This window comes from Lygodium microphyllum, chromosome 26 (assembly GCF_053477565.2).
Source record: "Lygodium microphyllum isolate KBCC chromosome 26, Lygodium_microphyllum_v1.1.10, whole genome shotgun sequence".
NCBI classification, from domain to species: domain Eukaryota; kingdom Viridiplantae; phylum Streptophyta; class Polypodiopsida; order Schizaeales; family Lygodiaceae; genus Lygodium; species Lygodium microphyllum.
Window position 1 is genome coordinate 44,800,162 of NC_141160.1, and position 144,179 is coordinate 44,944,340.

Here is a 144,179-nt window from a genome sequence, read left to right on the forward strand (position 1 = left end):
GTGGTGGTGCTTCTTCCTTCTCCTTCTTCCTCTCCTTGGTGAGTTACTCTCCCTTGATGCTTGCTTGCTGCTTGTTGTCTTCTCCCTTTGCTTCTTCTTCCTCTTGTTCTCCTCTCTCTTGTTCTCTCTTTCTTCCTCTCCTTGGCTTTCCTTTTTCCCCTCTTGTGTGTTTGAAATGAAAGAAGAGCTGAGTCATGAGGAGGTGAAGCATGAAGAGACTGCATGTCGGCTAAACTCGAGCTTCAGAACCGCAAAAAACGCAGGAAAGAAAAGGTGCAATTTGAAAAGAAATGATTTAAGTATCTTTTGAATTTTGACGTGTGCGTCTATTTTGGGGTGTATATGTGCGTCTAAGTTTATGTAAATGCGCGTATAGACGCGAACTTAGACGCGCAAATAGACGCAAATTTAGACTCGTACATAAACGCAGATATAGACGCGCATTTAGGTTTTATAATAATTTTTTGTTTTTAAGATAAGTTTTGATAGTGAATTCTTATCATAAGTTTTAATGTATGTATGATGAGTTTTGTGTATTTAAAATTGAGATCTTAGAATAATTAATACGCCAACTTAAAGTTTTTATGTAAACATATGAATGACAAATATTTTGATGTTGTCATGAATTAGGTTTAATCATGTCGTCGTCGTCACCTAGTGCGGTGCATGCTGATGAGTCAACGAGCACATCCTCAAGTGAGGATGAAACATTAGGTCTTCATAATCGAGATACATGGCTACAACGAAAAATTAAATGCATGTGTGATCATTGTCGAGGGTGTATTTTTTGAGCACGTCGAGTTGCAATGTCACACCTCAGCATGTATGGAGAATGGGACCGAGAAAAATCACCGGTATTCATTGTTTTTTTTTAACACTAAGATTGCGAGTCTATGTTACTCAATATATATCAACGTACATGAAAATCCCTTTTGTGGTTGAGCAGGATGCGGTGCCACATCCTCAGATGCTCCCTCCCGGGCATCGAGAGGCTGCAAAACGTCGACGCGAGGAGGCAGAGTCTTCAAGAAGAGTGGAGACTGACAACCATGATAGTAGCCATCATGAAATGCCCCATCAAGTCATAGAGGATGAGATTTTGGACAACATAGTACACCATCTATTTTTGCAACCGGTTCAAGGAGAAGGTCACTCTACGAAGTCAAATGATCCACTGTACGTAGCATCATCTACTCCGTTGTATGAAGGTTGTACGTACTCCGTTCTTCGTGCGTCCCTCGAGATACTTAACTTGCAAACAATTTATGGATGGAGTAATGTCAGTTTGAATGCGTTATTGAAGTAGGTATCAATTCAGTTTGGCTTATGAATCATAATATTAATTGTTCTATTTTGAAATCAGACAGAAATATACGTTGGTGGTTTTTTAACTCACTTTTAAAAATATATGTAGGTTATTATCACAAATGCTTCCAAAATGAAACAAATTGCCAACTAAGAGAGAGCAAGCAAGACATTACTTGACATCTCTAGGAGGCCTCGATTATGTCAAGATCCATGCATGTGTCAATGATTGTGTCTTATTTCGTGGGATTCATGAGTTCGCACGAGAGTGTCCTGTTTGTGGCAAATCAAGATACGAAGTGGAGATGAAGTCAATGGATGTGCCTCGTAAGGTTTTGCGACATTTTCCGATTGTTCCATATATAAAACTTATATTCAAGTGTAAGTCTATTGGAAAGCTCATGTCATGGCATGCTAGTCTTCGTTCAAGTGATGGAAAATGGAGGATCCCTGCAGACACATCGGCATGGCAACATATAGATAATTTGTAGCCCGTTTTCAAAGAAGAGCCAAGAAATTTGAGATTTGGTTTAGATATGGATGGAATCAATCCATTTGGCATCAAAAGCACATCATACAGTGTATGGCCACTGGTATTGGTGAACTATAATATTCCTCCATCCATGGCAATTAAAAAGGGACATGTAATGTTGCCCCTTCTGATTCCTGGAAAGCACAATGTAAAAAACATGGACATTTACTTAGAGCCTTTGATTGAAGAGTTAGAAATGTTATGGAAATGTATTGAGGTGCAAGATACAAGCGCATCTGCATCCTCTAGAGATTTCACGTTGAAGGCCATGTTGTTGTGGACTATGCATGACTTTCCAGGATACTAAGAGTGTTCAGGTACATGTATATAACTCTATATTTGAAATTCAAAACTTGAATCAATTGCATTTTATTAATTCACTTGTTTGTTCAGGTTTAACCACATCAGGATATCATACATGTCCTATTTGCGGTCCCTCTCTAGTTTCCTCTAGGCCAGCACGTTTAAAGAAGGTTATCTACGACAATAATCATCGATTTCTTCCTACTGACCATCCCAAATATGTTCTCCCTACTATGGAATGACTCCACAATCTCTAACCATTCGAGATTGGAAGGAGAGATGGATTAATGCCGACAGCCACCCTCCACTTGGCATGAGTCGATAAGAAGTGCATTTCTCTCAATTGACTTTAAAGTATTTAGCATGATGAATTATTTACATAATATATTGTTTGTTTGTTAGGTTCTCTATATTTTTTCGTCTTTCGTACTAGACTGAACTCAAGATCAATCACCTGTTGGACCCCATGCACATATTCAAAAATGTTGTATCTACACTATGGGATCACTTGATAGGGGCTCGTGATTCAATCAATGTAAGGGAGGATTTACGTAACATTGGTTGCATGAGACGAGCCTGGCCACGCATTGGACCCAGAGGAAAGATTGAGCTACCCCATGCACCTTGGATGTTGTCAAAGAACGAGGAAAAAATAGTGAAGGAACCAATATGTAGCTTTCGAACACCCACAGGATGTATGAGATGTCTCAAGGGAGCCTTCATAAAGAAAAAGAAAAGAGGTGTGGAGCAATTATCTAGTTTGAAGTCCCACGATTGGCACAAAATGATTCAAGTAAGGGTATCTCTAACCATGAATATAGTAATTAGTGGAGTAACTATGTGTAAACTTTGGGGTATGATGACTTTTTCCTCAACTAATCATTTGATCTATGAATATTGTTTACATTCAGTTCATACTTCCTACTAGCATATCCCATTGTGTATCCAAAGATGTACATGATATCATTTACAAGATGGGAGAGCTTGTGAGGTGTGTATACATTGTATTTTTTCATTATATATCTTTGAATTTCTACACAAAAATAAACAATTCTCAAATACATCCTGACAGATACGTGAGCTCGAAGGAAATTGATCCAAACACATTGAAAGATGCTCGAGTATTATCTCTTGAGGTGGTTTGTTTGGTGGAGGAAATTTCTCCTCGATCCATTTTGACTACTCAATTACATTTACTCATACATTTGATTTATGAGATCGCACTTTGTGGGACAGTTCATGCAAGGTGGATGTTTTTTCTTGAGCGCTTCATGAAAACCTTGAAAGATTTTGTGAGGCAAAAAGCACGGCCTGAGGGAAGCATGGCTGAGGGTTGGTTAGTGCAATCATCCCTTGTTTATATCTCTAAATATCTTGCTGAAGTGGACCCCTCTCAACCACGACTATGGAAAGATGATGAAGACTTGAGGATGACCTCTATAATACCTCAAGGAAAAGGAATGAGTAAAGTGCTAACAAAAGAAGAACTTCATAAGTTAAATAGTTTTTGTGTGCTCAATAGTGATGTAATGAGCAAATGGGTGACACTATACAATGAAGCAAGGGCAAGAAGAAAAAGCGAAAGACAAGCATTTCGCACCAGATATGGACGTAATGTCTCATTTCCAGATCATCTAAATGCGCTCCCATGTCATATTGATATAGATTGGTTACATGAGGAAATGGAGAGAATGGAAAAAGAGGAGGAAATTAATATATCTCAAGAAGAGTGGGAATACGCACGAGGTTGCTTATCAAAGGTGAGACATACTATCAATTAATTTGTTTCTATAAGTTATATTTTATATAAATAATTGACATGTTTGATCTTAATCTTTTACTACTAGTGCACATTATTCAATGCTATTTGGTGTTAAACATCTTCGAACTCAACATATAGATGAAAAGAGAAATACCCAAGATTGTGGTATCCTTGCTCACTTCGAGGATGCCAATGGTACCATGGAAGGTTATTGTGGCTTAATCCAAGATATTCTGAAGCTTGACTTCAGACGATTCTTTATATATGTACTAGATGTGAAGTGGTTTAAAGAAGTGGTAACAAATGGTGAGCATTGCACAATCAGACATCATCCAAGTGGTTTTGTAATCATTGACTCTACAAAATTTCACCAAAACAAGAATGACACATTAGTACTACCTCAACAATACGAGCAGGTATATATACAAAAGTTAATTTTTTTATATGTATACATGTGATACATATACACAGTATAATAAGTATTTAAGTTTCTTGCTTTTGTTTTTCAAATACAGGTTGTGTATCATCCAATGGTAAACAATAACTGATGGTGGTATGTCATCCCTATATCTAATCGTTCAAAACCAATATATGGTAATATTACCGACATAGGGATAGCAAATGACAATCCAACAATTAATGATGATGTACATGATGATACCATAATGGATGATATGCGTGATATAGTACAAGATGAACCTCGCGAGGATGTTCAAGGAAACGCAGAAGAAGACAATAATATGATTGTCGATGATATTGATGAAGTTATTGAGCAATATAGCAACACATCTCATAGTGGGATAGACTTATTTGTTTCGTTACCTCTTGGTAACATAGACCTAGAAGTAGATAGTTTAGCAAGGGTTGATCTCATTGAAGATGAGATGGATCATTCACTGTAACATACTTAATTTGCTTAATGATTCAATGTGTATTCTTAATTCTATGGTTTTTATCATGCGCACACGTGCATACTCAAGAATCAATAGTCAAGTTTAAAGCTAAATTGAATTTTCCATAATAAAAAGGAAGTATTTTTTATCATCTTCAAGTAGAGAAATTACGAGATACATATTGCAATGCTTGCTACTAATTGTATAATAAGGTTTCTGTCGCTGCCGCTAATTACTTATATCAGGCTTGTCAGCTGGAGGAACTGCCATTCATTAGAGAGCAATGCAAAAATAATTATTAACTCTGGTTTTTTATTCAATGATTCAATGATTATTCTTAATTCTATGGTTTTTATCATGCGCACACGTGCATACTCAAGAATCAATAGTCAAGTTTAAAGCTAAATTGAATTTTCCATAATAAAAAGGAAGTATTTTTTTATCATCTTCAAGTAGAGAAATTACGAGATACATATTGCAATGCTTGCTACTAATTGTATAATAAGGTTTTTGTCGCTTGCCGCTAATTACTTATATCAGGCTTGTCAACTGGAGGAACTACCATTCATTAGAGAGCAATGCAAAAATAATTATTAACTCTAGTTTTTTTATTATATTAAGTCCAATTTCAAGTGGTTAAATAATTACGCATCTAAAGGCATGTCTATATTAGCGTCTATTTACGCGGATATATAGATGCAAAATTCGTGTCTATTTACACGCTCTTTTACATGCACATATAGACGCAATGATAGATGCGCCCAACTTTGTGCGTCTAACATGCGCGTCTATGCCTCATTTCTGTTGTAGTGTACGTCTATCCCCGTGCCATCCATCCGTGTGTATGTGCGCTCTCTCTCTCACTAATAAAGAGACCAAAAAAAGTAAAAAACATTATTGAATTTCTCCTAAATTAAGAAATTCATTAACTAATTAATCAATAATTATTCATTAGTTAGTTACTTAAGTGAGTAATTAATTAAGTAACTAATTAACTAAATAATTAATTAGTAACTAGTTACTTATTTAATTACTAAGTAATAGTAATTATTGTATAAGGAAGGTGGTGTCGGCACCCCCTTCCTAGTGTTTACCTACATCGTTTCCGTTCACCCACCTGTCGCACTGCTCCGTCCCACACTGTCCATTCATACGCATACCCTCTCTCTCACTCATGTAAAGACAAAAAAAAAAGTAAAAATGTTATTTAATTTCTCCTAAATTGAGAAATTAATTAAAAAATTAATCAATATTTATTACTTAATAAGTAACTAGTTAACTAGTTAATTACTAATAAATAGTAATTATTGTATAATTAATAGTTAATAAGGAAAGGGGACACCGACACCCCCTTCCTCGCGCTTACCTGCGGTTGCGTCCATCCACCCACCCGCCGTACCGCATCCGCCATCCCTGTGCCATCTATCCGTGCGCATGCGTGCTCTCTCTCTCTCTCTCTCTCTCTCTCATTTAAAGATTAAAAACAAAAACAAAAAAGTTATTGAATTTGTACTAAATTGAGAAATTAATTAACTAATTAATCATAGTTATTAATTAGTTAATTAATTAATAAAGTGACTAATTAACTAAATAATTAATTAGAAACTAGTTCGTTAGTTAATTACTTAATAGTGATTATTGTATAACTAATAGTTAATTAAGGAAGGGGGAGCCGACACCCCCCTTTCTGGCGCTTACTTGCATCGCTTCCGTCTGCCCGGCCGCCGCACCATGTACATCCCCGCACCGTATATCCGTGCACAAGCTCTCTCTCTCTCTCTCTCTCTCTCTCTCTCTCTCTCTCTCTCTCTCTCTCTCTCTCTCTCTCTCTCATTAAAAGATTTTAAAAAGTAAAAAACCTTATTCAATTTCTCCTAAATTGAGAAATTAATCAACTAATTTATTAATAGTTATTAATTAATTAATTAATCAATTAAGTAACTAATTAACTAAATAATTAATTAGTAACTAGTTAATTACTAATTAATAGTAATTATTGTATAATTAATAGCTAATCAAGGAAGGGGGCATCGACGCCCCCTTCCTAGCACTTACCTGTGTCATGTCCGTCCGCCCGTCCACTGCACCGCATTCGTCTCCACACCGTTCGTCCACACACACACTCTCTCACACACACACACTCTCTCTCTCTCTCTCTCTCTCTCTCTCTCTCTCATATAAACACAAAAAAAGGAAAAAACGTTATTGAATTTCTCTTAAATTGACTAATTAATCAATAGTTATTAATTAGTTGATTAATTAATTAAGTAACTAATTACCTAAATAATTGATTAGTAACTACTTAATTAGTCAATTACTAATTAATAGTACGTATTATATAAATAATAGTTAATCAAGAAAGGGGGTGCAAGCATCCCCTTCCTCGAGCTTACCTACATCACATCCGTTCGCCCCCATCGCATTACGTCCCTTCGCCCGTCACATCCATTTGCCTGATAGCCCACAGCCCGCCGCACTGCGTCCATCCGTGCACATCTCTCTCTCTCTCTCTCTCTCTCTCTCTCTCTCTCTCTCTCTCTCTCTCTCTCTCTCTCTCTCTCTCTCTCTCTCATATAAAGACAAAAAAAGTAAAAAACGTTATTGAATTTCTCCTAAATTGAGAAATTAATTAATTAACTAATCAATAGTTATTAATTAGTTAATTAATTAATTAATTAACAAATTAACTAAATAATTAATAAGTAATGAGTTAATTAGTTAATTACTAATTAATAGTAATTATTGTATAATTAAAAGTTAATTAAGGAAGGGGGTGTCGGCGCTCCCTTCGTGGCGCTTACCCACGTCATGTCCGTTCGCTCACCCGTCGCACGGCGTCCCTACCTGCACACGCTCTCTCTCTCATATAGAGACAAAAAAAAAGCCAAAAAGTTATTGAATTCCTCCTAAATTGAGATGTTAATTAACTATTTAATCAATAGTTATTAATTAGTTAATTAATTAATTAATTAACAACTAAATAATTAATTAGTAACTAGTTAATTAGTTAATTACTAATTAATTGTAACTATTGTATAACTAATAGCTACTCAAGGAAGGGGGCGCCCGTGCCCCCTTCTTGGAGCTTACCTGGTTGTGTCTATCCGACCGCCCGCTACGCCGCATCGTCCCCACGCTGTCCATCCGCGCGCGCACACACACACACACACACACTCTCTCTCTCTCTCTCTCTCTCTCTCTCTCTCTCTCTCTCTCTCATAAATTAACTAATTAATCAATAGTTATTGATTAGTTAATTAATTAATTAATTAACTAATTAACTAAATAATTAATTAGTAACTAGTTAATTAGTAATTAATCGTAATTATTATATATTTAATACCTAATCAAGGAAGGGGACATCAACGCCCCCTTCCTAGCGCTTACTTGCATTGCATCTGTCCCCCCACCCACTGCACCACATGCGCACACGCTCTCTCTCTCTCTCTCTCATATCAAGACAAAAAAAAACAAAAAACATAATTGAATTTCACCTAAGTTGAAAAATTATTTTAACTTATTAATCAATAGTTATTAATTAGTTAATTAATTAACTAATTAACTATATATTTGATTAGTAATTATTGTCTAATTAATAGTTAATCAAGGAAGGGGTGTCGGCGCCCCCTTCGTAATGCTTACCTATATCACGTCCATCCGCCCGCCCACCGCAATGCGTTCGTTCGCACGCCATCCGTCCACACACGCGTGCGCTCTCTCTCACTCTCTCATATAAAGACAAAAAAAAGAGACAAAAAAGTTATTAAATTTCTCCAAAATAAAGAAATTAATTAACTAATTAATCTTTAGTTACTAATTAGTTGAATGATTAATTAAGTGACTAATTAACTAAATAATTAATTAGTAACTAGTTATTTAGTTAATTACTCATTAATAGCAATTATTATATAATTAATAGCTAATCAAGGAAGGGGGTGTGAGTGTCCCCTTCCTTGCCCTTACCTGCATCGCATCCGTTCGCCTGCCCGCCGCACTGTGTCCGTCCTCGCACCATCCATCCGCTCACTCTCTCTCTCTCTTTCGCTCCCTTCCTCTCTCTCCCTTTCGCTCCCTCCGTCCCCCCCACTCTCTCTCTCTCTCTCTCTCTCTCTCTCTCTCTCTCTCTCATATAAAGACAAAAAAAGAAAACAAAAAAGTTATTGAATTTCTCCTAAATTGAGAAATTAATTCACTAATTAATCAATAGTTATTAATTAGCTAATTAATTAACTAAATAATTAATTAATTAACTAATTAACTGAGTAATTAATTAGTGAATAGTTAATTAGTTAATTACTAATTAATAGTAATTATTATATAATTAATAGTTAATTAAGGAAGGGGGCACCGATGCCTCCTTCTTGGCGCTTACCAGCATTGCATCCGTCCCCCCACCCGCCGCACCACGTGCGCACACGCTCTCTCTCTCTCTCTCTCTCTCTCTCTCTCTCTCTCTCTCTCTCTCTCTCTCTCCGTGTGGCACCCACATCCACTCACACGCACACTCTCTCTCTCTATCTCCCTCTTTTGCTCCCTCCCTCCCACACAAATCTTTATATCCCCTCTCTCTCCCCCTCTCACTCACTCACACACACACACATACACACACACACACACACTCTCTCTCTCTCTCTCTCTCTCTCTCTCTCTCTCTCTCTCTCTCTCTCATCTTTACATCCACTCACTCACACACACTCACTCTGTCCCCCTCTTTTGCTTTCTCCCTCCCACACAAATCTTTATATCCTCTCTCTCTCTCTCTCTCTCATGCACACACTTTATATATCCTCCTCTCTCTCTCTCCCTCTCTTGTATATGACATACACCCCCACACTAAGTATTTCAATGACACCCATATCTGACATGAGTATTCATACATGTGTAGATAGCTTTGGAAATGGATCCAACATCCAGTGCTACACCAAATACCAAGGTCCACGTATATGTGTCGTTTCTCTCTGCCAAACCTATTATGCACTACACAAGTATTCAGTTCCTAATGTTGAAGAAGGAAGACATTTGCAATGGCAATGGTGGCTACCGTGTTCTTGTTGTCACCCATGCAAATGGCCAAATACAAAGCACGCCAGTCCATTGTAATAATGACCATGAGGCTATCCAGGTATATGTTCCGGATACCTTGGTCTTGCAAGACTATCTTGTCAAACAAGGAAATGGCCTACATTGCAGCCTTCCCCCACCATAGACCTCACCCAAAGCCCTTGTAGCATTGAGAAAACAACAATCACTGTGGAAGACTCACCACCCCCTTGGACATTGAGAAAAACAAAACCATCCCTATCACGCTTGACGTGGAAGAGGAGGGGATGCGACAATCCTCTTATGTTGTAAGTGTGGTTGAGTATACAATGTCTCCGGGGGACCGACACCAAGTCTTACGTCATTTGCTTCAAAATACGAGCGCTATAGAGAGAGTGGAGGAGATCTCAATTTTCTATGATGGCCATGTGGTGCACGAGCTTCCACCAATAGTAGACAATATGCATCCAATGGAGGAGGGTATGGAGAAAAAGTACAATGGCCATTGCTAGACAAAGCCCACGTCAATATCAGTGGCATTCCTCGGTACTATTCTCCAAAGTAAATGTATTGGAGAGCTAGAGTGTCCCAATAGAGATTGTACTTGCAGGTCGATTTTTAGCTCCCCAAACAAGGTGGCATGGACAGGTGCATGATTCTTCATTTGCTCCACTATCATTAAAGTGATTGTAGAGTCGCATGACATGGTTCTAGTACCCTATCACAAGTAAACCACACTAATCAAGTCCAAATACATGCCATGTAGGTAAACTCAGTACCACCATACCGATTGTTGGAATGTCAGCTATTGGTCTCGGAAGCCTCGGATGATTCTATTGTAAGAACCCCCCCATCCTGCTCTCAAAGTGCAAGTGTGTAGTGTATTATATGATGTTAGCAAGGCCAATGTCAAGACTATTTATTCATCAAGGCACACATAACCATGAGGTGCAAAGAGGCATATGTAGAGCTAATGTCAAAGAGGTGCAAAAGATCGTAGAGGTGAATGTTAAGGAGGGCTCGTGTAGATATCGAAGAGGTGTTTCATAGGCTACAGGGAAAAGGATAGACTCGGTGTTGACTCTAGATGCAACTGTGAAGGGCCACACAGTGGTGAAGGCCTTGAAGCATGAGGTTTTCAAACTATAGACAACTAACTCAAGTGTCATGTATGAGTGTTATGATATGTGCACATTGCAAAGAATCCAACGTGTAATTTCTGAGATTTCATGGACCCTGCCGTAGAAGGAAAAGCGTACTTGGCATGCAATCACCTATACTATGTGTACTTCCAAGTGTTTGGAATGGATGCAAACGCCAACATGTTTATACACCAACCCACACTCACTGAAGAAACTTGCACATTGTATTTGGAAGCAGAAGAACTTTTCCAACACCACCTATATAGTGACCAGCAATGCAATGCCAACACTACCTCTCAGCACAACTGCATTTTATTTTGTTGAGAAGTCACCATTATACAATCCATTTGGATGGCAAGCCTTTGGTGAACTTGTCTCTCTTAATTTGACAAGCAAAAGCATGTTTCCCAGAGTTAACACAATATAAATGTACATTTGGATTTCTTGTACGAATTGTCTTGTATCATATTTGTTGGTGAGAGAGAGGGGGAGAGAAGGGAGCTATCAATGCATTGAAATTAAAGTTCTAAAAACAACAAGTGGCTACCCAAGCATTCACATTATGTGTGTGTGTGAGAGAGAGAGACAGAGATAGAGACAAAGAGACAAATATGTATTTAGGATTTAAGAGAAGTGTTTGTTACAACACATACCATAATCTAATATGAGGCATTATGATACAATATGGACTGATCACATGCATGAAGAGAGAGAAAGTGTGAGAGAGAAGGAGACAAATACGGAGAGAGAGTGAGTGACTAAGATTTGTATACGTATATATATGTATGTATGTATGTATGTATATATATAATTTCTACTTAGCCCCCGTGCAATCCAATGTTAGAGATAACTTGTTCTACCTTCTTGCATGTAGCATCAACTTCTGATATAGGCTACATCTTGTATGCAAAGCATATATATTCATATACTAGCTTCTCAATTATTCTAACCAAACAATGCAATGTGCAAAAGTAAACCCTTGTTAGTGGTATCTCCAAAATAGGGCGCCAGCTTGGATCCACTGGAACTAGCATTTCATTTCTCATTACTTTTTTATCACGTGTTGGAACACCTTGTTGTCCTGCCTTGGCAAGCCATTCTTTCTTTCCATCTTTCCCTTTGTTCCTAGTTTGCATGTAGTATATGCATGAAAATTTTGCATTTGCTACATTTAATAAACCAAACATACACTTGAATGTTGTTAAATCACCTACAAGATACCATTCAACTTGATAGTCCCCAAACCCCTCAATGTGTAAAATTGCTCCATTATTTTGCTGTTGAATAACACTAGGTATATTAGTGAGGTTTAAAAAAACTTTTAAGTACTTCATGGTCCTCCTTTGGTACTTCAAACGTTGCAAGCCACCATATTTCATTCTCTGATTATACACTGGAGTATAAAGGATGGTTTTCATCGATGTTGGGATCCAATGCTCGATTCATAAGTGCTATACTCACACGTTCAAGTTTTTGCCCCTTAATAATCTCACTCTCGTCAAGTTTGAGGACAAACTTAAGCTTGCTTCTACATTCTTCCATAGACATATTGTAGAACTTGACCATAGCGATCTAAACCTTACATATATCCAATACAAAGTTGTTGGATGCATTCAATACAAATGTAACTTCTTTGGAACCATACTTCAATATGTGTGTATTTTCCAGATGTGTTGTTTCACCAATTAGTTCTAAAAATTTCTCATTTAGTTGTTTTTGAGCCTTCTTCACGTGAAATGGTTTTGGCAGAGGCATTACTCGCTAAGTTTTGAAGACTTGCTTAAAACCTATCTCCCATTGTTGATAGAGCATACTATATGACTCAAAACTCATTCCCACCTTGTCACATAATCCTTGAGCATCTGTAGCGGTAAACAAGTTGCTTATATCCTAGAGATGTTCACTTATGACACCATCTACAATGTCCTTGAATTTACAATTTTTCAATGCATTTTTTACCATATCCTTGCTTAGGAATTTGGCAAAAGTATTATTCTTTGCATGAGGGAACATATTTCTCATTGTAGCAGATTGAGCATATATCCATCTATGATATTGTCCACTTTCTTTGGTTAATTGGTGAATTGGTTTAACTAATCGGATGCACCGATGTGCTTCTTTGGTTTTTAAAGTGGGCCCAATCTCCAAAGTTTTTGTGAGCTTCCTCTTTATGTTTCGATTCTCCTTCTCCAAGTTCGTAACTTTAGACTGTAACTCCATATTCTGCACGTGTGTAGCATGCATAACATCTTCGATGACAAACACTGCTTGTTGTAGGCTTTGGTTTTCCTGATCCTTCTCAACCAATAATCTATCCTTTTCCTCAAAGACTACATATTCCCTTGTAATCTTGTCTGCATATTTGTCAAGGCTTGATGAACCCCTGCTAATCCTTATGTGACAAGTCTGCATGTGTATCCATACAATCCTTCATTGCCTTCACAAACAAACTTTACAAATGATGTAAGCCCTTCAAATTGTGGTGGCCTTTGAGTGACTGGATTAGGTGGATAAATGCACGCATCAACCCAAAGGTCCACATTTTTTTTTCCCTGCATTTCTTTCTTGTTGCATCCTATATCTTATTGCATCATCCCTTTCCACATTTCTTTTGAACATTGGTGTATATTCATCCTCCAATTGAAAGTGAATATCTCTTTTTCTCTTGGTACATCCTACACCTATGTCCTATAAAGAAAAATATATACCAATTTTAACTTGGATTAACATTCAAATCACACAATTATGCCCCTTTGATTCACTATATCTGTGTTCATTTTTACCCAATTGGATCTTGTCTCGTTCTCTTGGTTTCAGTCATGATAGACCCTAATCAATCCCTAATATCTACTTGTAATCTTAGCTTTTAATCTACCTCTAATTAGCATTCAATCTTATCTTCTGTTCTATCCAAAATATTCTCTCTCTCTCTCTCTCTCTCTCTCTCTCTCTCTCTCTCTCTCTCTCTCTCTCTCTCTCTCTCTCTCTCTCTCTCTCTCTCTCTCTCTCTCTCTCTCTCTCTCTCAAAATTGATCAAATATATTTATACATAAACTTGGCTAGTGGAGAACAATAACATAATCTTATCTTCTACCCTAATTTACTCTCTGTCACTCTATCACTTATTTTCTTAGTTTATCTCACACAGTCCTCTCTCTTTCCCCCCTTCTCCCTCTCTCCCTCTCTCTCTCTCCTCTCTCTTTCTCCCTCTATGAATTGATACTTAAGGATTAAACAACAACTATGAAGAATAATAACATCACAGATATTTTAAAAATAAATGTACCTCTATTATCACTTGATTTCTTGTAGTATAGAGTGTTGAAAAGGAAGATATCTTATAGCATAGTACTGAAGAGGGAGATTACTCGTAGCAGGGTAGAGAGTGTTGTAGATAGTACTAAGTGTTGCTTCAAACGAATTTGTGTGCAAGAAACCATATTCTAGAGGGAAGGAGAAGAGTACACAAAATTTCGGACAAAACTAGAGCTTTGAGAGGGATTGAGAAAATACCCAGAAATAGGCATATACTTGTCCAAAAAAGATAAAAATTTAGAAGGAACTCTTGAGTAAAAAAGATGTCTCTAGGTAAAAAATAATCTTAAAATATGATGTGTGCGTCATTTTATATCATTTTTTAACTTTCACCCTTATAAGAAGTGAGAATGAGAATGATTCTAATATATTTTCATATTGAAAAGTCATGAGGGCATTAAAGAGTCGTATATTAATGATTGGCTACGTTTTTAGAGAAATTATAATTCTATTTTTTTAGTTATGAGGATTTTGAGAAAAAGTGAACTTATCCTACAATTTGGAAATAAAATAATAGGTGAAATCTATTGAAAATACAAATACGAGATTTTCTTGATTGTAGAATATCTCTTATTATAATATTATTTTGGAAACTCTTTTTAGAGAGAGAGAGGTGAGAGAAACCCCTTAAGGGGCAAAAAAGAGAGTCCATATTTCTCATAATGCCTTTTCTACTATCTTAGGAGCAGATGTTTTTGCTTCTACGTCCGTGACTTGCTTCCCCTTGGGTAATGTGATGGTATTGTCTTTCTTAAGTGTAACCTTCACCTCAACCCTCTTTTTCCTTCTCCTATGGCTCTTCTTACTTATTGAAGCTGCATCAAGGTTGCAAGGTCCAAGTAATGAAATATTGGCATGCTTAGTTTGTCCTTGGGTCATGATATTCAACGGAATTGGCATGGCTTCACCATCAAGTGTCTCAACTCTGAATAGCCCCAATGGTATGGATGGCATGATTACTGAACTAGTGGAGGTTTTTCACCTAGGGCACTTGGCATACAAGTGTGTGATCTTAGGTCGGTCTTGTCTCGATTGGCTCGCTCCCTTTCAGGGCAGTAAGATGAGATATGCCCTGGGTGACCACAAGTCCAACATGTGATGAGTTCTTTGTTCTGTCCTCCTAGACCTCTACCTCTTCCCCTGCCCATCTTGTCTTGATTGGCTCGCTCCCTTTCAGGGCAGTGAGATGAGATATGCCCTAGGTGACCACAAGTCCAACATGCGATAGGTTCTTTGTTCTGTCCTCCTAGACCTCTACCTCTTCCCCTGCTCAATGCCATCATCAGCATTGGTCTAAAAGCCATCAAGATGGGGTTACCCTCTTCATCGTATGAGACGTAAGGGTTTACATATGCTTCATCCTCATTCGGTTCCTCTACATAATCTATCAGAGTGTTGCTCAATGGATGGGTCACAATAGTTCTAGGTGGTGTGGGTATCCCTGTAGGGTTGATGTCCATTCTAGGGATAGCTGGCTTTGAGTCATTGGGTACTAGGAGAGGTAATGGAGATCCCCTTTTGAAGTTCGGTGGCCTATTCCCTAGGTAATATGATTGATTGTATGGTTGCAAGTATGGGAGTCATCTTGGCAATGTGCAATGCATCGCATTCGTGGCCAGACCTACTACAATCAACAAATTGTATTGATCTAGGATCCATGCACTCGACTAGAATGTGATTTCCTCTACAATTCATGCATTACATGTGAGATCGTGTGGGCCTTCTCATCATCTCTTGAAGCTTAGCCAAGTCCAGCTTCATTTCTGCCAACTCCTGGCTCTAGTTGATACTCTTTCCCTTGTCTTGTGTACTCTAGTTGGACCTTTCGCTAATGGTCATAGTTCTCTCTGAGGATCTAGAGATAGTGTTATCTTGAGTTGTGGCTCTTGAGTGCCTCTCCTTGAGCAAATTGTCCACAGGTATGGCTTGTCTTCCATAGGACGTGGATGGTGTTCCTTAAAACGTGTTTTTTCATGATTACCAAACACTAGTCCCTTAGGTTTTTAGGCAAGTAGGTCTTCATAGCTTTGGAGGCTATTTTTCTTGAGATAAATAGCTTAAAAATAGTAACAAACTATTATAAAAATATTGTATGCATTTAAGAGTGCTCAAGATGTCTTGGTATTGCCTTTTCCATTGGTTGGCCATTGTAGTGTGATCACTTAATTTTATAGTATGTTGTTCTTGTTGGTTGTGTAGTTGGTAAACACAAAGCAAACACCTATGTTACTCCAAACAACTCACCTAAATCTTAAAAACCAAAAAACTTACTTGTAAAGGGGATCGAATGCCCTCTGACTCCCTTGCTTTCTACCTATCTGAAGCACCAACCAGCTTGGGCCAGCTCAGGGCAACCCTACTACAATGCTCGATATTCGGAGTGCGCAATCACTCAAAGCTTGAATCCATTGGTCCCAAACAAATGGAACTAAAATGTGAGAGCTCACGCTCAACCACCAAGACCCATGGACCACTTATTCCTGAGAGATTTGGTCAATGTGGTAGACTTGGCATTATCCATTGTGATGGAGTGGTCAAAGATACATCTATAAAACCAATTGAACATTTCTACAATGTAGTTTTTCTTAACTCGACAATCTCCATGGCAAGTGTTCTTAAAATATGCATCACGAGCTTGATAATGAAACTTCTCTATACCTTGGGTTCTCCACATTTTCAAAGACCCATACTTCTCCAAAAAATTATGATCCATGAGCATATAATATGTGCTACAAATATATGAAACATTAACATTAGATTTGGAATGTCAAATTATGCAAATTTAAAAAACTATGTAAGTAGTAAAGTTGAAGAGATACCATGTGGTGGGTGACGTTGGTTTCTTCCCATGCATTGATAACTAGCTTTATAAAATCGTTGACTACTTTATGAAATTCAACTTGACTGGAATGATTGTTTTAGAATTAAACACAGTAACTTATCAAAATAATGCTAGACTTTGGACATTGCTTATCAAATATGTGCATAAGGAAATGCAAAGTGTAAAAATGGGTGTTCCAACTCTTAATTGGAAATACAGCTTTCAAATTCTCATCAAGCTGTGACATACTCCATGGCACCTTTCTAATGCAAGCCAATGCTCCTCTGTTCCATGCAAAATTATCCACAACCTCAGAAGAATTGTTTGTTTTCATACAAAATGGACAAGGCAACAATGTTGATGCAAAATTTTATTTTCTCACTACAATATTGAATTCTCAATGTTATATTAGGACAAGTCATTACCTTTCAAGCTTCTACACTTTGATTTCTTAATCATACAAGGATTTTTACAATACATAGATTGATAGGTGTTATATAACATTGATTGATAATATTGATGCATATGAATAGTTTCGTCTAAGCCTTGGCAATAACCTAGTAGACCATCCCTGACAAAAGTGAGCAATGAAAAAGTCAAATTGAAAGGTGGATCTAGCATAGTGCTAGGGTATACAAAGAACCTACTCAAAGATCAATATTTTTCTTTTCCTCTAAAACAATATCATTGTTGCATCTAGACCACACTTGCTATAAAGGGACTTTGTAATAGTATACTTTTCATCTATATGAAAATGCCAATTCACCTTCCTCTTATGATTGCTTATGTCTCGAAGTGGTTCCATTAGGAAATGCAAGGTAGGAGAGGAAATGGAGTAGATTAAGTTTTTAGTATAATATCAATTTAGAAGGGTTAGAGAGCAAAAGAGAGCATGAAAAAATACTTAGATGCATATATATATATAATATGGTTAGGCACCACTAGATATAGAAAAGGCAATGTTTTGAGAGAGGGAAAAAATTTACTTTTGGGGGGGTCATAATTAGTTCACCCTATTGATGTGGTACTTAGGAGGAGTAATGAAGCATAAAGTGTTGGGGATAAAGGTGCCTCCACCTAGCCTCCCGTGTATAACTACACTGATAGTACCCACGCCTGCACACTACAGGCACCCATCACTGTCACTTTATTCTTTATTCTTTTAGTGACAGATGAATAAAGGTAAGGCTAGTCACACATTGTGACTGTTGGAGTTCCCACATTGTGAGTCTCTCTCTCTCTCTTGCTCTTGCTCTCCCACCATAGCTCTCCTGTGTAAGCTTCGATCCTTCTCACCTTTCAACTGGTATCAGAGCATGGTTGCTTGAGCACTCAAGCATGGTTCTTGACTTCATGAGCATCCCATTGAACCCCTACACCATTGGTGCATTCTCTCGGCAGCCATATCCGACTCCTTTGAGCTCCGATCACTCCCCGGCTTTCCAAGCACCTACCTAGCCCATTTGGGCACCCTCAGGGCATTTCTTCAAAGGTATTCAAGCATTCTTTTGAGTGTTTATTTCAGTTTGTAGGGTATAGCAGGAAGGGGCAGCCATAGCTCCAACCATTGGAGCTCCCTCATTTCATATCTTGGCTCTGCATGATTAGGCTTAACAAGGCTTTGTGTAAGCCTTCTTTAGGCCCTACTTGAGCCCCCTTCCACCCCATTAATGTCACATGGACTAATAGCATATCCAACAACATCAACCCTATTTGTGCCAGCTTGAAGACCTGCAAAATTTTATTTTTTTTACTTCATCCCTCCTTGGGCACTCATTGGCAGCTTGAAAACACTTCATTTGGCACTTGGAAGAACACCCCCTTGATGCTCAACATTGGTGGTTTATCATTGGCATTGATTTGTGGACAGATTCTAGGACAGTTTTCCATAGTCCATAGGCAGCCACAAATAGTTTTACATCAGCACTTTATGTTTATGCTTGGATAGCATTGGCTATTTGATGCCCGAATGCCTATGGTTGATGCCAGATGTTTAAGGAATGTATGCCTACTGATTTGCCATCATTTTGGGCTGATCTTGAACTGAAAAATACTCATTTTTATGCAATGAATATATGCTAGAAATTTCAAGGTTGAAGTGATTTTGTCAGAGGTTTCTTATACCTATTGCAATCGGGTTATGTGTTGAAAGCTTTACATGATGTATTGATGCTTTGGGTCAACATAGAGCTTGACATTGCTCCCAGATGTATTGTTGAGCTTGAGCTTCGTCTTGGTTAGCATTTTGGATCTCCGTTTGGATGTACTTTGGCATGTACAGCTTAATGCTTATGTCACCTACACATGCTAGTTACATTGTTTGGACTTGAATGCTACCAGAGTTTCGTTTGGGCTTGACTTTGGATACTCTTGAGCTTATTTTTTGGTCTTGCTTTAGCCCGTCAAAGATTGATTGGGATTGTCTTCATGACATTTGATGTTACCATTGGATCCTTGACCGCTCATATGCTTTGGATGTCTTCTTGATGTATGACCTTGGATACTCCATCAATGGTGCTCTTACATGCCTTATTTGAGCTTGGATGCTTGACTGTTATGGCTTTTGTGCAAGTGGGAGAGTTTATGTACAATGTCATTTGTTGATAGACATTGAGCACACGGGTTATGTACTTGAGCTTTTGGATACTTGAGACTGGGATCTCCTTGTGGATGATGTATGGTTGATATGCTTTGGTCTCTGTAGATGTACTTGGGCTGATTCGGCTTTGTATACAGCGACTTATGTCAGGTCTTGGTAGTGGTATTTACATTTTGTCATGTTGATTGGGGGGTATACTGACTTTACTGATGGACTTTTTTCGACATGCTTGGGTGTTGACTCATGTCAGTTTGACTGTTACATGCTTGTTGATGCCTGCTTGATGCTGGTTTTGCATTGACAGTCAGTGGTTGACTTAGAATATTGTTTTTTTGCCTACTATTAGCTCTCATTGTACATTGCTGCAAACTATTATAGCAAGCATATATCTCCAGAGTGTGATGTATTTTTCATGCTGAATCATCTTGATTTGGTGTACTTTTGATGGTATTTGGTGGAAAGCATAATTAAATACTCGTTTCTTGTCATTTTGCCTTGGTTTTCGTGGTTTTTTTGTCATTTTCTGCAGTTTACAGCAAGCAGTTTTGAACTGTCTGCACTGTTTCAACTTACAGTATGGCATCTTCTTCCACTGACAGTGCTATCTTCAACATCACTAAGCTTGATGGTATGAATTATGCCTATTGAAAGAGCCAAGTTTAGCCGGTATTGGTGCATAAATCACAGATAAAGCCATTAAGATTGAGTGAAGAGCAGCTTGAAACTATGACTAATGACGAATGGATGGAGATTGATGAGTTATGCAAGTCCACCCTCATCTTGTCTCTCACTGAATAGGTGCATTACAATGTGGTTGAGGAAGCATAGGGTGCTTGCTAGCTTTGGGATAAGATCAAGAACCTCTATGACAAGCAAAGTCCTGCAAGTCAAATGTATTGGATGAAACAGCTTATGGATCTCCGGATGAAAGAGAATGTGACCATGTCAGCTCATCTGAGCCAATTTCATGCTATTCTTAAGAACTTGGTTTCACAAGGCATTGATTTTAAAGAGGATGTCACTCCATTCTTCTTGCTTGGGACTCTCAATGAGTCTTGGGATGTATTCCACACTGCCTTATGTGCTTTTGCCGCTACTGGGAAGCTATCTGATGTTGAGAGCTCTCTTCTATAGGAAGAGATAAATGCCTCTCGTGTGTCTCATGCTTTGATAGTTAGAGGCCGACATAATGGAAATGCAAAGAATGACCGTGGTAATGGTCGTGGACAAGATTCACAGAAATCTCGGTCCAAGTCACGTGGAAAGTCGCATAGTAAGTCTCGTGGGAGAAATGCAAATTTGACTTGTCATCATTGTGGGAAGAAAGGCCACAGTGTCATGAATTGCACAATGAAAGGCGCAAAGACAAGCGGAAAGAGAAAGTGAAAGAAAAGTCTTCTGATCGCACCATAGTACCTGCTAAGTCAAGTATTAAATTTGAAGAGATCAATGTTATGCAGCCTGAGGATAGTGATGGGGATTATATCCTTGCAGCAACTTCATCTAGTGCTTCGCAAATGACAAAGATACACTCTATATATGCATAGTGTTGGCTCTTGGACTCAAGTGCGTCCTTTCATGTGACACCTTACCGAGAGTGGTTCCATTTATACCATTCTGTTTCGGGTTCTGTGCGCTTGGGTGATGACAGGTCTCTTGAGATTGTCGACATTGGTGATGTTAGGCTGTAGTTTCCTTCTGGTAGCAGTTTTGTTATGCACGATGTACATCATGTACCTGCATTGGCACGCAATCTCATATTCGTTGAACATCTTGATGACACAGGATATCATGTATCTTTTGAAGACTCTATATGGAAGAATACTCGTGGCAGGCTTGTGCTTGCAAGAGGTGCCAAGGCTAGCAGCCTCTACCCCTTAGTTATTTTTGGATCTACAATTGATCATGCTTTGTCTGTGGGGTCTTTACCTCATGTATCTCTTTGGCATGCCTGTTTAGGACACATGTCCATTAAGGAAATGAAAATGCTTTTTGGTTTGCAGTACTTACCGCCCCTTGACTATTCTCATTTTGATTCTTGTGATCATTGTCTTTATGGTAGGTAGACTAGGTCTACGCATAAGAAGTCCGGTATGTCACGTATGATGACCCCTTAGCGTTGGTTCATTTTGATGTCTTTGGGCCCATGCCCTGTTAGTCTATGGGTGGTGCGAAGTATTTTGTTACTTTCATAGATGATTTTTCACGTAAAGTATGGGCTTATTCCATAAGCACGAGTTCAATGTATTTGTAGTTTTTCAGAGATTGCTTTGGCAGAAAACCAGTCTGGGCATAGGCTAAAATGCCTAAGGACAAATAATGGGGGTGAGTATGTCTCACGTGATTTTGAGCAGTTATATGATGAGAGGGGTATTAAGCGCTAGTTGACCGCCCCCTAGACCCTCCCTAGAATGGTAGGGCTAAGCGAATGAATAGGACCCCATCTAGGAGAGGGTTCGCAGTATGCTTAGCCATGCAAGCCTACCCCAGTACTTTTGAGCTGAGGTAGTTACAACTACCTGCATATCATTAATAGATCACCGTGTAGTGCCATTGATTTCCAAGTTGTAGAGGAGGTCTAGACAGGAAAGCCTCCCTCTTATGCATATTTACGTGTCTTTTGATGTGAGGCATTTTTCCATATGCCCAAGGATAAGGGTAACAAGCTGGATCTTAAGAGTGTTAAATGCATATTCCTTGGCTATGGAGATGCAGAAGAGAAGGGTTACTATCTATGGGATCCATAGGCACGAAAAGTCATCCGCAGCCATGATGTAGTCTTCCATTAAGACAAGATGCATATGCAGCCTAAGAAGATAGTGGAGATACGTAGGGTTATATTTCAGGAGGAGCCATGAGCTCCCATACAGTCTACAGTAGTAGAAGGTACTCATGGCTAGGGTGTTGGACAGAATATTGAGTAGCAGTAGAGCCTGCAGTGCAGCGTTCTACTAGAGATAGACGCCTCCTGATAGATTTTAGCCCTCGATGCATTATGTATTGGTTACAGATGCACGAGAGCCTTTCACTTATGATGAGGCTATGTGCAGGGGTGATAATCACTCCTAGGAGAGGGCTATGCAGTCTGAGATAGACTCCTTGCATAAGAATGAGACTTGGGATTTGGTTTCCTTGCCTAATGGCAAGAAGGCTTTGCCATGCAAATGGGTGTACAAGTTAAAGAGTACCCCTGGACGCCCCAAGCCGACTTATAAGGAAAGACTTGTTGCTATGGGTTTTAAACATGAGCATGGAGTTGACTTTGATGAAGTTGACTTTGATGAAATTTTTTCTTCTATGGTTAAGATGACCACCCACCCTCCACTTGATTTTGGCCTTAGTCACGCATCTTGACTTGGACTTGTATTAGATGGATGTCAAGATGTTATTTTTACATGGGGATTTGCATGATGAGATGTACATGGAACAGCGTAAGGGCTTTGCAGAGCCTGGCAGAGCGCACCTAGTGTGTAGGTTGAAGAAAAGTTTTTATGGTTTGAAGCAGGAACCTAGGAAATGGTACCATATTTTCGATGCTTTTATGCAGTCACAAGGCTACAGCCGTAGTGCTATGGATCCGTGCTTGTACATAAAGAAAGCCCATGATAGATCTTTGCTTATTTTGGTACTCTATGTGGATGACATGCTATTAGCAGGGAAAGCTCATGATGAGCTAGATGCTCTTAAGGCTTAGCTCAAGAAGAGCTTTGAGATTAAGGATCAGGGATAGGCCTCTCACATACTTGGTATGCACATTAGATGGGATAGGCATTGGGGACTCCCCTACTTGTCACAGAGGGAGTACATTCATAAAGTCCTTGAGCACTTCCGCATGCATGACGTGAATTCTATTGAATGTCCATTGCCTTCTTATGTGAAGGTATCACAGGCCGATTGTCCACAGATAGATGAGCAGAGAGCCAAGATAGCCAAGATTCCCTATGCATACGTAGTGGGTAGTCATATGTATGCCATGATAGCCACTCATCTAGGCATTGCCTTTGCAGTTGGTGTTGTGGCACCCTATATGGCTACACCTACTAAGAATCATTGGGATACCGTGAAGGGTATCGTGAGGTACCTGAAAGACACTGCACATATATGCATATGCTATGGCAGTCAGGATACATGAGTTGTGGGGTACACTGACTCTGATATATGCAAGACATGCAGATAGTAGGAAGTCCACTTCTGGCTATGTATTCACCTATGCTGGAGGTGCTGTCTCTTGGATGTCCAAGGTGCAGAAGTGTACGGCTCTTTTCACCACTGATGCCGAGTATGTTGCAGCCATTGAGGCTTGCAAGGAGGCCATATGGTTAGGTCATTTGGTTCATGACCTCGGTATTGATGCTATCCCTACACTGCATTTGGATTCTATGAGTGCTCACAACAAGATATAGGCCTTATACCGACGTTTAAAGCGACGAAAATACAAACAACAAAATTTGCTCGCGTCATCACAAAAAACGTTGTTATTAACGACACCATAGAAACGTCGGTATTGGCGTCGCTATTGGCGAATGCGACGCTGATAGCGACGCCAATAGCGACGCTAATAGCGACGTTTAGCGACGGCAATAGGGACGCGAGCAGTAAAATTTGTGACGCTAATAACGACGGTAACAGGGATTAAAAAAAAATTGTGGCAGGGCAGCTAGTTTCTGCACTACTGTGTACAAAGCGCTTGCAAACAAAAAGAATATATACTGAAATCATAAAACTGATACATGAAATAAATACATGATCGCATAAAAAGCGATTGTTACAGTCATGACAGGATATCACTAATACATAGTACATGTCTACATAGATCAGGCAACTCAAAAATAAAGGTGTGTGAGCTCCAGTGATCCAAGGGAGAGCTACGCATCCTCGTCTCCTGAAAGCTCATCCCGCTGCAAAGGAGCATTGAACAGACTCTACAGAAAAAGAAACAACACATCAGTCCACCATACAATAATGCATTCAAATATCTCATGGTAACTACGAACAAGAAAGATGAGTGACTTACAAGGCCGCCGCGTCTATACAATCGGTCGATCAATGCATTGAGACCGTGTCTCTCTGCATATCGAGTCTCAAGGCCGGTCAGATCGCGATTTGTAATGGAGTGCTGCAAAGAAAACAAAATGCTAACTGTTAGAAACATGATTGTCAGTACAAAGAATATTTCCAAAAAACAAACAAGCAAAACAAAAGAAAAACTTACAAAGTCCTCCAAATATGTCCTGTGGCCGCCACTCCCACAGGTGTGACAAATCCTGGAGGTGACGCAGCTCCAACTAAACGACGAGATAGAGACACCACATCCGTGTCTCCACAGCAGCATCCCCTTGATCCCGATGCACTCCCTCCCTCTGGCCCAAGTCGTGAGCATCGAGATCGTCTGCTCGAAGTCGAAGCATCCGATCGTGCTGAAGCAGATCTAGCAGAGCGCCCTAACGAAGAACGAGACAGCTCCCGGTCTATCATCTCTTTGAATCTGGAGAGCTGGTCTGGAGACATGCGTGCGAAGATGTCCTGTAACTCCTCATCGCTCATCCCTCGACTCATCCTGAAAATGTCACCTGCACAGATAAAAATGATGTTAGAATAATCAATTTAAATCATACAAAGCACAGTAATATAAATCATTTTTAAAAAATCTCACTTAAAATGCATATCTTATGTACCTTTATAAGAGATTGGTCAACGAATTGAGTAAGTGGATGCTCCAAGTATGAAGTATCCTATGGTCCCATGTTAATCTCCTGACACAACTCCGCATACACTGGAAGGTCGATAGACATATCACCACAAAAGAATGAGTCCACTTCGTTCTCAAAAAATTCTTGGACTCCTTTATTTTCATCATTGTTAGCCGATGCTAGCTCCAAGCTTTCAACGGCCTCCACCCCTTGCAATATCGACCCCTCTATTTGCATATTACCTTCATCTATGCCCAGAACATCGCTTTGATCATATACTCTCGCACTTCGGGGAGTTGAAGGTATAACATACCACCATCGAGGTTGTCGGGGGTTTGGATAGAAGATTACCTGTTCACAAACACGTACAAGAGAGTTCAAACCATTGTGACATAAACCATGTCGTAATACAATTAGCAAGCAAATGACTCCATGCACCTGTTCACAATGGGCCGGCAACACAAAGGTGTCGCGCAAATCCGTCCATTTTTTTTCGAAATCTATTTCGAGAAATCCAGATGGACCTCGTCGAACTATTGCTCCAGCTCCTCCAAGTACCACTTTGAACCACTGCACATCGAATAGTATCATGGAGAAGCTACGGTAATCCACCGTAATAATACTTTGCAAGTTCCCAAAATACTCCATCTCATCCACAACCGTATTTGGATTCGTTGCTCGTCGATGGCTCTCTTGCTTGAACCTTGCCATGACACCATAGTCCATTGTGGAGCGCATTTTGTCAATACGCTCCACGCGAAAATGCCGTCCGCGCGACCACGCTACACTATATATTTTGTATTGTACATTGAAACACTCAAATTAGATGTCGCATATAAAATTTAGATACGACAGATTCTAAACCTCTCATCACCTTTGGACTACATCCCCTCGAGAATTCCCATTCCTCCATTGAGAACTCTATCCCTTCGCGAGATACTGCAGTCAAGGCTCCATGCAACCATCGCATTGACATAAACCGCAGCATCTCCTCCATACCTTTGGGATATCGAATCGGGCGATGACGTGTACTACGTCGGAATTCAGCTCGCGCTTCCTCTTGATCTTGCCTTGCAATCTGGTACTTGGCGAGCCACGTCTCCATGGAGGCATGGTGCAACATACAAAATCAATTCACCTCCTCTTCCATTGAGGCATCCATTCTTTTTTCTACCCCATTTCCAACCACCACATCTCTAATCAGTCTATCATCGTCCTTCAACGACCATAGCATTTCATTGTCTGGTTCCACCGTTGGTAGCCATTGTGAAATATGCACTAGCGCCTCAGACACCAACCAACCTTCGGCCATGCTACCTTCTGACCGATCTCGTTGTCCTTACAAGTCCTGTCGATACCTGTGAGCACCACACTTTGAACATGTCTCCATAGTCTCGTATTCTCCTCGAAACAATATGCGATCATTGATACATGCATGGATGTTATTGTAGTCCATGCCAAGCTTCTGTAAAACATGTCGTGCATCATCACGAGACTTAAGCATGGTATTTGCAAGTGGTAATATATGATATTTCAATAACCTGAAAAAAATCATAAAATACCTTGAAAAATCACAAATGTTTGTAATAATAGTGTCAAAAAAAAAATCAATGAAGCCTATGTACAAGATACCTGAACAACTCAATCACACTCGTATTGCTCCACCCATATTTTGCTTGCACACTTAAGAGTGCAAGTAGTGTCTTCAACCGAGATACTTGGCACCCATCATATAATGGTATGGATGCTTCCTCTCTAAGCGGATCAGAAGTCTCGACATCCATGGGAATCAATGCATCGATCATTGCCTCCATCTCAGGCTCCAAGATTGTAGGTAGGTCTGAAAGGTTGTCTGTCTCCTCTGGCATTGATGGTATAGATTGGCCTTGCGAGTGGTGGATTGACTCCTGCACTCCATCCATCGCACACCCATGAACTATTCTAATTGGTTGCAAAGGGTGCACTCCCCCTTGGGACGAGACATCACCTCCCTGGATAGAAAATTTGCCAACAAGACCCAATATTATTGTATATGGTATTCAATTAGCTTGCGAGTACAATGCATGATTGATATTAACTTCAAATTACCGTTTGCTAAAAATCCATAATCGCCTGATCAATGATCTCAGATTGAAACTCGCCAAATCGTCGTACGTGTTCTATAGACAATCGGCGTTTTCGTCTAATTGCCAACTTGCATTGAGAGCAAGGACATGGGACACTCTGATTAAGATACGCCTCGCGATCTTGAACAACAAGACCTTCTTCATTTTCCATCTTGTCTACGTTACAACAAACAATTTAATGACTTGTAATACAATTTGGGAAAACGAGGCTCAAATGGATAGCTTTATGGAGATGTATGTCAAGTTGCAAGTTGACCATAAGCTCTTGCTTGAGAGGTTTTAGCCTCTACAAGAGGTTGAGAAGCAAATTTTGAAAAACATTGAGGTTGATATTGATGCATCCATGGTATTGAAATCTAAACTTCAAGATATAAGAAATGCTTTACTGATTGATGTAAAAAATGCATGGGACATAGTAGTTGAGGGATTTATTGATGTTATATCTCGGCCATATACCATGCTCAAGGATTTGTTTGTCCCGGTAGATAATTATTCATTATCATAGGAAAAAAAAGCATCGGTTCATAAGGTTCATGAGTTGAAGACTAAATGTTTGGACTTGACTAAAAGATTGGATAATGCCTTAGATACTAAAAGGAAAAGTGATGAATATGTTACTTCATCATTGCAACAAAAAGATTGGTGACAAGGATGCTATGATTAATGAAGTTCTTCATGAGGTGAATATAGAGTTGAAGGGGATGGAACACGATTCTTCTTTGGGATTTAGTGGTGATCATTCAATTATTGAGGTGTCTTCTTGTATGGCCATTATACCTTATATACCTGGCTACGGTCTCTAGGTTATGTACTTTGAGTATCTTAGAGGGGCTCTACTAGGATTACTTATACAATTGCACTAGAGGGCTTTGAGTATAAGTAATCCTAGTCAACAAAATTTATGAGTATCATTGAGGATCTCTTAGTCTAATAATAAATCAGTCTCAACAAAAAGCATCTTAGTAATGTGGTTTTTTTGTCCTAGGTCCATGTATAAAAATTAATGCCATCTATGAAATTTATCAACTTTTATTGTAATGATTGGAAGACATCAAATGCAACAATGTAATACAAGGTTACCATGTCAAAGACAATATCAAATAGTAAAAATGTTTGTGCCTGTGTGGGGGAGTGTGTGTGTGTGTACCATAGTTATAAAATTTGTTCCAATCAATTATACTCATAGTCATAACATTTGAAGAAAATATCCTATGCTCAATTTAAGGGATTCTTCTTCTATGGCAATACTTTTGGGTTCATTTTGATGAAGTACCATAATGACCATTAGCTAGGGGATCATTTTCTTTTAGTCCTTCCGTTGACTAATTGGCATGATTACTAATTTGTTATGCCTATAAAGTTAATACAAAAACAAGGAATTATGCATATCACAATTAGATCCCCTACTTGGACATTATGAATGATATGACCAATTTTAAGCCATCTTAAAGAGTCACCAATGTACGTGGCCCATGGTAAAGCACATTGCATACCATTATCGATAAGTCTGTTATCGTGCATCTTAAATCTCCTAATTAGACTTTATAAAGTGTATGACCAATTTTTAGCCCTCTTAAGGAGTTGATGTAATAGTACCCATAAAAAAAAGTAAAGTGCATACCATTACCATAATCATGGATATGTTATCATTCCAATATATACACACACAGGTGGACTACATCTTGAGTAGACAAAAGCTATCCATTTGAGTAGACATACATCTCCATAAAGTTATCCATTTGAGTATACATCTCTTTCTCTTTCTCTCCCTCTCTCATTTCCTCCCCCTCTCTCTCCCTCTCCCTCTCACAATATATCCTAACACTCTCCAAAAGCAAAAGGGAGAGGGAGAGAGAGAATGCACTCTCCCTCCCTCTCCCTCTCCCTCTCTTTCTCTTTCTCCCTCTCTCTCTCTCTCATTCCTCTCCCTCCCTCTCCCTCTCCCTCTCTTTCTCTCTCATTTCCTCTCCCTCTCACAATATATCCTAACACTTTCCAAAAGCAAAAGGGAGAGGAAGAGAGAGAATGCACTCCCCCTCCCTCTCCCTCTCTTTCTCTTTCTCTCCCTCTCTCATTTCCTCCCCCTCCCTCTCCCTCTCTTTCTCTTTCTCTTTCTCTTTCTCTTTCTCCCTCTCCCTCTCTTTCTCTCTCATTTTCTCTCCTAAACAAGCAAAAGAGAAAGTGATTTAAAACCTTAAACAAGCAAAAGAAGGAGAGAGAGAGACTCACTGATGAGATATAGCGACTGTGGGGCGGCTCCTCTTCGCGATGAAGGCTCCTCCTCTCCTTCGTGAACAACGGCGGCGGCAGCGGCGGTGGCAAGTCTTCTTCCTCTCCTCCTCTCACGACGGTTGCTCTCTCCCTCGCTCTTGCTCTCAAAACACAAAACACAAAAACGCAAAATAAAGCCATGCTTGGTTTCGGCCTGTTTTTTTTCCCTGTGGAGCGTCACTACGCGCCGTCGCTATAAGCTTGAATCCTTGTAGTGGCTATTCAGTTACACATTGAGGTGAGGTATCACTTCATATGTGGGGTCGTTGAGAATAAGTAGGTTGACCTTGTCAAGATCTCAACTGACCAAAATCTTCCATATCTACTCATCAAAAGCCTCTCTATGGAGCGCTTTGCCTTTCTTAGGAGATTAATGGGTGTGGGATGAGATGATGTCTTTCCTCATCTTGTTGTACATGTGTACATGTTGTATTGTCTTTTCTTTTTCTTTTTCACTCCTCACTGGGGCATATTCGCCTTTAAGTGAGAGATTGTTGGGGGTAAATACGCCTCTACTTAGTCGCTCGTGTATTACTATACTGACAGTACGCGCGCATGCACATTGCAAGCGGCAGGCGCCCATCACTGTCACTTTATCCTTTATTCTTTTAGTGATAGACGAATAAAGGGAAGGCCGATCACACATTGTGACTGTTGGAGTTTCCACATTGTGAGTCTCTCTCTCTCTTACTCTTGCTCTCCTGCCATAGCTCTCTCGTGCAAGCTTTGATCCTTCTCACCTTTCATAAAGTGGGTATATAACTACCTTTACAGGGTCCCAAGTACCACCACATATTTAAGTATTAAAAGTATATAAATTGATTGGAGGGCATTTAATGCAAAAAAACATACAAAAAATGAGTATTTCCACTTGCAACATGATTGGGTACTTTTTTTGAGAAAAAGAAAGCTATTTTTAATGAAATTTTTAAACTTTTCTTTTTTAGGTCAAAAATAAATCTAACTTACTAACATGGCACTTTTGAAAGAGTGGTGGTCCCACCTTGGAGGATAACAAAGGTTAGTTACTAAGACGAAAAGCAAGGGAGACCCCCCTCCTTTCTAGGTAGGGTCCATCACAAAAAGTAGGATGAAGCCTAGGAATCTAAGGGGGCCATGGGACAAAAAGGTATGCAATGATGACCATTGAAGAGGGAATAATCCAAGATTAAGGATTTCTAATCAATTTCTTACGAGACTCTTTTTGAGTCCCTATTCCCCCTAATGAGTCTAAATCTTTTTTACTATATACTAGCATCTCGAATGTGATTCAACTCAATGATTTAGTGGTTAAGTTTATGGTATATGTTTACATATGTGTTCTCAAGGCTTTATAAAAATATCATTTTTATGCAAAAGAATTGGACTAGACAATAGATATAAAAAAACCACAAGACAAGGTAGCTTAACTAGTTGATGATAGTTAAAAAGATACACACATGTAGCTAAATGGAGTGAAGGAAGATCCAAATTTTAACCACTCGAGGATCGAGGGGATTTCATCAAACTAGCTAAGATGGCAATATGTGGTTCCAAACTTTTGCAAGATCAAGAAATATATTAGACTTGATCTAAATGGGCTACTAATCAAAAGAGATTTAAAAAACCAAGAAACATGGGTAGTTACAAATCCACAACCTCCTGTGTCAAAGCGCATTGAATTTATAAAGATTGGCAAAGCAACTATGAGTTTATTACAAGTAGGATGTTCAATGGTTTTTGTGGGATATGGGATAAATCCAAATGTGATAATCATGAGCTCCTACTCTGTGCATAATAGTGATTTCATATTCGGGTCATGCTAGCCTCATGTCATTACTAACGCGGCTTATTACTTTTTGGATATTTAATTTTAAATTTATTTTAACTATCTTATTATTTTATTTTAAAAATTTTAGGTATTTTTAGCTATATTTTTAAATTAAGAAGTTGAAGAATTTTCCAAAAATTAGATGTAGATTACTTTATTATTTCAAAAGAGTTTTTATAAATAAAAGTAAAAAATAATCAATAATAAAATATTATTTATATATATATATATATATATATATATATATATATATATATATATATATATATATATATATATATCGATCATATTTACGATAGTATTTTTGGTATCATGATTAGTCGATTGTCTCGCCACCTCGATATGCTTGCGTGGGGCCATTATGGATTAAAAGAGTAAAAAAGAAAGGATTTGGATAGAGTGTCGACCTTGGAACTGCCGCTAATTCCCTTTTGCAAAATTTTGTCACGTCTCATTTGTTAGCTCCCACACTCTCTCTCCTTCTCTCAAGAGTAGACTCCTCGTTGTTGTGTATTAAAACTAAGAAGGGGAACCCTTCTTTAAATAGTTTTTTGGGGTGGAAAGGGGGTTTCATCTTTTTATGAGGATTTAGTAATGGGAGACTATTTTTGTTTTATTATCTAAGAAGGGGGATTCATTTTGCTTAAGCTTTAATGCTATTTTATTATTATTATTATTATTATTATTATTATTATTATCTTATATATATGTATATAAAATCAATGACTTGTTTGATCATATTAAATATTAAAAATACAAAAAATTAGAATGATATCTTAATTATATTAATGGAAGCTATAGGTAGAAAATTTTGTAAAATTATTAAGAAAATTGAATTATTTTTAATAATCTAAAAATTTATCAAGAAAATTTACCATAATGTAAAAAAGCTGACGTTTTATAAAATAACTTGAAAATTTGATATCAAATCCTCAAAATATCAAAAATAAATCTTTAAAAATATAAAATAGATCATTTTAATTTTAAAAACCACAATTAATTCGTGAAATTTGATTTTGATTTGATACAGCATCAATTAGCTTAGTTTGAGCTATTACAAGAAAATGGATAGACGAATAGGGCAAACTAGGTAGATTTGACTAAAGAAAAGTGGGTGTGTTATATTCTCTTCCCCTTAGAGAAATCAAGATGTCCTCATCTTGAGAGAAATTGGGCATATTGTTTTTGGAGAATGGATTCCTCAATCTAGGTTGTATCTTCTTTCGAGAAGTCCTTCCATTGGATTAGATATTCTTGTAAGGTACAATTTCTCGAAGGGTTTTCCTTAAGTTATAGGATTCTCTCAGGTTGGATTGCCAGCATCCCTTGGGTCGATATTACAATTTGCTCATCATCAAGGATATGCGAGTATATCATCAAAGAATACCAACACAAACTGGAAAAGCCATGACTACAATATTTTGTTCATTAGGCTTTGAAACGTGGCGGGGGCATTAGTGAGCCCAAATGGCATGACAAGGAAATGGTACAAGCCACGGTCAGTCCGGAAGGCTGTTTTAACTTCATCACCCACTCTCATTCTGATTTGGTGGTAGCTGGATCGCAAATCAATCTTGGTGAAGTAGCATGCTCCCTTGAGCTCATCAAGCAAGTCATCGATTCGAGGGATGGGGTATCTATTTTTTATGGTGATCTTATTGAGATCACGGTAGTCAATGCACAACCGGAAGGATCCGTCCTTTTTCTTAACCAATAGAATCAGGGAGGCATAAGGGGAAGAGCTAGGCTCTATGAATCCCATTTCAGTGAGCTCCTTGACTTGCTTAGCTACTTCCTCTCGCTCACATTTAGAGAGCCGATATGGGGGTTTATTGACGGTCTTGGCATGGGGCTCCAAGTCAATCGAGTGATCCACCGATCTCTGAGGTGGGAGAGTGGTGGGGGGCTGAAATAAGTCCTCATATTCAGTCAAAAGTGCTTTTAGTGCTGCATTTTGCTTCCCCAAGGTGTGCTGGTCATCATTATCCTTATGCAAATGCAAGACAAAGATCTGTGAGCGTTTCTTGAATTCATTTTTGAGTTGTCTTGCTATTATAAGCTGAAAATCTGCAATTTCTTTGATGCCCTCCAAATGTACAAGCTGCCCATGCATTACAAACTCCATATACAACTGAGAGAAGTCCATAGAGATTTTTCCCAACTGTTGCAGCCAATCACAACCTAAAACAACATCCACGGGGCCCATATCAAGGGTAATTAAGTCCACCTTTGTTGTATAATTTTTTGCTAGCATAAGAGACACTTGTGTGCATACATGGGAGCTTATTTCCTCACTTCCATTGGCCACTTGAACCCTAAGAGGTTGCTGTAATTCATTAGGAACACATGTCAAATGGCCAAGAGTCGATTTATTCACAAAACTGTGTGTGCTGCCACTATCTATAAGAATGTATACATTCTTGCCATCAATGTTACCATGTACCTGTAGGGTGTTCGGGCTCCTAGAGCCAACGGTCCATGCATCCATGGAGATCGAGCAAACTGATATAGTGGTAAGTGTGGGGTGCAAAGGGTCATTCCCAAGCATGCCATCCATGGGGCAACCACCAGGGTTAAAAGGGAACCCGTCCGGTGAGACATAAAACTGATCGGTGTCAAGATCCTCTTCGTATTTAGCATTTTCAACAAGTGTCATCATGGGAGAGTTGTCATGTGAGTCCTCTTCCAAGTAGATTCACTGCATATTGTGGATAATTCTGCCTAAAATAATATATACCTCCAAAATATAATCATTTCCAAATTATATATGGCACTTTTTGCTTCCCTTCGACTTTCTTGCGAGGCTATTTCAGGTTAACAAGCTGATCAAAGAGTTCTTTTGAGTAAGACAACATTGTGTGTATATGAAGTCAAGGGATATCAGCGGGACATTAACACAATATCAAAGAGAGTTTGTTTTGATATTTTGCTAATGTAGGGAAGAAGGAGATACCGCAACCTCCATCTCACACTCCACCTCTCACTCTCTAAGCTATGGAAGAAGAAGGGGCAGAAGAGGAGAGTGCAAGACAAGAGAGAAAGTTCATGAATCTCCAAGTGTCTCACTACCACACTCTCACTCTATCTCACTCATTAATGGCATGCAAAGAAGTTAGGATGGAAGCGAGAAGAAGGTAGACACTCAAATTTACACACACAAGAATGATTTTCTCTATTCACTCCGTACCTTTGATACATAAGGTTTGAGTTTAGGACTCCCTCCATACATTGGTCACCCCACCTCTGATGCGCTCTTGTTCCAATCCATGCATATGCCCTACATTCATTGATGAATCTTACAAAAGTGAGTGCATGCTTGGTGCCTAGAATCCCACATAGTTGCGAGTCTTTCTACCTAATTCTGAGATGGTGTGCCAATTTGCATACAAGAGTAAGCGTAGCTCCCAGATGAATATTATAGATTCATAACACAACTAGATTCTCAAACTTTTTTCTTCCCTTGGACTTTTTGGCATGGCTATTTGAGGTTAGCAAGCTTATCAAAGAGTACTTTTGAGTAAGAAAGCATTGTGGGTATATGAAGTCAAGGGATATGAGAGGGACATTAACACAATATCTACAAGATTTTGTTTTTATAGTGTGCTAATGTAGGAAAGAAGGAGATACTGCAACCTCTATCTCACACTCCACCTCTCACTCTCTAAGGTATGGAAGAATAAGTTGCAGAAGAGGAGAGTGCAAGACAAAAGAGAAAGCTCATGAATCTCCAAGTGTCTCACTTTGACACTCTCTCACTCATCAATGGCATGCAAAGAAGTTAGGATGGAATCGAGAAGAAGGTAGACACTTAAAGTTACACACACAACAATGACTTTCTCTATTCACTCGTGGATCTTTAAACGAGGAGGCAAGGCTAGCTTGTATGCATGAGTTCCAATGCATTTAATGATTTTGTATGGCCCATAGTATCTGGGACTAACCTTTTTGAACTTCCCAAGAGAGAGAACTTTTCCTAGGTCAAACCCTTAGAAAGATCATATCCCCATCTTTAAAGATTCAATCAATCCTCTTTGGATATGTGTAGGCCTTTTGCCGATCCTTATTGCTTTTATATCTTGATGGATTGCCTTTACGTGCTCTTGCATGTCATCTAATATTCTTTTAAAAGCTCCTATCTTTATGGTAGGATTGGAGACATTTAGGGGGAGACAAACACTCTTGCATGAATAATCCTTACAACAAAGTGATTTCAATGCTTTGTTGGAATGAAGCATTATAGGCGTACTCTATCGAGAGAAGATGTTCAATCCATCTTTTTGGCTCCCAATTGCAATATGCTCTCAAAATATCCTCCATGACTTGATTTACTCTTTTAGTTTGATCATCAGTTTATGTGTGATATGTTGTACTAAAACATAGCTAAGTGTCCTGATGGCTTTGAAGAGACTAGTCCAAAATTTGGAGGTAAAGAGAGTGTCACAATCACAAATGATCCTTTTTGAAAGCCCACAGTCAAAATATCTCCTTGATGAAGATTCTAGCGATATCAAAAGCTTTATGGGTAGATTTTGTTGGAATAGCATGACCTACCTTAGTAAGCATATCCACTATTACTAGGATGGAATCATACCCTCCTTAAACAATGGGTAACCCTATTATAAAATCCATACTAATATATTCCCATTTCATATGAAGAATATCAACTAGGAAGCTTGACCTCTCAACCTTGATCCTTCGACAACTCAAACATTGGGTTACATATATAGCAATATTTGCTTTCATTCTTGGCCAATAATAGCTTTTCTTGGATCACATTGACAGTTTTGACATATCCTATATATCCAACTATAGGGCTATCATGAGATTCTCACAAAATTTTCTTTTTCAACTCCCAGCTTTTGGATACATAAAGGCTTTGTTGATAATACAGTAGTTCATTTTGTAAGATGTAGTTTTTGAACTTAGCCTTCTCTTTTGGGGTCTTCTTTTCTAGACAAATAAACCTTTTTATTTCTAGGTAGTTTGAATCTTTGGGGGCTTCGGTAGTTACCGTATCCAAAATGGGATTACAAGGCATTGAGATGAGGCTTGCAAGACTTCCTTACATTGTCGTATCTTCAAAATTATTAGAGCACTCAGGAAGTCTTTTTGACTGAGAGCATTAGCTACCATATTCTTCTTGCTAGGGTGATGTCAAATCTCAAAGTCAAACTCTTGCAAGACTTTGATCCACCTTTGTCTTATATTGAGATCTCATTGAGTAAAGATCCATTTTAGGCTTCTATGATCAATAATGAGGGTGAATTTATGACCAAATAGATAATAGTGCCAAAGTTTGAGAGCATGGACGGCTACTTAAAGCTCTAAATTATGCATAGAATAATTCTTCTCATAAGGCTTGTGTTTTCGAGAAGAATAGGCTATGGATTGGTCCTCTTGGGAAAGCACAAAACCCACCAAAATAGTGCTAGTATCATTGTGATGACTTTGAATTCTTGAGAGAAGTTAGGGAGCTTTAGTATTGGTGCAATATGAAATGCACCTTTAGTTTGTCAAAGCTCTCCTAATCTCTATAGGAGTCCATATTATCTTGGTCTAATTCTTGAGAAGTTCATTAGGGAGTGGCAATAAGGGCATAATCCTTGATGAAAATACGATACTATTGTGTGAGGTTGATGAATCCTTGGATTTCTCAGATAGTCTAAGGAGGTGGCTACTCTTGGATGTCTCTTACTTTAGCTAGGTCGTTTGATATTCCCTCAATTGAAACAATGATTCTCTTTTTGAAGAAGGCACATTTGCTCCACTTTGTATAAAGCTTATTTGCCCTCAAGGTTTCAAGGACAATTTAGAGGTGGTTTGGATAGTCTTCTTTTTCTTTGTGTAAGAGGTTAAAAATAATATTGTGAAAAATATAAGATGTACTAGCTAGTATATAAGGTGTAAGAGACTTTTATTTTTTACCATTTGGTTAATATAAAGTCTCTTCATCTTACATATTCTTTCTCTCAACTTTCATGGCTTCCCTCACTTTGTTCCACTCTTTCTCTCCCCTCATTTAGAATTTCTCTCTCCTCTACACTATTCCTTCCTCTCTTTTGCAGTGTTCTCTCTCTTAGCTCACTCTTTACACTTTGGAATAGGCTAGGGCATCATTAAAGAATATTAAGACAAATTCGCCAAGGTATGGTCTGAAAATATCTTGAACTAATATGTTGTAAGTAGCTAGTGCATTAGTCAATCCGAAAACATTATAGTGTAAATTCAAAATGATATACCTCATGTTAAAAGTGGTCTTTGCAATATCTTCTTTCTTAAGTTGAATTTGATAGTAGCTTGAACTTAGATCAATTTTTGAAAATAATTTCGCTCTTTGAAGTATATCAAGCAACACATCAATCCATGGAATGGGGTATTTATCTTTTATGGTTACTTGATTTCATTCATGATATTCAATGCAAAGTCTTAAAGTCCCATACTTTTTTTTTTGAAAGAGCATGGGGGTATCCCAAGATGAATTGTTGGGTCAAATAAACCCTTACCTCTAAAAGAAATAGAGTTCAAGGAGGGTCATAGATAAAGATAGCCAACAAAGAAAACCACAGACTTCATTGCATAGAGGTTGCCTCTTTAAATAGGCTCATGTATACATTGGATGCATTTCATTGGGTCAAGTTTGACCTGCCACCTCATATCCTTATCCTTCCAAGTCATCATCCTCATCTCTCCACAATCTAAAGACTAGTTCATACTACATTTGCATACAAAGAAGGCACCACCCTTTTATACACTCAAATAAATGTTTTAAAACCCCTCCTTGGTGCCTTATTCAGTCATGCTCTTTATCTTCAATCTTTTATCTTCAAAAAATGTGTCCTTATGCCTCTTTGTCTTGGTTATTTTCCTCTACCAAATTTGACTCTTTCTTGAACCAGCAAGCTTCTTCATGATGTCCACTCTTTTTAGTGATTTCATTTGGGTAGATGCTTCAATCTACATTAGGTGCTGATGTGTTCTCTTCTTCCATAGTGCTAGCATTCTTAAGGATTCTTCTTTGTAAAGAACATAGTATCCTTGCTTGTTGATACATCACCTTGTCCTTTAAGTTCCTTTTCTTTCAATAAGATTGATGATATGCAACCCTCAAGATTAAGTGTTTCATATATAAGGAGAGAATCTTTTAAGGATGCTTATTCATTAGGTAGACTAACAAGTAGGATTGCTATTGCATCCTTTTTGGGAATTTTGCCTTGGGTGCCTTCAAGTTGATTAATTAAACTTCTCACTTTTTGTACATTCTCAGCAAGTGAGTCCTTGTATTCATAATGCAAACTACAAAACTCGATCTATAGATACATCTCTTGAATTTTTTCTTTAGCAATTTTTTTTAAATTAAGCTCTTTCAATGCTTCTTTTGTTGTTCCTTTAATGCTGATATGGTAGATAAGACCTGGAGTAAGATGCAAATCGATTAAGGCAATCATCTTTTTCTACCCATTCTTCAATCTGTGATGATGCACTATCTCAGACTATTGTCTATAATTTTTTATGCATAAGTAGAAATCGCATTTGAGTTGCCCAAATGTGATATTTTTCCCCACCCTTGATTTTTTCAATGCCAAATAATATACTGGAATTTGAGGCCATGATTTTTATGAAGAGGTCTTACTAAGCTTATGATGATGCTTGGCAATGTTTGACTCCTTTTAAAAAGAGGATATTTTTGGGGATTACAATGAGTTTTTATTAATGACAAAACCTACGTACAACCACCCCTTTATGCTTTTACAATATGCAAGATTATTCTTTAAGAGTATGAACTGGTATTTAAAAAAAGTTTGCACATACAATACGTATCAAGACTTGTTTAGCTTGCAAATATCCAAGTCAATGTGAATGGATTGTACATGAACCAATTAAGGAAGATTCGGTGTGAACAAGGTTCAAAGATAAACCATTTGAGGCAAAAGTGTGAATGTGATCTAAATGGGATTGGTTCACAAAGTTATAATGTGAATGGGACCTTTTTGAGGCTAAGGTTATGAAGCCTTAGCTTAGTTAAAGACCATGGTAGCCAAGGAATTGATCACCAATGAGATTTCTCGAGAGCAAGCTCTCAACCAGCAGCATCACCTTCTATAGCAAGAGCAAAGTCTCTACAACAAACCAGGAGCTAGAAGAGCTATAAAAGCCAGTTGACTCTAACTCTTCCTTCCTGTGAAAATGGTATGCTCTCCGTCTCTACTGGGAACAAGAGGGCTACCAAATTATGACCAACGTCGAGTAGAGACGTGCAATCAAAACCTCTAAGTATGACCCAACCTATGTGGCTCCTACCTCATTTAGGGTCTTGACCATCACTTGCAATCGACCGTTAGAAGATCATGTTATGACCCACCACTATTTGGACCAAATCCTAACCAAGGAAGAACTGTATATCGCTAGTAGCACGATAAACTTTGGTGACTTTCAAACTAATGTCATGACCTACATTACACACGTAGGCATTAGACTATATAACATGGACCATCATGCCCACTTAGAGTGTAACCCACAATTCTATGATTGGCTCGTGAAGAAATAAAGCCCACTCAGTCGATGCTTAGCACCCTTAACCCTTCATCCTCCAATCCTTCATCCTCCAATCCTAGGGAGGATCTTTATCATTCTCAGGGGGGGAGGGGGTAAGTGGACAAGAAAACATGACTTGAATCTCAAATCGGATTTCAAAAGCAAAAAAGGATGGTTAAAGTAAACTTGTATTTCAGGAAAAATTTCATAAAAATCTTATTGGAATGTGTGGATCACTTGAAGCAAAATTTTTCATTCTATACTTGAACATTTCACCCTTCCATAACACACATTTGTAATCCTTTTATCTTTTTGCAAAAAGCCATTTCAAGTGAGCTAATAGTGAGTTGTTGTATCATGACATAAACCAGAGATGGCAAGGCACCATGACAAAGACAGAAAGTTTCCATTCTCGAAAGAGGAGAGCATGCCAAATACGGTCTAACTTTGTTGAAACAAGAGCCTTTAACTAGCTCAAATATAGAAGCATTTAGAACCTAGAAGACATGGTGATAGAGGAGCAGGCTATGAAACAGATCATTGACTAGTGCAACCTCAACAAGTATTTGGAGAAGCTTGGCCAAGCCATCGATTACAGCAAGTGCACGGAGTTCCTACAATCCTTTGATACCAATAGGAATCATGGCAAGTGACGGTGAGATAGGGCGAGAAGACCCGAAGAGTAGAAGTTGAACTGAGTCTTGAACTAGTGGAAAGGGCTCTGGAACTAGTGGAAAGGTAAGAAGTGCTCTATCCCATCAAGCTAGGGTGAAAAGGGAAAGATTATATTGAGAATTCTCGACAAAAAGAAGGGAACTACAACAGAGGGGGACCTTCATGCTCAATCAAGTTGCCTCCTCCCACCAGCTCTCTGGCAGCTCCGTGATCAAAGGTGCAAGCTCGATCCTCAAGCTCCAAGCTCCAAGCTCCATTGCCGCGTGCAAGACAAGAGAAGAGAGGAGAAGATGGAGAGCTTCTCTACCATGGTCCCTCACCCTCACACAGTCACTCCCTCTCTCAAGCACAAGCACAAGCACAAGCAAGAATAAGAAGAAGAAGAAGAGAGCTAGTTTTGGCCACACACAAGAATGAGCTTCTTCATTCACTTTTTGCCTTTTATACATGCCCTATCTCCTTCTTGGGTGCCTATCCATTTTTTACATGACCAACCATTTTAGCCTAGGTCCTCTTTCCCTATTCCCTTCCAATTTACATTGTTCATTCACCCATGCCCGTTTACATTTACAAATTGCATAGGAGGGAGCCTGGTGCTCTTTTACAAAAATTTAGGGCACACTTTTATATTTAAAATGCACATTTTCCTTTTTGTACTCGCCCTAGACTTTTAAAGTTGCTCATGTGCTTTTGGCCTTTTTCCTCCTATTTTTCTGTTGGGCCACCTTTTTCTACTTTGCCCTACGTCTTTTGATTTTCTTTTGCTTTCTTTGTACTGGGGTTAACACTCCCACTCCATCAATATTGCAAGCAAAGTTGTTTCCCAAAAAAACATGTCTCTTTAAACTAGCATCATATGTAGCAAACCACTCCCTATGAGGAGTAGTAAGAAAAAATACATTTGAATCAAGAATCCAATCAAAACATAGACCATCATATGTAGTATCCAAGAATGCATCCCCAAGTGTATAGATGTATAGCATATCACCATCATCACCACTTATGGTGTTAACCTCTTCAATTTTTGCCTCTTATTTCTCCTCTTTGTTGCCATCATCATCACCCTTTTGCTTTCCTTTGTTCTTGCTTTTCCGCTTGAAACAGTGATATGACCCTTTGATTGTAGTAAAAATATTCCACATCTTTCTTGTGCAATACTTACTCCTTGAGTTCCCCCTATCATGGGATTTTCCCCTTGCATTTAATCTCCCTCTAATTGTAAGTGCATTGGAGCTCTTGGAACCTGCGTTATTTTTCCTAGTTACCTCTTCAATAAAGCAAGCTACTTTCCACATTAGTGCTAGTCAATCCATCAACAAGTGTTGACTTCTCATTGTAGTTCTGAAAGTATCCCAACTTTCAAGCAAAGTAATAAGCAAAAACATAGCCTTCATTGAGTCCTCATCGAGTCCTCAAATGCAATCTTCTATGCTGACAACTAACTAGAGGTAGTATTAAAATCATTCAAATGATTAGACATAGCAGTCCCCTCCTTCGTACTAAGGTCAATGAGCTTCTTTAGCAAATAGACCTGTGACATAGTGCTTGGCTTCTCACAGAAGTTACGTAGCTTTTTTCAGAATCCATATGCACCACCCTCAATGTCCTTTACATTGAAAAGTGACTTAGAGAGTCAACATGACAAGAATGGCTTATGAGTAGCTTAAAAGAGGTTACGAATGTGGTGATGAGGACAATTTCAAAGTTTGGGTGAATGATTCAAGGATGGGGTATACAACAAACACACGAGAATGGGAATGAGTAAATAGAAGATCCGAGATCATGCCTTCATCACCACGAGAGATATATAAAGCAAAATTTGCTATCCAAGCACCTTTTTGGGCCATGCATGGTAGTCTTCAAGCCTTTTTAGAAGGCTATGATTTATATATACATATATTATGTGTAAAATATATACTATTAACCTTATTATTCTACTACATATTCTCTTTAATATACCTTCACCTCCTACTAACAATTTAGGGTCTTATGTGGGCTATCCAATTTTTTTCAAGTGACAAGATTTATCTATTGGAAAGTGTAGGCATGGCCCTTTCATGTGCACCTCAAAGTAGCCCATGCCATCATGCTACCCACACTTACCTACTTTTTATTAGTTCTACCTTGGAACATTGCTTCTTTGAATGCACTCACCAAACATATTTGTTTTATGTTGTGGAAAAAGTACTCCTTGCATGCATGTATCTCTTGGATTTCTTGGAACATGTCTGCACCTCGAAAAGCATGGGTGGTGGGGGTGATTGTGGATGTGCAGACCCATACCCTTCATTGGTCACTCTTTAGAGCAATGTGTACCAATCATCATCCTTGGGTCTTTATAGTTCACTTTTTTCTGGAAGATCAAGGTATTGTACATGGTAACATGCCAAGAAGAGGTCCCAAAAGGCCTATCTAGTTGCTGTTAAAGAAGAAGAAGACCATGGAGCAAAAGAAGAAGAAGAAGAAGAAGACCACCAAGAGAAGGACAAACCTCATCAGTCCTTCTATTCTGATAAAAAAATTTATCCTTGTATTGCTTAGCATAATGCTTCTAACATAAGCTTGTAAACTCCTCATGTAACCTTGTACTACAGCCTTTATACACTTTGTGAGGCCCCTATTACAGCCTCTAGATGTCCACCACATCTCTGGTACCCACACTTAGCCTTTTCTGTGACATCCTCTAGTGTTTACCATGTTTGTGGTGTGCCCACACTTTTCAGGTGGTTGCTCACTAAAGCCTCTACACACTTTGTACTTCTCTAGTTGTGATTGAGGAGGGGTGTTCAGATATTGGCAATCACACTCAGCTTAGCCTCTTTGTATGAAACAGTGTGGTTAACATCAAGATAGAGATAATGCACTAAACTAGATCACTAAACAACCAGTATGAATACACTAAATCCAACTAAAAACTATAATGCACTAATTTTGATCACTAAACGGCCAATGTGAACATATTAAAAGTGACCAAAAACTATAATATACTACATATTAAAACTAACTAAAATTTATCATGTACTAAAATGCATACTTCTGAAAGGTTTGAAAATAGTCAAGGCTCCTCTATCTCCACTAGACTTTGGTGGAGCTCATAACTAGAAGATGACAATATAAAATAAGATAGGCTAATATCCCCCCCCCCCCCCCCCAAAGGAAAAAAAAACTTGGGAACTATCTATAGACCCAACAACTTCATATGATGAAGCATGGATATGAAAGGTGGAGTAGAAGGTGGAAGCATGAGTGGAAGCAAGAAGAGGACAAGAGCTATGGAGGTTAAAGCAATAAGAGAGACATTGGTGTGTGGAAACTCTAACAATCATTGTGTGTGACTTACTTTCCCTTACTCTATTTGTCACTAAAAGAATAAATAATAAAGTGATACTGATGGCCGCCCACTACCTACAGTGTACAAGTGTGCCAGTTTGTATACAAGTGAATGTGGGCATCTATGCACAAGCGGCCTTTAATGCCCAATAACCTCCCACTTAAAGGTGAATGTGCCTTAGTGAGGAACAAAAGAAAAAAGTGAAAAGTGAAAAGTGAAACATATAAATGGAGCACAACAAGATGAGAAAAGATGTCATCTCATCCTACGCCCATTAACCTCCTAAGAAAGACATATCATTCCATTGGGAGACTTTTAGTGAGTAGATCTGCAAGATTTGTATCTATAGGTATTTTGACAACCTCAATGTATTTGTCCTCTACCACCTCTTTGATGAAGTTATATGGCGCCTCAATATGCTTTGTCTTCACATGGAAGACTGCCAATCAAATGGCAATCATCGAATCCAAATGTGGTATAGGAGTCATATTAATACCAATATCTATAACCAGACGATGGCCTAACCATAGTGCCTTCTTGCAAGCCTCAACGTTTGCACTGTACTCAATCTTGGTAATAGATAAGGCCATGCATTTCTGCACCCTAGACATCCAAGAGATAGCACCTCTTGCATAGGTAAAGGTATACCTAAGATTGACTTCCTATAGTCTCCATGTCTTGCATAATCTCAATCACACTGTAATCCATGACTCCTATAAGCTAGCTACCATAGCAAATGTGCATATTTGTAGTGTCTTTAAGATATCTCATAATACCCTTCACGGCATCCAAATGTCACATGGTAGATGTAGCCATATAATATGCCACAACTCCCACTATCCTTAGAGTGATTCCTTAAAATGATATGCTACTAGGCTTACCATCCTTCATATAGAATCACTCAAAGTACTTTTTGTATGTATTTCTTCTAAGACAAGTAGAGAAGTCCCTTCAAGCGATTATGTGTGATGCGCATATCAAGTATATTTGAGGACTGTCACATGCCCTTCATCTTGAAGCTCTTCTTGAGTCAAGTCTTTAAAGCATCTAGTTTAGCATGAGCACTCCCATCTATAAGCATATCATCAACATAAAGCACCAAGATGATAAGGCTACCATCATGGGCCTTCTTTGTGTATAAATATGAATCCATATCATTGTGGAAATACCCCACTGAATGCATGAAACCATCAAACTTATGGGACCACTCCCCGTGTGCTTGTTTAAGCCCATAAAAACTCTTCTTCAATTTGCACACTAGATGTTTATTACCTTTTTCTACAAAGCCCTTAGGTTGTTGCATATAAATGTCCTCATGTAGGTCCCCATGTAAGAAAGTTATCTTAACATCCATATGATAGAGATTCCAATCCAACTGAGCAACTAAGGCCAAGGCCAAGTGTAGGGAGGTCATCTTTACCACAAGAGAAAGGATCTCATCAAAATCAACTCCCTTTTCCTACTCAAATCCCTTTGCTACCAATTTGGCCTTATATGGTGGCTTTGGATGACTAGGGGTAGTCTTCAACTTGTACATCCACTTGCATGGCAATGCACACTTTCCATCAGGCAAGGAAACTATATCCCATGTGTGGTTCTTCTATAGTGAATCAAACTCAAATCACATGGCCCGCTCCCAAGAATGAGAATCATCTTTGTGCATAACATCCTCATAGGCAAGTGATAGTAGAACGTGTCACCATGACATAATCCATAGATGGCTCGTAATGGTCAAAGGAGGATGGGAAGTTCTAGCAAAGTGTCTCAAATTTGGCTGTGGGGCCTATATGGCATGCCCTCTCTATCCAACATCATGATCCTATGCAATAGGCAAATCCTGGGCCGCTACATCATCAACAACTGCAGCAAGCTATCTCATTGGGAATAGTTATATTGTGGTAGAAGGCTTCTCTTAAAATATCACCCTGCATACCTCAATCACATGCTTTGGTATCATATGCATTTTTTTCTCATGGAAAATACAATTATGGATATAGATAATCTTCCAAGCCTATGAATCCCAAAGACAATAGGTCATCTTACTTGCATCACCATATCCAAGAAATATGCATTTGACAAACTTTTGATCCAACTTTTTGCCCTTATCTTTGGGAATATGGTAGAAAGCCTCATATCCAAAGACTCGCAACAAGAGAGAGAGATTTTCCAAACCATACCTCCTTTATAACTCTACCACCAAGAGTAGTGCATGGGGATCTATTAATGAGATACATGCCAGTAGTAACTGCCTTGCCCAAAAGTGATACAATAAGCATGCTTGACTAAGCATACTACGAAGTCTTTCTTGAATAGTCTTGTTCATGCACTTTGCAACACCATTCTAGGGTGGGTTGTATGGAGCGGTCAATTGATGCTTAATACCCCTCTCATCACATATTTGCTCAAAAGCCTTAGAGACATATTCACCCCCATTGTTAGACCATAGGCATTTCAACCTATATCTAAAGTAGTTCTTTCATTATCGGTTCAAGATTCTTCATAAAAGTACCATGCACACAAACACCATCCTTAGGGGGATTAGCACTCATAGTAGTACGAAAAGTATCCCATGATTCAGGCTTTAGGAAATGTAACAAGCAAGAACAAAGATTTTATGTTATCTTCAAATTTGATGTCATGTAAAACAAGCTGGCTAAAAATAGAATGAAACACGTTCAAAGGAGTAGGCATAGGCATTCCCTCCTTCGTGCAAAGGTCCACAAGCTTCTTCAATCGATACAACTGAGAGGAAAGACATAAAGCTCAAGGATCCTCATCCATAACTCATATGCACCACCCTCAATAGAGATAACATTAAAATACACTTGCTTAGATAAAGACAAGATGATAGTGGAGTTACGCAACTCATCAAGCTCATCCCAATCTTCTCTATCCCAAATGTGTAGCTTTATGCCCTTTGTCTTCAATGGGCTAACTTGCTTTGTCTACACAAAGCCTTGACATATTTGCATCTTCAAATATTGAAAGTTGTTGCCATGAAGCTTTTTAATGTTGAAAATAGCACAATCAATTGATGCATTAGAAGTACCTACATAATGACTGCAAATGACTACAAATGACAAGAGAATGGGCTATTGTAATTACAACAACACAATCCCAAAATCAATCATAAAGGGTGGGCAAAAGGGCAAGAACAAATCAATGTATATTTGTCACAAATTGCAATAGAAAATGTGTTAAAATAGACTATTTGCTCTCCATAATAATGCTCAAACTAGTAATTATAGCATTGTTGTAATAAATATAGCAGTGTATCTCCATCCAACTATGGGAAAATAAACAAGATAACAAGCTCCCATAGCCAAGAGTATATGGATAGCAACTAGGATATAGAGAATACAACTAGCATTGAATAGGCTTAGACCATCTGTACCAAAGATTATCACAAACTCAAAGTGTCAGTAACCGTACATCCCATAAGCATATACATCATGTATGTAAAAGATCACAAGAGTAACTATAGACATCTACCAAATGTACAACTGACTAAGCAAAGATCAACAATGCTTAGTACATTACTAATATGCATGTATACATCCTTGACAAATTGCTGATAGAGGTAATTGCCAATGTCCAATCATATGAAATCAAATCAGCCCACAAAGTAGAAATAACTACATTGTAGCATACATGAGAGCCTAGATATAAATCAAGAGAGTCCCACTGTCTCAAAGAACTAAGCGTTGCCAAGTAGATACAAGTGTCTCCCATTGGAAGCAAATCCAAAATGCAAAGTGATCAAGCCAAGCTCAACGCATACCATTTAGGTGCCCAAAACATATCAAAGAAACATCCAAGAGTATAAGCATCCAATGAATCTTCAATGTCTATAAGTAAGTAATCACTAATACTCAAAGCAATTGATTAAAGCCCAAAAACATTGTCTTAGACATGTAGTAGCAGATTTTCTATATATTATAGCCAATAATTGAGAGCATAAGCCTCAAAGGAGTGCCTAATCACAAGAGTTGAATGCTAGGGAAGTTGCCATGTGTTTGCGCAATAGCCAAGAGCTCCAAGAGCTATAGGGGATGTGATGAATCAGAACAAAAAGAGGATAGCACAACAAGCACAAATCATGCAACATATTGTTGTCCATTGACTAAGTATGATAAGCTTAGAGTTCACTTGGAGATGCTCAAAGGGTCTTAGAGAAGCTACTTGACAATCTAGGAGCAAGCTAGAACAAGCAAGGAGAAGGGAAGACTTAATGCATACCTTGGGAGGAAGAAACAATGGTTGGCATGAAACCTTGAGCTAAAGTGTTGAATTTGGGCTAAAGTTACTGGTGAAGCTCCTCGAATGCCTTCTCTAGTTCTAATTGAAAGGTGGAAGCATGAGCAGAAGTAAGAAGAGAGGAAGAGCTAGGGAGGTTCAGAAGTCAGAAGAGAGGAAGAGCTAGGGAGGTTCAAGCAAGAAGAGGGAGACTGGTGTGTGGGAACTCCAACAATCACAATGTGTGACCTACCTTCCCTTATTCTATTTTTCACTAAAAGAATAAAGAATAAAGTGACACTGATGCATATCTGCCACCTACAATGAGTGTACAGGTGTGTAGATCTATATACAAGTAAATGTAGGCAGTTGGGCACATGTGGCCTTTAACGCCCAACAAGATGCTTGAGACGAAGGCTTTATGAAGAGATTACTACATTGTCCTCCATGGGATGGTAAATTATCAGTAGCTCCAAATCCACGATCCGCTCCCAAACATAATGGTATTAAACCTCAGTGTGCTTTGTGTAAGCATGAAGCATTGTGTTCTTTGCCAGAGCTAGGACACTTTGGTTATCCACACGTAGCTTTATGGGTCCCATTTGTGGAAATAGAATCTAGTGGAGCCAAACTATCACTCGTGTAATAGAGTAGAGGGCACAATACTCAACCTTGGTAGAAGGTAATGCCACAATCGGTTGCTATTTTCTACTCCACGAGATGGCTCCTTGTGTAAGGGAAAAGGCAAAACCCATAGTGGAGCATTGAGAGTGAATATCTCTAGCCCAAGCTAAGTTTCTCCATCTAGCTAGGGTAGCTCCCTTTCTATACATGATCCCATAGGATTTGGTCCCCTATAGATAGCACAACATGCGCAAGGAGGCCCTCTAATGAGCCCACATAGGAGTCTTCATGAAAAAATACAACATTGACACAAAAAATGAGATGTCTCACCTCGTATGAATGAGCTAGATCAAGAGCCAACAAGACACCTATATCTAGTTGCATCAAGAAGGGAATCTCCTATAGAAATAAGTTTGAAATCTGGGTCTATAGGGAAAGATATGGGCTTATGATGATCCATGGCAAACTCCAAAAGTAGCTCAAAGATGTATCTACAATGTGAGATGAAAATGCTCCATGCCATTTGATAGATCTCAAGACCGAGGAAGAAGTGGAGAATCCCTAAATCGGTCATGTCAAACTCCTAGCAAATTATCTCCCATGTGTGATCTGCCTCCTATGATATGCTTTGTGTAATGATCAAATCATTCACATAGAGGATGGCCAAGACATGTCTCTAACCCTCACCATGATAGAGTAAACATTGGGATCATGGTTTAATTAATAGAAACCACTTTGAATGAATAATTGTATGAGAAATTAGCTACCCTACTACAACACAAGTTGTAGATTCCCGCACACTTTGTAGAAGGCTTGAACAATGCAAGAAATCAGAGTTCTTTGTGACAAATGTGCACCAAAAAGCAAGTGGTGTGGTCTCCTCTTCATAGAAGCTTTGTGCCCTCTCTTTTGGCTTTGATACCATGTGAGAGTGCACAAGCAGAGAAATAAAGAAAGAGACTAAAATGAAAATTGAGCTTGAAAGAATGCTTGAATATAAAGTGTACTATCCCAACATGTAGCCCAAAGCATTAATGGAGGGCATCGAATTAGGCTAATGATGGAGTGGATGATGAAGGAATCCCATTAGCAAATGGAGTGCTAAAATCTATAAAGACAAGATGGCTACCACTATGTAGGGGCTACTATAAACTCGATTGTTGCAAAGACAAGATGGCTACCACTATGTGGTGACTACTATAAACTTGATTGACACAAAAGCATGTCATAAATGTTGCCAACTAGATCCAATGCTGCATTTGATGTTGTTGACTAGGCAAAAAAAAAGATTACCAACGCTAAACAAGGTGATGTAGTATGAACATAGCCTCTATTGGCCTAAATTGGAAAGACACTAGGTTGAATCACTAAACAACAAGTGTGAATGCACTAGAATAGACCTAAAATTGCAATGCACTAAAATGCATGCTTAAGAAAGGGTGGGTTGAAAATAGTTTGAGCTACTTGTCTTGTTCACACTTTGATGGAGCTCACAACCAAGAGATGACAACATGAAATAAGACATGGTAATAGGTTAAGGATTAAAATTTGATCCAAAATTTTGGATATAAGGTCCAAGATGACTAATGAAAGACTAGATCATATGTGTGTAAGCTTGAACCTCTCTCTTTCTCTCTCTCCACACACATAGAGACACACGTATCTTCGTATGCGTTTTTCTATGTTTGTCTCAGTACCTGTGTTCCCTCCTTCATAGCTTAAGTGCAAGTGAGAGTGTCTACTTCTTGAGTAGAGTCAATATGCAAGTATGAGAGTGTGAGGCTTTCCTTCTTGCTTTTCTTGGATGCTCTCCTTCACATTGATACCTTTGCTCATTCTTGTTTTACTTCTTGAGCATTCTATTTACCTACATACATTCTTTCCATAAGAGTAGAGTAAGATGATTCAGTAGCCTAGGCGAGAGATTGGTTGCCAAACAATGCGTGGAAACCCTTGAAGGAATAGGTTGGTGAAATTATGTCTTACATGCAAAAGAGGCTTGTAAGGGATGGAATGAAGGACTAATATCAATCGTTTGGAACAATGGCAATTGATACCAATTGTTAGGAAGAATAGCAAGATTGGCAAATCAAGATCACAAGCAATGATGAAGGAGCAAGACAAACCTCATAACTCTATTGTCAAAAGATAATGGAAAAGAGCAAGGTCAAAACATAAGGAAAAAACCTCAACAGAATCAAAGTACTATATGCAATACAAGCTTGAGGAAAAAAACCCTCTTAAGGATGGAAAAATTTCGAGCAATTATAAGTGTGTTCACACATCACTACCATTGTATATGCTTGTTTTTACATTTTTGTTATTCAAGGCCCTAGGCTTACTACTTGGATGGTATTCTTACATGTTGATTATTTTGTGAAGGTTTTGAAGTGGTTTTGTTTTTCGACAAATTGCTTTTGTGGTTTGTTGTTGTATGTTTGAGTAGTTTACAATATGCGGGCAGTTTTGGGGCATCCTGTTGTTGTTTTCCTTCCATTTAGTAAGCATTGACTTGGATTCTAAAAGTTGTCATGCATTGGCAATGAGCCGCCATCCACGAGTGGAACCATCATGCTATATGGGCACTTGAAGCTCAATGTTAGTACCTCTTTCAACTATACAGTACATATGCATGCTAGCTTTTAAAGATCTATTGATGAATCCCATCGTTTACAACCCACCATCAATGCCCTTTGTTAACTTCAATTTGAGAAGACATCCAAGTGTTAAAGAGATTGTGTTATGCCATGGTTAGAGCTTTTTTGCTCTTATGATGTAATTGTGATAATATAACCTACAAAGGAGTTGCATATTGGTTGGTTACAAGTATCTGTCTCTATCTTGTTCAACCTTTCATTGCATTTTTTATATTATAAGTTCAAATGGATTTTAATGGGTGCACATATCAAGCTTTAAGTCAAATCGTGTTTTTCTTGAAACTTGTGTATTTTGGGTTTTAACTAACAAGGCATATCAAAGAGGTGCTTGTCTAGTAAAAGGGTCTTTGATCCTATCATTAGAAACCTCTTTTAGTATTGTTTTTGAGACTTTTTTGGTTTCTAATCCCTTAATATGAATGGATATTAGAAAAGTATATATAAGTGCACTATCTAATCATTTGGAAATCGCTATATCCAAACTTGTGTATTTTATGTTTTAACAAACAAGGCATATCAAAGAGGTGCTTGTCTAGTAAAAGGGTGTTTGATCCTACCATTACAAACCTCTTTTAGTATTGTTTTTAAGGCTTTTTTGGTTTCTAATCCCTAAATATAAATGGATATTGCAAAAGGTTAGATAAGTGCACTATCTAATCATTTGGAAATCACTATATCTGATCTTAGATCTGAGCATTTTTACCATTTTATAACATCTCATGACAATTGTTGCCATTAGGAATTCTCAACCATTTATTAAAATATATCATTGTTTTATTTTCTAGTACAAGAGGAAGGTTCTCCTTGAGAAAATGGACATTGTTTTATACATATGTCTCAAATAGCATTAGGTAGGGGGGACTAATTGACATTTCACTTGCAAACCATGAGGCTATGTACCAACATGTTGTGAGTTTTACATCTCCACACATACAATGTCTTTTGGATGTTGATACTTAGCCTCATGTTTTATCCAACAAATATACACATAGACTTGTGGGGATTCCACTTTCCTTCAACTATTGGTCAACATAAACATACTCCTTTTCTATTTGGTAAATGTTCAATGAGTAGACTACAAACTCTTTCCACTTTTAGTTTCATAACTATCATTTCATGCCAATCCTTTTATCTTACATACTTTGTCGAATAATCTTTACCCTTTTTTGCATAAGCATTACCCCTTTTTGTATTTGTGAGTAAGGATGCCATGTAAGATCAATTGAAACATGTTGGGTGAAAGGTCCTTAATATTGCTGACAAGTATTAAAGTATTTCAATGTAAGTCATAAGACATGAATCTATGTGTGTGTGTGTGTGTGTGTGTGTGCGTGTGTCTTTCTCTCTCTCTCTCTCTCTCTCCCCTTCCCATCTCCTTGTCTATTCTAATTAAAAATGGTATTTATAAAATCCCCAAGCAAGGCACAAATATACATTCAATGATTTCATTTATAGAGGAGACATGGATGATGCTGGTCAAAATAAGGCTAAATAAGAGAACACTTAAGCAATGCCCTAAAAGGAACATTGCCACTTAGAGAGAGAGAGAGAGAGAGAGAGAGAGAGAGAGAGAGAGAGAGAGAGAGAGAGAGAGAGAGAGAGAGAGAGAGAGAGAGAGAGAGAGAGAGAGAGAGGATGATAATGGATGATGATTTGAAGGAGGGGAGAGAGGAAGAAAGAATATCCCGTTTGTGGAAGGAAAAAATAAAAAGTGTACAAAGATAGAACTTGTGTCTTACTGGACTCTAATTAACTTGAAGTACTTTAATTTGATTGAACCAAGAGTGCACCTCAACCACTACAATAGGATGATCTTACTGTCAATGCTAATGAATCACAAGATGACTTATGAAAGCTATGCGTTGTTAAGTTAAATACTCGTCTATAATGTGGTTCACACCTTTTGTTTATGTGCCCAATGATTATGGTTATTTAAACATATTTTTGGGGTCAAAAGATTCTTCAGCGTATACATTTCATAAAATTAGATCCCATGGATTTTAGAAGTACTAAAATTATAACATGGAGCTTTTCTACCTCGAAGTGGTTATTAAATTAAATGTCACAGAATGCTTATAGATTTCGCCCTTTGGTGACTAGATGGGTTGTATAAAAGGACTATGTTGCATTAAGCATAAAGAAGGTAGCGCATGCTTTTATAAAGGAATCCACATGGCCCACTCTAGACAAAGTATAAGAGGAAGGAAGAACTTTTTCATTTTAGCACCTCATTTTGTGTTAAATGTCACAAGTGAAAATGTGAAGCAAGGAAAATAATTGTGCAAGAGACATGTCTTAATGTTATAACATCTTGAGGCCCAGAGATTATACCATTTGTTACAAGGTTGTCTCTAGTGAATACTCTGATGTGACATTGGGACCTAAAATTTATAGATGACATGCACTATTGGCAACCCTAGTAGCTCCCTTGGCTAGAGGGTTCTGAAAAGTTTGTCTCGGATATCCACTTCCAATGCACAAATCGATTGACAATGACATCGAAGTTCTAGACAAGAGTGTGGTGGTAATAGTAGCGTGACATAGCTACCATGGTCGAGTATAATGTGTAGAAGGTGAGCCGGAGTAACGATGGTTCAGCTTTGGTGAGGTAAGGTGCATTGGATGGGATCTATTTTGATGTGTAGAAGGTGAGCTGGAGTAACGATGGTTCAGCTTTGGTGAGGTATGGTGCATTGGATGGGTACATGCATTGGACATGCACATCATATGGAGGGCTCCATAGTAGTTTTGTGTGTGTGGGGGGGGGGGGGGAGGGAAGCCAATCCCATCATCAAGGAGTGGTGAGCCGAGTGCCATACGTTTTGAGTAGCACGTTTGTAGATGAGGGGTGGGAGAAGAGGCCTAATTTTTATGATGAAAGAAAACAAAAACATTTATGGGCCAAATTGCTATGCTGAAAATCAATTTTTGTAGATGGGTGGTGGAAGAAGAGGCCCAAATCTTCTGATGAAAATCAATGAAAAATTTTTGCACCAGTTGCACTTATACGAGTATTATTGGTAATTTATTTCTTACATATTCCGGGATTTAGTTTTAAAGTCATGAAAATACATCCATTTTTGTGGGGCGAAGAAGAGGAGAGACAGAGAAGGGGGTGCAAATAACAAATTCTGCATTTGCCACCTTCCATCAAATTCTGCTACCCATTCATTTTCTGGAGCAGGCAAGGTCTCTTCTCCAGGCTCTCCACCATTCCTTCTCCTTGCTCTGGACTCTCTCTCTCTCTCTCCCTCCTCCTCCTTCATGTCCTCCTGCTGTGCGTTGACTTGGGGGCAGGGCTTCTGCTCACTCCACCTGGATTGAAGCTCCATCAAATCAACCCCAGGCTCATCCTTTCCACCCCCTAGAGAGACACAGAGAGAGAAAGGGACAACAAATTGAAGCTATGGCCCTCCTTCCGCTCTCCCCCGCGCGTTGCGTCTGCCACACCGCGCACAACGGTCCCCCCTCGCACCGAAGCTGTGTCCCCAAACTCAATCGGTTTTGGGCTTCCCCCTTTCACCTCGGATTCCATTCGTTCGGGATCGCGGGCCTGCGTGATCAATTGGGTGCACGTCACATTGAGCGCGTGGAGAGACGGGCCTTCACTTGTAGCAGCTGGAGGCTGATTTGCTCATCCCTCAGCTCTCCGGTCCGCGACAAACCATTTGTTTCGGATGTAAGTGTGAAGTTTTGCTCATTCATGGTGGTCAGTTCTGGTTGGCTCTTTAATTGTTTCGAGCCAGATAATGTCAAACCATGTATTGTTTTCATTGCCTTTCTGCTTATTGTGGTATCAATAATCAAACTTTTTTCCCAGCCAATTTAACGCTTGTTATGGCTCGGACTAACGCTTTGTATACAATTTGCTTTACATGACAGAGGCACACGTTTTTCAATTGGCTTTGACTTAGTTCTTCAGCATATGCAATGTTTCTAGGTCTGCTACATGAAAGAGACTTCGTTCTTAATCACATTGTGCTGAGAACATGGCTATCAATTGACGATTGTGTTTCATTACATAGATACTAAACATCTGCAGATATATAAGCATTACAACTTGGCCAATAATTCGAATCATACCTCTTTGTATCAAGAGACCTGCCTTATATATTGGTGCTTGGTATCATACAATTTCAGTGGGCGTGTTGTTTCAATTCAGGGTGCAAATTCTCAATGATCTACAGCAATGCACTCAATGAACACATTGTAGAGTATATCTCTGTCATTGTGTGCATTTGAATCAGACTGCAACAATCATGCAGAAATTGTACTATCTCATTATGTTGGCTGGTTCACCAACCAAGTTCATGTCCTTAATCTGTTAAGTGACTGACATCTAGCAGTCCTAAACAAATGCCAGGAAAGACTGATGTGATGAATTCTTACTTCAATGTGCAGGTTGTAAGGTTAGATGATCTTTTGGAGGAACAGGATGCATGTGGTGTTGGGTTTATTGCAAACTTGAAGAATGAGTCATCACATAAGATTATTCATGATGCCCTCACTGCCTTAGGTTGTATGGAACATAGAGGTGGCTGTGGAGCAGACAATGATTCTGGAGATGGAGCTGGTGTAATGACAAGGGTCCCTTGGCAACTTTTACAGAAGTGGTGTGGAGAGCAAGGGCTTCCTGTTCTGGATGAAGATAAAACAGGTGTTGGAATGGTTTTCTTGCCAAGGGATGAGACTTCAGCTGCTGCGGCCAAAGAAGGTGAGTGGATTTTGGTCATTTATGTGGGCTTATGATTAAATCAAATTATTGATTTCAAAATGCTTGTGCATTGCTAATGTTTAGTGGGACTCGAGTGCAAGGTTGTAATACCTTAGATTAAAGAGAAGGCACATGAAAGAGAATACATAGATGTAATACTTAGGATGAAGAGAAGGGCATACAATAGGTTCTTTATGCATTGGGATGCTTATTAGGACTGCAATACAGGGGTGTAGTGCTTAGGTTAAAGAGAAGGCAGAAAATAGCTTGTTTCAACCTATGCAAAGGCTGTTGTACTGATGGATCAGCAGAAATGAGCAGTACTTCTCTGGCGAACAGGCAGAGGCAGGTACCATTTGGCTCGTATTCAGACCTTCAGTGGATACCAGGCTGACCTTGGTCAATCAGCCAATGTTCAACAGCTTGTGCAAGGGCATCAGTCTTCGTCAATTTCCCCCATGGCTTTGACACGAGGGGCAGGCCTCGGTTCCTCTTCCACCTTTGGCATCAACATGGTAGGCGAAGGTTGTTTCTTTTTGTACAAACAAGGATTGTCTTGCCATTGTTTATACCTCCTCATTGACATATTTTCATCCAAGTGTTAGCATTTGGGCTACTCTCCCTACGTTTGGCAGCTCCCACACACGCAAGCGTTTGCGTTTTGTAGCCTGATCCTCTTCCTAGCATCTAAGGACCATGCTTTGCTCCCTCGACACTTGGTGATCATCTTCTTTATCCTTGATGGCATCAGGGAGTGTGCTTTGCTCTCTCAACAGTCGTGCTTTACCTTCCAGTGATTACTTCGATAGCCCATTGCTTGGAGAACTGTGTTTCGCTCCTTTCACTGCACGGATTCCCTATAAGTGCTACTGCCTGATTCAAACAGGACTGTGCAATTATCTTTAGACCTTTGACTCCGCTGTATCAGCTTCACATAGCATGATTCAGTACTTCATCATCTTATTCTTTTGTGCAATTTGAATTTCTCTTCTCTCTTAGTATTTGCTGTATACATTGTGCTTCTCCCCACAAAACCTACTCTCTCTCTACTTTGTTGCATATGCTGACATGGTATTAGAGCACAGGAGCTCAAAGAGCTAAAGATCCTATTCAGCGCGGAGAAGTCAAAGCAAGATTGCCATCATCTACTGATTTCCCCCTTCATTTCTGCAGCATCACCGGGAGACAAAGATACCCTTCTCTTCCTCTCCCTCCCACACCCCCTTTGACTAGTAGACACTCTAGTGCTATGACTTCTCCAATGGCAGATGGACAATCCACTAGGTGCTCCTATTGCGGCATCACCAGACCCTCCCCCCCCTATTGACACTTGTGAACATCGACCTTTGCTCCCTACACCGGTGGAGTATATGTGCCTATCCTAGGCACTTGTTGTGCCACCTCTCTCTTCTAGGCCACACAGTTTATTCTACACCGACTTTTAGATTTTTATACTCAAGGCAATAAGATGCATTTGATGCGCACTATGTCCATTCAAGACAAAGGAGGATCATCTGGTACCTCGACCTCCTCGGGACCATCGCAATGCACTACAAAGGTTTCTTCTATTGCTTCTAGGGTTCAATGGTTTGCCCCCATGACAACCCGCGGTTCTGCAGTCCACTCCAGCTAGAGACAATGATTATTGGATATTGTGTGCTCCTTAGTCCACTCCATTGCAAGGCAGTGGCTATTCGACACCTTCCATTATTTCGGTTCCGTAGTCTACTCCACTGAGAGACAGCGACTGTAACCCACCCTTGGCTAACTTGAGCCTCACCTTTCCCCACTCTCGACTACTGAAGTTCAAGAGGCCATGTTTAGGAGTTATTCAACTTTTTTGGCACTCCAAATACCTTCTTCAACATGACCAACAACACCTTCTTTGTCATCAAATGATTTGGAGTCCATGATCCATGACGTTTTAGGCTCCCTATCTCTTGCAAAGGGGGAATGTTCTTTCTTTGCTCTGTGCAAGGGCTCATACTTCTCTGACTTCAAAGGGGGGCCATGCATCTCCACCTCAAAGAGGGTACATCTACTCGTCATGGAGTTCTTCACCCACCATTTATTCTTTTGGGATGGTTGTCTTCGAGCAGTCATTCCTCCTATTGATACCCAAGATCTTTAGGTACACCTAGATTGGGGCCTTGGAGGTTCAACCCCAACTTGGTGACAAGGCCTTCAAATTCCTTCCAGCATGAGAGTTATGAAGCTAGTGGCTTCTTTCTTGAGGTGGAGTCCAGTTCTTCAGTTTATCCTGTCTACTGTTCTTTACTATAGGTTATCTTTCAGATAGAAATCTTGGATCTCAAGGGTCCTCTATATCTTCTTCTTACCTCTCTTCACTCCCCTTTTTTCGTCCCTTTTTGGGCTTGAGACGAGGTGTTGAGAAGCCAATTTTTCAATTGTCCACTTCAGATAGGCTTTTGCACTAACAACCCCAAAAAGGGCTGGTGCCCTCATTTTAGGCATTTGTCAGTGGGCATTCACACAGTGGTGTGCCACCCTAGACAACTGAGGCCTATATATAGGCCACCTCTCCCCTCATTTATGCCACCCCCTTCAATCATTCTCCACCCACACTTCTTCGTCATTGTGACACTTCTCTTTCCTCACCACTGCCGCTTATACCCCTATTGGAGAACATTGCCATTCATGGTTACCATCCACCATCTCCACCTAGCGTCATCTTCCCCACATTTGGCAACAAGGTTCAGGTTTGCGTTCACAATTTAGGAGGATCTCCACAGTAGGTGCCAGCTCCCACACACCGGACGTCACCTTGGCATTTGCATCTAGCATGTTCAAAGGTTCCTCAATGGTCTAGCATCATCTTCCTTTATTGGTGTCAACATTCTCCATCTTGCCATTAGTCTCCACACATCAAGCATCATCTCCACTGACCTAGGAATTCGCATTTTACATCCTAGGAAAACTCCACACATCTGGCATCATCGTCTTCATCCAAGAGTTAGCATCTAGGTTGCTCTCCCTGCGTTTGGCTGTTCCCACACACCCAGGCATTTGTATTTTGCAGCCTGGTCCTCTTCATGGTATCTAAGGACTATGCTTTGTTCCCTTGACAGTTATTGATCATCATCTTCATCCTTGACGACATCAACGAACTGCACTTTGCTCCCTTGGCAGCCGTCCTTCACCTTCCAGTGATTACTTCAATAGCTCACTACCCAAAGGACTGTTCACTCCCTTCAGTGTGTAGATTCCCTACAAGTGCTACCGCCTAATTCAAACAGGACAATGTAGTCATCTTCAGAGGTTCAGCTCTATTGTATTAGCTTTTATTCGCATAGCATGATTCATTGCTTTATCATTTTGTTCTTCTCTGTTTTCTAAGTTTCTCCTCTCTCAATGTTTGCCATGTACACTCACAGTGTTTCTCCCCACAAACCCTGCTGTCTCTTTGTTTCGTTGCATATTCTAACATGCCCACCACTCAGCCCTGTTCCTATCTTGCAGCTTGTAGGGGCCTTCTCTCTGCTGTCCACACCCCATCTACAAAGGATATCTCAGTTCAAACTGTTGTCTACTACTGCAGTCCACAGCTGGGACGTGCTTTCTGGTGGCAACTACTGATCAGCCTTCTTCCTCACTTGGCAGGCTGCGCTTGCTGCTGTACCATGTGTTTCTGTATTTGTATGCCCTTCTCTAGCTGTCACCTATTGATGCTCACTCTTGATCAGGCCGTGTTTACTGCTGACATCGTCGTCAGATATTTGTTTCAGTCCCGCCTGCCACAACAGCCTGCCATGTCATCACTGCATACTGCATTTCCATTACAGCTGCTGTCTCCTTCATCATCAAACTTTGTCAGCCAGCTATCTTCTATTCAAGCTAGCCACCTTTGTCCGGAACTAATCCAAACTTCACAAATCTGTGTTTGCTGCTGCGAGACCTCTTGGGATGCTCTTTGCTGCATTTCGAAATCCATCAAAGTATGACACACTCTCCACTCATGCTCTCTACTCCCGTCCTAGAGACATGGGAGTTCGAGGGTTGATAATCACTTTGCATGGTATGTTTGCTGCATTAAGCATTGTATTTATTCATTATTCATCCATTCATCTTGAGTGTTCATTATCTCTAAGTTACCCTAACCCTCTTGAGTTTTGTTATTAGTCTCAACTTTGTCATATCATTGTGTTTGTTATCTGTAGATGAGTTTTTCTTTATAACAACTTCGGAATCTGGAAGGTGATGATGGAGCTATCTTAGAGTCCTAGAATCTTTTGGACCTCATGACCGAATAGATTGATCTTTCAATGGTCAAAGACTCTACAACTCTTTCTCACATCAAGAAAGCTGATTTGGAGAAGGAATTGACGTTCATCTTTCTCTCGTACACACTAGCCTTCATTACACATGTGAAGCATATGACAAGTGCATGGTAGATTTGGTTGCACGTGAAGCACCTCTAAAACAAGATGATGCCTATGAAGAGGGTGTCTTTTGAGGTGCAGTTGTGGACCTTGGATCCCAACAAATCCACGTTGATGAAAGTTTAGATCAACAAACTGTAAGAGCTGCAAAGGGATATCCTCAATGCGTAGAAGGAGATCTCCTTTGAGGACATGGTTGTTACCCTTTTGGCATAGCTACCCGCCTATTATAGTGGTTTCTATTCTTCTTTGATCACTGTGTGATATGTTGATACAATTAAGTGGGAGGAACTTGTATCCATGGTAATGGATCAAGAGGACCCCTCTAAGCTCAAGTCTCCATCAGAGGGAAATTCAAGAGGCTTTAATAAGATGCAAAGAATAAGAAGAAGGATAAGGAGAAAAAGAAGGACAATAAATCCAAGGACTCCAACTTCCACAAGTGTGGCAAAACTAGTCATTGGAAGAATAACAGTTTAAAAAAGGACAAGGAAGACGAGAAGGATTCTAAGCCTTCTGGAGCTACTATTGCTCCCACTTCATCTATGTTTCTCCATTTGAAGGTGTTGGAGACACCCTCATCATTGAGTGCAATGTTGATGGTATCCACAGCTTGCAAATGGATCGTGGACAATGGCACTCCCCGCTACATGACTCCATCCAAAGAAGGGATCGACCACTTGTGTATGATGCAAGGTAATGTCTAAATTGGAGACAACTCTTGTGCCACAAGGTGTGTATTTTAACAATTACCTTTGAAATTATTAAGTTGTGCGCGTGTGAGGTATGCACGTGAAATGGAAGTTTGTCAAGTGATAGTGAAACCTTGGCAACCCTAGTGATCAGTGGGGGTGACATTGTTAAAAGTTGCATAAGTTATGCCTAACATATACTAGGCGGTACCTGGTATCAAAACTTGGCTTAGAAAATTTAATTAGCCATTAGTGTCAGTGATGACACTAGAGAACTTGCGTTAATTAATTAATTAAAATTAATATTGGTTTCGGGTTAATGAGTGCTTACGATTACTTGGGTGGTAAATTGGCCTAACTAGCCAAATTAAATTGTTGGCCAATCAGATTATTTTTTGGAGTCATAAATAATTATTAAAATAATTTTTATAATTAGTTAATATTTTGAAAATCAATTTTATAAAGCTAGAAATTATATGGAAGGTTGTTGCTTGGAAAAACTTGCACACGCATGTGGAAAAAACGTTTTTGAGGCTAGGGGGGAGAGAGAGAGAGAGAGAGTGGGGGGGTGGGTGGCTGTGAGAGGGGGCTGCCATTGCTGCTGCACATTTCCAGCTAGTAAGAGACCCTCCGAGAGCTAGTGGCATCCCAAAAGAGACTACAAGAGTAGGTGACAATAGTTTGAGGGCTGTTTCAACCCAGCAACATCATATTTGGGGTGTTCCATCAATGTGGAGACAACTTTCAATGCTGTCTAGACAGGGCAGCCATTTTCTCTTGATGGAAGTTTGAACTTCTCTCTTCTTAGCATTCTCTCTCATCCTCTAGCTTATTCTCACCCTTTCTCAGCAATTTCCAGTAAAATCAGCCAATTGAAGACCTAGAGACGCGAATTGCAGTCACTGAAATTGGAGTAATTTCAGAAGATTCAAGTGGCCATTCAGCCAGCAAACATTTGGGGCTGAATTTGTCACCCTAGAAGCACAATTATAAGCCAATCCTTGAGCAAACCAAGGGGATAATTGGTTTGAAGGCTTGCTGGCCATTTATGGCAGCCAAAGGCAATTGGAGAGCGTACAAGATTCAAGGAACCTCATTGTATTCCATCTAGATTGCAATTCAAGATAAAGAAATACCACAAGAGGCGCCAAGTTTGGGGCCACCAGGCTGTTCAATGTCCAAGAATAAGTGGTAACATTTGTATTTTTAGTTTATGTAAATTTTGTGCTTGCTGTAATTGTTGATTCATTAGAGCATTACCACCCTCTTCGAGAAGGAAGGCTAGTTGCATCTTCCATCCTAGTTCATGGTTGGAGAAGTGAGATTCAAGTCATCCGTGATTGCGCGGTGCGCATTTACATTGGAGATCCTACACCTTCCCAATCTTGGCTTCAATTTGTTATCCATCAATAAGATTCATTGTAAAGTTTGATTCTAAGTGGTTTCAGCTTTGTGATGGTGAGACAAAGAAGGTGGTTTGCCATGGACAAGAGGAGCACGATGTCTACAACTCAAGGACACGGTCACTCTCTCTTTCTATCTTCTTTATTCTCAATCTCAGACTGAGCTTTGGCATGTCCAGTCCAATCACCTCAAGCACAAGCACCTTCTGAGGCAACTTGTGAATGACTAGTTCATTGCTTATCATAGGTTGGGGTAAGGGCAACCTGATGTGAATCCTACGTCAAAGGCAAGAAACAATGTGATTCTATCCCAACAAAGCTTTTGGATGTGCCAAGGCCCACTTGGAGTTGGTCTTCACCAATTTGTTTGGATTGATGAGACTAGAATGCCTCAAGGGGAGTAAATACATCGTGCTTATTGTAGATGACTTTAGTACGATAACTTAGGTCTATTTTTTGCACTTCGTGAACTTTCGAGACTTGCTTATCTTTAAAGAAAATCAATTTGGGCGGAAAGAGAAAGTAGTCAAAGCTGATAAAGGCAAGGAGTTGACCTTGAATGAAATGGCTCGATTCTGTGTAGATCAAGGGATACAAGAATTTGCCAATACCAACACTAGGTCATAAAAAAGAAGTGTCGAAGCAAGAGAAAAGGACCACATTGGAGATATGAAGGACTATGTTGGAGTATTGAAAGGTGCCCAAGCTCTTTGGATAGAGGCTGTAGCAATGGCCATATATTTGCTTAATAAATCACCCACATTAGCAATTCTTGGCTTGATGCCTTTTAAGGTGTATTTTGGTGCTAATCCTAATGTATTTTATTTAAAGATCTTTGGGTATGACGTATACATAAACATTCCAAGGAAGGAGTGAGACAAACTCGATTTGAAGATTGTAGTACGAATGTTCGGGCTGCAATCCGTATCTATGATTCCATTCTTGGAGATTTGGGCAATAGGTGGTCACACGACCAATTCAAGTGGGACCATCATAAACTCACTCTCTCCAAGAGAAGATTCCACCACTATTAAAGTCCCAACTAGTGGCTGATCTAAAGACAATATCCAAGAGAGAGTGGGGGAGTATTAGTCTTCTCCCAAATGGCCTTGATGGATCCTCCAAGATGTAGTTATTGAGGGCATCCCAGAGGAGTGGGAGTTGCAGGAAAGACCATGATGATATCATAGTTTTCTTCACACCAGCTATGAGGTCATAGCATGGCCGTATATATGCTTAACAAATCACCCACATTACCAATTCCTAGCTGTTGAGAAACCACTTTTTCAGTTTACATACTTTATTTAGGGTTTTGTACTGTTAGTCCCAAAAAGAGCTGGTGTCCACATTTTGGCCACTTTTTCAGTGGGCGCCCAGACAGTGGTGCTCCACCCTAAACAACTTATGCCTATAAATAGGCAGTCACTTCATTCATTCTTCACCACTCCACCGCTCTTTAGTCATTCTTCACCCCTCTTCCTTCATCATCAAACACCCTTTATTTCTCTCACCAACCCCTTCTACTGCCCACACCCCTTCAGGAGGACATTGCGGTTTGTGGCTTCTGACTGCCTTCACCCTTCCTCTTCAACTTCAAGTGCTTTGTTTCAGCATCAGGCTTTGTGTTTGGAGTATTTTCCACGTGGTGTCATCATCATCTGCTTAGCGTTAGCACCTTTCTCCATCAGGCTTCACCTTCACCTGCGTTTTAAGGTTAGAGGCCTTGTCCTTGCCTGGCATCATCATCTCCAGGTTGGCTTTAGCATCCTAGTCTCTCACGACAATGTCCATGATCGAGTGTCAGTGATTTCATCACTCGTTTATCATAGGGGCTGTTGGAACTTGTATTTTGGCAGCCTAGCTCATCCTCCATCATTTGTTGCCATCATTATCCACTTGGCATCAGCATCTAGGTTGCTCTCCTTGCATTTGACAGCTCCAATACTTTGGGATTTGCGTTTTGTTGCCCAAGTCTGGTGCGTAAATCGGATGCTGTATGCATTCGTATCGAGCGCCGGAAGGTCCCCAAGAACAAAAGAACTCTACTTTTGCACAAAAAACAAGAGAGAAGACTTGCACGACATGAGCAAAAAGACTAATTGGGTACAATCTCCCCCCATGCCTTGTATGAGCGCTCCATAAAGCATGCATTTTATATATTATTCATCTCCAAGCTAAACAATAGCCCAAATTTACAATTAGCATACTTTAGCTTTTGTGTTTGCTTTTGTCCAAATAAAGAATAAAGCAGTTGGGTGCCCAAAGAGTTGAGCTATGTCCAAATACAATGTCCAATAACAAATATTTAAATCGTGCACCCATGCGCATACAAAATAATAAATACATGTCAAGTGCTTCAATAAATAAGTGCGTCAAAATAAATATTGGTGCCGCTCGTAAGATGTGCGTCCATCAAAAATGATAATTTCTTCTAAATAACTTGAATACACGCTATAGCCTAGTACTTCTCAACGCCACTGTTGCCTGCTCTATACATCAACTGAAGCATTCACAATTGTTAGAAAATAATAAACTTGAAACGACAAAAGTGTGCTGCCTGCTCTACACATCAACTGAAGCATTCGCAATTGTTAGAAAATAATAAAATTGAACTGACAAAAGTGAATACCTAGCAATCTTCAGCTACAAAATAAATAAATTGGCTAGAACTCAGTCCTAACCTTAATTTATTACGAGTGCGTACTCTAAACTCATAAACGTCCATTAATTTAAATATGTATTTTGCAGAATCACCCGCTATGGAATCACCCACTTGCACATTAAATTAACGAGACACCCCAAAAGGAGAGGCGTCCCCATCGACTTTTCGCACAAGGAATCCACCTTGTGTATGAGCCCCGACAATAAATATAATTTTACGGAATCCACCGCAAAACCTCACAGAATCCACCGTGGAATATGCCTCCTGGCATCAAGGTCACTCCTTGGCACGAGAGGATTGTGGTTCGCTCCCTCCACAGTTGTCCTTTACCTTCCAATGATTACTTCAATAGCCCATTGCCCAGAGGATTGCATTGTGCTCCCTTTGCTGTGCAGATTTTCCATAGGTGCTGCCGCCTGATTCAGAGAGGACAATGTAGATATCTTTTGAGCTTCGGCTCTGCTATATTAGCCTTTCTTCTTATAGCATGATTCAGTGTATCATCATCGTGTTCTTGTATTTCTGAGTTTCTCTACTCTCTGAGCGTTTGCCGTACATCGTGTTACTTATCGCAAACCCTAGTGTCTCTCTACACCATCCCTTATTTTGACATGGTATTAGAGTATACATGTTATTTTTGACATGGTATCAGAGCGTAGGAGCTTAAAGAGTGAAAGTCCCTGTTCATCAGAGAAGCCCAAGACAAGTTGCAAGCTCGGCATCATCTACTGGTTTCCCCCTTCATTTCCGTTGCATCCCCAAGAGACAGAGATACCCTTCTTTTAATCTCCCACCCACCCACCCTTTTATAGGTTGACACTGGTGCTATGACGTCTCCGCAATCAAATGGATAGACCACTAGGTGTTCCTCTTCTAGCATCAACAACGCCCCACTGATGCTTGCTACCATGGACCTTTGTTCCCTAAGCCATTGGAGTATATGTGTCTATCCCTAGGCACTTGTTGTGCCACCTCTCCCTTCTAGGCCACAGAGTTTATTTTGCACCAACTTTGAGATTTTTATACTCAAGGCAATAAGGCGCATTTGATGCGTACTAAGCCCTTTCGAGCCACAGGAGGATCGACTAGTACCACAACCTCCTGGCAACTACCGCAATGCGCTATAGAGGTTGCTTCTACTTCTTTTAGGGTTTCAAGAATGCCACCTCAACAGCTCGTAGTTTTGTAGTTCGCTCCACCGAGAGATGGTGATTGTTGGATACCATCCCTCGGCAGCTCACTCCTTCGAGACACAATGATCGTTCGATATGTTCTATTACTTTGGCTTTGCAATCCGCTCCACTGAGAGATGACGACTGTTGTCCACCCTTGGCTCTCAGCGTGAGGCTCACCTTTCCCCACCCTTGACTACTCAGGTTCGAGAGGCTACCTCTGGGCGTTTACACCCCAAATACCTTCTTCAATGTGTTCAATAGTATTTTATTCGTCATTAGATGACCATTAGATGCCTCTGAGTCTGTGATCCATGAGTTTTTAGATTCCCTATCTCTTGTAGAGGGAGCTCAGAGGGGGATATACTCTCTTTGCCCTTAAAGAGGGCTTTTACTTTTTTGGCTTCAGAGGGGCCCTACACCTCCACCCCTAGGGGAGGCACCTCCTCATCATGAAGTTTGTCACCCTCCATTTACTCTTTGGGGATGGCTATTGTCGAGTAGTCACTTCTCCTATTTATACCTAGGATCTTTAGAGATTGCCTAGATTGGGGCCTTGGAGGTTCCACCACAACTTGGTGACGAGACCTTGGAATTCCTTCCAACATTGAGTTATGGAGCTAGTGGTTTTTGTCCCAATATGGAGTCAGGTTCTACAGCTCATCCCGTCTACTGTTTCTTACTATAGGTTACCTTTCAGGTGGAAATCTTGGATCTCTAGGATCCTTTACATCTTCTTCGTATCTTTCTTCACTCCTTTTTCTTCATCTCTTTTTGAACCTGAGAGAGGATGTTGAGAAACCACTTCTTCGGTTTGCACACTTCATGGAGGGTTTCACATTGATAGCCCCAAAAAGAGTTGGTGTCCACATTTTGGCCACTTTTTTAGTGGGCACCCACACAATGGTGCGCTACCCTAGACATTTTATGCCTATAAATAGGCAAGTACTTCATTCATTCATCACCTCTCTTCGTTCATCCTTCATCACTCCACCACTCTTCAGTCATTCTTCATCTGTCTTTCTCCGTCATCAAACACCCTTTACTTCTCTCACTAGCCCCTTCCATTGCCCTCACAGCCCTTAAGGACATTGTAGTTTGTGACTCGTGGTTGCCTTCACTCTTCCTCTTCTGCTTTAGGCACTTTGTTCCAGCATTAGGCTTTGCATTTAGAGCATACTTCACCTGGTGTCACCATCATCTTCTTGGTGTCAACAGGCTTCTCCATCAGGCTTCACCTTCACCGTCGTTTTTTAGGTTAGAGGCCTTCTTCTTGCCCGGTATCATCATCTCCAGTTGGCGTCAATATTCTAGCCTATCAAGACAGTCTCCATCACCGAGCGTCAGTGATTTCATCACTCATTTATCATAGGGACTGTTGGGACTTGCATTTCTTCTCCTTGCTTGGCATCATCATCTCTAGGTTGGCGTCAATATCCTAGCTTCTTAGGACAATCTCCATCACCGAGTGTTAGTGATTTCATCACTCGTTTATTATAGGGGCTGTTGGGATCTGCGTTTTTGCAGCCCAACTCATCCTCCATCATCTGGCGTCATCATTATCCACTTGGCATCAACATCTGGGCTACTCTCCCTCACTCTGGGATTGGTGTTCTGCTGCCTAGGTCACTCCTTAGCATTAGAGGATTGTGGTTCGCTCCCTCGGCGGCTAGTGATCATCTTCCACATTTCCGACAACATCAGAGGACTATGGCTCTCTTCCTCGACAATTGTCCTTCACCTTCCAGCGATTACTTTGGTAGCCCACTGGCTAGAGGTCTGAGTTTTGCTCCCTTCACTATGTAGATTTCCCACAGGTGCTACTGCTTGATTCAAACATGACAGTGCAATTATCTTCTTAGCTTTGGCTCCGCTTTATCAGTTTTTCTTCTCATAGCATGATTGAGTGCATCATCACTGTGTTCTTCTTGTGTTTTTGAGTTTCTCTTCTCTCTCAGTGTTTGTTGTACGCACTCTGTGTTACTCCCCACAAACCCTACTGTCTCTTTGCACCGTCACTTATCTTGACATGGTATCAGAGCATATTTGTTATTTTTTGACACTGGCATGATGCCTTTTAAGGTGTATTTTGGTGCTAATCCTAATGTGTTTTATTTTAGGATCTTTGGGTATGATGCATATGTAAACATTCCAAGGAAGGAGGCATAGTTACACGAAACGCTACAATGTTTCTAGAAACGGAAATGCCCAAGAAACAGCGTTTTTGCAGGCTGTGATTTGGGGCAAAACTTTGGCCCGAACGTGAGCGCGCCCCGACTCCCACATTCTAGTCGACTTTCATCCGCGGCCCGCCTACGTTTCTTCTCTCCACTTTGTTAGGACTCAGGCTTGCTCCTTTGACTCTAGAGCCACACACACACACACACACACACACACACACATTCTCTCTCTCTCTCTCTCTCTCATCTCGAATCTTCTATCTCAAATTTCTGTGTGGTTGTAGGTTGTAGCCTGTGAATCGTGATTTTGATTCGTGAAGCTGTGACCATCTCACGCTGAAGCCTGGGCCTTGCACTCATCATGGTGAAGGATGCTGCATGGGATCATGTGACGATTCTCACGGAGTATAGAGGTGGTGGTGGCTCCAAGTGATGGAGATGTAATTATTGTGGCATTGAAAGAGGAGGAGCAGCCACAAGGATCAAAGATCATCTTGCACATGTGGCAAATAAAGACATAGGCCCGTGCCCAAATGTACCCGCAGACGTGAAGGCTTCTCTTCAAGCGTGGAAGCTCAATCAGTTGGGCAATCAAAGTGCATCAGTTATAGGGGAGAGGGTAGTAGATGATGTAGCTTCTATAGCAACAGGGCCATCAAAGAGGAGTAGAGCTACATTGAAGTCAGATGTAGCTTGAGTGGGAGGGGTTGGGGGGCCGGGGCTTGGGGCGCACAGGACTCCATTGGTAGGGTCCACTAGTAGTGGAAGTGGAGTTGGTACAGGTACAGTGGCAGGGCCAACAAAAGGTCACTTTAGAAGGCAAGCATTCAGGCAAGCTTGCAAAAGCAAGCTATTCAAGAGGCTACTAGGGAGCTTACTCGCTGCTTTATATAGTGTGCTATATCTTTTTATGTGTTGCGAACGCCATGATGGAGATCAGCCATGAGGGCCGTTAGCTGTATTGGATGCGAGTGGGAAGGTCCATCCTATGATGGTATGCGCACACGAGAACTGAAAAATGAGAAGATGTGTATACAGGCTCAGTTAGAACCATTGAAGGCCACTTGGGTAAAGTATGGATGTATTGTGTTATGTGATGGGTGGACAGATGTACGTAAACACAGTGTCTATAACATTCTAGTGTCCTCATGCAAGGGGACAATGTTCTTGAGAGCCATTGATGCTTCAGCTCCTGGTACAGTGATCACAGGCTCGTACATCTATGGGCATATATGCACAGCCATTGAGGAGATAGGGCTAGAAAATGTGGTGCAGGTGATTACGGATAATGGTTCCAATTGTGTTTCCATGGAGCAAATGCTTGAGGCTGCCTATCCCAAGATTAGATGGACTCCGTGTGCATCACACTCTCTTGATTTATTGATGGAGGACTTGCAAAAATTGAATTGGGTAGACACTATTCTTACTACTCCAAGGCCATGGTGAACTTTGTCACCAAGAGGACTAAAGTGTTGAGCATCTATCGTGCACACTGTGACCTTGAGTTGCTGAAGCCATCTAGCACATGCTTTGCGTATATGTTTATAGTTGTTGAGCGGATTGTGCGAGTGCACCAGGGCTTGATGCGCACAGTTGTGTCCAGAGAGTGGTCAGCCATGCCTGAGCATCAAGATACACACTATATGGCTTTTGCATGAGAGGCTATGGGTGAGACATGGTTCTTGGAGGCTGAAGCTTTTGTGAAGTCCATCAAGCCTATCTACTCCGTTTTATGTATCACTGACATGGAGGGGAGTACCATGGGATTGTTGTATGAGTACGTGGATAAGATCGGAGAGGCTTTTGAGAGCAATGCCTATCTTTCTTGCTCAAAGTAAGTTCCTTTTAAAGTTTTAACTTTTTCCATTGTGGTATTAACTTATTTTTAGAGTCTAGAAGACACTAATTGTGTGCGTATTTATGATTGTAATTTGTTATAAACTTATACATGTGTCAATGTAGGATTGAGAAGCTTCAATGTGTGTGAAACACGCGATGGGATTGGTTTCATAGACCAATCCATGCTGTTGCACATGTATTGCATCCTCTATGGTGTGATGAGATGCAATACAAGAATGAGGAGCTAGAGCATGGCATTGAGGAGTACTTCTCAAAGTGGGCAAGAGGAGATGTGCAGATGCTGAGAAGGCTAGAGGATGATCTTCTCCTCTTTCGAAATAGGAGTCTCTCTTTTGGTCGCCCTACAGTAGAGCTTCGAGAGACAGTTGCAGCCTGTGTCTTGGTGGGAGAAATATGGGACATGCGCACCTACCTTGGTAAGTAGGCTAACACATAAACCATAGTCTAGAGTCAACTTTCAAGCTTCAGGACAAACATGAATCATGATACAAGAACCAATTATAATATTTTTTTCTTGTTTTTGTCATGTGATTGGCAAAAACGTCTTGCTATTCGAGTTCTTTCACAAGATTGCAGCTCAAGTCCTTGTGAAAGAAACTGGAGCACTTGGGGGCCTCTTCCACACAAAGAAGAGGAACCATTTGACTACAGCACAGCTTGAGAGACTTGTGTACTGTCATTGTAATCTTTGCCTCCTCGAGCACACATCTTCATCTCCTGAGCCTTGCTAGGTGAATGTTGACAAGATTGACATTGAGAAACTGAAGGACATTCTAGACATTCCCAGAGAGGAGCTAGACATTTATACCATGCTATATGAGGAGATGTCAGCGCACCACACACGAGCTTCATCACGGAGGTCAAGGTCGACAAGCAGGGGTGCCAGCACTTCAGCAAGTGTACCCTCGCCCTCATTTAGTAGTGCCGATGACCACTCTTAGTTAGATATTGCTTGTGTCAGTGCATCTGGCAGTGCTAGTGTTAGTGATGCAGATGCCGAGGAGGGTAATCGCTGATGAGACTTGAGTCTTGACTCTTCAAAGTTCAGACAGATGCTCTCTTGTGTGACTGTGTCTTATCATTTATATTTATGGTCATTGACTGAGGACTCAGTGGACCGTGGTGTTTTATGGATCATTAGTTATCAACTTATCTTTTATGCTCTTGTATCTTTTTTTCATGATTCATGAATATGATCCAGCCTCCAGGTGTTTTTGTGATTCATGTATATCTATTATCATGTTACATGTAAATTGTAATGATCTAATCTTTAAAGTGTGATCTATGAATATCTTTAGAGTGTGCTTGGCACTTGCCAATTCAAAGTTTAAGTATACTGTATGAATCCTGATGTATCTTTCAATTTTGGAAATTGGTGCAGGCTATAGGTAACAGGTTATAGAAGTTAGGATTTAGGACCTCCGACCTAGTATGATAGTATCAAATTTCAATATCAATAATCAATTGTATGTTAATCATGTATGTCAAGTATTTCTCGATCAAGTGACAAGTGTGGCTTATTGTCATCTATTATCTATATTATATATTAAATCGGGGTTACATATTTCTTTGTATCCCTGTTTCCGCGTTTCCCCATTTCTTCCTGGAGACGAAACTCCGTTTCTACTGTTTCCCCACCGTTTCCGTTTCGCCATTTCCGAAACTCCAAGTAACTATGGGCTGAGGGAAGCTGAAGAGAAGTGGGTCATACTCCAACAAATCTCAAATGAAACAAACAACCAAAGCTTAATACCAAACTTGATGTAGGCAATCCATGCAACTATAACAGCAGAAACTACTAGACACAGAAGTTATGAATCTTGAGGATGTCACCAAGTTTGAGAAAACACGAAATTCATGAATCCTAAGGATGTCACCAAGTTTGGGAAAACGTAGTCAGAGCAACAACTTTCTGAGAATGGAGCAAGCTGAGGTAGAAACGCAGCAACAAGCTGCAGTTAACCAGCTGTATGCCTGCAGAAGTGCAAGATGCAGCAGTCATGTGGCAAAGGCTGGCTGCCTATACGGTAGGGCTGGCTTCATGTATGTAGGGTGGTGGCCATATAACAAGCCCCACAATGAATCACAAACCATTGGCCTGTCTAGGATCCACTATGAGCAATGTGTCCACAAGTCTCCACTCAATGAGGTAAAAGTAGAAGCACGCAACATAATGCAAGGGTTATCACTTCGAAGGCTGCCCAAATGGCATTCACCCTTCCAAGCACCAAAAATACAAAAACACAATCCAAATGCAAGGGTTATTGCAGGTTGGGAATGAATGCTAATGCAACACATGCACTTGAGCAATGCCATCACAAGGGAATTGTTCACTTGCCCAAGTGCCCTTTTACACGAAAACATCAATGCACAAAGATGCTAGATGTGTGGAGTGTCCCTAGGTTGCAAAACGCAAATGCTTGGGGAAGTGGGGATGACACGTGATGTGTGGAGATTGTCGCCAAGATGGAGGATGCTGATGCCAAGAAGGGAAGATGATGCTAGACTTCTGAGGAATCATGTGTGATTGAGTATGGAGTTTAATTTTGAAGCATATTTCTCAGCTAGGACACATTGCATGGACTCCGAACCTACCAAATGCAGATGCTAGGTGTGTAGGAGCTGATGTTGTTCCAGGAGATGCTCTTGAAGTGTAAACGCAAGCTTGAACTGTGCTACCAAATGTGAGGAAAGTGATCCTAGGTGGATGGTAACCACGAACAACAATGTCCTCCAATAGGGGGCAATAAGAGTGGCAGTGTTGGAAGATAGAGGTATGTAATGGGGTAGGGTGCATAGGGGGGATAAGGTGGGAGGGTGGAGTGCACTTGGGAAGGAATCCTAGGATGCCCATCATGCATATGAAAACTGTGCACAATGATCTCAAATGTGGGTATGGGCGGACAGGGTATGGACACGGTAACCGCATGAGGAGCTCATGGTGAAGGGATAGAGACACGTGGAGCAAAGGATGGAGATCCTTGCATAGGAGGGACCCAATGGATTGAGTGTCTAGGGGTGGTGAGGGGGATGCCCATTAGAGCTGTTCCAAAGTGTAAGAATGTGGTTAAGTGAGGGTATGTGGAAGGTGCAGCGTCTAAAGGGTGGCATTCCCCCTAATGATGCATGAGAAAGTGTAGTGAACGGAGGGTAGGTAGATGGTGGGATGGGGAAGAAGAGTGCTAGGAGCCAAGATGGAAGATCCAATCCCTAGTGACCTACGAGTAGAAGTGGAGTATAATTCAAAATTTTGGAATAAAGACGTGAGTAGATCAGAATGGGGAAAAGATAGTGGTGGGATGGGAGGAAGTTGAGAAGTGTAGTATACTTGCTCAAATGAAATAGATGGTAGAGATACCCCTGATAAAGGGTATTTGCTTCGAGAGCCTCCTCTATTAAAGTTAACACACTCAAAACCATCTCGATCTTGCACACCAAAAGGAGAAATAGAAGAGGGTTTTGGCTCATATGACTCAAAAGGGTTATACGAACTTGACATAAGGCTTGGTTGAGATGAAGGAGATTGATCACTATACACATTGAATGTCATGGTCCCTTCAAGATCAAAGAGGTGGCTAGTCTCACCAATCGGTCTAGACGGAGTAGTAGCACTTGTTGGAGGGTTCGTAAATCGAATTCTACGTGATGCGCAAGTACTCCTCAAACTCTTACTCTATAAGATGATTAAAATGTGAAGAAGAAGATAGTAAAGGTGAAGTGTATCTATCTCCTCCTCAAGACCATAATGCCTTCTTAGGGCCTCCAATGATAGAGAAGCTTGATAGGGCGTCATAGGATCCCCAGAAGAAAATGCTTGAGACATTATGAGTTAGAATTGAGTTGCGTGTGAGTCTCGACACAAAGACTTGTCTCCACAATCTCTATAGGATACTCTTTAGAAGAGCACCGACTCTGATACAACGTGAAGATATGCTAGGGTTTGCACTGAGGAAACATAGCATGTATGACCAAGACAAACATAGAGACTTAGATAGAGACAAGCAAAACTCAATCGTAAAACACAAACGCAAAACTCAAAACTCAAACAGAGAGACAAACACAAAGAAAAGAAACTCTGATGTGAATGAATGCTGTAAATGAGTGTAAGAGTGTAGAGAATACCAAAGGGTAGAGCAATGGAGTGTTGGAGAGTGATGTCCACTGGAGATGGATCCCATGTGTTGTCACCACCAATTGGAGTATGGAAGATGAGGAAAACACTAAATGCTGATCACTAGGCAGTCATACGACAGAGGTGACAGTAGGGATGATGTTTGGAGCAGAGGGTGCTAGAAGGAAGTTGCAAACAGAGCTGTAGGATGCCCGCTAGTAGGGAGGAGAAGGTTGCCAACTCTGCACATTGGGGAGAGAAGGCCGAATGCAGATTGCAGATTGTAGAGATGATGCTTAATGATGATGGAGGGTTGCCACTTGTCGTGTGGCTCATGGAGAGTTCGAATGCAGGAAGGAGGAGGTAGTTTGTGGGCTAGCGATGACATATGGACCAAACGCAATAGAGGATTGAGAACTTGCACTTAAGGGATTGGTCTGAATGGTGGGCAGCTTGTCTATTTATAGATGTTGAAAGGTGCCCTAGAAAATTAGGGTTTTGGGAGACCAACTGAAACTCTATGGAACCGCGCACCACTTTTGCATTTTCCATTAATTGAGCATATTTTGGGGCTGTTTAAAGATGCTAATCAGCTATAAAGTGTGTTTTAGCTCAACTTGTAGAGTGTAGCTGATTTACCCTCCATTCGGGCAGCGTGACACCAAAATGAAGTTTTTTTAGTGTGTTTGCAAGTATACAAGAGTTATGGAGTTCCATTGGTTCAATGCTTTTGATACTTAGATGAGAAGTCTATCTATTCTTTAGAAGACAAGCATTCTATAGGCCATGAAGATTGGGGCGACCTTCACTGGCTTCTTTATATGTTTCTCATAGGGCACTTGCTTCTAGTCCTCATATAACCTATATGGCACCCTCAATACATATGTCAATTCTTCCTTCATTTCCAAAACAAAATTGACTTGATGAGTCAAACTAGTCCCTTTGGTCTTGCAAAATGGAGTGCCTTCTCGACGCATTTGATCTATGGACTTTTGTTACCACCTCTTTTCCTTGTCTAGTGGAGGATCCTAGTATTGATTCTATGATGGTTCAGGCTACTTTATGTGATTGGCTCAACTCATGAGCTTGGTCCTTTCTCTATACGAGTCTACAAGATTCTCTTCTTGTACATGTGCGTAGATTATGGACAACTGTGGAGTGTGGATAAAGCTCTCTTCTCTCTATCATCAAAAGATCTCTCTATCATCCAGATTCTTTTGTGTTGATGATTCCCTTCTATGTAGGATCACGTCCACAAGATGGAAGACATGTGGGATGAACTTGCATCCATTGGCAAAATGATGTCATTGGAGGACATGGCGATGATTCTATCTCTCAAGTATTATGTCTTCTACACCAGCTTGCTTACCTCTAGGTTTCAAGAGAGTCTTCTATTGGATGAGTTAGCTTCGCTTGTTTTGGAGCACAAAGAATGACTCAAGGAGATTGGTACTAATGGATCTAGCTTTACTACGGCTTTTACTTCAGGTTTGGGTGGGGGCGACAAGAAGGACAAGAAGGCCATGAAGAAGAAGAAGAAGAAGAAGAAGAAGAAGAAGAAGAAGTAGTAAGATAAGGAGTCTTCTTCAAGCTTTGACATAGATTCAAAGGGGAAGCCTAAATGACCACACAATGGGAAGGGTACCCATCTTGAAGAGAAGTGTTGGAAGAAATTTCCTCACCTTTTGCTCTTGCTGTAGTGTGTTACCCATGAGTGCATATTCCTTCACATCCATGAGATGGAGGAGCCTTCTTCATCAATGGCAGCAGTACTTTGAGTCATGACTCCTCGAAGATTTATCATAGGATCTTTGTCCATTAGAGGGTAGAGTCACAGTTGGTGACATTTCTTCGATCCCTATTGGTGGTATTGGCACTTTGCTGCCATTGTTTGATCATCCATTGAGTTCCGTTTTGGAAGTCCTACATATTCTAGACTTGGACTTTCCACTCCTCTTAGTTCATGGCTTTACTATATTTGATACCTTGATTGTCTTTACCAAGGAGGCTATCTTTATTGAGGATTCTTTTGTAGGAGCCAATGGCCATTTTATCAACAGGTTGGTAGGAGAGGAGGCTTTACAAGCTCCACTCCCCATTCAGTCCCTTGAGGCAGTCTTCCATAGCCGCACCATTCATGATTTTGCACCACCTATCCCATAGGTTCTATTTCATCCCCCACCATCTCCTCTTAACAGTTTCTTGTACCCCCCCCATCCCTGTATTGGTGATGCAATTGTGGATTCTATGGCCCCTGTGTTTTAGAGGGGCATTCCTAGGATCATGAGGAGTTTCTTCATCAACAAACTACATCAACTGATTTCATCAGCATTGACACTTCTTTTCACACCCTTGGATCCATTTTGTCTTCTTTGGCCTTCAGCCACAACTAGGATTTGAGGGGGGGTGTTAGTAGTCGTGTGTAACTTGCACAGTCATCTACTACCCATGAGCCTGAGTTGGAGTTAGATGAGGACATTTAAGAGCTTTGACATTCAGTTTGTTAGTCATGTCATGCGTTTTGATGGAGGAGGTAGCTCTGTTTAGAGCATGCATTTCTTTTCTTAGTGAGCTTTAAGTGTGTTCACAATAGCTGATTCAGTTTCCAGCCCTTTGCATTTCTTTTTCAAAGCCTGGAGGGTCTGTTCACACCAATTTGATGAGGTGACCAGCTGATCCAGTAGGTGACAGCATTCTCTCATCATTTTATTGCAGTCAGCTAGCATTTTAGCATGCTCATGGATTAGATTGGTCAATTTTTGGCATATTTAACCATATATAGCTCGCTTCCAATGCCTGGTGGTCATTCTGCTTATTGGGTTTCAGCACACTCCGACATTCGGGACATTCCTCCATCTTCCAGGGCAGCCCTCTGTCATCCGCCTGATCCAATGCCCTCACTGATGCTTTGGGCTGCGTGCAGGAACTGATTGGTCCTCATTGTATTCAACATTCTTTTTGGAGTTCAGTGCCTCTAAGCAACAAAGGAGGATACTTCTTCAAGCACTTCTTGAGATGCAAGGTCTTCTCACAGTGTGGACACTTGGGAAACCCTTTGCGCTTGTCTTCTTTGTGAGAATCGGAGTCTAAAAACAACTCTGATTTAGCCTTCTTCCCTTTCTTCTTCTTCTTTTGACCTTTCCCCAATGAGGTGCCTGCCACAAAAGGCATGGCTAACTGCTCCGCCTGATCCTGTCTCCTGACGCCATGCATCCTACTCAAGCACCATGGGGACTACTCCCACGAGATACTTTAAAGGTATACAACATTTTGGTGGTTGAAGGCCAGTTTCAGCTATCTAAGTGAGATATTGGTTTCATTATCAAAAAAAGCTTGATGGTCATTTATTAATTGTTCCACCATGGGGACTACTCCCACGAGATACTTTAAAGGTATACAACATTTTGGTGGTTGAAGGCCAGTTTCAGCTATCTAAGTGAGATATTGGTTTCATTATCAAAAAAAGCTTGATGGTCATTTATTAATTGTTCCTTTGAATAGCTCATAATGCCAGTTTCATTGCTGTCACTTAGTTGCATGGTGTTTTTTAAAAAATAGTGCTCTTTTATCAAAAAATCATTTTGCAAACGAATTTTGTAATCGTTTTGCAGTTGTAGAACAGATCTTTACTCAAGAGGGTGTCGAAGTTTTGGGATGGAGGCCTGTTCCTGTTAATGCCTCTGTGGTTGGCTACTATGCCAAAATGACACTTCCCAACATACAACAGGTCTTGGTAAAGGTTAACAATGAGAAATTTCATGATGATATTGAAACAGAGCTGTACATATCTCGCAAGCTTATTGAGAGAGCTACAGATTCTGAGTCATGGGGCCAAGACTTCTACATCTGTTCTCTTTCTAACTCCACAATTGTTTATAAAGGAATGCTGCGGTCCGAAGTTCTTGGAACCTTTTATCTGGATTTGCAAGATCCACTTTTTGTGTCACCATTTGCAATTTACCACAGGCGATACAGCACAAACACAAATCCCAGATGGCCTCTTGCCCAGCCTATGAGATTTCTTGGTCATAATGGAGAGATCAACACACTGCAGGTTCGATCTTTATCTGGTGCTGTTTGCATAAACTGACATTAAAAGTTGTTTTATGAATTCCAATTGTCCCCTCCCTTGTGATGTTCATTTCTTGGATGATGTAGAGTAAAATCCAATCTGATGTTTGATAGGGGAACCTAAATTGGATGAGGTCTCGAGAATCATCAATGAAATCTCCAGTTTGGCATGGACGAGAAGATGAGATCCGTCCTTATGGAAATTCAAAGGCTTCTGATTCAGCTAATCTTGATGCTGTAGCTGAGGTAAAGTTCCTGGCATCTCACTAGATATTGAGGATCGTGTTTTTTCAGGATTGTTTTTTCCTGCAGTCTTTATATCCCTGATTGAGCTATTGGTAGGTACATACTAACACCTTGAAGTGAAAATTGCTGAAGGTTATTTTCATCGACTTAGGGATTCCTCTAACTTTGTTACCACATTTGCTGTTGGTAGTTGTGACTAATGTTTTTCTTTCTCTGTGGACCTGCACATGCATGCACACGTGTGCATCACGCGCGCGCGCACACACACACACACAGTGTGTGCGTGCATGCCTTTATCTCAAAAAACCAAAACTGCCTCAACACCAGTCCCCCCCCCCCCCCCCCCCCCCTCCCCCCCCTTCTCCATCTCCTAGTGGATTGCCAGATGAGCGATGTTTTTATATACAGCTTTTGTCCTGATTTTTCAGTGGCTGGGATCATCATCCTCTTTCTTTTGTTTGGCTTTTTTCGTCTTTGTTGTCAAACAATAGAAAATGTTTATATTTAAATATTACTGGATGTGCGTGTCTGCTGCAGCTCTTTTGATTGTGAGGAAACTTTTCTTTTTTGTTTAATTGTGGAAAGGTTTTAAACTTTACAATTAAGATTTTCCATTAACTTTTTCAGCTACTTATGAGAAGTGGACGATGTCCTGAGGAAGCATTGATGATTCTTGTTCCTGAAGCATACAAAAAGCATCCAACATTGATGATCAAGTATCCTGAGGTATTTTTTTGTGAAGCTACATTATGATTCATGACAGGCTGAGTTTTCAAAGAGCCTTAGCCTTTTGAGCAAGTGCATGTGGATGTTTAAAGTTGTAGATCTAAAAAATGCTAGGAGTGAAGAATCATAAGCATTTCACCACTGACTTGTTATGTCCAGTGGCATGGCAAATAAGTGAGATGCTGCTTTAAGACATATGCTTCAGCTCTCTGATGCCTATGTATAGAAGAGTACCAGACTCCAGTAAACTGGATACCCACGTATGAAGACATTGTGTGTTTTATGAACATGGGATTCTTTGTCTACTACAAATCTATTGCCCTGCATAGAAAACTAGCTAAAATTGGAGGCTCCCTGTGGAAACCAATTAAGAGCATCAGCTTGAAGGTTGATGATTCCTATCTTACAAGGGATAATCTATGTCTTGGTTCAATATCATTGCCATCATGTCTGGACTGTGTGGCGGAAAGAGCTTGAGTAGTACACCTGAAAATGGATTCTTGCAAAAGGTACTATCACTCTGGTGGTGGGCAATGTGCAAGGTGAAAAAGTCAAAGTGTCTTGGTTTAACCAGACTTTCCAGGTCAAGATGCTCTCCTGTGGCTGTATGTGTCCTTTTCTACCTTTTTCTTGATGCTTATAATGAAGTCGCTTCTGCTTCTCACTCATAATCTTTGTTCTCACTCCCTCAATAATCTCAAGTTCCTACTATCTGTATATGACCTCGAGCTCTTCTTTCCACTTCCATCCCTTTTGCAGTTTGACCTAGTTACCAGTCAGGATCTGAATCTTGAAAATTACACAGTTGCCATGATAAAGAAGGATTTAGGTCAAGAAATTCATTAAACATGCAAAACAGTCATGTATACAAGACACAAGTCGTATGTCAAAGACATGCTAAAATTTGATTATTCTCTTGGTATCCTACTGAGCTTGTCAACTGACCAGTTCACAACTGCAACCCATCACTGGAGAGACTTGGACAGCTTCCAAGTGCACATAGGGTGTTTCAAATAAAAACGCAGTTCATCTGTAAACACATACCAGAAATTTTGCCTTCAACATATACCAGAAATTTTGCCTTTGATTAGGCCACTTCTCATAAGGTCAAAATATCAGCATTATGAAATCAACAGTTTTGCCTAAATGTTTAAAATCATCTGGTAAAAGTTGTGAGTTTTTCTTAACCTGATGTAGAACTTTAGAACAATCTATGTAGTTGCTATCTGACAAATGATTCCTGACTCGTTAACTGTTTTTCTTCTGTAGCTATTCTGTTTCTCAACATGTGCAGTATATTAACAAAGTGGCTTGAGTTTGCCAGGTTGTTGACTTTTATGAGTACTACAAAGGGCAAATGGAGGCATGGGATGGTCCTGCCTTACTATTGTTCAGGTGAAAAACCTTATTTCTTTCCAAGTTTAAGTTTCAGAGATAACATTCTCAATCCATGAGTTTCTGAGCAGATCTATTGTCATGCATGGCCAATCCAATATTTTTTTGAACTGTGGTTAATAAGAGTTAGTACTTTATCAGTCATGAAGGGTCTCTTATGTCTGGCAAGAAATAGAGCTGATGGCCTGAGCACAGATCAGCATGAGAGACTACTCTGGTAACAATTTTGGCTTCTCACAGTATGTTACTGTGGATGACTGATTCTTGATTGTGAGAATCGCATTGGTCCGCTTTAGTTTCTCGTAAGTAGTGGCTTCTACTAGTGTATGCATAACTGGCTGCAGAACTTGCCATGGTGCTGGATGGAGCTGAATCTGGTTAAGTCTTATAAGCAGAAGGGTTTCTCTTGTGCCTAGATGCATCCAGACAGATGATGATGTAACCCTAAGCCTAATAAGGGTGTGTATAGCACAGTTTTCTGTAGGGGAGATCCAACAATTGAGTTGTCTGTATGAAATAATAAGTGTACTATAATTTAAATGGCAAGTACCTTGTGATTGGCTTTAAATCTAGGGTGTTTAGCAAGAACCCAGCGAACTCAGAGAGTTTGTGCACTCTTCCATTAATTCGTTTGGTAGAAAGTTCTGAAGTTTGTTGTTATATTCTCTCTTTCTTCTTTGGTCGTGGTCAGTTTTGAAAATTCTCGTGTACATATGGTAGCATATATACTTTCTTAACATCTTCTTTCCTTGAGATTGTTAACTATGTTATTATATTTTTCCTCTCAATGTTGAAAGAAGGTTGATGCTGGCTTCTCTCTCATTGCATTGATGTTTAGTACAGTAGTCGCTCCTCTCTAATCATGTTGATGTTTAGCACAGATGCTCTAAATTTCCTTGTCTTCTTGAAGATCTGATCCACATTGTCTACACTGCTTCTCTAAAGACCATCAATAGATTTTGTTGTTGATGTCACTAAGTTTGCACAAAAGGGAGGTGGCAGATCCACATTTTAAAAGAAGTCAGTGTAAAAGGCTATAGGTTTTCTTAATCCTTTTGCTTGTTTGTCTGTTTATCTTGTAGCGATGGTAAAACTGTTGGGGCCTGCCTTGACCGCAATGGACTTCGGCCTGCTAGGTTTTGGAGAACAGCTGATGATATGATTTATGTAGCATCTGAGGTAGGCTTTCTTACATATGCTTGTCCAGCATGAGAGATATATTGCAGCCATCATCTAGAAAGAAAATAACAAAGATTCTACAAGGAGGTCACAGACTGCAGGGAGTGGAACTTTTCCAGATGCTGATCTAAATGAAATGGCAGGTTGGAGTCCTCAACATGGATGAGTCCAAGATAATTTCCAAGGGACGCTTGGGTCCTGGGATGATGATTTCAGTACATTTGGAGACTGGACAGGTAAACATAGAGCAACTATGAATATGATTTGGAATAGTCTATGGCAGTACTTGAAATCAGGCTTAAACAAACATCCACGAATGTAGATTCTGACTTTTTCACGAGTATAATGAGTCTGAGATGGTTCTGGATATGCTTGCCTTAGTCCACACTAATTCTATTGCTTGACTGTGATTTGTGGTTATAGGTATTTGAGAATACTGATGTTAAAAGCCGGATTGCAAATGCAAAACCATACAAACAATGGATAAGTGAAAGCCGTCCTTTACAACCTGTAAAGTTTCCAGCTGCCAACCTCTTGGAAAGTGATAGAGTTTTGAAACTCCAACAGTAAGTTTTTGAACGAGCTTATGTAACAACTTCAGAAAAAACGAAGGAAGGAATTTCAAATGATTGTTTCGCATGTTGCTCTAGCGTCCTGCTGCTGTGAGACAGAAGATTTAGTTAATTTGACCGCTTCCTCCTGAATGGTGTTGCGATAAAGGTTTCATGCAAGAAAGACTTGCTGTATATTTACATAAAAACCATCCACAAAAATATTATTCTAAGATCAGCAAGGTTAGAAAATCAAAGTTGTACCTGCCTACAAAATAAGACTATCTTCAGTATCTTGCTCATAAGGGCACAAAACAAAGTGTCTAACTGAAAATGTATTCACAGTTTAGAATGTAGAACTGTGTAAGCTGGCTGGCAGGAAAACCCCAGTTTTTGCTTTACATTTATGTTACTTTGCATTGCAAACAGAGCAGAGTGACTTAAATAACTCTTGAGCCGTTTTAAGAAACAAAAACTCATGTCAAATATGCTTTCATGCAGAGCTTTTGGTTACTCTTTAGAGGATGTTCAGATAGTGATTGAAAATATGGCTTCACAAGGAAAGGAACCAACCTTTTGCATGGGTGATGATATACCATTGGCTGTTCTATCCCAAAGGCCTCACATGCTTTTTGATTATTTCAAGCAACGGTTTGCACAGGTGAACTTCATCTTGCCATGTCGTGAACATTTTTATTTTTTAAGGAATATTGCAACTGCAGTATAGTATGAAGTTGAGGGAACAAGATAATGACAGGTTACAAATCCTCCCATTGACCCTCTTCGAGAAGGTCTTGTGATGTCACTTGAGGTGAATCTAGGAAAGAGGGAGAACATACTCCAGGCAGATGCAAGCAATGCTGATCAGGTTTGCTCTTTCTTCAAACTATTAACTTGCATATGCGGACTTGAGTTAGTTGTGTTGTCCAGTTCTTTTACTTATATTCTGCTCCTGTTTATCACCAATGTTGGTGCTTCTTGATTACAATTTGAGATGATTAAAATTGCTAGGGTACATGGCCATATATTCTAAGGTAACATACTAGTTGCAAGAGTATACTTGGGGGTCAATCTATTTGTAGGGATCTTTTGTGAAACACATTGTGCTCAAAATCCAAATACTGAAACAGGTGTAGGGGCATTCATGAAAAACCTAACTATACTTACCTTGGGGATTTTGAAGATACGCTAGGGTTTAAACGCAAAGAAAACACAGTGTATTAACACAAGTAAAACATTGTTAACTCATACAAGAGCAAAAAATACAAAAAAGAAGGAAAGATGTATCTGTTGAATGAATGAATACTGAAATGAATCAATGAAGAAGATATAGATGTGTGGGTCCTCAAAGGAGCGGATTCAAAGGTGGCTAATGTACTTGAATTTCATCTGCTTTGTAAGCCCCCTCTATTGAAGTTCATAGACGCAAAGCCATCCGGATCCTGTACCTCAGAAGAAAGGCGAGGGTTTTGAATCATGCAACACAAAAGAATTGTACAAACCTGACATTGGACGTGGCTGAGATGATGAAGATGGATCACCAGACGTCCGAATGCCGTATGTCCTCCATGATTGGAGAGGTGGCTAGCCTCACCAACCGGTCCGAATGTGGTAGAAAAACTGGTAGGAGGGGTGGAAACATCATCGTACTTGTTGCGATAGTCCTCTGTCATGTTAGTGAAATTTGGTGAAGGTGGAGTGTTGTCCTCCTCACTGAGTCCATAATGCCATTTTAGGGTCTCCAATGATGGAGAAGCCTGATAAGACATCATAGGAACTGGAGAAGAAGGTGTTTGGGACATTATGATTCGGTTACGAATCGTATTGTGAGCCTCGCACAAAGACTAGCTCTCCACAATATCCGCAGGATACTCTTTACAGGAGCACCGGCTCTGATACCATGTGAAGAAAACTGCTAGGGTTTGCACTGAGGACACATAGAGTGTACGACCACGACAGAAACACAAAGAGACAGACACAGACACAGACAGAGAGGGAAAAACTCAAACCCTAAACGCAAAACTCAAAACTCACACAGAAGAAGGGAGAGAGAGAACACAACTCTAAAAAGTGAATGAATGTAAGAGTGTACAATGTGCTCAAGGGTAGAGGAATGTCGGAGTGTGATGTCTACCGGAGATGGATCCCAAGTCTGTGACCACCAGTCGGAGTGTAGGAGTGCTGAATAGTGAATGACAGCAGGCTGGTCACCAAAATGCAGCAGTTTGGAGGCTGGAAACTGATAAACACAGCAGTGTACCGCCGATTGGAGGCTGGAAACTATGCACAGTCTACTATAAACAGCAGGCTGAAACAGTGTTTGATGTGGCTAGCGATGATAGGATGATCAGATCGCAGCAGATGATGATATTGCCAGCAGTTGACGTTAGCGTGGATGAAGGCGCCAGCAGCAGGAGCAAACATGGATGGAGTGGCATCAGTCTCAAGGGTTGGACAACCACATGGGAGGAGGCTGATGGCTGAAATCTGCACGTGTAGTGAGAAACCTGCACAGACGGAATAAGATTGAATGGGGGCAGCCTGTCTATTTATAGATGTGAAAGGGCGTCCAAAAAATTAGGGTTTCCACTGAACTCTCTCAAACTGCTCCCCATTTTAGGGTTTCCACGGAACTCTCTCGAATTGCTCCCCGTTTTAGGGTTTTACTATAAAATAGTAATTTTTAGTGTGTTTTGGGGTTGTTTAAGAGGCTAATCAGCAAGTAATGCATATTTTAGCTCAACAGTTAGTACGAAACGCGGAATCAAACAAGGATTTAGAACTTGGAGAATCAATTAGCAGGAGAGAAGTTTGCCAAAGGAGAGAGAGCTGAAGCATTCATTACTAGGATCAAGAATTTGCATGACCAGATGGCTGGTGCTGGGATACAAAAGACTAGCGAGGAGCTAGCTCGGAGATGTTTTCGAATTTGTCCACCAAAGTTTGATGGATTAGTAATTGGCCTAAATACTCAGGTGAGACCCCAAGCTTTGATGTTTGAGAAATTTTATGCACTACTAATGGAGGAGGAGTTGAGGCTTAAAGCTTGAGAATGTAGCAGTAGTAGGGATTGTTGGGTGTAAAGGACCTTTACACGATCTCGCGTATATATTACTTCACACATGTAAACCCACCCTATTGGGTGTAAGTGTACCGTACCCTAAGTATAGATATATTCTTTTATTCTTTGTGTGTACCACACTGGTACACACCTATCCGATGACTCACTCTCACACTATCACTGTCAAACACTGTTCAGCTCTGAGTCATTGAACTCCCTGATTACTGTGCCTACTCTCAGCTCTCTTTCTCTATTTGCTTCTGCTTTGACTTTGCAAATTGGTATCAGAGTCAATGGCTCACACAAGCAGGCAATCGGTTTGTTAGGCCGTTGAGGAGTAGACGAGCAGGTATCAAGCGACTGACTGGTTGAGTGACCAGCTAGCTATGTAAGCTGAGTATGATAGTAGCATGAAAAATGACACTTGGGAGCTAGTGGATCGGCCATAAAAGAGGAAGATTATCAGCACCAAGTGGGTTTGGAATGTATAGTACAAGGCTAATAGCAGCTTAGAAAAGGACAAAGCCAGATTAGTTGCATAGGGATTTTTATAGGTTGAAGGATTTGATTTTCAAGAGTCATTTGCTCCGACTGCTAGAATGACCACTATTTGCACAATACTTGCAGTGGCTGCTCATAAGATGTGGCTAGTTTACCAAATGGATGTTAAATCAACGTTCTTGAATGGTGATCTCAAAGAGGAGAGGGTTTTGAGGCTTTCCATTCTGAGAACAAAGTGCTTTCCATTCAGAGAACAAAGTGTGTAAGCCAAAGAAGGCATTGTATGAGTTGAAACAAGCCCCTAGAGCATGCTACGGACGGATAGATATTATTATAGGTGACTATTAAGATACGATCCATTAGACTCGAAAGGCTTTGAGCTCTGAGTTTGAAATGATAGACTTGGGCTTATTGCATTATTGTTTGGGGATCGAAGTCTGTTGGCAAAACCTTCATCTCTTAAAAGAAGTATGCATGGGAGATCTTGAAACAAGTCCCTAGAGCATGCTACTTACGGATAGATATTATTATAGGTGACTATCAAGATATGATCCATCAGACTCGAAAGGCTTTGAGCTCTGAGTTTGAAATGATAGACTTGGGCTTATTGCACTATTGTTTGGGAATCGAAGTCTGCTGGAAAAACCTTCATCTCTTAAAAGAAGTATGCATGGGAGATCTTAAAAGCATTTGGTATGACCGAGGATAAGGAGATAGCTACACCTGTGGAGGTCAATGTGAAGTTATCCATTGAGGATATATCAACACTAGCAGACATAAGGAGGTACATCAAGTTGGTTGGCACCCTCATCTACTTGTATAACACCAAGCCAGATACTAGTTTTGCTATTGGTGTTTTAAGCATGTTCTCAAATAAATCACGAGAAAGTCATTGGAAAGTTGGGATATGGGTGCTTAGATACTTGAAGGGAACTCTTAACTATGGTATCGCATACAGTTTCAGAAGTGCTCTTATGGGGAATTGACGTAGATTGGGCAAGTGATAGTGATTCCAGGAAATCAACTTTTGGATATTGTTTCTCTTTAGGTGCAGGAATTGAAACCAACCTTCCTTCTTGGATAGGGTGGTGATAACTTGATTTAAGAGTTAATTACATCAATAAATAAATGCGCATAAAATGAAATACACACTTTACCATAACATTCTTGGACAGTAGACTCCCTGTTAGCCCCAAAATTGGCGCCCCTTGCGGTATTTCTTTAGCTTTCATTCAATTGGAAGGAGTACAACTCGAGATTCTTCAATCTCCTCCTGCTAACCAATTGCTCTTGCTGTCATAAATGACCAGCAAGCCTTTTGGGTCTTTTGCCCCTTGATTCACCCAAGACTTCTTCTCCAATTTGACCCTTGGTAGGCCAAATGCTGCCCCAAATCAATTTGGGATGGGCTGGCTCTTGAAATCCCTTGATAATCTTCAATTATCAGTTGCTGATTTCAGTCCCTTGAGCCTTCAATCTCTGGCACGGATCCCAAGGTGGTTGCTAAACCCTAATTTCTACTGTCTGTAAATTAGGGTTTACTGCAGAAATTACAGATCAGCCCACCAAAAATGGCTGAGATCTCCTCCGAATGGCTGAACATAGGCTGAAGGAGATGAGAGAATGCTGTAGAGAGAGAAAATTCTGAGATTTGTCGCGAAGAACTGATCAAAATCAGTAGCTGCCTTGCTGTACCAGCCCCAAATGGATGCACCAACAACAATAGGAGCATCAGAGATTGCGATCTTCAAGAGAAAGTGCATCAGCAGCAATTGCCAGCTTCCCAAGGTCAAGAATATGCAATCTCCATCACCAAAATGGTCTCCAATGGCTGGGAAATGGCTCCAAAAGCTGGCAACAACAGTCCAACACCTCTTTCCAATGGCTCCAAAATGAAAAAACGAGATTTTCCTCTCCCTTCAGATCTATTTAGCCTTTCCCCCACTTACATGGGAAAGTTTTGCCAAGTGGCAGCTTTCTTAATCCATTTTCAGCAATTTCCAACCATTTAATTAATTTTCAGAATTAATTTAGTCCTTAATCCATGCCCAGAAAATTGACCTTGCCCATCTAAAAATTAATTGGCTAGGCCATTTGCAACCCAAAGTGGTCCCATGCATTAATTTACCCTTGGACAAGCATTAATCCATTAATTAATGCCTAGTTCCTAGTGTCACCACTGACACTTAATGGCCAACTAATGGTCCTAGGGGCAAACTGATACCAAAATTCACATAGAATCTAACAAGTGTATCTTGTTACGAATTTTGCCTTTGACACCCATCTTTTCACAGGGTCCTTAGGCCTTCAACTGTGAAAAAGTAGCTTGCACCCCATATGTGCAATACATGTGCATCTTTTAATTGCACATTTGATTAATCCTTTAATCAAATGTCAATTAAACATAAGCAAAGCATCAAATTTTCACGTCCTCGTGACAGGAATCTTCTCTTGTATTAGTAAGAAACAACCAACTGTGGCACTGTCTTCTACCGAAGCAGAGTACAAGGCAGCTTGCTTTGCTGCATGTGAAGCAATATGGTTAAGGAGGATTCTATGGCATATGGGAGTACAGGATGAAGATCCAACAGTGCTAAGATGTGACCATGAGAGTTGCATTGCCATTGCCAAAAATCCAGTTTTTCATACACACATCAAACATATTGAGATCTAGTGACTTGATCAAGGATGGGATAGTAGAGTTGGTCTACTGTCCAATAGAGGAGAATGGAGCAGATATCGTCACCAAAGCTCTTACAAAGGATCTCATTCGAATTCATCTTCAGAGACTCAGCATTGGGCTGAGAATGTAGTTTATATGTGGCTGGACATTGAGGGGGGGTGTTAGATATATTCAATGCTCCACCCTCGTAAGGGCCATCAATGATCCATGATGCTCTAAGTTGTAAGGCCCCCATTACGAGAAGCCATGTGTAAGCACAGACATTGGGTGGGTCCTGACTTGTATATCAGATGAGGTCTATGTGATCGGATGGCAAAAAGGTAACCTTTGTGGATCTAGTCATTGGTTAGATAGAATAGTTATGTTGGTAGTAACTTGAGGCACAATGCATCGAGTTGTGGAGTATGGGAGTTATCATGGGCTGTTATTTTGGGGTCTGAGGGCCGTTGGTCTGCTTGATGGGGGTTGAGGGGCAACGTTCCTGGCCTGACGGTAAAGGGAATATTTCTTGGAATATTCCCTGGCCGACTAGGAAATGTTCATAATATGATTGGACTTGTCGACTAGACTACCTTCGCGGGACTTAAAAGAAAGACCCCTCTAAAGCCATCGTCAATCTATCTTTCACTAGTTAGAGTTCTTCCAGCTACCCTAAGCTCTTTGCCTATCATTTGTTTGGATTGCCATCTAAGCTTCACAGTGGAAGCACACGGGTGGATAGAGCCATCTTTGTATCAATTCGTTTGAAATTAAAGTAGTCTCTATTCTTCTCATTTTTGCTATGTGTTCTCTACACCTTGCTTAGATTATGTGCATTGTGCCATGTAATGTCTACAAACACATGAGAGCGTTATAGAGCTTGGTAGCATGAAAAGCATAGAGAGCTCATAGAGTAGGCACAATGAAGATCGAAAGGACACTTTGTATTATATTCAAACATTTTACATTCTCAAGGCTAGGTGAGGGATTCCTCACATTGGTTTGAGGTGTGAGGGACTAATTTTCAAGCTGTTACTATCCCTCAAAATGGATTTTGGCTCTAGCACAAAGGCAAAGCTACAAAGTGTGTGGCATGGAGAAAACCAGGAAAGAAGGGTCCCCTACAAAAATTTGTATTGTTGAGGGTGAGGGTGTGCCGACTCCCCCACATCTCGCTTTAACATTCTTTAAACTTGAACCTCTTTCACTACCACCAGAGGATGTGTTCCATACCATCATAGTTGGGTCTCAAGTCTTTTTCAACTATAGGCAGTTGCAAACAAATATGAAGGGCCCAAGAGGTCATGTTTACTAAGTTCTTTTATAAGTTTACAATTTCTGGAGTTCCAATTCCATTCTTTCTTGTTTCTGAAATGACTGTTTTCTTTTGAGCCTTGGAAGCCTACAATACAGAGTGCTGACATACAAGAACCTCTATCCCCATGAATGATTCCTTAGCTGCTGCATGAGTTTATGTCTATTTTCATGTCTGTTTTTAGCTAGAGATGGTCAATTACGGTGGTTAATGTGTGAATGTACATTTAAACTCTCAAACCATGTATGTGCTGAATTTTCTCTAAGTTAACCGACCTCACTTGTTTGAGACTTGACATATATTCTTTTTCTTTGTTGAAGGTCACATTAACAAGCCCCATATTGAATGAAGGAGAATTGGACTCCTTAAAATCTGACAAGAAGCTCAAGGCCTGCAGGATCCCTATTTTCTTTGATGTAATGAAAGGTGTAGAGGGATCACTTCAAAGAGGTTTGGATAGATTATGTGAAGCCGCTGATGATGCTGTTCGTAGAGGATCGCAACTTCTTATTCTTAGTGATCGTCTAGAAGAGCTGGTATGGTCTCTCAGTTTTCTAGTGTGCATAAAACCTATCTTTTGGCGACTGTAGCATGTGGAATCTACTGTAATAAACCATGAACAGAAGTGCCTAGCAGGCGGTGCCTGCGAAGGTTGGCTAATTTACTGAACTGACACCCTCTTTGTGGGTGGGTTGAAGGAGCCAACCAGACCAGCCATACCTGTGCTTTTAGCTGTTGGGGCTGTACATCAACATCTCATTCAAAATGGCTTACGCATGTCAGCATCCATAATTGCAGACACAGCCCAGTGTTTTAGCACACATCACTTTGCCTGCCTTATTGGTTATGGTGCCAGGTATGTCTCACAACTGCTACTTCCTTCAGACTGTGGATGCATATCTTTTATCTTATTCCTTCAATCTCATGTTGTCATGCTTGGTGTTATGGAAACATTTTTCCTCTTTTTTTGTGACTAGGTGAGGGAGGGGGAGAGGGAGTGAGATGATGATGATGTGATGAGATACAGTGGGAGGGACTGTTGGAAGGAGGGTGGGGAAGAGCAGGGAGAATGTATCTTTTTGTATCAATGGTTTGTGGTCCTTGAAAGAATTAGATCTTTTATTTATGATTCTTGTTTGTTTCTATTATTCAGAAGAAGCCCTCTCAGTCTTTGTATCTGAAGACCATTTTATATTCTGAAGTTCTCATAATCACTGAGTGATTGCTTCAGGGGGGTCGGTTTTTGGAGTTTGATCCATGATTCCTGATTCTATTTTTAACGTGAAAACATGCCCACTATACAAGCAAAAAGAGAGGTCTTCTTAAGACAGCGAAATGGAAAACTTCAGGGGAATCATTGATATTATAGAACGAGTTTTGCCGCAGGTGATTGGGTTGGTAATTTTTCTTCAAATAAGATCCGTTCTGTTCAGCAACATGACATGGTAGGCTAGTTTAAGTCACATCATCCTGTAGGGTTGTGATATATTCAGTTGCTGCAAGTCTACACCTTGATCGAGAATTGTGGTTTGGGCCTATTCAGTGTATCCTATATCGAGAGAATGGTGAGATTTTGGCCAGTTGATTGCAAGTCTGCAGAAAAGTGCTGATTACAGCTCACCTTTTTAAATACCCCCACTCCCCGTTTCTTGAGCTGTTGTGAAAGGAATACAATGTGTCTTGAAGCCAATGTTTGATACATCTTGGATTGGTAAGCAGAGTGTATGACTTCAGTTGGCAATTGTAAAATGTTATTATCTGTTTGATTTTGTCTCTGAGTGTGAGAACTTGCTCATTTACAGACTTGTGCTTGCTTAAGTTATACAGGTAGTCAAATGTTGGTTCCTAAAACAGTCTTTTTCATTACTCTGCAGTGCAGTCTGTCCATATCTGGCTTTGGAAACATGTCGGCATTGGCGTATAAGTACGAAAACGGTAAACTTAATGAAGAATGGGAAAATGCCCACTGTGACAATGGAACAGGCTCAACAAAACTACTGCAAGGTGATGCTCTTTAATGTTTGCAAATATTATCTCATTACATGTCTTTCTGCTCTTCACATCAGTTATGCTCACTTACTTGGGTGATCTTGGTATGTACACAGGCAGTGAAATCTGGCATTCTCAAAATACTCTCAAAGATGGGAATTTCTTTACTGTCGAGGTAAAATATGGATGGAAGAACTGGTATTGTTAATCAATAAGAAACCTTCTGCTGCATGTGCAACTTGTGAACTGTGCTAATTAAAAAATTCAGAGTATGCTGGTAGGTCCCTGATGCTTTTTTCTGTACTATATTACATTATTGTAATGTCTCATGACCTTTTTGCATATTGGATTATGTTGTCACTTGTGCTCTGTTCCTAGACCTCAGAATGTGCACCCTGGTCCACCAATTGCTCTTGTTAAAGCTAGCAGGGCAGCTGTTTGTGTCAGCTAAACCGGTTGTGGTTTTACCTATTCTGCCTTGTATTCTAGTTCACACCTGGATGGCTGCCTGGGCATGGGTTCCATTTCGAGCCGTATTCGAGTTATTGATGTGGAAAGACGCGGCAGCTTGGTTCGCAGTGAAAAACAACTGGGCAACGTTTAACGCTGCTCGGACAACATTCTTTGAAATCCACCTTGCCAGTGATCTGTCCATCAATCCTCAGTGGCTTGAGGGAAAATTCCGAAGGACTGGAGCAGATGTGAGTACTCTATGCAGATAACACGTGTAAGGTTTAGTTGCTTGATGAAGGGATGGTCTACTAGGCATTGGTATTTGGCAAACTATGTGGCCACGAGTGGTGTTCGGGCCTTGACACACATGAGATGGGTACCCTTGTGTGTGAGCTCCCAGGGGGTCTAGAGGTGGAACTCCTACCACCATTGCACTTCCACTACCTAATTTGTGGGATAGGATTAGAAGTTCTGGGATAGGATTAGAAGTTATCGTTGGGAAAGAGTGACGAGGAGGAAATGGAGTAGTGCAAGATAGAATGCATGGTGTGGCTAGGAATTGAGTGTGAGAAGGTGATGCACCAAACACAAGATCATTAGAATAATCATGCATTTGAGAAGTATTACTTGCCCTTATACCATTAGAACTACTTCTCCTCATATAAGCATTTTCATATGAATTTGGATTTGCATGGTAATGTTGAGATGTTAAGCTCCACATGAGTTGGCATCCACTACATGCCTTGGTGATGTGGTTGGACTTTACGCACTAGCACATTAGGTGAACCTCTCCTCATATAAGCATAGTGATATGAATTTGGATCTGCATGGTAACATTGAGATGTTGAGCTCCACATGAGTTGGCATCCACTACATGTCTTGGTGATGTGGCAGGACTACTTACTAGCACATTAGGTGACCGGCATGGAGAATCTACCGGTGATTCTACAACTAGGCTACACCCACGTAGTCCACTCTTGGTTATGGCACATCATGGTGCCACCTTATCTAGCGTTAGTGGGTTCACACTTAATGATTGCATTCACACATGTTTTGGTACTTTTATACTAGTCTTTTTGTGGAAGAAGAAGATAGAAGAAGATGTCCGCCCTATTTTTTTGTGTCCTCAAGTCTTCATTGGATGTGTGTGTGTGCGCGCTCTTGGTTGCTTTACCTCTCTCCCCTCTTGTTTGTTTACGAGTAAACTTGTAAGTTATGCTATAGTGTGCACTTTGGTGTAGGAGTAACAAAACAAGGACTAGCAAAATGTAAGTCATATGCACATTATGATGCTTATGATGGAATTGAAGGCATTGGATATTCCACTATGTACCCACAAAAGTATGTCCTCTTTCACCTAAGAGCTGTGGACTCTAATGGCGAGTGTTACAAGATGGATTTTGTATAGAGGGATAGCTAGGATCTGCTTCTCTTGATTATTCTGAAAGTCTTCGACTTGGGACTTTTGTGTACCTTGGGGTAAGAGGTAGAGTGACTTGGAGAAGAGATATCATCTTTGATGGAGATCTTCCCCTTCATCCCTAGAATTGGTGTTGTGGGAGAAGACTCCAAGGGGGACTGCTCTGGTGATGTTGATTGATACATCTCCAAGAGTGTTTTCGCAAGCTCTTGAATGCCAAGATTTTGAGATCAAGGCTTAGATGTTAAATTGGAGCACCTTGCTTTGATACCATGTAAGGAAATGCTAGGGCAAACATAGAGAAATGCAAATTAAAACACGTTAAAATCTCATGATTGCTCAATGATGATGAAGGTGCATAGAGATGAAGATTGTTATAAGGGGCCTTGAAGCTCCGTGTTTTAGGAATTGGGGCAGAAGGGAGTTGAGAGTGGTGTTATAGACGATGAGAATAGCTTCGAGAGAGTGTCATACTTGACATGGATCCCAAAGCATAGCAGCAGGAGTCCACCATGTGTGTTGATGATGTGGGTAGAAGTGTAGGAAGCAAAACATAGTACTCCAAATAGTAAGATGTGGGCGTAGGCTCCAGGCAGCAAACAGGAAATGATGCAGGCTGAAAATGCAGTCCAATGTGCAGCAGATGATGGCGATAGTGATGACATCAGCAGTCCTTTGCTGGCAGCAAAACAGAGGCACTGTCCTGAAAATGTAGGCAGCAGCACCTCTGGGCAGTGATGATGTGGCTGGATAGCAGGGTGACAGGCTGATAAGGCTGGTGATGCCTCCTAAAAGTGGGGTGGCAGCTCCAGCAGGCTGAGAGAAGCTAGGGTAGCAGCAACTGGCATAGGCGGCACCTCTAGATGTGGGTGGCAGCTTTTGATAGAGAAGTGGAAAATAGGATTATGAGATGGTTGATATCTTGGATGAAGGATGGGCGTTGTTTCACGAGGACGTAAAATTTTATTGCTTTGCTTAGCATTTGATTAAAAGTTAATCAAATATGTAAATGTGACTTGCACATGTGAGGTGCATGTCAAAATTATTTCACAATGTGGGACCGAAGATCTGAGATATCAATTTATGCCAAAGAAAAAAGTTGTGATAAGCTTTCTTTGACAGGTACTAGGTGGTACTCGGTGTTAGGTTTTTGCCTAGATCAATTTATTGGCCATTAATGTTAGTGGTGACAATTGGCCTAGCCAATTTAATTAGTTGGATTTAACTTTTTAAGCATTAGAATAATTAATAAATTAATTTTCAAAATTAATATTCTGAAAATTAATTTAATAAGATGGATAATTTGAAGAATGAGATTAGAATGTTGCCAATTGGCAAAACTTGCCTATGTAAGTGGAAAAAGTGTTTGGGGTTTGGTGGAAGTCTATTTCAACCACTATGAGAGAGGAGAAAGTTGTTAGAGAGCAAGAAGATATTGCTGATGTGATTTGTAGCCACCAAGGACCGGTTCTACAATAGGTGATAGTAGTTTGGAGCCCTCTGTTAGAGAGCGGAGAAAGTTATTAGAGAGCAAGGAGATATTATTGATGTGATTTGTAACCACCAAGGACTGGTTCTACAAGAAGTAATAGTAGTTTGGAGCCTTCTAGGTATAGGTGACAGCAGCCCAAGGTCCTTCTGGTGTAGGTGATAGCATACATGAGAGGGTAGTAGCCTTTCTGGTGGTCCTAAGTTGTAGGTGATAGCTTCTACGACTGTTTAAGTAGGGGAGCATCAGTTTTTTAACCTTTCTCACGAAGAAACTTTGAAATTTCTCTTTCTACAACATTCTCTCTCTTCCTACAGCATCTCTCAAGTTATCTATTAAAATCGAGCCATTTGAGTAATTAGAGGTGGAGATCTTGGAAAATCTTTGTTGTAAACTCTTATTTACAATAGAAACTAAGGTTTGACAGCAACCTCGGGATGTGTGCTCAGAATTGAAGGCCTAGGACTTGAATTCTAGTAGTTGAAATTAAAGAATTTTAGGGAGATTCAAGAGGCTTGCCAATCCGTATGAAATTTGGGGCTGAATTTGTCTTTCAAGGAGCAAGGTCAAGGCCAATCCCCGACTAAACCAAGGGGCAAATTGGTTTGAAGGCTTGTTGGTCAGTTTTAACAGCAGATGAGATGAGAGGATCTTAGTTGTACTCCATCCATTTGCAATAAAAGTTAAAGAAATACCGCAAGGGGTGCTAGTTTTGGGGCCAACAGGTTGTCCATTGTCAAATATTAAAGTTGTAAAATGTGCATTTTCAGTTTATATGAATTTTATGCTTGCTATAATTGTTGATTAATCAGGTCATTACCACCCTCTCCGAGGAGGAAGGTTGAATCTAGATGCCCACAACATGCTCTTAATTTTTGGGCATTTGTCCTATTGTGCCAAATATAATGCCTCCTCTATAAATAATTTTTTTTGGGGTTGTTTTTATGGGATCGAATTAGGTTGAATGCGTTATACTTTTCTCTTAATCAAGGACTTCAATTTCACTTGCTCAACACCCTTGCTCTACTCTCAAATTTTTCTACTCTAATCTTTTCTATACCGAGGATATACTATTGAGTGCCTCATATATATATCACCATCAATAGGCTCAAGAATAGTGGCATTTTTCTCCATGAATGATGCATGAGCCACTTTGTCCCATTGGGTAGTAATACCGTTGAAATCCTTTATCTATCACCACATTGATGGGAAAAATTTTTGAAGCCTTGCAAAAATGATGTGTTGAGAAATTTGTGATTGCTAGGGTTATCCGTGGAACTTTGCAAAGAATGGTAGGTTGAAATTTGGAGTTGTATTGGAAAGTTTTTCCAAATACCAGTGATACTTTGGCAAAAGTGAAAATTTAAGGGACATTTTAGGAAGTTTCAAAAGAAGTAAGGGCATTTTGGTTGCAGCCCCCCCAAAAAAAGAAAAAAAAAAACAACCAATCCCCATAGAAAAAGAGGAAACACTCAAGCTGCCTTCTCTGGGCTTAGAGAAGTCTCCCTTTGGTGGTTTGAACAACATCCTGAAAGACCTTTTCTCCAATATATGCCATAGATATCAAATTCTTGATTTTAAACCCATACAATCTTGGAAAACAATGTCTCTTGTCTACATGAACCTACTTTGCATGACTCTCTCTCTCTCTCTCTCACACACACACACACACACACACACACACACACACACACATACTTGGAACACATGAATTGTACCCAGCCTATATACCATTTTATACCTACTCAATTAGTTTATCATAGCATTAGATGATAGCTTTACTGGGACTTGGAAAGTTTCCTAGACATTTTGTATGTAATGTTTTGGTCTCATAGGCCAACTTGGCCTTTCATAGACATTGATATAACTTTCTTTCTCTCTCTCTCTCTCTCTATCTATCTCTCTCTCTATCTATCTCGATCATACTCTAAGGGCTATTATTGAGGAACAAGAACATTGAGCATATAAGAAAAAGATATATTGCTGCTTTGTGGATTTTTGTAAGACATTTGATACGATATCATGTGCTAGACTCATGAGGAGACTGCAGGATATTGGTGTTTGTGAGGAGATACAGTGAAGAATGTATGCTTTATATGAGATTGTGATAGGCAAAATATGGGCACCACAGGATATTCAGTTGGCAACACCATTAGAGTTAAACATGGATGCCCTCTCTAATCCTCTTTATTTGGGCTCTATATACACGAGGTCTTAGACTATATTGATAGAGGAGGGATTGAAGCAAGCTTAGTTAGAGTGTTGTTGCCAATATTGTTTTATGGAGATGACATTGTGCTTATATCCAATCACTCAAGGGACTACATAGACACTTAGATGCACTATCGGCTTTTTGCAGAGATAGAGATCTTAAGGTGAACCTTGCGAAAATTAAGGCTATGGTCTTTAACACCTCAGTTGCTTGGGTGACAAGATTTGAGTATTCGTTTACTTTTGATGGAGGTTAGTGGAGTCTGCTAGATAGTATGTATACTTGGGAGTCACTTTCAAAGGGCCACAATTTTCTATAGTTCCATGAACCACACATCAAATTGTGGCTCTTTGATACATGGGTTACACCCACACTCCTCCATGGCCTAGCATTTGGGGTCCAAGTCTCTATCACATGAGAAGACAACCACTGATAGACTATGATGGACCAGAGAGTTTTATGATGGATGGGAGCATATGGAACAACCATTGGGAATGATGATATCATGTATGGTACGAGTGAAGAGTTCAATCCCACATGAGATCATTAGAACAAAGATGGGGGTGGTACCTATGGTGGTTGAGGCCCTACTATAGGTAGTGACTTTCTTATATAGATTATGGGAGCTGCCTCAAGATAGATATCCATGACTCGCATGGGCTTCATCTAGACAATTAGCAATGAAGGGTGATAGACATTGCTGGTGTGTTTAGTTTGGTATATGGATGAGTTTGCATGGTCTATAGATTGACAGATTGCCCCCTTAGGATTATAGCTTGGATTGCCTTACACTGACCTTAGCTAGTTAGAGTTGAACCATGTGATCAAAGTAGACATATTGAGACTAGATACAGAGGAGACTTGGATTAGAACCCTTTCCCTCATGGCATGAGGATGGCACACTATCAGAGCTGTTTTCTTTAGCTCTTTAAGTATGGTTCGTCATGCGATTGAGCTATACGGATACTCAACTACCACACGAGGACCGCATATAAGGAGTGGTACATGTGTCGATGTACAAATACCATGATATTTGAGGTAGATACCATTGTTTGTTTTGAGAGGGTTTTGGCTTTTTGCAATAGTAGGTGATATAGTTTGAGGATTAGAGATGTTTGGAATTTTTCTTTTGGAGCTTCAAGGCGCAGAGGTGTTTAACTATGGAATAGAAACCTCCCACAGCCAAATTTGATTAGATGGAGGGTTGTCATTGACTTTTTCACTACCACACGCTTAAGCATGGGATTGACTACCACTAGTGGCAGACAACCGATAGGGCTACATCATAGAGGAGCTTCATCTTTAGGGGGTATCTCCTTGGATAGAGCATTGGCACCTAGTTGAGCGAGATACCCACGTCCACCTAGATACCCTTGTCATAGATAGATTAGAGCTATCATTGAGTGCCACAGGAGACAGATGCTGAGGCACCTCAGCCACATGAGCTACATTTTCACTTGAAGAAGATACTTCATTGGGGAAAATAGTATTTCTATCTTTTTCTTCTCTTGCTTAGCAATATCACTTAAATGTGTGGTGCAGACATACTCTTACATAGAATATCGCATAACATCATTTCTCATAGCAATGTATATCTTTCATTTGCTAAGATGAGAGAAACAATTCTTCTTTATATGTATTGGTATAGTCCCATAGGCCATCCATATCTCTCTCTCTCTCTCTCTCTCTCTCTCTCTCTACTACCAAAATCATTATTGAAAAAAGTTGGAACAAGCTCATGAAAGTTTGTTTCTTATTTGAGTGGCTGTCATACCATTATGGAGTCCCTATTCATCTGCTGAGAACCTGGAGGGCCTGTAACAACAGCAATAAACAGGAAAACAAAACAAACCTGATCCCTAACCATCGAAATAGATTCATAACTTGTGGCAGACTTTGCACCCAACTGCAATAATTTGGATCTGGATCAGGCCCCCCAAGCAAGCCAGAGCATCATAGCAATACAATCGGCGCACAACTTGGCCAAGTTGCACTTCTGTAGAGCTCTTGGTATTTGTAATAGTTACATAGAAATTAGAGGCCATAAGTGTGTGTCCTCGTACTCTCTAATTCTTGCCAACCCTTACTGTTTGATTAGAGATTCCATAATGGATTCTCTGCAAAGCATTTCTAACTAGGTCTCGTGCAAAAAATTGTCTACATAATGATATACCTGAAGGCAGTGAAAGGAAATCCAACAAAGCATTAAAAAGAAAAAAATTCACTTTGCAATCCAAGTGGCTTATGTTCTTGTGATGATCACAGCTACTGTGGAGCACAGATATTCGAAATTTATGGCCTGGGTGAAGATGTTGTCGATGCTGCCTTTTGTGGTAGTGTCTCACGAATCGGGGGGCTCACTCTGGATGAGGTACATTCTTTTGATCAAATTTTATGCATGCTGTTTATTGGAAGACAATCACAGTTCGAATGAAAACTCTGTGATTATACATTAATTAGTCAGATGCATCTGCACAAAACATGCTTAGCAAACAAAGTTTTTTGATAACGAAATTCCCCTTTAAGAATTCAAAGTCTGGTGTTCATGGTTTGTGTAAGATTGAAAGTTTTTGTTTCTTAATGGTTTGAAAGTTTTGGCTCCCTAGGCTATTAGTCAAGCTTGGAAGAAGTTTTGGCTCCCTAGGCTATTAGTCAAGCTTGGAAGCCAGCTATTGCAGTCTATTGCAAGAAGAACTAGAAAAGGATCAGGCTGGGTGAACATCTACAAGAGTCACAAAGATCTGGAGGGCTAGAAGAACCCAGTCTCCAGTGGTCAGCTTTGTTCACTGTGAGCACGTGAAAATCAAGGCCATCATTTCCCATCACCATGGGACACTCTCTCTGAGACTCAAAATCGACCACGATGTGTTCAGGTTGCAGGATATTCTCACTGAGGTTCACATTAAGAAGGATGTGCTCAGATCTCCTGGCGTTGGACCTCTTAGGATAGTAGGAAGGCAGCTAGCTCCTTGTACACACACAGAGAACTTTTTACTGGTTGTATCTTGTTTTTCCTTATGTTTGTCTATGATGAGGTATCTGATCTGTCTGCATGTCCCTCATTTTGTCCCTATTCCTTTTGACCATTTAGTTCTATCTACCATAGCTTTCACCTGTACAGCCTTTGACTCGGATCTGAATATGGGCACTAGTTTGGCACCCTAATTCTAGATCTTTGATGATTTTTGTTATTTCTATAAATATGGCAGCAGGGGGCTTCAAATAGACCTAATTGTCATAGTTGTATTCACTCAGTCATTTATTATTCAGCAGTATGATTGAACACTCAGATTAATGCATGTGATTGTGGGCGACTTGAAAGAAGCATTGGTAAGTATTCAAGCTGGTCAAACAGCCAATGCTTTGTAAAATATAGGTAGGGTATGACTGTCTCTTTGTCTTTGCAAGTCAATAGTCATTTAATAAATTGACTTTTGCATGAAAGCTGTCTTTGTAAGGTTAGCTTATTTACTTCTGAGTTCAGAACTTCAGGGAAATCCATTCGGTTATGGACTCGAACTCTACTTTGGCATGCCCTTTCTAACCCTAGACATCCGTTAGTACTGCAGGAGTTCCAGTTCCTATTTTCCTGACAGCAAATTAAAATATGCATGTCACTTAAAGAGAAATTGAGGAATGGATTGAGTAGGTCATCAAGTCAAAAGTTGGGTCTTCTTGTGAAATGTTGAACATCTATCCTATGTTTTGCTTATGAAGTTTTTATTCATGTATTTGCTCTTTTAGTTATTTTCTGTTGTCCACAAGCTGAGTCACTTGTTTTTTGTTTTATGCCATTTTGCAGTGGTGAGAGAAACACAAGATAAGTGACTTGGTTGGTGTTTTCTGATGTTTTTCAGTTAGCCAGAGAAACTATGACATTTTGGATAAAGGGCTTTTCAGAGGAAACAGCAAAAAGGCTTGAGAATTTCGGCTTTATTCAATTCAGACCAGGAGGTTAGCATAGCTTTCATATTTTTTTTAGTGACATGTTGTTTGTTGTAATAAGGTACAGTAGTACAGTTTAGTGAGGCACAAGTCAATTATCTTTTGGACGTCCAGTCGTTTATCAGATAGTAAATAGCTATCCCTAAGTATGTTCCTGAATCATTTTTGTGCCTTTTCCAAAGTCTCCTTCCGTCTCCTATGCTCTCTAGCATTTGAAGGTGTCACTTCCTCTGTCTCTCCTTCGCATTACTGTCCCTTCTTGTCTTGTTTATTCTCAAAGGTTTGTTTGTGTCTTATGAGATCTTTTCCTCCTCGAATGCTTTTCCATGGCATGAAAAAAATTAACTTGCTTTGTTGCTACAGGTGAATATCATGGTAATAATCCTGAAATGTCCAAATTGCTCCATAAGGCTGTACGTGAGAGGAATGAGAGTGCTTATGCAGTATATCAACAACATCTGGCTATGCGGCCAGTAAATGTAAGGGCAATAGTGGCATCATGTTAGCATATGCTCCTGCTTCATCCATTTGCTGCTGCAAAGGCAAGAATGCTATTTCTTACAGTGATCATATTTGCATGCTCCAGGTTCTCCGGGACCTGCTAGAATTCAAAAGTGACAGAAAGCCGATACCCTTAGGCAAAGTGGAACCTGCATCAAGTATCGTGGAGCGCTTCTGCACTGGCGGGATGTCATTAGGAGCTATTTCTAGAGAGACACATGAAGCTATTGCAATTGCAATGAACAGACTTGGGGGGAAGTCAAACTCAGGAGAAGGTGGAGAGGTAGTTGCCACCACCATAGTGGAGTCTTAATGTAATACTATTTGGCTGAAAAGTCAAGTGCCAACATCTAAATGCTTGACTTGCTGCAGGATCCGGTTCGTTGGCAACATCTATCTGATGTGAATGATGGGTATTCTCCAACTTTGCCCCATCTCAAGGGTTTACAGAATGGTGATACTGCTACTAGTGCGATTAAGCAGGTATATATACTCCATCAAATTGAAAAAGCCTCTGCATTACTTGAAACGTCAAGGTACTTATTGTTGAAGGGGATATTCAAATGTCTGTTTAACTGGTTTTACCATATACATTTCTTGATTTCCTTTTTTCAAGTTTTGTTGCTATACATATATTCACCTGCATGCTGTTCTTGAAACCTGTATACTCTGCCATGCCTGTATTTCAGCATTTAAACTGTTACATCTATGCAGTTACACTGTTTCCTTGTGTGCTGTGTACTGCTCCGGTTGTCCCATTATTTACCCAAAGTTCTTTATGCCCATACTCTCATGACTCTATCTCTAGCAATCCTCTTCTCCCAGGCAATTTCTTAAGTTTTGTGTTTTATATGAACCGTGTTGAGTACCTCATCCATATCTTTCTTGATGTATTGCCTATTGAGTTTGTGTGTGTTGCATTTCCTCCTCAAAATGCATGTCAAAGTATAGTGTACCAGTCTTGAGCTTTCTTTTGCAAAGCCCACCTTGAAATCTACATGTATACACCCTTGTACATAAAGTTAGACAAAGTGGTGAAGTTTGGCATGTTAAAACGAGTCTTATTCGTGAAGGCATTCTTGGCCGTAGCAACAAGAGTGGTAGTGCTGAATGAGGAATAGGATGGGTAAGGTGGGGGAGTGAACCTGGAGTGCCCACCATGCATGCAAGATGTATGCATAGTGGATCCAAAAGTGGGTATGGGCTAATTGGGCATGGGCATGGAAGGTGTACGTGGAGCCCAAGGAGGAGGGATGGTGACATGGTAGGGAAAGGAGCATGAAAGTAACCTATGGAGTGAGTGACAGTGCACTATAGGTAGGGAATGGAAATCCCTATGTTTGAGAGGTCGATGGATGGAGGGGTGAATGTCCAAGGGAATGTTTGTTTCATGAGCCTCCTCAATTTACATTTTGGTACTCAAACTTGTTATTATTTGGGTCTTGCATATCGAAAAGAGACATAGGGGAGGGTTTTGATTCAAATAACTCAAAAGGGTTAGATGAACTTGACACTGGGCTTGGCTGTGATGAAGAAGATGGTTCTCCAATCATTCCAAATGCGGTATGTTCTCGCTAATCGGAGAGGTGTGTGAGGGAGGACACGATCGAAGCTCAACACAGAAAACTAGTAGATAGTAGTGAGTGAAGCACGACGCCCAATGCAATAGACTGAAAGAGTGTGAAACTGAAAGTACAAGGTAGAATACACCCGAACATGGTAAGTGCCCGTGTGTGTCATAAGCACATACGAAATAATACCATAAGTCTGGGGGAAAAAATCTCTCCTACCGAGAGTAAAAAGCGCCCCAGTTTCCTACTGATCACCGACACTCCTATGTGAGCGTAAGCGTAAGTGAGGCGTGAGTGAAATACCTAATAAACCCCCCTGGAGTGAAGAGTGATCAAGAGTACAAGGATCGTCCGCCACCAAAGGAGATCAAATTTAAAGCATGGCGAAATGCTTAAAATTTTTCACGAGGAAGAGCTTTGGTGAAAATGGAGAGAGAGAGAGAGAGAGAGAGAGAGAGAGAGAGAGAGAGAGAGAGAGAGAATGTGTGTGTGTGTGTGTGTGAGGGACTAAGTGAGTGAAGCTCTTCATCTTTTTTCCACTCTCTCTCTTGCCATATCTATGCTCCTCATGCATGTGGAAAGCTATAGAGGGTTGAGAACCTAAGGGCACTCACTTGGATCATGGATTTTTCCATGTGCTACCCTCTTGCTTAATATGGAATGCCTAGTAAGCTCATTACTTTAAAACTTATTCATTAAATGCTTTTTCAAAGCTGGCTATGGAGATAATCTCATTGTTTGGATCATGAACATCAAGTAGTTGAAGGAACAGAGCATAAGAGATTATGTCCCTAAAGTTTGGAGTCTATATAAATGGATCCCTACTATAGAGAGACCCATTGCTAAGGCAATCATCACTATGAAAGGTGGAGTAAGAGGTGAGAACACAAGTGGAAGAAAGGGGATGCAACAACTATGGAGGTTCAAGCAAGAGAAAGTAAGATGATATGTGGAAACTACAATAGTCATAGTGTGTGATCTACCTTTTCTTATTCTATTGTCATGTAAAGAATAAAGAATAAAGTGATAGTGATGGGATGCTACCACCTGCAGTGTACATTGTGTGGGTAGTAAGTACAAGTAAATATACATGGCGAGGCACTGATAGCCTTTAATCCTCGACACACAAAAATCTTCATCAGGGGTATCCATGACATGAAAAGAATCTATGAAACCTTGGTAGGGAACTATGAACTTCATTGCTTCAACATCAATAATGTTCTAGACAAGGCTATCCATGTGGATGACCTCCACCACCAATGTAGTAGAGATAAAAGACTGCATTGTTAAGATATGCCCATAGGACAAGACCACACAAAAACTAAGAGGTGAGGTTAAGGGAGTGAGCATCGCAAGGTCCATGCCAATGAAGAAATCAATCTCATTGGCAAAAAGAGTGCCAAGAAAAGGAAAAAGAGAGTTGAGCTACAACCTACAAATGGGGTAGGCCAGTGAGATCTTAAGTCTTTCAAGCCTATTTCATGCACCTCCATAAGAGAAGCTATGACAACCTAATGAAATCACAAGCGAACCCCTACAAAATCACAACTTATAGATGCCACATTACTAGTGGTAGACAAAGCTGATATCACTTGCATGTAGCCTCTCTCTGACAAAGTGATAATGTATCTCAATGTGTTTCGTGCGTGCATGAAACACTGGGTTCTGTGCCATTGCAAAGGGACTTTGACTGTCAGTGAACAAAGGAGTAGACTCCGTAACAGATACAACGAGATCAGCAAGCAAGTGTCTAATCTATACGCATTCAACTGTGGTAGTGAAAGCTGCCTTGTATTCAGCTTCACATGACGATGTGGCAACATTGGACTGTTTCTTGCTAAGCCAAGATATGCAAGACGAGCCAAGAAAGAAACAATTGCCACTAGTGGAGTGTCGTGAATCATAATCACCAGTCCAATTAGAATCACTGTAAGCACGTAACTGCAATGGTCCCCCCTTGGCATAAAGCAATCTGAGAGATTTAGTACCCTGCAAGCAACGGAAGACACACTTAACAGCTTGCCAATGTGACATGCGTGGCTGATGCATATATCTGCTCAGGGCTGAAACTGCAAACTGTATGTTTGGCCTAGTGTTACATAAGTAAATAAGACATCCAATTGTTGGAGCATATGTGTGTATATCAAACAAACCACTGTCATCATGTAATGACAGTTTAAGTCCAGGTTCCGTTGGTGTATTTACTGGCTTGCAATCCTGTAAGCCAAACTTCTCAAGAAGTTTACCATTGTATCTTGACTGTGATAACCCAATACCTCTAGCATCATGTATAAACTGAATGCCCAAGTAATAATGCAAAGACCCCAAGTCTGACATGTCAAAAGTTTGCGGCAAATTTTGTTTAAATGCTGAAATCTGATCAGTATGTGTCCTTGTAAGCAAGAGATAATCAACATATAGACAAATGATCAGCATGGATCCCCCCTCTTTACATACGTAAAGGGTAGACTCAGATGAGCTATTTATGAACCCTTGGCTAAGCAAGAAAGCATCTGTCTTTGTATACCAAGCTCTAGGAGCTTGTTTCAAACCATACAAAGCTTTTTTCAACTTGCAAACCAAGTGTTTCAAGCCCTCAACTGCAAAACCAATGGGCTACTGTACATATACTTCCTCATGAGGTTTCCCATGTAAAAATGCAGTTTTAATATCCAACTGATGCACAGTCCATCCATAATGAGCAGCTAAAGCAACCATAGACCTATGGTCGTCATACGGGAAGTAGGAGCAAATGTCTCCTCATAGTCAATGCCTTTTTTCTGTGCATAGCCTTTAGCTACAAGCCTTGCCTTGTATTTGTCAATGGATCCATTTGCATTCCGTTTTAGCTTGTAGACCCATTTTGTTTTTGTTCCAATGGCTTTCTTCCCAAATGGCAAAGACACCAAATCCCATGTTTGATTCTTAGTGATAGAATCCAATTCAGCTTTCATTGCTGCCATCCAATGCACACTCTGTTGTGCATCCTCAAAACATTCAGGCTCTTCTTCATCAAGGGTGCTTGCTGCCATAACAAACTCCATGGTATGTGCAGTATCATGCATATGAGCTTGCCTTCTAGTACGACCAGCCATGGGTGCATCTAGATGACTATCTTTCATAGTCTGTAAATACCATCTAGGCATTTGTCTTGCCTCTTGACTGTGCATAAGCTCTTGCTGAATTTCAGTTTCAGCACTTTGCTGAATATTCAGATCAGCCAATGGCCGATTTACTGCATTTTCCAAAGGAGCAGCTGGCTGAACATTGAGTTCACTTGCTGAAATTCTAGCTGAATCACCAAATGTAATGGGCAGCAGCCCTTTAAATACATCATGGGCAGCCTGATATGTGTCTAAACCAACTAGGGACAATTCTGATTTTTCATCAAATAGTACATCCCTATTGACAAACACCTTTTTAGAAACAGGATCATAGAGTCTGTAGCCTTTGCTCTCACTGCTATATCCCATAAAAATGCATTTAATAGCCTTGTTATCCAACTTTTTTCTGAGTACCTTTGAAATATGTGCATATACAAGACACCCAAAGGTACGAAAGTGTCCAACAGAAGGTTTTCGGCTGTTCCAAGCCTCAAAAGGTGTAATTTTCTTCAAAGCTTTGGTGGGGCATTTGTTCAAAACATGGCAAGCACACATGATGGCTTTCATCCAAAAACTGTGAGGCAAGCTCTTTGCCTTTAGCATAGATCTGGCCATCTCCATGAGTGACCGATTCTCTCTCTCTATAACCCATTCTGTTGTGGAGTATAAGTAGTAGTGTATTGATGGACAATGCCTTTCTGCTTCAAAAAAGAATTCAATATAGAGGACATGTATTCCCACCCTCGGTTCGAACGGAGAGTCTTAATTTTACAACTAGATTGGTTTTCAACGAGTGCAATAAAAGCCAAGAATGCATCATACACTTTTGAATTTTTGACCAGAGTAGACCCAGCAAAATCGAGTAAAGTCATCAATAAAAGTCACAAAATAGTAACATCCTCCCAATGACTTTGTTTGCATAGGCCCACATATATGTGAATGTACTAATTGCAACCTGGCTGTTGCTCGAAAAGCAACATCACAGGAAAACGAAAAACGATGCATTTTTTTCAAAATACATCCTTCGCACAAGTGCTCAGGAGGTCTCTTCAGTAGAGGTAATCCATCTAGCATCTGCGTACGTTGTAAGAGCATCAAGCTGCCAAAGTTCACATGCCCCATCCTAGCATGCCATAACTCTGCCTGTATCATAGTAGGAGTAAGAGTGGATGTCAAATACGTTGATTGATCAACTGAAAGAGCATCCAACTCGTATAACCCATGACATAAAGTGCCTGTCAAGACCAAAGTCATGTGTTCTTTGTCTCTCACCATGCATATGTCATCATCAAATGTGACATGCAATCCACAATGTGCCAAAGAAGAGATAGAAAGCAAATTCTTCTTTATGCCTGGCATAAATAAAGCATCCTGTAGGTGGAGAATAGAGCCATCAATGGCTGTGAGCACACTGTACAGACTTGCCAACTGCAGCTGCAAGAACATATGCAAATAAATCTCTGCAAGATGTAATATACCTAGAAGCACCTTTGTAAAAAAACCAAGTGCCTGCATCCTCAGTAGAGCTGAATGCTCGATCTGCCCAAGAGGTGTCATAATTGCATGTGTAAAAACAATAGTCCTTGTTTGTAACAGAGGATGAGGACTCAGTAGCAGTCGAATGAGCATCAGAAACAAACATTCTTGACTCCTTTTTCTTCTCTTTGGCAATGTGCTTTCTGCACTCAGTGATGTAGTGGCCTGGCTTCTTGCAATAATGGCATTTGCCCTTTTTGGCTTGCGTGCCCCCTTGTTTTTTGTCTGCCTGTGATGTGCGAGAAGTCCCAGAACTCTGCGGAGCATTCTTCACTTGGCTGCATTTGCCCTTTTGTCTAGCTATAAAAGTGTGCTCAAAGGCTATAGCATCCACATCACTATTCCTTCGTGTTTGCTTCTCCTCTAGAAGCAAACTGACTAACTGAAGAAAAGTTATTGACTGCGCGGCAATCCTCATGGTGAGGTTTAAGGCCGTATGAAAAGCCAAGTACGAAGGAGGCAATGAGTTCAAAGTGGTAGATATCATTCGTTTGGGTTGTCGCGTTCCTCACGGCATAGTCGGCAGGTGACGAGTGGCGAGCTTGACATCTTCAAACACGAACGGTGTGTATGCAGGGGCGGGCGCCAGGCGGGCGAAGCGACTGACGGCAGAGGGTAGGGGTAAGGGCATTGACGACGGGACGCCTGGTGGTGCTTTAGATTGGGCTAGTGAGGCAGCTGACGTGGTGTGCACTTAGGGGCAGACAGGATGGCAGAGCCAAGGCAGAAGGACACAGATAGGGGCTACGCAACTTGGGCTGGTTCGTTGCAAGTAGAGCTGGCGCTGGTGGACTTGCTGAACGAAATGTTGAAGGACAGGGCGCTGGTCGCAACATGACTGGTGGCGGGGCACTGTTAAGGCGAGGAGCTGCAAGAGACGGCAAAGCCAAGGCAAAGTTGGACTGAGTAAGAAGCTCTCGGAGGCTGAGCGGAGCTGGGTAAAACCTGAGCTAAGTAGAGCAGAACCAATGCTCTGATACCAAATGTAAGGAAGGACAGGATTGAAGCTCAGCACAAAAAACCAGTAGACAGTAGAGAGTGAAGCATGACACCCAATGCAATAGACGGAAAGAGTGTGAAACTGAAAGTACAAGGTACAACCCTTAAACCTTAGGGTTGTAAGGGGGTGTTCACACCTGAACATGGTAAGTGCCCGTAAGTGTGTGTCATAAGCACATACGAAATAATACCATAAGTTTGGGGAAAAAAACCTCTCCTACCGAGAGTAAAAAGTGCCCAGTGTCCTACTGATCATTGACACTCCTATGTGAGCGTAGGCGTAAGTGAGGCGTGAGTGAAATACCCAACAAGGTGGCCAGCCTCATCAATTGATGTGGATGTGTTAGGAGCAAGGTTTTCAGGGTTTGGAGAGTGGTAGTTGTGACCATATCTGATGTGCGAGTATTCTTGGAACTCCTCATCTGTCATGAAATGTGTATTTGGTCAAGAAGAAGAAGGTGAAGGTGAAGCGTTGTCTTCTTGGTCGAGTCTAGAATGCCTCTTGAAGACCTCCAAATGATGGAGAAGCTTGAAAAAACATTGTGGGATCCCAAGGAGTTTGAGACATTGTGAATTGGTCATGTGTCGTTTGTGTATCTCACACAAAACCAAGCTCTCCACAATAGCCACAAGATACTCTTTACAAGAGCATCACCTGTGATACCATGTGAAGATATGCTAGGGTTTGCACTGAGAAGACAAGTAATGTATGAACATGATTAAAACACAATAACTCAGACAATAATGCAATGAACACAAAACACAAAAACACAAACACAAACAGAGACTAAAGAGAACTTTGAAGTGAATGAATCAATATTGTAAATGATAGAAAGAGTGTACAAGATGCTCAAAGGTAGAGCAATGGGAGTAGTTGGAGAGTGACATCCACTAGAGATGGATTCTGAGTTTTGTAACCACCAGTTGATTCTGAAAGGGTGCGGAATGTGGAAGGGCAGCAGGCTGGTAGCCAAACCACAGCAGTTTGGGGGACTGAAATTTAGTAAATGCAGCAGTGTACCACCCATCACAGGCTGGAAACTGGTTGCTGGAGCTGAGAACAGCCGGGTGATAGCTGTTAGGGAGAGTGCTGAAGCAGGGCAGCCTGCAGAACAGTAAAATGCAAGCTGTGAACTGCCGTCTGAATGCTGGTGTTGGAGTCTGTACAGGGCTGGTGCAAAATGCAGCTGTCTGGCATCTCTTGGCAGCAGGGCAGCAGCAAGAAAATGGATGCTAGATGCTGGAACAGATGTGGCTGCGGTCGATGATGGACAGTGGGTAGACGAAGGCTGAAGGCTAGAAAAAAGACGTCAACAATTGTGGAGAGTAAAGAGGACTGATGTGATCTGTAAAATAGGGATGGGCTGAATGGTGGGCAGCTTGTCTACTTATAGTTGCAAAAGGATCCTCCCAAATTAGGGTTTTTCTTATGGGACACAAAAACACATTTCTTTTTAATGAAAGTTTGGTAACATTTGAGTTTTGGGGCTGTTTAAAAGAGCTAATCAATTTGTGATGCATTTTTAGCTCCCCTACACTTGTGTGTGCCGGGACGACATGGCATTTCTGTTTCCCCTCCTCTAAACTTGCCGTTTCCATTTCCGTTTTCCCATTTGCCTCAACTATGCTTTGGCCTGTGATAGTGGGTTTCTATCTTACAAAGTTCATGACTTGATGTTTCTGATTCCAAAATGCAATATATTCAAATATAGCTGAATATGATGTGTGCTTCCAGCAAAAAATTCAGAGACTGCATGGTGAAATTATTAAATGGTTGGAGTATTTAGCTCTGGTGATTGGTGTTATTTGAGTGTGGCATTGTTTGTACAAGCGGGGCCTGCATTTTTATCACACATCTTTTTTCTAGTTAGTTTGGTTTTATAAATGAGAATATTGGTCAACCAAGTTCTTTCCTCATGAAGTTATGCTGGACACTCATGATAGTTTGTCTCTGCTCATAGGTAGCATCAGGTCGATTTGGTGTTACACCGACTTTTCTAGTCAATGCAGATCAATTGGAAATCAAAATAGCACAAGGAGCCAAACCAGGTGAAGGGGGGCAGCTCCCTGGGAAGAAAGTTAGTGCTTATATTGCGAAGCTTAGGAACTCCAAGCCTGGTGTACCATTGATATCACCTCCACCCCACCATGACATTTATTCAATTGAAGATTTGGCACAGTTGATTTTTGATCTTCATCAGGTATGCCTGTTTTAGTAACATTGTACTGAACAGGAATGACTCAGGATTTTTCCTCAGCTGCTCTTTGATGGCTTCTGCAGGTCAACCCTAATGCCAAAGTTTCTGTGAAGCTTGTTGCCGAAGCTGGAATAGGCACTGTAGCATCTGGTGTTGCCAAGGGTAATGCAGATATCATTCAGGTTTTTGCTTTCTTCCTTCAACTTGTATGTTTTGTCTTGTTATCCAAGTTCACCATCATGATGTGAGTGAGAAAACTTCTCTCTTCTTTGACAAGATTGTGTCAAAGGCCTATGTTCTAAACAATAGATGTACAACAATTGTCTTGGATTGTGCAGATATCGGGACATGATGGTGGCACTGGCGCTAGCCCTGTCAGTTCAATCAAACATGCAGGTGGACCATGGGAGCTCGGTCTGACAGAGACACATCAGGTATCAATTTTCTCTTCCAAGATTTATGGAATGAGTATGGAGTGTAGGGTAACTGACCAGATTGCTCAATATGAGCAGCCTGGCATAAGGTCAATTCCTTTAAAAAGTTTGCACCCCTTTTCTCTTTTTTGCCTGCTTGAGATAAGTATTGCATCTCTTTTTTCAGACGCTAATCAACAATGGATTACGGGAAAGGGTGGTTCTTCGAGTTGATGGAGGGTTCAAAAGTGGAGTGGATGTGATGATGGCAGCAGCTATGGGAGCAGATGAATATGGTTTTGGTTCTGTTGCCATGATAGCTACTGGGTGCGTGATGGCACGCATTTGTCACACAAACAACTGTCCTGTTGGAGTTGCTAGTCAGGTAACGCAGTAAAAGATCTTTTTGCTAGTAACTGTACCTAAACTCTGAGCTGTGAGACTTAACATTGTTACATCCGTGTTCCTTATAAATTGTTTCTACATTTGCCAACCTTAGAGGGAGGAGCTTCGAGCAAGATTCCCTGGTGTTCCTGGAGACCTTGTAAATTATTTCTTATATGTTGCGGAGGAGGTAATTTCATGCTATTCACCTAAGATATTTAATTCATTATTAGTCACTATATCATAGAACGATCTTTGCAATGGGAAATTGCCAGATAGCCTTTTCTTGTAGTACAGGCAGTGATTGGTGGGTTATGTCGTAAGAAGTCTCTGCAATTGCAAAGTGGTGGATAAGTTTGGTCCCTTACTGGTCTCTCTACCCTTATTCCTATACATTAAGGTTCTCACATGCAATCAGAGAGACTAGAGATTCAAATATTTTGTTCAGTTTGTTAGTGCTATAGGTGATATATTCTTACAGCAAAGTTGTTCGCCTTAGGGTTACATTGAGATGATGGTGCTGGTTTTTAGAGGATTGGTTACTTAAAATCTGTTCATCAGTTAAATCTTAACTTGAATTATTCAATGCAGGTTCGTGGCATACTTGCTCAATTAGGGTATGAAAAACTTGATGACGTCATAGGAAGAACAGACCTACTACGGCCAAGGGATATATCCATTTTAAAGACACAGCATGTTGACCTGAAATTTTTACTCTCTGTAAGTGGTAAACAGAGGAATCTATTTTCTCCATTTGAAACTATGCTGAACTTGCTGGAAGCACAGCAGATTAATCTCTTTGCTACTCTACGCAGAGTGTAGGGATGCCCAAGTGGAGCAGTACAAAGATTAGGTATCAAGAAGTGCATAAAAATGGTCCTGTGCTTGATGATGTGCTTCTTGCAGATCCAGAGGTTGGTCTCGCTGCTGAAATTAAGCCCCATCTTCTGTCTTATAAATAGGGCTATCAGTTCCATCAATTGAACAGAGGACATACTAAGTATTCTGGAAATAATTCAAATACTGATATGTTATCAAGTTTGTGGTAGTAAGTTAGCAAACTGTTGCCAAAATTCTTCTGATTCATTGCTTAGAAATTTGTTATTTTTGCTGAAATGTTCAGATTGCAGAAGCAATAGCAGAAGAGAAGCATGCTCAAAAGACAGTAAGGATTTTCAATGTAGATAGGGCTGTTTGTGGAAGGGTTGCTGGTGCAATTGCAAAGAAATATGGAGACACTGGATTTGCAGGGCAGCTTGACATAAAGTAAGTCTCTTTGCACCCTTTGTATGTGTTGTTACTTTGTTGAGGTATCCCTGTTAATCTGGTTTCTCAGCAACCTTGTTAAAATGGCTAACAACATAGGTTTATTGGGAGTGCGGGACAATCTTTTGGATGTTTTCTTGCACCTGGCATGAACATTACCCTTGTTGGTGAAGCAAATGACTATGTGGGAAAGGTATGATATAATGTAGAGCTTGTATTCCTTGAATAAAGCAGTACGCTTTGATAGCTTTTCTAATGATCATGGTGTCTGGTATGCTTTGACAGGGTATGGCTGGTGGTGAGATAGTCATTTTCCCACCTGAAAATGCTGGATTTAATCCAGAAGATTCGACTATTGTTGGAAATACTTGTTTATATGGAGCCACAGGTGGCCAGATGTTTGTAAGAGGGAAGGCAGGTGAACGTTTTGCTGTTCGAAATTCTCTGGCTGAAGCTGTGATTGAAGGGACAGGCGATCATTGCTGTGAATACATGACTGGTGGCTGTATTGTGGTCCTTGGCAAGTACGTCTAATGCATAGCTACCTTCACCTATCCATGTAGATAATGCATCTCAACTTTTTGAACTGATGCAAGACAATGTTTTCTACTTTCTGCAGGATAGGAAGAAATGTGGGTGCAGGAATGACAGGTGGTTTGGCTTACCTTTTGGATGAAGATGATTCTCTAATGCCAAAGGTGAGTCTTAAAGATGGAATTTTTTAGGTGAATCAACAATTTGAGGAGGGGTTGTTTCCTTGTTGGGACTAGTACTGTACTTTAAAGTTTGTATGGATTAATATTTCCACAGGTAAATAAGGAAATTGTGAGGACACAACGGGTAAAAGCTCCTGCTGGACAGCAGCAACTAAAGACATTAATACAGGCACATGTGGTATGTTGAGTGAATTGACACATGTGGACAATCAGTTGTGAATTATTATACTAGCTCAGATATATGTGAATTGTTTTTCCCCAACTTCTACAAGGAGCTTTGAAAGTTGATTTGTTCTTGTCCTTAAATTGTTTGCTTTCTCAGGACAAGACTGGTAGCGCAAAAGGGCAGGAGATCCTTAAGAACTGGGATCAATATCTGCCACGATTCTGGCAGCTTGTACCTCCAAGCGAGGAGGACACCCCAGAGGCCAATGCACGTTATGGGGAACGACCAATTCAAGAGCTTGCAACATTTTCCACATCTTAGTAGAGGAGCAGTGCATCCTGATTTCCATGGTGTTGTATGGACAGCACAAGTGACAACATGGGTGTTGATGCCTAATCAATGCAGAAGCTTGCAAGATTATGGGCAAGTAATCCTGATTCCTTACGCAGCATGTCTGTACATAAGGGATATTGCAACTCAATTGTAATCTATAAAGGGGGTGTATTCTAGGGCACAGTTCTGCAAGTGTGGCTTCAATGATTATTGAAAGTCTGACATTTGCACTTAAAATTTGGCCCTTCAGGTTGAAAGCCTGACATTTGGACTTAAAAATTGGCCCTTCAGGTTGAAAGAGTTTGGATATCAATGTAATATGTCAGGAAGACACTTTGATGACCTCAATAAGGTGTCAATTCAATTTGTAAATTCCTATTCATGCTTCAGTACTTTGTCGACAGTTCATTTTGTCTCTATTGAGCATCAGTCCTCAAATTCTAGTTTTGCTTTTAGAGTAGCATTTGTAATTATTTATACTCTCATCTTTTGAGGGATAATACTAAAAAAATTTCTTGTGACTCTCCTTTTAATGGTCAGTATCTGTTTTGTCATAATCAGGAATGATAAAAACCTCTGTTAAAGGGTGTCACAATCTTCAAATTTGCACATAGTTGAGAGTTGTAACAATGTCTGATAATGACCCCAGAAGGATGGAAGGACCAAAATGCAAGTAGCCCAATTATAGATCTCCAGTGAAATTTTGCAGTCAGACATTTTGCAGGTATGAGCTGCTTTACAATGTTTACAGGCAATTTGCAAGTGGGTGGCCAGTTGGAATGGAGGCCTGCTGCTGTCTCTGGGTCCCAAGCCTTACCCTCCAAACACTGATGACAGCACATTCAGAAATTTGTACTTAATTCTATGAACCGACTTTTGTTGCAATTTGAAACTTACTCTATTCTATGAATTGAAGATAAACTTGTCTTGCAAATTAAAAATGGGTTTTATCCTTGCAAGTTGAAAATGTTCTACACTATGCACGTTTATATTTGGGTTAAAGTTGATATTTCTATTACGAAAGAAAAGGTTTACACATACCTGCAAGTCAAGCAACCTTTCATTGTTCTAAAAAATTGTAATGTTGTACTTTGACTGTATAAGGTTGTAGAACAAGGTTACAATGATAGTAGCTACTTGCCTCTAAAAGTTGCTTGGCCTATTGTATCAAGTTTGACCCTAAACCCTAAAAATGTGGGAAAAATGCTAGCAGCTAGACCTGGAGAAAACATGTACAAGTAAATTGTTAAGGTGGGCTAGAACCACTCAAATGGTGTCAGCCGCTATTTTTAAGGCTTGATCAATTCTTGGTAGCTTAACAATTTACACCATTTTTCTTAGTTTTGGTGGTAAGCCAAATGCAAGCTTTTGGTCTTGAAGATGGTTCGGCATTACATTGATCAGCATGCTCTCATGCATTTGTGTCATAACACATGGGTATGATCGAAAATCTACAAAGGTTATGTAAGCTATGCAGAGGCTTGGTATTTTCAATTGGGAAAAATGTGAGCTACTAGTTGTATTTCCCATCCTTAGTGCACTTGTGTTTGGCTACAAAGGCATAATTTTGAATGTGAAGAACACCTACTTGATGCCTATTGGATTTGGGGCAAGGTTGGAAGCAAATGTTCTCAGTTGGCTTCTATAGTCCAAATATGGTGATTATTTGTGGTGAGTCAATGTTCCATGTGCAATGATATATGGACGTAAAAGTGGCCCTAACATCTTGTCGATAGCAAGTGAGTTTCATTTAACATTTTTCAACTTTTGCTAGGCATTTAGTTGAGGTATTACCTTCCCAGCTTTCTCAAACAACTATTAGAAGATTGGATGTATCTCAACCTTGTGATATGAGATATTAATTTGATTTGCCTAATTGTTCAATGCAATAACTACAATCAATGATTTCAACAAATTCTTCATAAGTTCGGATAACAAAGCTTTTGACATACACCCGTAAAATAGATTTCAAGGTTTTTGATATTTTGGATCCATATAGAAGACTCGTATTTTTGGGTGAAATTATAGGAGTGCTAAACAAAATGTATGGTGAACTATTGGTGGTCTGTGGTTGTGGTTGTCCATACTAATACGAAGGCTTTAACGTTGTGTATTGGTGTACAAAATTGAATGGATGCTCCCATTGTGTTATTGGCATTGCTTATTAGGTCATATGCTATTAGAATGGTGTAGTGGCAAGGTGGTTCTTCTTGGAAAAGTTAAGTGGTCCACTTTTAAATTTGTTAGTAACTAATTTAGTTTGGTTTAGCTTTACTTTTTGTCAAAACAAAATCTTGAGAGAGCCCTTGCATTTTGGAATGAAAGTAGTGCTAGGAACTCTTCTTGTAAACAAAAGGGCAATGCTACCATGCACTAGGAGTGTGCAATAGGGTGGTGCACACATGCTTTCTATTTTCTATAGGGTGATCTTGATTTAAAAAAAAACATTTTGGACAGATTATTGATGCCTAGAGGGGTTGGCATGTGCATGGTCACACTTCCTTGAATCAACCTATGCATGAACTTAAGGCTTGATGCCCATGTATACACATTGGATAGCATATTGGTATAGGAGGTCATGGTCATGTTCTAGATGACCACATGGGGTGAAAGGTATGGATCTAATAAGGGCTATTGTAGTGATAGGTTTTGCATGAATTGGTATGGTGGGGGGAGGGGGGGGGGGGGGGGGGAGAGGTTTGGCCATCGAATGGATGCCCATGAATGAAAAGCTAGAGAGCGGTTTGACACTATGCTTTAAAGGCCTTTTGATTTGAGATGCCCTTCTAATGTGTCTAAAATGGGAGGGGAAAATTTTTTGTTAGAAAAATGGCAAATACATATAATTTGATTTTTAAAATCCCTCCAATCTTTTGAGTCAAAAGTTTTTGTATCTACTAACAAAAACGTTTTTGTGAACATTGCCTTGATTCATTTCTATAGACCTCTACCCTTTTAATTTAGTCTTCTCTTACCCTCCTTATACTATACAAGTATTCTGTCTTTATCTATCTACATCTTAGCCTTGTTAGAATGATTTGAATGTGATGTATGAGTCATGACTTTGGGCTAAAAATATATATAATGAATAAGATTAATCTCCAAAGGTATTTGTTTTCGCCTAGTATATAAACTGTAAGAGTTGAACATGTAACCAACTCTATATCATAGCCTTAGGCTAGTTATGCACCAAATGCTACACATCCACTTTGTAAGTTTTGACCAATCAAAATACTTTAGGGGTTGGTGGGTGTTTGTGGTACTTGAGGACATGACATCATTTACATGCCAAATAGTTGAACTCCCCACCCACGTTTGGATGGGGAGTCTCCCTTGTTGGACAAGGGTGTACTTTTTGCATTTGAAACCAATCAAAGAAAGTATATGTTTATTGTTTTCACTTTTTTGCAAAATGTGTCCGTTTGGTGTGTAAAGGTATTATATTGTGCCCATGTCCACGCCTAGTTTCAAAAGCTGCATGCCCACACTTTGGGTAGCGATTGGGCATCTGTCACTTGGGGTATGTAACTAGCCTTAATTAAGCTACACATCTCTTTGAGAATTTTTAAAGGACTTACTTTTCTTTTGACGTATGAGTAAAAAGTGGTTGGATGTTAAGAAATCACTTGTGAAGCAATCAATCTTTAAGATGGTAAATCTCTTCTAAATGTGATTCATCTCTTTAGAGATGTTGTAACTATTAATACAACTAGTTTTTGTATTAAAGACATTCATTGATATTGTAAGGTTCTTTCTTTTTGAACCCCCCTACTTGCATGCATGTAAGTATTATTCATCTAACTATATACATCTTAGCCTTGAGAAAATGATATAAACTAATTTGTGCTTCAAAATATTTTCTTTTAGAAACAAGGAAGAGCTAGGATTTGGACCTATTTTCCTTGGGTTTCACGTTGATTTTATAATTGTTATAGGAAATTTTTTGGTTGTTTCATCATGGGATATAAATTCATTTTGACCAACTTGCAGGACAAGCAAGGGTAACATTCGCCAATGATGTGATTTGTCTCCATGGGTAGACTAGACTTTTGTAAGACACGAGGACATGTTAAAACGGTTTGCTTATGAGGCCTATCACAAAATGGTGGAAAACAAAGGAAAAAGAAAAAGTTTGGTCGTGCAAGACCAAGGTTTATATAATGGGTTCTTTCCTTAGCGTACAAAAAGCTAAACTTGCAACCAACTCTTCCATATATTATAGCCTTGTTGTTGTTGAGATACATGCCGCTTATTATGTTCTTTCAAACTACATGACCTCACCCAATCTCACAATCCATGAGTTAAAATTAGACATCTACCACCCAATCTCACAATGCATGAGTTAAAATTAGACATCTACCCTATTAGGTCTCTCCTATGTACACCCTTATATGTGTATAAGTATTGCATGTTTATATATCTATGTATTCTACATATGTTATATGCTAAGAAAATGTATGTAGAACATAATGATTGTGATTAACAAGGTACATGTATAAACTTTCCTTCTCATTCATTGTGTACTATACGAGCTGAATCCATTGCCAACTCTTCCATGAATCATAATCTTATCATTAAGCTACAAGAGTTGAACTTGTTAGAAGAGAAATAAACGATAGTGCAACAAGGAATGGCACAATGCACAAATTGCTTGTTGGGGGATGCACCTTCAAGCATGCAATTGTATCACATGAGTTCACTGGAAGGAGAAATTTAATTTTGAAATTTTAGATAATGTACATAGAATCACACTTTTTCATTGCATGTTGAGGAAAAACTCTTTTGTGAAAGAAAGAGGTAACACATTGATCTTTTGAAAGATGTAGCTAAATGATGTTTTTAATACCCATGTGTGTTGGTAATATGTAGGGTTTCTAATAGGTGTACCTTGATAGAAATGGTAAAATGGGGAGATGAACCCATTATGATAATTCTAGAGTAAAATGGTTAAGTGCTAGCTCACACAAGCTATAGGCTCCCTCTCTCCACTCAAAGAATCAACAAGCACAAATCTAAATGCTAGTGGCTATACTCCCTCCTCTATAGACAATGAAAGATGAGATAATCTACCATACATATGTCAACAAAGAATCAACAAACATTAACATGATGCTAATAAGCTAGGCTTGGTTGTTGGTTAACCCAAGAAATGTCCAAATCTCAATACCTTTCTTCAAGCACATGTGAAAAAATCAAAGAACAAGAACACCAAGGATGGACCATGGACACTTCTAGTGTGATCAAGACTAGATGTGCCTCATTTAAAAAGCAACATGGTGAAAAAATCCATTGCAATAATCCATTACAGAAGTCAACGTAGTCAAGTTATTCATCTTGCACATCTCGTAGCTACACAAGCTCTATGGATAGCTTGCTATGACACTATGATTCCTCTACTAGAGAAAAAGTATACCCTTCAAGTCCCCTCATGTGAAACCATATGAATACATCATGTTGCATATCCCATCACAAACTTGGTGCTTTATAGACCGATCTAAGATTTGGAGTTGCATGAACATATGGACTTAGTGGTACACATCAAATCCACCAAACACATCCTCCAAGATTCCTCCGGTAGAGCATAAGCATCTTCAAGTCCCCTCACATGAGATTACATCATCACATCATATTGCACATCCCATGATGAACCTGGTGTTGTACACATGAGTGTGATATTTGTAGTTGCTTGTAAAAATGTGGGCTCAATAAAATAAAACAAATGGACCACGAAAGATGTTCTCACTCGACCCTTATACCTTTATGGCTTAGCAACATGTTAGGGTGTTGTTATGTGGAGATGACAATGTGGATCAAAGATACGACAAAAGTGGAAGGTACTACAACAACAAGGCTATGTAAAAGATTGATGGTAAAGGAAAACAAACCACAAAAATAGTAGGTAGAATCTCAAGTAACAACTAAAAACTAAACCATCTAGCTTTTTTAATATATTATAGGCTTCACTTTTTTAACATTCAAAATCTGGCTCATATATTCCAAAGTTAGGCACATACACAAAATTTACTTGCACAATACATAAATATGTCGATATTTGTACTCTTTTTCCTACTCATTATATAGTTCTATGGGCATCACAAGGACCTATGGACATTATACTGGCCAATAGGAAAAGTGGAAGCATGGGATCCCTATAATGTGAATCTTAATGCATTTAAAGTACTTCAACAAATAGGTTGTAGAGCCGTGTCCCTTCCCAGACCAGGTCCACTTATCATTACTTCATGGAATAAATGGGACTTATTCGTGTGCAACATTTGAGAGCTCTATCATCTCTTCTCCTTCATTCTTCTTTGTTGCTTGAGAGAGAGAGAGAGAGAGAGAGAGAGAGAGAGAGAGAGAGAGAGAGAGAGAGAGAGAGAGAGAGAGAGAGAGAGAGAGAGAGAGAGAGAGAGAGAGAGAGAGAGAGAGAGAGAGAGAGAGAGAGAGAGAGAGAGAGAGAGAGAGCACGTGTTTGTGTGTGTGTGTGTTTGTGTTTGTGTTTATGTGTGGTGTGTGTGTGTGTGTGTGTGTGTGTGTGTGTGTGTGTGTGTGTGTGTGTGTGTGTGTGTGTGTGTGTGTGTGTGTGTGTGTGTGTGTGTGTGTGTGTGACATGCACATGTTTGTGCATGTGTATGAGTTAGAAAAGGTGAGAGATAAATCTCCCTAGTTATGTGCCTTCTTCAAAAAGAGAATCATTGTTTCAATTGAGGGAATCTCGAACGACCTAGCTAAAGTAAGAGACATCCAAGAGTAGCCACCTCCTTAGACTATCTGAGAAATCCAAGGATTCATCAATCTCACACAATAGTATCATATTTTCATCAAGGATTATGCCCTTATTGCCACTCCCTAATGAACTTCTCAAGAATTAGACCAAGATAATATGGACTCCTATAGAGATTAGGAGAGCTTTGACAAACTAAAGGTGCATTTCATATTGCACCAATACTAAAGCTCCCTAACTTCTCTCAAGAATTCAAAGTCGTCACAATGATACTAGCACTATTTTGGTGGGTTTTGTGCTTTCCCAACAGGACCAATCCATAGCCTATTCTTCTCGAAAACACAAGCCTTGTGAGAAGAATTATGCTATGCATAATTTAGAGCTTTAAGTAGCCATCCATGCTCTCAAACTTTGGCACTATTATCTATTTGGTCATAAATTCACCCTCATTATTGATCATAGAAGCCTAAAATGGATCTTTACTCAATGAGATCTAAATATAAGACAAAGGTGGATCAAAGTCTTGCAAGAGTTTGACTTTGAGATTTGACATCACCCTAGTAAGAAGAATATGGTAGCTAATTCTCTCAGTCAAAAAGACTTCCTGAGTGCTCTAATAATTTTGAAGATACGACAATGTAAGGAAGTCTTGCAAGCCTCATCTCAATGCCTTGTAATCCCATTTTGGATACGGTAACTACCGAAGCCCCCAAAGATTCAAACTACCTAGAAATAAAAAGGTTTATTTGTCTAGAAAAGAAGACCCCAAAAGAGAAGGCTAAGTTCAAAAACTACATCTTACAAAATGAACTACTGTATTATCAACAAAGCCTTTATGTATCCAAAAGCTGGGAGTTGAAAAAGAAAATTTTGTGAGAATCTCATGATAGCCCTATAGTTGGATATATAGGATATGTTAAAATTGTCAATGTGATCCAAGAAAAGCTATTATTGGCCAAGAATGAAAGCAAATGTTGCTATATATGTAACCCAATGTTTGAGTTGTCAAAGGATCAAGGTTGAGAGGTCAAGCTTCCTAGTTGATATTCTTCATATGAAATGGGAATATATTAGTATGGATTTTATAATAGGGTTACCCATTGTTTAAGGAGGGTATGATTCCATCCTAGTAATAGTGGATATGCTTACTAAGGTAGGTCATGCTATTCCAACAAAATCTACCCATAAAGCTTTTGATATCGCTAGAATCTTCATCAAGGAGATATTTTGAATGTGGGCTTTCAAAAAGTATCATTTGTGATTGTGACACTCTCTTTACCTCCAAATTCTGGACTAGTCTCTTGAAAGCCATCAGGACACTTAGCTATGTTTTAGTACAACATATCACACATAAACTGATGATCAAACTAAAAGAGTAAATCAAGTCATGGAGGATATTTTGAGAGCATATTGCAATTGGGAGCCAAAAAGATGGATTGAACATCTTCTCTCGATAGAGTATGCCTATAATGCTTCATTCCAACAAAGCATTGAAATCACTTTGTTGTAAGGATTATTCATGCAAGAGTGTTTGTCTCCCCCTAAATGTCTCCAATCCTACCATAAAGATAAGAGCTTTTAAAAGAATATTAGATGACATGCAAGAGCACGTAAAGGCAATCCATCAAGATATAAAAGCAATAAGGATCGGCAAAAGGCCTACACATATCCAAAGAGGATTGATTGAATCTTTAAAGATGGGGATATGATCTTTCTAAGGGTTTGACCTAGGAAAAGTTCTCTCTCTTGGGAAGTTCAAAAAGGTTAGTCCCAGATACTATGGGCCATACAAAATCATTAAATGCATTGGAACTCATGCATACAAGCTAGCCTTGCCTCCTCATTTAAAGATCCACGAGTGAATAGAGAAAGTCATTGTTGTGTGTGTAACTTTAAGTGTCTACCTTCTTCTCGATTCCATCCTAACTTCTTTGCATGCCATTGATGAGTGAGAGAGTGTCGAAGTGAGACACTTGGAGATTCATGAGCTTTCTCTTTTGTCTTGCACTCTCCTCTTCTGCAACTTATTCTTCCATACCTTAGAGAGTGAGAGGTGGAGTGTGAGATAGAGGTTGCAGTATCTCCTTCTTCCCTACATTAGCACACTATAAAAACAAAATCTTGTAGATATTGTGTTAATGTCCCTCTCATATCCCTTGACTTCATATACCCACAATGCTTTCTTACTCAAAAGTACTCTTTGATAAGCTTGCTAACCTCAAATAGCCATGCCAAAAAGTCCAAGGGAAGAAAAAGGTTTGAGAATCTAGTTGTGTTATGGATCTATAATATTCATCTGGGAGCTACGCTTACTCTTGTATGAAAATTGGCACACCATCTCAGAATTAGGTAGAAAGACTCGCAACTATGTGGGATTCTAGGCACCAAGCATGCACTCACTGTTTGTAAGATTCGTCAATGAATGTAGGGCATATGCATGGATTGGAACAAGAGCGCATCAGAGGTGGGGTGACCAATGTATGGAGGGAGTCCTAAACTCAAACCTTATGTATCAAAGGTATGGAGTGAATAGAGAAAATCATTCTTGTGTGTGTAAATTTGAGTGTCTACCTTCTTCTCGCTTCCATCCTAGCTTCTTTGCATGCCATTAATGAGTGAGATAGAGTGAGAGTGTGGCAGTGAGACACTTGGAGATTCATGAACTTTCTCTCTTGTCTTGCACTCTCCTCTTCTGCCCCTTCTTCTTCCATAGCTTAGAGAGTGAGAGGTGGAGTGTGAGATGGAGGTTGCGGTATCTCCTTCTTCCCTACATTAGCAAAATATCAAAACAAACTCTCTTTGATATTGTGTTAATGTCCCGCTGATATCCCTTGACTTCATATACACACAATGTTGTCTTACTCAAAAGAACTCTTTGATCAGCTTGTTAACCTGAAATAGCCTCGCAAGAAAGTCGAAGGGAAGCAAAAAGTGCCATATATAATTTGGAAATGATTATATTTTAGAGGTATATATTATTTTAGGCAAAATTATCCACAATATGCAGTGAATCTAGTTGGAAGAGGACTCACATGACAACTCTCCCATGATGACACTTGTTGAAAATCCTAAATACGAAGAGGATCTTGACATCGATCAATTTTATGACTCACCGGGCGGGTTCCCTTTTAACCCTGGTGGCTGCCCCATGGATGGCATGTATGGGAATGACCCTTTGTACCCCACACTTACCACTATATCAGCTTGCTCGATCTCCATGGATGCATGGACCACCAGCTCTAGGAGCCCGAACACCCTACAGATACATGGTAACATTGATGGCAAGAATGTATACATTCTTATAGATAGTGGCAGCACACATAGTTTTGTGAATAAATCGACTCTTGGCCATTTGACATGTGTTCCTAATGAATTACAGCAACCTCTTAGGGTTCAAGTGGCCAATGGAAGTGAGGAAATAAGCTCCCATGTATGCACACAAGTGTCTCTTATGCTAGCCAAAAATTATACAGCAAAGGTGGACTTAATTACCCTTAATATGGGCCCCGTGGATGTTGTTTTAGGTTGTGATTGGCTGCAACAGTTGGGAAAAATCTCTATGGACTTCTCTCAGTTGTATATGGAGTTTGTAATGCATGGGCAACTTGTATATTTGGAGGGCATCAAAGAAATTGCAGATTTTCAGCTTATAACAGCAAGACAACTCAAAAATGAATTCAAGAAACTCTCACAGATCTTTGTCTTGCATTTGCATAAGGATAATGATGACCAGCACACCTTGGGGAAGCAAAATGCAGCACTAAAAGCACTTTTGACTGAATATGAGGACTTATTTCAGCCCCCCACCACTCTCCCACCTTAGAGATCGGTGGATCACTCGATTGACTTGGAGCCCCATGCCAAGACCGTCAATAAACCCCCATATCGGCTCTCTAAATGTGAGCGAGAGGAAGTAGCTAAGCAAGTCAATTAGCTCACTGAAATGGAATTCATAGAGCCTAGCTCTTCCCCTTATGCCTCCCCAATTCTATTGGTTAAGAAAAAGGACAGATCCTTCCGGTTGTGCATTGACTACCATGATCTCAATAAGATCACCATAAAAAATAGATACCCCATCCCTCGAATCGATGACTTGCTTGATGAGCTCAAGGGAGCATGCACTTCACCAAGATTGATTTGCGATCTAGCTACCACCAAATCAGAATGAGAGTGGGTGATGAAGTTAAAACAGCCTTCCGGACTGACCGTGGCTTGTACCATTTCCTTGTCATGCCATTTGGGCTCACTAATGCCCCCGCCATGTTTCAAAGCCTAATGAACAAAATATTATAGCCATGGCTTTTCCAGTTTGTGTTGGTATTCTTTGATGACATACTCGCATATCCTTGATTATGAGCAAATTGTAATACCAACCCAAGGGATGCTGGCAATCCAACCTGAGAGAATCCTATAACTTAAGGAAAACCCTTCGAGAAATTGTACCTTACAAGAATATCTAATCCAATGGAAGGACTTCTCGAAAGAAGATACAACCTAGATTGAGGAATCCATTCTCCAAAAACAATACGCCCAATTTCTCTCAAGATGAGGACATCTTGATTTCTCTAAGGGGAAGAGAATATAACACACCCACTTTTCTTTAGTCAAATCTACCTAGTTTGCCCTATTCGTCTATCCATTTTCTTGTAATAGCTCAAACTAAGCTAATTGATGCTGTATCAAATCAAAATCAAATTTCACGAATTAATTGTGGTTTTTTAAATTAAAATGATCTATTTTATATTTTTAAAGATTTATTTTTGATTTTTTGAGGATTTGATATCAAATTTTCAAGTTATTTTATAAAACGTCAGCTTTTTTACATTATGGTAAAATTTCTTAATAAAATTTTAGATTATTAAAAATAATTCAATTTTCTTAATAATTTTACAAAATTTTCTACCTATAGCTTCCATTAATATAATTAAGATATCATTCTAATTTTTTGTATTTTTAATATTTAATATGATCAAATAAGTCATTGATTTTATATACATACATATAAGATAATAATAATAATAATAATAATAATAATAATAATAATAATAAATAGCATTAAAGCTTAAGCAAAATGAATCCCCCTTCTTAGATAATAAAACAAAAATAGTCTCCCATTACTAAATCCTCATAAAAAGATGAAACCCCCTTTCCACCCCAAAAAGCTATTTAAAGAAGGGTTCCCCTTCTTAGTTTTAATACACAACAACGAGGAGTCTACTCTTGAGAGAAGGAGAGAGAGTGTGGGAGCTAACAAATGAGACGCGACAAAATTTTGCAAAAGGGAATTAGCGGCAGTTCCAAGGTTGACACTCTATCCAAATCCTTTCTTTTTTACTATTTTAATCCACAATGGCCCCACGCAAGCATATCGAGGTGGCGAGAAAATCGACTAATCGTGATACCAAAAATACTATCGTAAATATGATCGATATATATATATATATATAAAATTATTTTATATTTTATTATTGATTATTTTTTACTTTTATTTATAAAAACTCTTTTGAAATAATAAAATCTACATCTAATTTTTGGAAAATTCTTCAGCTTCTTAATTTAAAAATATAGCTAAAAATACCTAAAATTTTTAAAATAAAATAATAAGATAGTTAAAATAAATTTAAAATTAAATATCCAAAAAGTAATAAGCTGCGTTAGTAATGACATGAGGCTAGCATGACCCGAATATGAAATCACTATTATGCACAAAGTAGGAGCTCATGATCATCACATTTGGATTTATCCCATATCTCACAAAAACCATTGAACATCCTACTTGTAATAAACTCATAGTTGCTTTGCCAATCTTTATAAATTGAATGCACTTTGACACAGGAGGTTGTGGATTTGTAACTACCCATGTTTCTTGGTTTTTTAAATCTCTTTTGATTAGTAGCCCATTTAGATCAAGTCTAATATATTTATTGATCTTGCAAAAATTTGGAACCACATATTGCCATCCTAGATAGTTTGATGAAATCCCCTCGATCCTCGAGTGGTTAAAATTTGGATATTCCTTCACTCCATTTAGCTACATGTGTGTATCTTTTTAACTATCATCAACTAGTTAAGCTACCTTGTCTTGTGGTTTTTTTATATCTATTGTCTAGTCCAATTCTTTTGCATAAAAATGATATTTTTATAAATCCTTGAGAACACATATGTAAACATATACCATAAACTTAACCACTAAATCATTGAGTTGAATCACATTCGAGATGCAAGTATATAGTAAAAAAGATTTAGACTCATTAGGGGGAATAGGGACTCAAAAAGAGTCTCGTAAGAAATTGATTAGGAATCCTTAATCTTGGATTATTCCCTCTTCAATGGTCATCATTGCATACCTTTTTGTCCCATGGCCCCCTTAGATTCCTAGGCTTCATCCTACTTTTTGTGATGGACCCTACCTAGAAAGGAGGGGGGTCTCCCTTGCTTTTCGTCTTAGTAACTAACCTTTGTTATCCTCCAAGATGGGACCACCACTCTTTCAAAAGTGCCATGTTAGTAAGTTAGATTTATTTTTGACCTAAAAAAGAAAATTTTAAAAATTTCATTAAAAATAGCTTTCTTTTTCTCAAAAAAAGTACCTAATCATGTTGCAAGTGGAAATACTCATTTTTTGTATGATTTTTTGCATTAAATGCCCTCCAAATCAATATATATACTTTTAATACTTAAATATATGATGGTACTTGGGACCCTGTAAAGGTAGTTATATACCCACTTTATGAAAGGTGATAAGGATCAAAGCTTGTACGAGAGAGCTATGGCAGGAGAGCAAGAGTAAGAGAGAGAGAGACTCACAATGTGGAAACTCCAACAGTCACAATGTGTGATCGGCCTTCCCTTTATTCATCTATCACTAAAAGAATAAAGGATAAAGTGATAGTGATGGGTGCCTGCCGCTTGCAGTATGCATGCGCATGTACTGTCAGTATAGTAATACACGAGCGACTAAGCAGAGGCGTCTTTACCCCCAACAACCTCTCACTTAAAGGCGAATATGCCCCAGTGAGGAGTGAAAAAGAAAAAGAAAAGACAATACAACATGTACACATGTACAACAAGATGAGGAAAGACATCATCTCATCCCACACCCATTAATCTCCTAAGGAAGGCAAAGCGCTCCATAGAGAGGCTTTTGATGAGTAGATATGGAAGATTTTGGTCAGTTGAGATCTTGACAAGGTCAACCTACTTATTCTCAATGACCCCACATATGAAGTGATGCCTCAACTCAATGTGTAACTGAATAGCCACTACAAGGATTTAAGCTTATAGCGATGGTGCGTAGCGATGTGGGTAGCGGCGTAGCGACGCTCCACAGGGAAAAAAAACAAGCCAAAACCGAGCGCGGCTTTATTTCGCGTTTTGTGTTTTGAGAGCATGAGCGAGGGAGAGAGCGACCGTCGTGAGAGGAGGAGAGGAAGAAGACTTGCCGTCGTCGCCGTTGTTCGCAAAGGAGAGGAGGAGCTTTCATCGCGAAGAGGAGCCGCCCCACAGTCGCCATATCTCATCGGTGAGTCTCTCTCTCTCCTTCTTTTGCTTGTTTAAGGTTTAAATCACTTTCTCTTTTGCTTGTTTAGGAGAGGAAATGAGAGAGAGAGAGAGAGAGAGAGAGAGAGAGAGAGAGAGAGGGAGAGGGAGAGGGAGAGGGAGAGGGAGAGGGAGAGGGAGAGAAAGAGAAAGAGAAAGAGAAAGAGAGGGAGAGGGAGAGGGAGGGGGAGGAAATGAGAGAGGGAGAGAAAGAGAAAGAGAGGGAGAGGGAGGGAGAGTGCATTCTCTCTCTTCCTCTCCCTTTTTCTTTTGGAAAGTGTTAGAATATATTGTGAGAGGGAGAGGAAATGAGAGAGAAAGAGAGGGAGAGGGAGGGAAAGAAAGAGAGAGAGAGAGGGAGAAAGAGAAAGAGAAAGAGAGGGAGAGGGAGAGGGAGGGGGAGGAAATGAGAGAGGGAGAGGGAGAGGGAGGGGGAGGAAATGAGAGAGGGAGAGAAAGAGAAAGAGAGGGAGAGGGAGAGGGAGGGGGAGGAAATGAGAGAGGGAGAGAAAGAGAAAGAGAGGGAGAGGGAGAGGGAGGGAGAGTGCATTCTCTCTCTCCCTCTCCCTTTTGCTTTTGAAGAGTGTTAGGATATATTGTGAGAGGGAGAGGAAATGAGAGAGAAAGAGAGGGAGAGGGAGAGAGAGGGGGAGGAAATGAGAGAGGGAGAGAAAGAGAAAGAGATGTATACTCAAATGGATAACTTTATGGAGATGTATGTCTACTCAAATGGATAGCTTTTATCTACTCAAGATGTAGTCCACCTGTGTGTGTATATATTGGAACGATAACATATCCATGATTATGGTAATGGTATGCACTTTGCTTTTTTTATGGGTACCATTACATCGACTCCTTAAGAGGGATAAAAATTGGTCATACACTTTATAAAGTCTAATTAGGAGATTTAAGATGCACGATAATAGACTTATCGATAATGGTATGCAATGTGCTTTACCATGGGCCACGTACATTGGTGAATCTTTAAGATGGCTTAAAATTGGTCATATCATTCATAATGTCCAAGTAGGGGATCTAATTGTGATATGCATAATTCCTTGTTTTTGTATTAACTTTATAGGCATAACAAATTAGTAATCATGCCAACTAGTCAACAGAAGGACTAAAAGAAAATGGTCATTATGGTACTTTATCAAAATGAACCCAAAAGTATTGCCATAGAAGAAGAATCCCTTAAATTGAGCATAGGATATTTTTTTCAAATGTTATGACTATGAGTATAATTGATTGGAACAAATTTTATAAGTATGGTACACACACACACTCCCCCACACAGGCACAAACATTTTTACTATTTGATATTGTCTTTGACATGGTAACCTTGTATTACATTGTTGCATTTGATGTCTTCCAATCACTACAATAAAAGTTGATAAATTTCATAGATGGCATTAATTTTTATACATGGACCTAGGACAAAAAAACCACATTACTAAGATGCTTTTTGTTGAGACTGGTTTATTATTAGACTAAGAGATCCTCAATGATACTCATAAATTTTGTTGACTAGGATTACTTATACTCAAATTCCTCTAGTGCAGTTGTATAAGTAATCCTAGTAGAGCCCCTCTAAGATACTCAAAAAACATAACCTAGAGACCATAGCTAGGTATATAAGGTATAATGGCCATACAAGAAGACACCTCAATAATTGACTGATCACCACTAAATCCCAAAGAAGAATCGTGTTCCATCCCCTTCAACTCTATATTCACCTCGTGAAGAACTTCATTAATCATAGCATCCTTGTCACCAATATTTTTGTTGCAATGATGAAGTAATATATTCATCACTTTTCCTTTTAGCATCTAAGGCATTATCCAATCTTTTAGTCAAGTCCAAACATTTAGTCTTCAACTCATGAACCTTATGAACCAATGTTTTTTTTTTCTACAATAATGAATAATTATCTACGGGGACAAACAAATCCTTGAGCATGGTATATGGCCGAGATATAACATCAATAAATCCCTCAACTACTATGTCCCATGCATTTTTTACATCAATCAGTAAAGCATTTCTTATATCTTGAAGTTTAGATTTCAACACCATGGATGCATCAATATCAACCTCAATGTTTTTCAAAATTTGCTTCTCAACCTCTTGTAGAGGCTAAAACCTCTCAAGCAAGAGCTTATGGTCAACTTGCAACTTGACATACATCTCCATAAAGCTATCCATTTGAGCCTCGTTTTCCCAAATTGTATTACAAGTCATTAAATTGTTTGTTGTAACGTAGACAAGATGGAAAACGAAGAAGATCTTGTTGTTCAAGATCACAAGGCATATTTTAATCAGCATGTCCCATGTCCTTGCTCTCAATGCAAGTTGGCAATTAGACAAAAACGCCGATTGTCTATAGAACACGTACGACGATTTGGCGAGTTTCAATCTGAGATCATTGATCAGGCGATTACGGATTTTTAGCAAACAGTAATTTGAAGTTAATATCAATCATGCATTGTACTCGCAAGCTAATTGAATACCATATACAATAAGATTGGGTCTTGCTGGCAAATTTTCTATCCAGGGAGGTGATGTCTCGTCCCAAGGGGGAGTACACCCTTTGCAGCCAATTAGAAGAGTTCATGGGCGTGCGATGGATGGATTGCAGGAGTCAATCCACCACTCGCAAGGCCAATCTATACCATCAATGCCAGAGGAGACATACAACCTTCCAAACCTACCTACAATCTTGGAGCCTGAGATGGAGGCAATGATCGATGCATTGATTCCCATGGATGTCGAGACTTCTGATCCGCTTAGAGAGGAAGCATCCATACCATTATATGATGGGTGCCGAGTATCTCGATTGAAGATACTACTTGCACTCTTAAGTGTGCAAGCAAAATATGGGTGGAGCGATACGAGTGTGATCGAGTTGTTCAAGTACCTTGTACATAGGCTTCATTGATTTTTTTTTGACACTATTATTACAAACATTTGTGCTTTTTCAAGGTGTTTTATGATTTTTTTCAGGTTATTGAAATATCATATATTATCACCTGCAAATACCATGCTTGAATCTCGTGATGATGCACGACATATTTTACAGAAGATTGGCATGGACTACAATAACATCCATGCATGTATCAACGATTGCATACTATTTCGAGGAGAATACGAGACTATGGAGACATGTCCAAAGTGTGGTGCTCACAGGTATCGACAAGACTTGCAAGGACAATGAGCTCGATCAGAAGGTAGTATGGCCGAAGGTTGGTTGGTGTCTGAGGTGCTAGTGCATATTTCACAATGGCTACCAATGGTGGAACCAGACAATGAAATGCTATGGTCGCTGAAGGACGATGATAGACTGATTGGAGATGTGGTGGTTGGAAATGGGATAGAAAAAAGAATGGATGCCTCAATGGAAGAGAAGGTGAATCGCTTTTGTATGTTGCACCATGCCTCCATGGAGATGTGGCTCGCCAAGTAGCAGATTGCAAGGCAAGATCAAGAGGAAGTGCGAGCTAAATTCCGACATAGTACACGTCATCGACCGATTCGATATCCCAAAGGCATGGAGGAGATGAGGCGGTTTATGTCAACGTGATGGTTGCATGGAACCTTGACCGCAGCATCTCGCGAAGGGACATAGGTCTCAATGGAGGAGTGGGAATTCTCGAGGGGATGTAGTCCAAAGGTGATGAGGGGTTTAGAATCTGTTGTATCTAAATTTTATATGCGACATCTAATTTGAGTGTTTCAATGTATAGTACAAAATATATAGTGCAGCATGGTCGCGTGGACGGCATTTTCGCGTGGAGCATATTGACAAAATGCGCTCCACAATGGACTATGGTGTCATGGCAAGGTTCGAGCAAGAGAGCCGGCGACGAGCAACGGATCCAAACACGGTTGTGGATGAGATGGAGTATTTTGGAAACTTGCAAAGTATTATTACGGTGGATTACCGTAGCTTCTCCATGATACTATTCGATGTACAGTGGTTCAAAGTGGTACTTGGAGGAGTTGGAGCAACAGTTCGACGAGGTTCATCTGGATTTCTCGAAATAGATTCTGAAAAAAAATGGACGGATTTGCGCGACACCTTTGTGTTGCCGGCCCATTGTGAACAGGTGCATGGAGTCATTTGCTTGCTAATTGTATTACGACATGGTTTATGTCACAATGGTTTGAAATCTCTTGTACGTGTTTGTGAACATGTAATCTTCTATCCAAACCCCCGACAACCTCGATGGTGGTATGTTATACCTTCAACTCCCGAAGTGCGAGAGTATATGATCAAAGCGATGTTCCGGGCATAGATGAAGATAATATGCAAATAGAGGGGTCGATATTGCAAGGGATGGAGGCCGTTGAAAGCTTGGAGTCAGCATCGGCTAACAATGATGGAAATACAGGAGTTCAAGAATTTTTTGAGAATGAGGTGGACTCATTCTTTTGTGGTGATATGTCTATCGACCTTCCAGTGTATGCGGAGTTGTGTCAGGAGATTAACATGGGACCATAGGATACTTCATACTTGGAGCATCCACTTACTCAATTCGTTGACCAATCTCTTATAAAGGTACATAAGATACGCATTTTAAGTGAGATTTTTAAAAAATGATTTATATTACTGTGCTTTGTATGATTTAAATTGATTATTCTAACATCATTTTTTATCTGTGCGGGTGACATTTTCAGGATGAGTCGAGGGATGAGCGATGAGGAGTTACAGGACATCTTCGCACGCATGTCTCCAGACCAACTCGCCAGATTCAGAGAGATAGCAGACCAGGAGCTGTCTCGTTCTTTGTCAGGGCGCTTTGCTAGATCTGCTTCAGCACGATCGGATGCTTCGGCTTCGAGCAGACGATCTCGATGCTCACGACTTGGGCTAGAGGGAGGGAGTGCATCGGGATCAGGGGGATGCTGCTGTGGAGACAGGGATGCGATGTCTCTGTCTTGTCGTTCAGTTAGAGCTGCGTCACCTCCAGGATTTGTCACACCTGTGGGAGTGGCGGCCACAGGACATATTTGGAGGACTTTGTAAGTTTTTCTTTTGTTTTGCTTGTTTGTTTTTTTGAAATATTCTTTGTACTGACAATCATGTTTCTAACAGTTAGCATTTTGTTTTCTTTGCAGCACTCCATTACAAATCGCAATCCGACCGGCCTTGAGACTCGATATGCAGAGAGGCACGATCTCAATGCATTGATCGACCGATTGTATAGACGCGGCGGCCTTGTAAGCCACTCATCTTTCTTGTTCGTAGTTACCATGAGATATTTGAATGCATTATTGTATGGTGGACTGATGTGTTGTTTCTTTTTCTGCAGAGTCTGTTCGATGCTCCTTTGCGGCGGGACGAGCTTTCGGGGGACGAGGATGCGTAGCTCGCCCTTGGATCCCTCGAGCTCACACACCTTTATTTTTGAGTCGCCTGATCTATTAGACATGTACTATGTATTAGTGATATCCTGACATGACTGTAACAATTGCTTTTTATGCGATCATGTATTTATTTCATGTATCAGTTTTATGATTTCAGTATATATTCTTTTTGTTTGCAAGCGCTTTGTATACAGTAGTGCAGAAACTATTTTGTATGGCTCTCATAAAGCACACAATGCTATATGTGGTAGGGCAGCAAGCACAAATTTTTTTTAATCCCTGTTACCGTCGCTATTAGCGTCACAAATTTTACTGTTCGCATCGCTATTGCCGTCGCTATGCGCATCGCAAAACGTCGCTATTAGCGTCGCTATTGGCGTCGCTATTAGCATCGCATTCCTATTGGCGTCGAGCCAATAGCGACGCTAATAGCGACGCCAATACTGACGTTTCTATGGCGTCGTTAATAACAACACTTTTTGCGACGACGGGATGAAATTTTGTTGTTTGTATTTTCATCGCTTTAAACGTCGGTATAAGGCCTATATCTTGTTGTGAGCACTCATAGAATCCAAATGCAGTGTAGGGATAGCATCAATACCGAGGTCATGAACCAAACGACCTAACCATATGGCCTCCTTGCAAGCCTCAATGGTTGCAACATACTCGGCATCAGTGGTGAAAAGAGCCGTACACTTCTGCACCTTGGACATCCAAGAGACAACACCTCCAGCATAGGTGAATACATAGCCAGAAGTGGACTTCCTACTATTTGCATGTCCTGCATATATCAGAGTTAGTGTACCCCACAACTCATGTATCCTGACTGCCATAGCATATGCATATATGTGCAGTGTCCTTTAGGTACCTCACGATACCCTTCACGGCATCCTAATGCTTCTTAGTAGGTGTAGCCATATAGGGTGCCACAACACCAACTGCAAAGGCAATATCTAGATGAGTGGCTATCATGGCATACATATGACTATCCACTACGTATGCATAGGGAATCTTGGCTATCTGCTCATCTATCTGTGGACAATTGGCCTGTGATACCTTCACATAAGAAGGCAATGGACATCCAATAGAATTCACGTCATGCATGCGGAAGTGCTTGAGGACTTTATAAATGTTCTCCCTCTGTGACAAGTAGGGGAGTCCCCAATGCTTATCGCATCTAATGTGCATACCAAGTATGTGAGAGGCCTATCCCAGATCCTTCATCTCAAAGCTCTTCTTGAGCTAAGCCTTAAGAGCATCTAGCTCATCATGAGCTTTCCCTGCTAATAGCATGTTATCCACATAGAGTACCAAAATAAGCAAAGATCTATCATGGGCTTTCTTTGTGTACAAGCATGGATCCATAGCACTACGGCTGTAGCCCTGTGACTGCATAAAAGCATCGAAAATATGGTACCATTTCCTAGGTTCCTGCTTCAAACCATAAAAACTTTTCTTCAACCTACACACTAGGTGCGCTCTGCCAGGCTCTGCAAAGCCCTCACGATGTTCCATGTACATCTCATCATGCAAATCCCCATGTAAAAATAACATCTTGACATCCATCTAATACAAGTCCAAGTCAAGATGCATGACTAAGGCCAAAATCAAGTGGAGGGTGGGTGGTCATCTTAACCATAGAAGAAAAAAATTCATCAAAGTCAACTCCATGCTCATGTTTAAAACCCATAGCAACAAGTTTTTCCTTATAAGCTGGCTTGGGGTGTCCAGAGGTACTCTTCAACTTGTACACCCATTTGCATGGCAAAGCCTTCTTGCCATTAGGTAAGGAAACCAAATCCCAAGTCTCATTCTTATGCAAGGAGTTTATCTCAGACTGCATAGCCCTCTCCTAGGAGTGATTATCACCCTTGCACATAGCCTCATCATAAGTGAAAGGCTCTCGTGCATCTGTAACCAATACATAATGCGTCAAGGGCTGAAATCTATCAGGAGGCATCTATCTCTAGTAGAACACTGCACTGCAGGCTCTACTGCTGCTCAATATTCTGTCCAACACCTTGGCCATGAGTACCTTCTACTACTGTAGACTGTATGGGAGCTCATGGCTCCTCCTGAAATATAACCCTACGTATCTCCACTATCTTCTTAGGTTGCATATGCATCTTGTCTTAATGGAAGACTACATCATGGCTGCGGATGACTTTCCGTGCCTATGGATCCCATAGATAGTAACCCATCTCTTCTGCATCTCCATAGCCAAGGAATATGCATTTAACGCTCTTAGGATCCAGCTTATTACCCTTATCCTTGGGCATATGGAAAAATGCCTCACATCAAAAGACACGTAAGTATGCATAAGAGGGAGGCTTTCCTGTCTAGACCTCCTCTACAACTTGGAAATCAATGGCACTACACGGTGATCTATTAATGATATGCAGGTAGTTGTAACTACCTCAGCCCAAAAGTACTGGGGTAGGCTTGCATGGCTAAGCATACTGCGAACCCTCTCCCGGATGGGGTCCTATTCATTCGCTCAGCCCTACCATTCTGGGGAGGGTCTAGGGGGCGGTCAACTAATGCTTAATACCCCTCTCATCATATAACTGCTCAAAATCACGTGAGACATATTCACCCCCATTATCTGTCCTTAGGCATTTCAGCCTATGCCCAGATTGGTTTTTTGCCAAAGCAAGCCATCTCTGAAAACTACAAATACATTGAACTTGTGCTTATGGAATAAGCCCATACTTTATGTGAAAAATCATCTATGAAAGTAACAAAATACTTCGCACCACCCATAGACTGACAGGGCATGGGCCCAGAGACATCAAAATGAACCAATGCTAAGGGGTCATCATATGTGACATACCGGACTTCTTATGCGTAGATCTAGTCTACCTACCATAAAGACAATGATCACAAGAATCAAAATGAGAATAGTCAAGGGCGGTAAGTAATGCAAAGCAAAAAGCATTTTCATTTCCTTAATGGACATGTGTCCTAAACAGGCATGCCAAAGAGATACATGAGGTAAAGACCCCACAGACAAAGCATGATCAATTGTAGATCCAAAAATAACTAAGGGGTAGAGGCTGCCAGCCTTGGCACCTCTTGCAAGCACAAGCCTGCCACGAGTATTCTTCCATATAGAGTCTCCAAAGATACATGATATCTTGTGTCATCACGATGTCCAACGAACATGAGACTGCGTGCCAATGCAGGTACATGATGTACATCGTGCATAACAAAACTGCTACCAGAAGGAAACTACAGCCGAACATCACCAATGTCGACAATCTCAAGAGACCTGTCATCACCCAAGCGCACAGAACCCGAAACAGAATGGTATGAATGGAACCACTCTCGGTAAGGTGTCACATGAAATGATGCACTTGAGTCCAAGAGCCAACACTATGCATATATAGAGTGTATCTTTGTCATTTGCGAAGCACTAGATGAAGTTGCTGCAAGGATATAATCCCCATCACTATCCTCAGGTTGCATAACATTGATCTCTTCAAATTTAATACTTGACTTAGCAGGTACTATGGTGTGATCAGAAGACTTTTCTTTCACTTTCTCTTTCCCCTTGTCTTTGCGCCTTTCATTGTGCAATTCATGACACTGTGGCCTTTCTTCCCACAATAATGACAAGTCAAATTTGCATTTCTCCCACGAGACTTACTATGCGACTTTCCACGTGACTTGGACCGAGATTTCTGTGAATCTTGTCCATGACTATTACTACGGTCATTCTTTGCATTTCCATTATGTCTGCCTCTAACTATCAAAGCATGAGACACACGAGAGGCATTTATCTCTTCCTATAGAAGAGAGCTCTCAACATCAGATAGCTTTAGAGTAGCAGCAGAAGCACATAAGGCAGTGCGGAATACATCCCAAGACTCATTGAGAGTCCCAAGCAAGAAGAATGGAGTGACATCCTCTTTAAAATCAATGCCCTGTGAAACTAAGTTCTTAAGAATAGCATGAAACTGGCTCAGATGAGTTGACATGGTCACATTCTCTTTCATGCGGAGATCCATAAGCTGTTTCATAATTTGACTTGCAGGACTTTGCTTGTCATAGAGGTTCTTGATCTTATCCCAAAGCTAGCAAGCACCCTATGCTTCCTCAACCACATTGTAATGCACCTGTTCAGTGAGAGACAAGATGAGGGTGGACTTGCATAACTCATCAAGCTCCATCCATTCGTCATTAGTCATAGTTTCAAGTTGCTCTTCACTCAATCTTAATGGCTTTATCTGTGATTTATGCACCAATACTGGCTAAACTTGGCTCTTTCAATAGGCATAATTCATACCATCAAGCTTAGTGATGTTGAAGATAGCACTGTCAGTGGAAGAAGATGCCATACTGTAAGTTGAAACAGTGCAGACAGTTCAAAACTGCTTGCTATAAATTGCAGAAAATGACAAAAAAACCATGAAAACCAAGGCAAAATGACAAGAAACGAGTATTTAATGATGCTTCCCACCAAATACCATCAAAAGTACACCAAATCAGGATGATTCAGCATGAAAAATACATCACACTTTGGAGATATATGCTTGCTATAATAGTTTGCAGCAATGTACAATGAGAGCTGACAGTAGGCAAAAAACAATATTCCAAGTCAACCACTGACTGTCAATGCAAAACCAACATCAAACAGGCATCAACAAGCATGTAACAGTCAAACTGACATGAGTCAACACCCAAGCATGTCGAAAAAAGTCCATCAGTAAAGTCAGTATACCCCCCAATCAACAGGACAAAATGTAAATACCACTATCAAGACCTGACATAAGTCGCTGTATACAAAGCCGAATCAGCCCAAGTACATCTACAGAGACCAAAGCATATCAACCATACATCATCTGCAAGGAGATCCCAGTCTCAAGTATCCAAAAGCTCAAGTACATAACCCGTGTGCTCAATGTCTATCAATAAATGACATTGTACATAAACTCTCCCACTTGCACAAAAGCCATAACAGTCAAGCATCCAAGCTCAAATAAGGCATGTAAGAGCACCAGTGATGGAGTATCCAAGGTCATACATCAAGAAGACATCCAAAGCATATGAGCGGTCAAGGATCCAATGGTAACATCAAATGTCATGAAGACAATCCCAATCAATCTTTGACGGGCTAAAGCAAGACCAAAAAATAAGCTCAAGAGTATCCAAAGTCAAGCCCAAACTAGCATTCAAGTCCAAACAATGTAACTAGCATGTGTAGGTGACATAAGCATCAAGCAGTACATGCCAAAGTACATCCAAACGGAGATCCAAAATGCTAACCAAGACAAAGCTCAAGCTCAACAATACATCTGGGAGCAATGTCAAGCTCTATGTTGACCCCAAAGCATCAATACATCATGTAAAGCTTTCAACACATAACCTGATTGCAATAGGTATAAGAAACCTCTGACAAAACCACTTCAACCTTGAAATTTCTAGCATATATTCATTGCATAAAAATGAGTATTTTTTAGTTCAAGATCAGCCCAAAATGATGGCAAATCAGTAGGCATACATTCCTTAAACATCTGGCATCAACCATAGGCATTCGGGCATCAAATAGCCAATGCTATCCAAGCATAAACATAAAGTGCTGATGTAACACTATTTGTGGCTGCCTATGGACTATGGAAAACTATCCTAGAATCTGTCCACAAATCAATGCCAATGATAAACCACCAATGTTGAGCATCAAGGGGGTGTTCTTCCAAGTGCCAAATGAAGTGTTTTCAAGCTGCCAATGAGTGCCCAAGGAGGGATTAAGTAAAAAAAAAGAATTTTTGCAGGTCTTCAAGCTGGCACAAATAGGGTTGATGTTGTTGGATATGCTACTAGTCCATGTGACATTAATGGGGTGGAAGGGGGCTCAAGTAGGGCCTAAAGAAGGCTTACACAAAGCCTTGTCAAGACTAATCATGCAGAGCCAATTTATGAAATGAGGGAGCTCCAATGGTTGGAGCTATGGCTGCCCCTTCCTGCTATACCCTACAAACTGAAATAAGCACTCAAAAGAATGCTTGAATACCTTTGAAGAAATGCCCTGAGGGTGCCCAAATGGGCTAGGTAGGTGCTTGGAAAGCCGGGGAGTGATCGAAGCTCGAAGGAGTCGGATATGGCTGCCGAGAGAATGCACCAATGGTGTAGGGGTTCAATGGGATGCTCATGAAGTCAAGAACCATGCTTGAGTGCTCAAGCAACCATGCTCTGATACCAGTTGAAAGGTGAGAAGGATCGAAGCTTACACAGGAGAGCTATGGCGGGAGAGCAAGAGCAAGAGAGAGAGAGAGAGACTCACAATGTGGGAACTCCAACAGTCACAATGTGTGACCAGCCTTACCTTTATTCATCTGTCACTAAAAGAATAAATAATAAAGTGATAGTGATGGGTGCCTGTAGTGTGCAGGCGTGGGTATTATCAGTGTAGTTATACACGGGAGGCTAGGTGGAGGCACCTTTATCCCCAACACTTTATGCTTCATTACTCCTCCTAAGTACCACATCAATAGGGTGAACTAATTATGACCCCCCCAAAAGTAACTTTTTCCCCTCTCTCAAAACATTGCCTTTTCTATATCTAGTAGTGCCTAACCATATTATATATATATGCATCTAAGAATTTTTTCATGCTCTCTTTTGCTCTCTAACCCTTCTAAATTGATATTATACTAAAAACTTAATCTACTCCATTTCCTCTCCTACCTTGCATTTCCTAATGGAACCACTTCAAGACATAAGCAATCATAAGAGGAAGGTAAATTGGCATTTTCATATAGATGAAAAGTATACTATTACAAAGTCCCTTTATAGCAAGTGTGGTCTAGATGCAACAATGATATTGTTTTAGAGGAAAAGAAAAATATTGATCTTTGAGTAGGTTCTTTGTATACCCTGGCACTATGCTAGATCCACCTTTCAATTTGACTTTTTCATTGCTCACTTTTGTCAGGGATGGTCTACTAGGCTATTGCCAAGGCTTAGACGAAACTATTCATATGCATCAATATTATCAATCAATGTTATATAACACCTATCAATCTATGTATTGTAAAAATCCTTGTACGATTAAGAAATCAAAGTGTAGAAGCTTGAAAGGTAATGACTTGTCCTAATATAACATTGAGAATTCAATATTGTAGTGATAAAATAAAATTTTGCATCAACATTGTTGCCTTGTCCATTTTGTATGAAAACAAACAATTCTTCTGAGGTTGTGGATAATTTTGCATGGAACAGAGGAGCATTGGCTTGCATTAGAAAGGTGCCATGGAGTATGTCACAGCTTGATGAGAATTCAAAAGCTGTATTTCCAATTAAGAGTTGGAACACCCATTTTTACACTTTGCATTTCCTTATGCACATATTTGATAAGCAACATCCAAAGTCTAGCATTATTTTGATAAGCTACTGTGTTTAATGCTAAAACAATCATTCCAGTCAAGTTGAATTTCATAAAGTAGTCAACGATTTTATAAAGCTAGTTATCAATGCATGGGAAGAAACCAACGTCACCCACCACATGGTATCTCTTCAACTTTACTACTTACATAGTTTTTTAAATTTGCATAATTTGACATTCCAAATCTAATGTTAATGTTTCATACATTTGTAGCACATATTCTATGCTCATGGATTATAATTTTTTGGAGAAGTATGGGTCTTTGAAAATGTGGAGAACCCAAGGTATAGAGAAGTTTCATTATCAAGCTCGTGATGCATATTTTAAGAACACTTGCCATGGAGATTGTTGGGTTAAGAAAAACTACCTTGTAGAAATGTTCAATTGGTTATATAGATGTATCTTTGACCACTCCATCACAATGGATAATGCCAAGTCTACCACATTGACCAAATCTCTCAGGAATAAGTGGTCCATGGGTCTTGGTGGTTGAGCGTGAGCTCTCACATTTTATTTCCATTTGTTTGGGACCAATGGATTCAAGCTTTGAGTGATTGCGCACTCCGAATATCGAGCATTGTAGTAGGGTTGCCCCGAGCTGGCCCAAGCTAGTTGGTGCTTTAGATAGGTAGAAAGCAAGGGAGTCAGAGGGCATTCGATCCCCTTTACAAGTAAGTTTTTTGGTTTTTAAGATTTAGGTGAGTTGTTTGGAGTAACATAGGTGTTTGCTTTGTGTTTACCAACTACACAACCAACAAGAACAACATACTATAAAATTAAGTGATCACACTACAATGGCCAACCAATGGAAAAGGCAATACCAAGACATCTTGAGCACTCTTAAATGCATACAATATTTTTATAATAGTTTCTTACTATTTTTAAGCTATTTATCTCAAGAAAAATATCCTCCAAAACTATGAAGACCTACTTGCTTAAAAACCTAAGGGAGTAGTGTTTGGTAATCATGAAAAAACATGCTTTAAGGAACACCATCCACATCCTATGGAAGACACAAACTTAGTCACTTAAACAACTTTTGGATTTACCTCATGAGGGACATTCTAGCTAGGTTCTTCAAAGAAGCCATACCTGTGGACAATTTGCTCAAGGAGAGGCACTCAAGAGCCACAACTCAAGATAGCACTATCTCTAGATCCTCAGAGAGAACTATGACCATTAGCGAAAGGTCCAACTAGAGTACACAAGACAAGGGAAAGAGTATCGACTAGAGCCAGGAGTTGGCAGAAATGAAGCTGGACTTGGCTAAGCTTCAAGAGATGATGAGAAGGCCCACACGATCTCACATGTAATGCGTGAATTGTAGAGGAAATCACATTCTAGTCGAGTGCATGGATCCTAGATCAATACCATTTGTTGATTGTAGTAGGTCTGGCCATGAATGCGATGCATTGCACATTGCCAAGATGACTCCCATACTTGCAACCATACAATCAATCATATTACCTAGGGAATAGGCCACCGAACTTCAAAAGGGGATCTCCATTACCTCTCCTAGTACCCAATGACTCAAAGCCAGCTATCCCTAGGATGGACATCAACCCTATAGGGATACCCACACCACCTAGAACCATTGTGACCCATCCACTGAGCAACACTCTGATAGATTATGTAGAGGAGCCAAATGAGGATGAAGCATACGTAAACCCTTACCTCTCATACGATGAAGAGGGTAACCCCATCTTGATGGATTTTAGACCAGTGCTGATGATGGCATTGAGCAGGGGAAGAGGTAGAGGTCTAGAAGGACAGAACAAAGAACCCATCGCATGTTGGACTTGTGGTCACCCAGGGGATATCTCATCTCACTGCCCTGAAAGGGAGCGAGCCAATCAAGACAAGATGGGCAGGGGAAGAGGTAGAGGTCTAGGAGGACAGAACAAAGAA

At 40.1% G+C, this 144,179-nt stretch overlaps 1 protein-coding gene and 1 pseudogene across 1 annotated transcript; both read left to right on the forward strand.

The window, feature by feature from the left end:
* The first annotated feature begins 54,637 nt into the window (after positions 1–54,637).
* Positions 54,638–115,663, forward strand: LOC148013213 (ferredoxin-dependent glutamate synthase, chloroplastic-like). Its single transcript, XM_087667490.1, has 33 exons — positions 54,638–55,343; positions 56,066–56,378; positions 78,470–78,912; positions 79,044–79,175; positions 79,803–79,901; positions 81,226–81,296; positions 82,379–82,475; positions 82,619–82,711; positions 82,899–83,041; positions 83,528–83,687; positions 83,784–83,894; positions 90,886–91,101; positions 91,264–91,421; positions 92,440–92,569; positions 92,671–92,729; positions 100,394–100,499; positions 101,986–102,082; positions 102,437–102,552; positions 102,660–102,857; positions 102,947–103,057; positions 111,746–111,985; positions 112,066–112,164; positions 112,321–112,416; positions 112,583–112,780; positions 112,895–112,969; positions 113,371–113,499; positions 113,595–113,693; positions 113,903–114,045; positions 114,145–114,238; positions 114,331–114,569; positions 114,665–114,743; positions 114,856–114,939; positions 115,084–115,663. The coding sequence occupies exons 1-33, from the start codon at positions 55,071–55,073 to the stop codon at positions 115,246–115,248; spliced, it is 4,866 nt and encodes a 1,621-aa protein (XP_087523616.1). The 5' UTR covers positions 54,638–55,070; the 3' UTR covers positions 115,249–115,663.
* Positions 69,830–72,093, forward strand: LOC148013214 (uncharacterized; annotated as a pseudogene).
* Positions 115,664–144,179: the final 28,516 nt, after the last annotated feature.

Coding starts and splice junctions, on each gene's coding strand:
- LOC148013213 (XM_087667490.1), top strand. CDS start 55,071: ATGGCCCTCCTTCCGCTCTCCCCCGCGCGTTGCGTCTGCCACACCGCG. Junction 102,083..102,436: donor TATTCAATTCAGACCAGGAG/GTTAGCATAGCT, acceptor TTGTTGCTACAG/GTGAATATCATGGTAATAAT. Junction 114,570..114,664: donor TGTATTGTGGTCCTTGGCAA/GTACGTCTAATG, acceptor TACTTTCTGCAG/GATAGGAAGAAATGTGGGTG.